Genomic DNA, 109620 nt, shown 5'->3' with positions numbered 1-109620 from the left:
TTCCATTTCCTAATAATTGCTCCCACAGTTGATTTCTTCAAAACAAGCTGCTTACCTATTGCAGATTCAGTCTTCCCAGCCTGGTGCAGGTCTACAATTTTGTTTCTGGTGTCCTTTGACAGCTCTTTGGTCTTGGCCATAGTGGAGTTTGGAGTGTGACTGTTTGAGGTTGTGGATAGGTGTCTTTTTATACTGATAACAAGTTCAAACAGGTGCCATTAATACAGGTAACGAGTGGAGGACAGAGGAGCCTCTTAAAGAAGAAGTTACAGGTCTGTGAGAGCCAGAAATCTTGCTTGTTTGTAGGTGACCAAATACTTATTTTCCACCATAATTTTCAAATAAATTCATAAAAAATCCTACAATGTGATTTTCTGGAGAAAAAAAATCTCAATTTGTAGTCATAGTTGACGTGTACCTATGATGAAAATTACAGGCCTCTCTCATCTTTTTAAGTGGGAGAACTTGCACAATTGGTGGCTGACTAAATACTTTTTTCCCCACTGTATACTGTATGTATTTTGTATAATCTTCTGTTTAGACACTTTCTCCATTGCCAAATATTTTTCTTTAAATGTACAAATGTTCCTCTAGCTGAAAACTTTTGGATTGTATTTTTTAACAAATATTTATTCATTAAAACTATTAAAACAAATTTTTCTGTTTGAAATTCTGAAAGTGGGTTTGCTTTGATGAAAAAACTGATGTAAGTCTTGTTATATCAAAAGACAGTCAAGGACCAACTGCAATCAGGGTGTTTGCAGGTAGTGGGCGGGAGTGATATGTGAGAGTATGGAGAGGTTGTGACACACAATGAGAGAGGTGAGAGGGAGCAGAGAAGATGACAGGAGGGGAGTATGTTTCTAATGAGAGTACTTCTGTGACCACTGTTATTATGCTACCACCCCCTAAGAAAATATTTTTTTCACACACACACACACACACACACACACCCCTAGGCCTACAGGTGGAGAGACAGAAAGGGAGTGAGAAACGAGTATGCAAGAGAGAGAGAAGGAGAGAGAGCGAGAAAGAGAGAGCGAGAAAGAGAGAGACATGAAAAATGGAGATGAATAAAAGGGAGTTTTCCTGTTAAATGGCCACTGTGGGTCCATAGTAAACGCAGCCTGTTCTTTCTCTTGACCCCTGACCCTGCATTGTGCTGAGGTTGCTGGCTCTGGAGGGAAAGACAGCTGGGAGAAACAGAGGGGAGGGACATTTCTCTGACAGACAGCTAGGGGGGCCAAATGCAGGGGAGGGTGAGCTACACCCCCTCATAACCCCGCCTCCAAACAATCCCATTCCTCTTCATTCGGCATTGGAATGACCCATAACTTTACGCACACACACACATACATAGACAGGTGGAAGATGGTGATGCAACGAGTGTTTGTGCGAGTGTGTGTATTGGGTGTGTGTTGCTGGGCAGACAATATTCAGAATCTGTCTGACATTTAACAATTGAAACCTCTAAAAAGATGTGCAGTTCTCAAGAAGACAGACAAGCCACGTTGCCCTCCGTTTTTTCTCTTTCACCTTTCAACCCCCTCCCACTCTTTCCCTCTCGACTCTTCCCACCCTCCTCCCTCTCTCCACTCAACTTCATCTCTCATCTCTCTCCATCTTTTGGTTTAGCTACACTAATCCATTGGCTGGCTCTTAATGAAAGAGTGGATGTGTGGAGGCTGGATTGCAGCAGGATAAAGTTTGGTGATTAAGATGGCTGGCCTCATAGGGCAGAGATGGAAGCTTTTGCTGTTGTAATAATCCTGTACTATTCAACTGGGCTCAGTTCTCTCGCACTCCCTCACACACACACACACACACACACACACACACACACACACACAAGCAAGCACAAGCAAGAACACACACACATACACTAATACAAACTAACACACACACACACACTGGGTGGGTGATGTAGCAGAGGGGTGGAGGGGGCACAACACAGGGATGAGACAGGAGGGGGCAGGGACGGTGTGCAGGGTGTGTGTGTGTGTGCATGTGTGGGGTGAGAGGGTTTAGGGGTTAAAGAGCTGTGAATGGGTTGTGGGAGCGGGGCGTGTTGACTCTGACCCTGATGACCCCCTCCACCCCACAGTTCCTTCACTGTGGAGTTGACCGAAAGAGGAACAGGAGAGAAGGGACAGATGGGCTCTTTTACTGGAGGAACGCAATGGAGAGACATGAGAAGACCCGAGAGAGAGGGAGAGTTAACATGAACACATGAGCACTGTGGGGATGAGAAAAAGAGGGATGAGTAAAAGGGAGATAGGAGAAGAGAGACAAAGAGAGAGAATGTGAAAGCGAGAGAAAGAGAAAGAAAGAGTGGAATAGAGGGAAAGAGTCTATGTTCAGTCGCTAGTGAAAGTCTACACACCCCTTGTACAGTCTTCGCATTTTGCTGCCTTAAAATTGGGGCAACCAATTGGGGCAACCAAAATTAGGGCAACCCCCCCCCCAGGTTTGCTGGATGTCCTTTGGGTAGTGGACCATTCTTGATACACAAGGGAAACTGTTGAGCGTGAAAACCCCAGCAGCGTTGCAGTTCTTGACACAAACCGGTGTGCCTGGCACCTAGTACCATACCCCATTCAAAGGCACTTCAATCTTTTGTCTTGCCCATTCACCCTCTGAATGGCACACATACACAATCCATGTCTCCATTTTCTCAAGTCTTACAAATCCTTCTTTAACCTGTCTCCTCCCTTTCATCTACACTGATTGAAGTGACATCGATAAGGGATCATAGCATTCACCTGGTCAGTCTACACTCTTTAAAAAAAAGGGTTCCAAAAGGGTTCTTCAGCTGTCCCCATAGGAGAACCCTTTTAACCAAAGTTACTGAGCTTGAGCAATTTTTACAAAAACAATGGATGTATGTTGCCCTAACAGTTGCAAAAAGTTGGTAGAATCGTATTCAAAATAATTCACAGCTGTAATGGCTGCCAAAGGTGCTTTGCTTTCACCAATAATTAACTCTGGGGTGTGAAGACAAATGCAATCAAGACATGTATTACAATACTTTTTTTTATTGATTTGGAAAATGTTCTATAATAGTTTTCTCTTTGAAAATGTGGAGTAGGTTTTGTAGATCTGTAAAAAATCCAATTTAATCCCTTTTGAGATCAAATTTGAAGGCAGCAAAATGTTTTGACAGAGCAAGGGGTGTGTAGACTTTCACTAGGCACTGTATTTCTATCTAAGAGGAGGCCCAGTGTTCTGTCTGTCTATCTGTCTATCCAACCTCTGTACTGGCCTGAGATGAGACCACCCACTGAGAGGTCAGTTTACTGTGGTTATTAGGTTATCTGGGGTCAGGGGTCAGGGGTGGGAGTGGTCTAAGAGCTTCTTGGTGGTCAGTTACATCACATCATCCACTTGAGTACTAACAATCTGTGCTGTTACACAATATTTACATCAAATGTGCACCCAGTCCAATATAGACGTCAGTTCAGTATTAGATCATGTTGAAGCAGAGGAGATATATTTGAAACCATAATCCTGATATAAACGGACATCCCATGCTTGGCTTGGGCGAAATATATTGCTTTGTTTTTACAAGGATTAACATAAGCCTCTCTCTGTGTGTGTGTGTGTGTGTGTGTGTGTGTGGGGGGGGTAAATGTGCTAGCTCTGATGCTTGTTCCTCTGAACTTCAAGCACAATGAAACACACATTCAGAGTCAACATTGACTACTGGTCACTCTGATCAAAGAGAGAGAGGCCGATCAGTCTATGAGAAAACAGGGGAAGAGGAGGGAGGAGTGATAGAGAGGTGAATGTGGGGGAATTAAGTTAGATTGGTGTAAACAGGGTCTTGGGGCAACAGATTGAGCAGGGCCATCGTGTTTAGAGGTTCTGTATTCATAAATCTCTGTGTGAAATATTGGCTGGTGACATCTGTCAGTTGTTGGGTATTTAAATGATATGATATGCAGGACCGGTTCCAGGCATAAGCGACATAAGCGGTCATTTAAGGCCCCCGGCCGCTAGGGGTCCCCTGACCCCCAAAATACTAACAATTATTATTGCAATGTCATAGTGTGAAAATACATATAAAACACAGGAAAATCACATTTCTTACTGCATTGGGCCTTTAAAACTGCAACATTTTCTCTATGACCCATGGTTAAATGTGTAGAATTGCAGGATTTTCTCTCTCCACCGTCAACAGGGGGGCCACTAAAATGTTTTGCTGCGAGGTGGGGGCCCCCCCAACCAAAACCCCGAAAAGGCTAGAGCCAGCCCTAATGATATGTCATGATGCCTCTGTACACAGGCTACTCTACATCTATGAGTGGGACACTACCGTACCACATGAGGATTGTATACAATTATAAACCTATACGTGTTACATGTACATACATTATGTTGTTTGGAGGGATAAAGCAGTATTAAGCAGCTGATCAGAGCTCAGTGTCCGAATCGCTGCATTACCACACTAATCCTGACAGAGGGAGGAGTGGTAGAGGAGGAAACTCCTCATCCTCTCTCATGAAGTACACTGCACTGTAACGTACTTACTCATTGTGCAATAATACAGCTTTGCACAATCCTCATCAAACACACACACACACCACAAATACCCTCATCGCGCCACAAATGCATGCACACTCTTCACTTATTTGTTCACCACAACAACAAAAAGCTTGAAAAATAGACAATACTACAAAGCCTGCAGATTAAGCCATTATAAACATTCCAAGTTCATACTGGTCTACATTCAGTGTTGGGGGGTAGTTAACTACATCTAACTACATTTTGCAGTAGCTTGGTGGTAGTTAAACTAAATCCAAATATTGGTAGTGTTTTCAGAAGTTAATTACTTTTTTGCCATGTAGAGGCGTAGATAACTACGGGAACTACACACCACTTTTTTTTCTAAAAAAAAACAGAAAATATGGGTGAAGTAGGCATCAGACCTGCCGAATTCTGACTTGAAACATAGTGTTTAGTATGCTAAATTACACATTCTGTTAACATCTGACTCCAGAGTGATCTGTTGTGGTCTATGAAATTTCAGATTTAGATACCAGAATTTATCACAAAGTAGTTTGGATGTAGTGAACTACTTTTCAAAGTAACTTCAGTTAAGTAAATTATATTTTTCTGAAGAGTAGCTTTAGTGTACCTTAACTTCATTCAGTGTGAAGTATTTGGTAGCTTCATAAACTATGTTTTCAGAGTAGCTTCACCAACACTGTCTACATCTAAACATCCCTGATGGTTACAGGATTCTACACTCATGGATTCTTCACACAAATTGTACTATAATCTAAAGTAACATTCACTTCCAATCTTGAGAAAATGCATTGCCAATAAATACAATGTCCAGTTCAAATATTGTCCCAGTACTGTATACCTAGAAGTTACAATAATAGAGTCACAGTGCCACCTAGCGTGAGACTGCAGTCCTACAATCTTTTTACTGCGTAGATTTCGGCTGAGGCTGTTCATCAGGCTAGCCACAAGTTGGCCATAGTAGTCTGATATTGATGGTGTTACTGGTGATCGTGAAACATATTTATTAGTGGAGACTCTCCTTGCATGATGTTACGTGTCCTCGAACGACATCGTTCAAGTTGATGATGAAATTAAGACAATAAGGCAATTCAAATACACAGACAATATGATAGGGTTATAACTTTTTGATACGACTATTTGATAAGGCGCAATCTAATGTGGTAGCAAAAGCATAACGACGTTGGTTTGCACTATGACTTAGGCATACCGTTTTTTTGTCCATCAAACACGGATCTATCATGTTATAAACATGACAGCCCATCTCTTCATGACAGAACACAACACAGCACAGCAGGACAACATGAGGAGGCATAGCCTACTGCAGAGTGATCTAGTGATTAATATTCACAACCACTTTCAAAGTTATTTTGCTGTGACCACGAGGAGCGAAAACAGTGGGAGTAGAGAGAGGGGGAACAGAGGAGGGAGTGGGAGGGAATCTCAGAATCTCATCCATTAGACATAAGACTACCGTACGTTCCCTACTGTAGGAGTGGAGCGTCTAACCCACTTGCATGTAGACTGAGTGATGAAGTGAGCTTCTTCTCTTATAGAATAATTAGGCTAATGAAGCTAGCTGGGGAATAGGCTCTAACAGAAATCTGCATACAGTCCTGCGCTATCATCAGAATATATCCTTAATTACCGTGAAAAAGGATTCGTCACGAAATCACACTGATTACATCTTCAAAGGAAACCTTGAAGGAAAAACGAGGGAGAGAGTATGGTAGATAGAGCTATATCTATCCTCCAGGACATGTTTGCACGCTTTACAGTTTACACATAAATAGTTTCTGTTTAAAATGGACTATGGATATATAATTTTCACAAAACAGAAGCTTAGGTTTTGTGATAAAAAATCGCTGGGTCCTGAACATGTTTTGGACAAAATATTGGATTACATAGACCACCAAACTTGTTTTCCTGCATGTATGGTCATTTCCTGCCATAAGAATTACATTTACATTTACATCATTTAGCAGACGCTCTTATAATTACACTTCCAGTTACCAGTTTCGTTAGAAAGAAAAGGCTACTTCAAAATGCAAGAAATAACATCTTGGGCCTTTGGCATGTTGATATGCTGATACCAATAGGTGGCATGCAGGGACATATAAAATACATATGTTAAGGGACAAATACAGCTCAGTCAGAGAGAACTAAGACGTCCTTCGTTAAGTTGCCATATTTAATGGCCACCACTATTCTTGTAAACATTTTATTAGAGAAAGGCAGCGGACAAGCGAGCTGTGTGGAGTAGAACGAGTGCCTGTGAGGGGGAGGGAAGGGAGAGATAGGGAGTGTGTGCCCCTGTAACTCTATCCTAATGATCTCAGTTGGGGAAATGTGCTTACTGTTCCAGTTTGTTGCCCTTCCTTACTGTCCCCCAACCCTAACCCTTCATGGAAGGTGGCCAGAGGCGAACGCAGAACGGGAGGTGGTTGTGTGTGTGTGTGTGTGTGTGTGTGTGTGTGTGTGTGTGTGTGTGTGTGTGTGTGTGTGCGTGTGTGTGTGTGAGAGAGAGAGAGAGAGAGACAGAGAGACAGAGAGACAGAGAGAGAGCATATGCACATGCATGTGTGTGATTTATGAATGTGTGTCCAAATGCATGTGTGTGTCCATAGGTCAGGATAAACTTTGCAGAGGACGGCTGTCTGACCTGCCTGAACACATGGATATGAGTTTACATGGACACGCTCCTGCTCAGTATTCACACCGTAGGGCCCTGCCAAGCCTAACAGAACAGACGCATTACTGCTTTTACTGCCTCCATCAAACACTCAGACATAATCCTGGACTATACATGCACATAAATACCCCATTACTTCATCCTTAGGAACTCCTATAGGCAACTAAATAACTAATAATACAAATAATACTAATAACCATAAATACATGCATGACTAATTCTTAAACTCAACTCAAAACTCAAAAGTACTACTATTCTGATATACTTAGGACCGTTTTTTCAGGACAGGTTAATCCTAGTCCTGGAGTAAAAAGCTATTTCAAAGGACATTTTCCACTGAGCAGGCATTTCAGTCCAGGACTAGGCTTAATCTGTGTCCGGGAAACTGTCCCTCAATGTTAAATATGTCACTTAAACATTTTATAATAAATAATGAGATATACAATACTCAGTTATCTAATGCCAGTCAAGCCATATGTCATTTCACTGGCAGGATAAAAGACACTGAAGAGGGGGAGAGGGGAAGAACTGACTTCTAAGAAGGCCATTTAGCACATCAGAATTAGATTGACATTTACTCGACATTGCACCATGCGTCAATCTCACTCCCTCTCCACCCTCCTCCACCCCCCTCCAACCCCTCCAACCCCTCCCCCCTTACCTCTCTTATATGGCACCCTGCAAGCACATTTCATGACATTGGATCTACATTTCCTGTAAACTACTGTCGGTGCAATAGCAGGAGTTAACTTGTTATGGATCAGGAGTTCTGTGTTCATCTTTATATCAGTGTATCATTCCATATGACATATTCTAATAAAAACCAGCAGGCGATCCTGTTATATTCCAGCAACTCTACCCCAAATGAACCATAGCTCAAATAGAGTCCAAAAAAAGAATAGCATAAATGATGAGCAGATCAGAGTGTGAAAGTGTGAGAGTCTTAAAAAGACTCTTCTGTTTTGGTCTAAGGTAGTTAGGGCAAGGAATTATCTAGGGGAGTTTGTAAGCTTAGATGACAAGCTTAGATTACATAGCGGAGACATTGGGATGGACTGGTACTTGTATTGCCTCTTTTCTCTCCATGGTGTGTTCAATTAATCATAGTGACGATGGATGTTAGTAAAGTCTAGTTATGATGCACAGGTTCCGATGGAGCCACAGCCATTCACAACTTCTAGTGTGGCTGACATAGGAGCTCACTGGGGAGGCAGTTAAAACTAGTGTGTGAATTCATCTCTAAGTCAAACAAAACAAACACTCATCTCCCTGTGTTATGCTTTCATCTGCCAATCTCACTTCCCTCACTCCCTCAACAGTCTCTCTCTCTCTCTCTCTCTCTCTCTCTCTCTCTCTCTCTCTCTCTCTCTCTCTCTCTCTCTCTCTCTCTCTCTCTCTCTCTCTCTCTATCTCCAAATCCTCTCCCTCTTTTCCTTTCTCCCTCTCTCTCTAGCTCTCCCTAATTTCAATGACTCTTAGTTTTAACCCCCTCCCTCCTTCCCTCTATCCACTTCTCTTATTTGAATTTGCCATCCTTCATTCTGTCCCTACTCCCTCCTTCCCCCCTCCCTGCCCCCCTCCTCCCTTGCTCCCCCTCCGTCCTCACAGTTGTCCTCACATATTAAGTTCCCTGTCTTAAGAAGCAGAATTAGCTGCTGGAATCTTGTGCACTTGTTCCGTTCTCTCTCCGGGGGTGGAGAAGCAAGGAAGGATTGAAGAGAGAGTGGAGGAAAAAGAGTGACAGTAAAGGAGAGAGCGAGAGAGAGTAAAAAAGAGGGGAGAGCGTAAGAGAGGGGAGGAACATAAAATGTGAGTGAGAGAGTTACGGCAAAACGAGAGCAGGAGAGAGCTGGAGAGAGAAATAGGGAGAGAGAGTGTGAGGGTAAGAGAGTGAGAGAATGTGAGGGTAAGAGAGTGAGAGAGCGTGTGAGGGTAAGAGAGTGAGAGCAAGTGTGAGGGTAAGGGAGTGAGAGAGAGTGTGAGGGTAAATCAAATCAAATCAAATAAAATAAAATTGTATTGGTCACATGCGCCGAATACAACAGGTGCAGACATTACAGTGAAATGCTTACTTAAGAGAGCGAGAGAGTGTGAGGGTAAGAGAGTGAGAGAGTGTGTGAGGGATAGAGAGTGAGATAGAGTGTGAATAAGCCTGGTGTTTGATCTCTGCTTTACTGCGAGCACGTGGCTGTGTACACTCAACGTCTCTCTCATCTCTCTCTCACTCACTCACCCTCGCTCTCTCACTCACTCTGAGTGTGTTTGTGTTTATGCGGTAAGCGCTCTGTAGTATTGTGATTCATACATTCTCCTACAGTTACGTGCGATTCTATAGGATCTGCTTGGATTTGCTCCTTCTCTCTCATCTCTCTGTGAACAAGAGGACAACATCTTCTCTCTTCATTTATACCGGTTGATACACTTTTAATTCTGGGAAATCTGTACAATTTTGAAGCACTGGATCCATTCAACCAAGGAGGAAAGGAGCTGCCAATGTGGGGCTCAGGTAAGAACACTTCAATATTGGAAATATTGACACTATTATGCAGTAATCTGTGTTTACTGCATGATATAATCAGTGTCATAAGGCTAGAAAATATCCCAATATGTCACAACACATGTCATAACATTGCCATAATATATATTTGTCAAGTTATGACAAGTTATGACACATGCTATGAAGCTTTACGACATGTTTACGACATCGTAATAAAATGTTATGGCGAGGAGTTCAAGTGTTACCTAAAAACTTTTATGATGTCACATTTTCTAATGTCTGTTACACTATTTAGTGTAAAATACTGTAATGACCATAGCCTTGGTAAGTTACAAGCAATTCCAAGTGAGGTAACTCTTAAGGGTAGTGTGGTTAGATTTCCGTAATGTTGGCTGTTCTGACTATCCCCTGAAGTCACTGCTATACTACATTCACCACAATACTGACACAGTCATTTTTCAATACTACATTCACCACAATACTGACACTCTTATTTGTCAATACTACATTCACCACAATACTGACATATGTGGTCTGGCAGTTTGTATTGGAGGAATACGTTCCAGGCAACGGCCTGTCTGTGACAGTATGGGTATGTGAATATAATATCCCAATTTTACATAATGTATGTAGGCTATGGGGTCAAATCTATAGCTATGGTTCATATAATAGTCTATAGAATCAAGAGTGAGAGATATCTGTGAGCAGTGAGTTGTTTTTCAAAGTGTCTGGTAATGTGTGTGTGTGTACGACTGTGCGTGCATGCTTGTTTGTGTGTGATTTCTGAGAATGTCAATCTTTGATGAGACATAAGCAACCCTCTATGGCTGAACTTTCACAATACACCTACCTGCACTCTGACCTTTCTCAAGCAGTCTCTATATTCATCACCACAGTGAGAGAAGAAGTGCAGGGAGAAAAGTAAAGAGAGAGGGATGAGGAGGACAGAGAGGCCACTGTTTTGGCTATACCACCTTATAGTCCTAAAACACACATCCCTTAACAACAAGTCAGGGAGAAGAGGATTCTGTGGTTAACAGGGACATGACAAAAACACCTATCTTTTACACAAGCATTTAGCTACACCTGCAATAACATCTGCTAAATATGTGTATGCGACCAATAAAATTAGATTTGACATATGGAGAGGGATGCATTGGAGAGAGAATGTGTGAGAAATAAATAGCATAATAGTGTGTAGTCTCATTCACAGCATATTAGGAAAACCTACTGTAGAAGCACGCCACACAAGGCTACTTTTTTACTTCACCAGTCTGTACACCCAGTGCTTGACTTGGACTGAAATAGGTGCCGGTACACATTTTGGGTGCAGGTACTGTTTATATTTAGGTGCCGGAACTCAGTTCTGGTGTGTACCAGCCCTAGTCAAGAACTGTGTACACCTGTATAACAATAACCCCATGTTGTGAACTTACCAACACTATCTACACAATATACTCTGATGACATTAGCTGTAGTATTGTTCACACTTGGTGTTATCATTCTACACAGCAGGAGCTCTGAGAGCACTGCTTACTGTGCAAGGAGACATAACATGCCTGTGTGAAAGCAGAAATGACAGTGTATGTTTTGTGTATGAGATGGAGCAATAGATGTACCATACAGAAGATGGGAAGTAACTTATACTTTTTCATATAAGCCTATTTAATGCACTTTAAACTGTAGATGTATGGCCAACTACTTTAATGTCATGTCTGTAGCATAGTAAAGATCAATATGTGTCACCAGCTTAAAGTAAATTTCTGCTAGTGTAAATATCTGGATTGATTTAATTTGTACAGTCACTTGTACAGTGTTGAGTAGGACAAGCAGTTCTCACCAATTTCTCCACTCTCTTATAGCAGGCTAAGCCCATCCCACAGTACACCATGTGGGTTTGTCATGTAGAAGTTATGTCCAAGTCCTGTGTTATTTACTGTGTGTGGACAGTGGGCAGATATGTTTAGCTCTGTGTCTGTATTTATTTACAGTGACTTCAGGTCTCCATCTGGTCACACCTATTTAAACCTCCTGTCTCTCTGTCTGTCTGTCTCTTATTATAACCCAGGAAATGGGCTGGGAGTGCCATGGTGACACAGAGGGCCTGACTCTGGTCTAAACACACCACTAGGGGGGAGTAAACTCTACAGCGAGCGGTTATTTATCTCTCGCCTACGAAAAAGATTAACCAATAAAAATAGCTTACTACTCTATAAGAGGCGAGGTGCTATGGTGTAAAGAGGAAAGATTGGGACATGAACCTGCTTCACACCGACTGGGTCACAGGATCATCAGGGTGATCTCAGGGCTGTTTCCATGGTGATAATTGGCATATAGGCTAAAGCAGTGTTGTATGCAAGCAATTAAGGATGTATAAAACTAAGAATCCATGTATGTGTATTTGTTTTTATTACAGTATGTATGTGAGTTTGTCGATGAGTGTGTATGCTGAGTGTGCACCACCCTGCATCCCACTGCTGACTTGCCTCTGAAGCTAAGCAGGGTCGGTCCTGGTTGGTCCCTGGATAGAAGACCAGATGATGCTGGAAGTGGTGTTGGAGGTCCAGTAGGGGGCACCTTTCCCTCTGGTCTAAGGAGAACCCAGGGCAGTGAAGTGGACATTGCCCTGCATAGGGTGCTGTCTTTTGGATGGGAAAGAAAAATGGGAGTTCTGAGTCTCTGTGGTCACTAAAGATCCCATGGCACTTATTGTAAGAGTAGGGGTGTTAACCCTAATGTCCGGGCTAAATTCCCAATCATGGCCACCTAATCTTCCCCAGCTTCCAATTGGCTCATTCCTCCCCCCTGTAACTCTAACCCCAGGTCGGTGCTGTAAAAGATCATATGTCATCTTACCTGGTAAAATAAGGGTTGTGTGTGTGTGTGGCACTAGACTTGAGGTGTGGTGTGTAGCCCTATCACTGCTCATAATACCTACTGGGTGTATTAACCCCATTGCACTGATGGCATTCTTAGCGGGTCAGACAGAGTAGTGTTCAAAGGCATTGCTATGATGGACTTATGTTGCATTAGCCCACTTTGGTCTGGCTCAGACCGGTTCAAAGAAATGTGGTGGAGCTGTCATGCCTTAGGGGATAGTTCACTTGTATTACACGTCTTTAGTCAGCCTGGTCTCATAGACTAGACGTCATAGTAAACTAAAATACCGGACACTCAAATTAGTATGATATGTTAAGTTTGGTATGGTTACAAAAGACAGAAGGTTACGTAGTTAAGGCAAACATTAGAGTGTTTGGTCAGGTTGGATCGGTGGCCGTATAACGTGAATGTCTAACGACCTAAAGGTTGCGTGTTCGAATCTCATCAAGGACAACTTTAGCGTTCTGGCAAATTAGAAACCTTGCAACTACTTACTACTTTCTATCTACTTAGCATGTTAGCTTCCCCTAACCCTAACCTTAACCCTTTAACCTAACTCATAACCCTGACCCTAACCTTAACCCTAACCTTAACCCCTAACCCTAACCCCTAGCCTAGCTAACGTTACCTGCCCGAATGCATAGTGCCAACTGTAAAGTTTGGTGGAGGAGGAATAATGGTCTGTGGCTGTTTTTCATGGTTTGGGCTAGGCCCCTTAGTTCCAGTGAAGGTTAGTCCTAAATATTTTTAAAACTATAAGCATTGTATTTGGGACAAATCATTCACTAAACCCTAAACCTCAACTAAATATTGTAATAAATAGAGTGGAAATTGAGCAAGTTGAGGTGACTAAACTGCTTGGAGTAACCCTGGATTGTAAACTGTCATGGTCAAAACATATTGATACAACAGTAGCTAAGATGGGGAGAAGTATGTCCATAATAAAGCGCTGCTCTACCTTCTTAACAGCACTATCAACAAGGCAGGTCCTACAGGCCCTAGCATACCACACAAGACATGCCACCAGAGGTCTCTTCACAGTTCCCAAGTCCAGAACAGACTATGGGAGGCACACAGTACTACATAGAGCCATGACTACATAGAACTCTATTCCACATCAAGTAACTGATGCAAGTAGTACAATTATTAAAAACACCTTATGGAAGAGGGGGGCTGTGAAGCAACACAAACATAGGCACAGACACATGCATACACCCACACACGATAACATACGCACTATACACACACGTACACATGGATTTTGTACTGAAGATAGGTGGTAGTGGTGGAGTAGGGGCCTAAGGGCACACAGTGTGTTGTGAAAGCTGTATGAACTGCCTTAATTTTGCTGGACCCCAGGAAGAGTATTGGGATCCATAATAAATACAAATACAAATACAAATACAAATACAATGCCATTCTAGACGATTCTGTGCTTCCAACTTTGTGAAAACAGTTTGGGGAAGGCCCTTTCCTGTGTCAGCATGACAGTGCCCCTGTGCACAAAGCAAAGCCAAACAAAAATTGGTGTGGAAGAACTTGACTGGCCTGCACAGAGCCCTGACCTCAACCCAATTGAACACCTTTGGGATGAATTGGAACGCCGACTGCGAGCCAGGCCTAATCGCCCAACATCAGTGCCCGACCTCTCTAATGCTCTTTTGGCTGAATGGAAGCAAGTCCCCACAGCAAACATCTAGTGGAAAGCCTTCCCAGAAGAGTGGAGGCTGTTATAGCAGAAAAGGGGGTACCAACTCCATCTTAATGCCCATGATTTTGGAATGAGATGTTTGACGAGCAGGTGTCCACATACTTTTGGTCATGTAGCGTATCATACGAATTGTAATTCTTAACATATCATACGAAATGGATGATGGACATACACAAATTAATACATATCATACCAAACATAATATTTCATACTAATTTGAGTGTCCTGGGGTTTCGTTTACTATGTCAACCCCTGAGTCCAGGTTGCTTTAGTTGTCAGATGAGGTCTTGATTAAGATTGGGTCCGGCTCTTCTGAACCAACTGTTAACGATCAGCGTTAAAATTAGAGTTTAACAAGCTTGTCGACATGGTTATGGCTTTTATCACTGCAATCGGAGAGAGGGATATGGTGAGAGGAGAGATATGGTGAGAGGAGGGATATGGTGAGAGGAGGGATATGGTGAGAGGAGGGATATGGTGAGAGGAGGGATATGGTGAGAGGAGGGATATGGTGAGAGGAGAGGGATAGTAAAATAGAGATGGTAAAAAGAGAGTCTAATAGTAAAAGAGTCAAGCACACATAGATGACCATATCAAGACATCCAATAACACATTTTCAAAGGTTTAATTGGGTAATCCTGAACAACTCTAGATGACATTATATGAAACCAAAGACAAGCTATTTTTGCTACCCATTTATTATTTTACAGCGGAACTCCCAGTCCTCACTCCTCACTCTCTGTTCTTAAAACTAGGGCTATTGCGTGACCATATTAGCGCCACACCGGCAGTCACGAGACATGACCACAGTAAAATTCCACGTGAAAGTCACGGTAATCTCCTTTTATGAACTCTGGACATGTGTTGGTAGTACCCAACTTTCTAACATCCATCAGGTCCTAATGGCCTGGTACTCAGGGCTCTATTGTCCCATCCTCTATTGTCCCATCATCTGGTTCATTGATTGTGCAGGACGTCTTACAGAGTTAGTCTACAATTATAGGGAATTTGTATTTGATTTTGAATAGCCTAGTAATAGGGCATTTTGTATATTTTCATAATTGAAAGGCTGACATATTATCTTTAGCTACAGAATATCTCACCACCTTGCGTTTCCATCTCCTCCTCACCCCCCTTCATTCCTTTATTACTTTCTCAAGCGCTCAGAGAGATGGGCTGTCAACAGTTTAATGAAATATGTTTTGTTGTGAAAACATGTTAATATCGATGTTCCTGAACAGATTTCACTTGGTTTCCCAAATGAAGCACTGGCTAGCTGCAGGAACATGGTTGGAGAGCCCATGGCATGCAGAGTTTAGGCGAATATCACCTGTCATGCAGAGAGAGGCTGCATGCTCCTCAAACAGTGGTTGATGTGTGGAGTGAAATCATTTTAATTTTGTTATAAGCCCAAACATTTATATATGCAATCCCATTTGAAAGCAGAGTTTTGATGGTTGCCACTAAAAATGGTTGATGGTTGCTACTATATTTATTTCTCAGCTGCTCACATTAAGCACATGCTCAGCTATAAACCAGACTAGCCTACCTGACTTGAAAAGCTAACTGTCTGGACACAGGCCTCCATTCAAGTGCATACAGATGAAGAATTTTTCCTCCTGCTCCTGTTCCTGCCCATGATAATGGGCCATTCTAAATCGAAACAAATGTGACATATTAGTAAAGACAAGTCAAGATTAAATGGAGAATAGTCTGATGGGTGAAAATATGATGATTTGATGAGAGAACAGCGTGTGCAGCCTGAGTCAAGGAACAGAGCACAAGGTTTTTTTACTTCTCAAATCATCAATAGCCTATAGTTGCATCATGCAGCCCATACGTGTTTTGATTTCTAAGACATTCTAAGGTTTGTATCATTCACAGCTGAAGTTGCCAATAACTCTAAATCTAGCGTATAGGACCTGTTTCAAACGATCACTTTTATGCTCAACATAGTCACTTCATATGTGCACTCGCACAAAATATCATTTTTATTTAATTCAGCTAACTTCAATGATATTCTTCTTACTATAAAATCATATAATATAAAATAATTGCACGGGACTTACAGTATATAAGCAAATATTGTCTGCTAAATGAACAAGCCGACAGCCTATGACATGGCGCCATGTAGTAAGCCAACTCATATTATGTTTTCTGAAATACATTTTCTTCATATCATGTTTCTTTAGATCTGCCTAAATAAATAATGGATTTATTGTGATGGTGTATATGAAATGTATTATATATGTTTTCTGGGGGGATTTCACCCCCTTTTTCGATCTTGTCTCATCGCTGCAACTCCCGAACGGGCTCAGGAGGCGAAGGTTGAGTCATGCGTCCTCCGCAACAAACCGAGCTTCTGAACACCAGCCCGCTGTGTTGGAGGAAACACTGTTCAACTGATGACCGAGGTCAGCCTGCATGCGCCGGCCCGCCACAAGGAGTCACTAGAGCGCCATGAGCCAAGTAAAGCCACCCTGGCCAAACCCTCCCTTAACCCGGACGATGCTGGGCCAATTGTGCGCAGCCCAATAGGACTCCCGATCACGGCCATTTGTGATATAGCCTGGGATCAAACCCAGGTCTGTAGTGATGCCTCTAGCACTGCAATGCAGTGCCTTAGACCGCTGCGCCACTCGGGAGGCCCTCACTAGACTTTTTAAAATCTAGATGTTCCAAAGGCACACATCAGTGGCTTGTATGGAGGCCTGGAGATGCTAAACATGTTTATGTTAATTAAGAGACCAGCAGTCTTTTGCAAGACAATAACCTGCTGACAAAACTTTATGACCGCCACAGCCCTACTTAAAACTCCTTTGATACCACACACGCACATAGATACGCACACACACACATACAAACACAAAAAACCCTCCCTCTCTGCTTTGTCACCCGAGCCTGGAGGTATGGTTTCAGGCTCTCATGGTAACATCCATTAAAGTTGTACAGTGTCTGCCCCTCGGCCCAGAGACAGCCCCATTAGCACCTGGACCATTGGCCACAACAACAACCCTACCTGCATTATTCACACTGACTCTACTAATAAGGAAACCCTATAGCTTCAACACACATGCACACACACACACACACACACACACACACACACACACACACACACACACACACACACACACACACACACACACACACACACACACACACACACACATACACATACACATACACACACACACACACACACACACACACACACACACACACACACACACACACACACACACACACACACACACACACACACACACACTGGAACACACACCAATCCTACAGTAAAAAACAGACACCCTGTCCCCTTATCCAGCTATAGATTTTTTTTTTTTTACTGATGCGTTGTGGCCACATCAAAGTGAGAAAAGGTCTGACTCAGAGATGGACTACTCCATGCTGAATCACAATAAGTGTCAGATGGCGGATTCGTGAGGGATTTGGGAACATTGTTTGTTAGTATATGGTTGATTGAACACAATCGGTGTGCATTTATTACAATTTTCATTACAAGTAGAACATCAAAGTCGCTTTAAAAACAAAATAAACCAAAAACAATTTAACAATACAAATATAGGGATCTGGCAGTATTTGGGCGCTGGTCTTCCACATCTTTAGATGATAGGAAGTTCAGAAAAGTAGTATATTGAGAGGAGGGAGCATAGATGGTACAGCCAGGCAGGGGGTAGAGACATCTGACAGACAGATGCTCCTCAACGGGCACCTCGTCGTCTTCGATAGTCACAGCTCCTCCTCCGTAGGTAGGCTGGATCATCCACAACTGAAATGTAGCACCCACCTGGGTGACGCTTCGGCGACTGTAAAAGCACCAGTAAGACCACCACACCTCAGCAGTGGTCCAGAAAAGCCCCAGATGAAGCTAGCCTCTGCATTCCCTCATGCCGCAGTCCACTTCCCTTTAGGAACTGGGGCAGGAGGCTAAAAAGCCAATGCTGTTGATCGGGTGTTGCTGCATCAGATCATATTAGCTAGCCAAGCCAAATATAAACTGACTTGCCCTAATCAGTCCTGCAATTCCGTGGGTCACCACCAGATATTTCAGTTAATCTATCAACAAGTTATCAAAAACAAAAAATGTTGATTCAAAAATGCAAATAAAATAAACACTTATAAACAATAAAATATATACAATATTTACAGAGCTCTCTGCCTAGGCTACCTCACATTGCCATGGCAACCACAGAATGATAAATGACTAGGTTCATTGCATCTGCCTTGGAGCCCATTTTCATAATATTACCATATGTCCCAGCTGCTTGTCATAGTTTTTAAGTAATCATGAAATAAACAGGCCTTATTTTAGGGCATTTTTCACCATGCCAGCTCCTAATAGTTCTATTGAGCACCGTGGCACCAACTCGCCTTCAGAACGTTCTATTCCCAGCCCATTGTTCTATGTCACAATGCCTGCTTCGTTATTGTTGGCAATGAGACCTGCCCACGCTGGTAGTTAAAACGTCAACAACAACAAAAAATGACTCATGGAGCTCTGAGGTCGTCCCATTGTTTTCTATAGGGGAAATATAGGTATGTCTGTCTATTTCGCAAAATATCTCGCAATGTGTATATTTAGATTTTTTCAAGTCAAGCACCATTTTAATCATGAGAATCTCCTCTTTGTAATTATGTAAGTCTGGGCAGCGAGTTCGGTTGTCATCAAATGTTAGACCCAAAATACTTTTTGCCCTTGGAACCCTGAACTCCACCCATTGTTTTCCTATGGAGAAGCATGCCAGTCTATTTCGCCAAATATCTCTCAATGTGTATATTTAGATTTTTTCAAGTCGGACACCATTTTAATCAGGAGAATCTCCTTTTTGTAATTATGTAAGTCTGGGCAGCGAGCTCGATCGTCATCGATCACTAGACCAGAAATAGTCAGACGTTTTCATTTTTTTCCCTACTTCCTCATTAAGCAGACATAAGCACAGTTGACACCATCGAGGTGCAGATGTTTACTTTCTACACAATTTTTTTTTCTTCAGTTTCGTCCTAAGAACAGATTGTAGTGGTAATATGAAAAGTCCTAAAACATTTTGTGCCATTTAGACGAAATGGAATTCGAAGCATAATTCCAGTCAAAATAGGCTCTGCGAACTTTCGATTCAATTCATTTGCTATGGGCTCGCGCTAGTGTTCCAGCTTAGCCAACATTCTATTGCTGTTTTTCGGCCTTGGGTGAATTTTGACTCGTTCTATTGTCCAGCCTAAAATGACATACTTTTTTCTAAACTAATCCAATCAGTTAGTTAGATTTATTGCACCTGTTACTGAAATGGTTGTTCCAGTTGAAATGGTTTAGGTAGTCTCCTTTATCAAGTTCCATTATCCTGACAGTCATTCTGAATGCAGGTTGCAGGTGAATAAAAATGTTGGATATCCTAACTCTGTCTGGATTCCAATAGGAATTACACATCACTTTGCAAGCCAGCATAATGTGACTTGCAGGTCTGATGTGGCCTGTAAACCAGGACTGTCCTAACACCACTGTGTTAGGGTTAAACTAGGACATCAAAGTAAGGCCTTATGATATATGTATTGTATTGTCATAGAGTTTAATTTTAATGATAACATTCGCCTAAGAACTCACTTGGTAAAATTAAAATAAAGAATTCAACAACCATGTCTGTGTCACTAACAAATACAGTCATGGGTGGTAAATCCACAATTGCCTCAAAAAGAAAAGGCACCCTGGGAAATGTGCAACTTCGGCTTTACACCATAAACCATTTAATTATATTTCACTCCACTGTAGCGTGAAATTGTGTGATTCTTCACCACACAGTAGAGTGAGTGCATTTTATATTTCAGTACAGAGTAGAGTGAAATACTAATTAGTTAACTCCAGTGTAGTGTGAAATGCCTATTACTTCACTCCAGTGTAGAGTGAATTCCACAAAGCCAGTGTTAATTTTCTACTCTGTATAGAGTTACAGAAACATTTTAACACTTTTGAAAGTGTGAAATTCACTCTGTTGAGGGTGGATGCATATACACACCGCAAAAGTGTTAAAATTAACAGATACACACTAATACACACAGTACACACTAATGCTCAACACTTTGTGAGCTTAAAATGAGCGTAGGATGAATACAGGGAAACAGAGGATGGATACCTACAGTACACCACACACACACACACACACACACACACACACACACACACACACACACACACAGTACACACACACACACACACACACGTACACACACACACACACACACACACACAAACACACACACACCAAGTAAGAAATAGTTATCTACGAAATGGGAAACCCTGAGCAAATTCTGACTATTATATGATACAGTGCTGTCAGAAACAGAGGGTAAGAGGGATGATTAAAAAACCCTTAAATAGAGCAAAAGAGAGAGAGAGAGAGAGAGCGAGAGAGCGAGAGGGAGAGATCCGCTGATGGGTAGAGACAGGGGAAAGAGGGAAGAGAGGGAGGAGAGGGAGACAGAGAGGGGGGGAGAGCAAAAGCGACAGCGGCATTATCACTCGGGCTAACGTCTGCCTCCTGATTCTAACACCCCCAGAAAGTGCTACGAACCGTCTGCTCTGATTGGCCCAGGTCTCCACCAATCAGAGCACAGGTATGTAAGGTGCCTTTAGGTTTTACCCAACCCCAAAAACAGAGCGAGAGAGAGGGAGAGGGAGAGAGAGAGAGAGAAAGAGAGGCTGCCAGTGTTTCACAGGCTTGCTATAGTGCAGAGGTTGCTCCACTGAAGAGAGGTTCTGTCAGAGTGAATTCTCTAGTGTTGCTGCTGCTGAAGTGAATACATCACAGGGCATACACTGCAGTGAACACTGCACTGGAGAATACTGTGGTGGTTTTTACTGAGGTTTGGATGGCTGTGATGCTCCTATAGCATCACCTTTCAACTGCATTCAACAGCAAAGCCACATAACTGCAACAACCAGACCCTGCTTCTGAAGACCCTCACCTGGAGAGGATAGACAGACAGAGACAGACATACAGACAGACAGACAGAGAGAGAGAGAAGAGTGCAGACTTTAGGATTTTGACAATTCCTCCATCGTTTTAAAGTTATTCCTCTCCATCGTTTGATGTAACAAATAAGTGAGGAGAAAATAATAGCTAGCATTTCGGAGAAAGAGGATAAACGTCATAGAGGAGAGAGGAACCGTAAGCAGAGCATCTAAACTGGAATTGACGGGGGGAGAGTGGAAGGGTACTACAGGATGCTTTTGGGTAAGTGGCAGATTGATGATAGTTGATAAATTCCTTGTACAGTATTTAGATTACATGTGTATCTCTTTCCCCCAGACTGTAATTCGTTTCAGGTGTCACTTACTAAGGAAACTCTATTAGCTGGTTAAGTTGGTACTTTCAGCTGTGTTAAAGTTGGTACTGTAGTGTAGGCTACCTGTACTGTGCACATAAATACCTACTATTATCATATGTAAAACCTTGTCAAGATTACATACAGCTACACTGTTATGACTGCTAAGTAAGTGGACTATCAAATGAATGGTGAATGGTATGACCAGTAGGAAACTGGCTTATCATATATATGTTTCAGGTAGAAAGCTAAGAGGGATGAATGAGCATAAGAATTGCTATATGTTCTTTTACGCTGAAAAGTATTGCCGTCTTAAAGTTGTTTTATGCTGCGTACTGGTTCAGTGTTGTGACCTCTGTGCAGTGTGACTACATGAATATACAGTACAATGATGCGTAGGTTCATGAGGACTGGGAGACAGTGGAGGACCAGAGGAGCAGTCTCTGTTAACGAGCTCTCACGCTCTCAGACCCACATTGCTTAACGCATGCTTGAACCAACTCAGCAGCCCTCCATACACACTCACAATGCTTTCTTCTCCCTGTCTCTGTCTCTATCTCTCTCACACACACACAAAGATGTAAATTGCGTGTCAACCATGTACCCACATATGCTTTGCTTACATACGCTAATGCACACACAGACATGAACAAAGACACAAACACACACACACAGTCTGTTGTACCGTCAGATAACTTAATGAGCTAACGCAGCAGAAAGTCAATCTATGAGATATGAATGTGAGGCCCCTCGGTTTGTTCAACACATTCAGGGCTCACACACACGCATGCACGCATGCACACGCACGCACACACACGCACACACACACACACACACACACACACACACACACACACACGCAAACGCTCACACACTTTCTCTTCACTGAGGTTAGTGAGGCTTGGAGAGGATGAAGACATTATTGACCCTGGTGTCCAATGAGCCCGGAACACAATACAGCTTGATGCCCTTCCTGCCAACACTGTGTGTGTGTGTGTGTGTGTGTGTGTTAATATGTGTGTGCATGTGCGTGTGTGTCCTTGTGGTTGTGTAATGATTCTGTATTTCCTTTCTCAGTCAGAGCCTTCTGAAGTCAGAGGGTGAATAATTGGACATAATTGGAAACACTCAGATGGGCTTCTGATTAGAATTCATGTAAAATGCGCTACATTTTCCTGCCCACTGACTTCGCCCTGCAGTTGTGGAGGGTTACCTTGTGTGTGTGTGTGTGTGTGTGTGTGTGTGTGTAGTGCTCCTTGTTTGAGAGTGCGTGTATGTATGTGCGTATGTGTGCATTTATGTGTACATTTATGTGTGTGTTTAAGTGTGTGCATATGGATGCATTTTGCCAGAGCCATATATTTCCCTTCGATCTCTAATTGACCTTGAGTACATCATGAAGGCTCAACCCGTGTTGTGGCTGGAAACTCCCACATCTAGCCACGTCAGAAAGATAAAGACACATCATCTGACATATGATCTAAATGACATGGTATGGTATATGGTATATAGGGTGAATGTTATATGTCTGTATAATTTCTCTCCAAAAGGAGAGACCAACAGCCAGCAGTCTGAAATAGTCGTCCGCGGTTACAGTAATGATGTTGAAAATGAGAGAAGAAAATCTAGAGAGAGCGAGAGAGAGAGAGAGAGAGCGAGATAGAGAGAGAAAAAAAAGAGAAGGGGGAGAGAGAGAAAGAGCGAGAGAGAGAGAGAGAGAGAAAAGAGAAGGGGGAGAGAGAGAAAGAGCGAGAGAGAGAGAGAGAGAGAGAGAGAGAGAGAGAGAGAGAGAGAGAGAGAGAGAGAGAGAGAGAGAGAGAGAGAGTGGTTGTGATGCCTGGCTGTCAGTGTAAATGTCCTCACCAATGGAAGAAATGATAACCTAAAATCAACATGTCAGCTATCAGTTTGACCCTACACATGTAGGTTACATGTTACACTACATTCATCATCTGCCACGTGATTTATCATCTTATTTTCTCTCCTGCTTCATTCACCATGCTCTCCCTTTCTTTTTCTCTTTCTTCTATTCTGTCTCTCTGTGTGAGTGTGAGTGTGTGTGTGTGTGTGTGTGTGTGTGCGTGTGTGTGTGTGCGTGGTATGCTTAGTGAACAGTGGTTCTCTGTCACTGTAAAGGCCCACACAGTGTCCTCCCACTGAATGTCTGTCAGTCAGCACCCCCTCTGTTTCTTCAACTCTTATGTGCCTACATCAGCACTGTCCTCTATCTGTGTCTATTCTGTCCATCAACCACATCTTCCCCCCTTCTCTCTGTCTCTCCATCCACCATCAGCCTCCCACCTCTCCCTCTAGCTAAGAAAGGAAAAATCTGAGCATTTCATCCGATTCTCTCTCTCTCGTTGTCTTTCTGTCTACTAAGCTACCTCCATCTCTCACCACTGTTGAGTAGAAACATCCTAACATGTCTTCAGCACTGGAGCATGCTAATATGATAATGCTAGCTCATCTCTTCTGGTGCAGGGGGAATGGTAAATGTAGTTTAGTAACCTTTGCTCGATCTTCATTATGAATATTTTAGACCGGAGAGTTTGAGGTCTTTATTTATTTAGAGATAGGCCACTATTTCTCCTGGTCTGACGCTGGGATGTGCTGAGCTTGATAAAAAAATATCACTGTACTGAATAAGAAACTAATGTGTGTGTGTGTCAAACTCCCTTCACACACTCCAGCCGTCTAACGGCAAAAGTGGTCCATAAAGAACATCATGACCTTTAAATATAGGCAATGCAGAGATGGATAAAACCTAATGACATTTAAGATGTATTTGACAGATTCACGTGTCTGGTCCAAGCCAATGCTCTGTTTACCGTCACAAAGACGCCAGCAGGCTGGTGGATGCTTTCAGGTCAGATAAGGTCAAACTCCCAGGGATGCCTTAAAATCTTTAAAGCTGCAATATGTAACTTTTTGGAGGACCCGACCAAACTCAGAAATGTGAGTTAAAGATCTGTCATTCTAATTGAAAGCAAGTTTAAGAAGCGGCAGATCTGTTCTATGTGCGCTATTTCTATGCATCCCATTCTTAAATTTAGTTTTTGCTTCTTTTACTTTCGGTTTTGTACACCAGCTTCAAACAGCTGAAAATACAATATTTCTGGTTATTGAAAATATATTTCACAGCGGTTTAGATAGTACAATGATTCTCTACACTATACATTGCTTGTTTTTGGGCTTCACTTTTAACCAGAAGGCAGATAAAATAGGCTAGGGTATACTATAGTTTGCCAGGATTTAATTGCTGTAAACTGCAATGCACTACCAATGCACAATACCTTATTCACAGTCACACAGATAATTAACTATGGCGTGAATCTAAAGCACTACTCCTACTGTAGGCTTTAAATAGGCCTGGAAATACCTTTCGTCTTAATCCACTGACACTAGCCTACCTGACTCTGACCCTGCCTGACTATCGCGTGTTGCCCAGGCACAACTCTTAAAAAAAGAAAGCGTTAAACCCATAGAAATAGAATAACTAGAACATAAACGGGACATTGAATGCTGAACTTACAGCAATTAAATCCTGTCAAACTATAGTATACCCTAGCCTATTTTATCTGCCTTCTGGTTAAAAGTGAAGCCTAGAATAAAAATGAGAGATTGTCTGGTTCTGTTGTCAGAGTTCTATGATGTCAGAGTTTTCTTCATCTTTCTTTTAAAGATGTTCTTTAAAGGTGCAATAAGCAGAAATTGCTCTGCCATTTCCTGGTTGCTAAAATTAGAATAGTCGCCTAATTTCAGTTTATGTAGTAACAGTAATTATATTTCTATGGTAAAGCCAGCTCTTTTCTCCATAGCATACTTTACCCTGTAATTAAATGGTTGAGTCTATTTAAAAAGTTGGTGTTACAGACATGTTGTTGTGAACGTATATGGCAGTCCTATATGGTCTATTTGGGTGAGGATTTTGATTTGAATAATGGTTTTGATGACTTGTCCGCATCCCATTGTTAAAGGCTAGGTAGCACCTGTCTATTGTACATCATGTTTTTATTGGCTGTGTGTGTGTGTGTCTGTGTGAGTGTGGTTGTGTGTGTGTGTGTGTGTGTGTGTGTGTGTGTGTGTGTGTGTGTGTGTGTGTGTGTGTGTGTGTGTGTGTGTGTCTGTGTGAGTGTGGTTGTGTGTGGTTGTGTGTGTGTTTGTGTGCATGTCCAAACAATTGTATATCTGCGTGCTGGCCTGTCCATCTGTTTATATGTCATGATCAGGTTTCCATAGGTCATTAAGGTCTTATGTTGTCTGTTGGTTCCCAGGCAGGTGTGTATCTTCAGTAAAATGATGGACAAATAAAACAGACCAACAGACTGGACTCTGTGGTATTGTCAGGCTGGGCATTGTACAGCCCTTTATATTGCACACCACACTCCATCTATGAGCGGTTTCATATTGTGTTCTCTGTCTGGGTCTGTATGTCCTATGTAAACAGAATGTAATAATAGCCTAACCTAGTCACTCCATTCACTCCATACAATCTCTTCCCCTGAGGAACTGAGGCCTGAGACAGAGAGCCACAGTAAAGCAAGCAGCACTTCAATAAGACACTATATGAAAAGAAACCCAACAGGATGTATGTATGCTGCTAATGTTACCACTGTACCACATAAGAGAAGCAGCTTGTTACATGAAAGACTTCACACACACACACACACACACACACACACATTAGACTGACTGGGCTGGTTTTGGGTTGTCCTGCTCCTTTCCTCTGTAATGTGTGACTCATGTGTTCATGTCACCTTGACTCAGTAGCTGTGACCTGGGCTACGCCCAATCTGGAGCAGAGCACTACACTATGACAACACCAGTCACTGCAGTCACTGCTGGACTGGTCAACATTGACAGTGACCCATGATGACACAAAGAGAGAAAGTTGGACATACACAGGAAACACCACATTTATGCAAGGACGGATACACACAAAACAAACAGAATTTCCGTTTGACTGACCATGACCAGATGTTGATATATAACACATTGTACTGTACTGTATGTAACTGGATAATTAAGAACGACCACGCCGTTGGAAACATCTCATACATGTATTTAGCCTTGGGTCTGACTATAGTATTAGTGCAATGACACGACTGACTACACAGTACACGTGAAGTGTAGTGGTTGACAGCATTCTCTCGCTGTTTCCGAGCTACATGGCTATACCAGCAGTATGTGTGAGATGCAGTGATTGACTTGAACAACATTATCTCTCTCTCTCTCTCTCTCTCTCTCTCTCTCTCTCTCTCTCTCTCTCTCTCTCTCTCTCTCTCTCTCTCTCTCTCTCTCTCTCTCTCTCTCTCTCTCTCTCTCTCTCTCTCTCTCTCTCTCTCTCTTTTATTTTTTTTAGGGGGTAGATCAGCTTTAATATTGCAGATAGATAGTAATTATCTGCATCACTTCCATATATATATATATATATATATATGCATACATACATACATACATACATACATACATACATACATACGTAGTACACATATAAATACATACATATACACATACACGCATATAAATACATATAGATACATATATATACATATCCTTCTTTTAAATATATTTTCCTTTATTACTTTCTAACCCTACCACCCCTCCCCTAATTGGAATAAACTAGTGCTTAGGCGTCTACTTCCAGCTTATACATACTATGTACATTTTATGGACACAGTCAATCTTACAATAGTTAAAACATTTTGTTTTTCCTCCTGAACTTCCTCTACCCTCAACCTCTCTGATCATTTTCATGATGTTCATCCGGTTTGCTTCTATATGCCATATCTTTCAAACTGTGCTCTTTCACAAAAGTTCTTAACCTATAACCTACAGTATCTCACAAAAGTGAGTACACCCCTCACATTTTTGTAAATATTTGAGTAAAGAAATTCAAAAGGGGTGATGATATTAATTAATAGTAATTTCGATCCAAATGTGCAAATTGTCCAAATAGATACGCAAGGTAGATGGATTATTTTAAATATGTTATTGGACCATAAACAGATATGGCTCATTAACCTTTACGGACCAAATAATGATGATCCACAATTCTTTGACAATATATATAATAAATTATCAAGCCTGCAAGCAACTCAAGACAATATTATTATGGTGGGGGATTATAATACTGTTTTAAATAGCTCAATGGACCGTAAAGGAAATCACACCACAAACAATCACCCACATGCTCTTAAGGAAATTGTGAATGTCATGGATACATTAGAACTAGTAGATATATGGAGGCTTAAATATACTGATCTAGTGAGATATACATGGCGGAGACTGAATCAAGCTAGTCGTCTTGACTTCTTTCTTATCTCATTCTCGTTGGCACCAAAAGTAAAAAAAAGTGTTGATAGGGGACAGAATGCGGTCGGACCATCATATAATAGGCATATACATTACTCTTACTGAATTTCCACGTGGGCGAGGATATTGGAAATTTAATCAAAGCCTATTGGATGATAATTTATTCATAATTAGAACAAAGGAATTTATAACTGACTTTTTCCAACATAACATAGGTACAGCGAATCCCCTTATTGTATGGGACACCTTTAAATGTGCCTTTAGAGGCCATGCAATTCAGTACTCATCTCGAAAACAAAAGCAATTTAGGTCAAAAGAGTTTATACTAAGAAAGGAAATAGAAAATCTAACAGAACAGATAGATGGCAATAAAAACTGTAACATAGAGGCTCAGAATAAATTAGAGGAAAAACAAAAAGAAATGGAGAAACTTATTCAAGAAAGATCAAGTGTAATATATTATAAAAATAAAGCAAACTGGATGGAATATGGGGAAAAATGCACAAAATTCTTTTTTAATCTTCAACATAGGAATGCTACCAAAAAGAACTTAATGAAACTGGTTACAATTGACGGAGTCACCCATAATTCACCAAATGATATTTTGAAGGAAGAAACAAAGTACTTTAAGCATATGTTTTCTTTTCAGTCGCCTCCATCTCCTCTAACTGAAGCTAATTGTAGAGATTTTTTTCTATTGATAATGTCAAATTAACAGCCACACAGAAAGACTCATGTGAAGGTGAAATTACAGAGGAGGAACTTCTGGATGCAATTAAAGACTTTAAGTCCGGGAAAACTCCAGGGTTGGATGGCATACCAGTCGAGGTATACCAAACCTTTTTTGATATACTAAGCGGACCGTTATTAGCATGTTTTAACCACTCCTATGTAAATGGTAGATTATCTGACACTCAAGAAGAAGGTCTGATCACATTATTACTGAAACAGGATACAAGTGGAAAATATAAAGATCCAGTCCATTTACAAAATTGGAGGCCCCTTCCACTTCAGTGTTGTGATGCAAAAATCCTAGCAAAATGTATAGCGCATAGAATTAAAAAGGTATTGTCGGATATTATTCATTCTAATCAGACAGGTTTTTTACATGGAAGATACATTGGAGATAATATAAGGCAAGTATTGGAAACAATAGAACACTATGGAAAATATGGGAAACCAGGCCTGCTATTCATAGCAGACTTCGAAAAAGGCATTTGATAAAGTTCGACTGGGGTTTATATATAAATGCCTGGATCATTTCAATTTTGGAGAATCTCTTATAAAATGGGTCAAAATCATGTATAGTAACCCTAGGTGTAAAATAGTAAATAATGGCTATTTCTCAGAAAGTTTTAAACTGTCAAGAGGAGTGAAACAAGGATGTCCACTATCGGCATATCTATTTATTGTGGCCATCGAGATGTTAGCTATTAAAATCAGATCCAATAATAATATCAGAGGATTAGAAATACAAGGCTTAAAAACAAAGGTGTCATTGTACGCTGATGATTCATGTTTTCTTTTAAATCCACAACTAGAATCCTCCACAGCCTCATAGAGGATCTAGATACATTTTCTAACCTCTCTGGATTTCAACCAAATTATGACAAATGTACTATATTACGTATTGGATCACTAAAAAATACAATTTTTACATTACCATGTAGTTTACCAATAAAATGGTCTGATGGTGATGTGGATATACTTGAATACATATCCCAAAGGAAATAAATGATCTCACTTCAATAAATTTTAATAGAAAGTTAGCAAAAATAGATAAGATCTTACTACCATGGAAAGGAAAATACCTGTCAATTTGTGGAAAAATCACCCTGATTAACTCTTTAGTATTATCCCAGTTTACCTATTTGCTTATGGTCTTGCCTACGCCTAGCGAACAGTTTTTTAAATTATATAAGAAAAAAATATTCAATTTTATTTGGAACGGCAAGCCAGACAAAATTAAAAGAGCATATTTATATAATGAATATGAATTCGGAGGACAGAAATTATTAAATATTAAAGCATTAGACCTATCACTAAAAGCTTCAGTCATACAAAAGTTATACTTAAATCCGAACTGGTTCTCAAGCAAATTAGTAAGATTGTCTCACCCAATGTTCAAGAATGGCCTTTTTCCCTTTATTCAGATTACAACCTCTCACTTTCAGTTATTTGAAAAGGAAATATCTCCCAAATGTCACTATTTCTAAAACAAGCAATAGAAAGTTGGTTGCAATTTCAATTTAATCCTCCAGAAACGACAGAACAAATAATGCAACAAATATTGTGGTTAAATTCAAATATACTAATTGACAAAAAAGCTTTATTTTTTGACAGAATGTTTAAAAAAGGTATAATCTTCGTAAATTATATCATCGGTAGGACTGGTGGAGTTATGTCACACATGCAGCTAACAAAAACATATGGAAATGTCTGCTCTACCCAAAATTACAACCACATAATTGCAGCCTTACCGCAAAAGTGGAAGAGGAAAGTGGAAGGGGGAGAAAGTAAGGAACTTGTCTGTCGGCCTTGCATTAAAGAACATAATTGGTTAAGGAAAACTGTGATAAATAAAAAAGTATATCAGTTTCACTTAAGGACCAAAGGATTGACAGCCGTCCCATATAGATTGCAAAATAGTTGGGAAGAGATCTTTGACGTACCGATCCCATGGCATAGTGTTTATGAACTGACACGCAAAACGACACCGGATTCAAAAATTAGAATCTTTCAATTTAAATTATTATATAAAATTCTTGCTACCAATAGAATGTTATTTATATGGGGGATACAATCTTCCCAGCTCTGCAGGTTTTGCTGTGAAGAGACAGAATCATTAGATCATTTGTTTTGGTTCTGTCCATTTGTAGCTTGTTTTTGGACACAGGTCCAGGAATGGCTAAAGGATTGCAATATTTACCTGGAACTAACCTTGCAGATAGCATTACTGGGTGATCTGAAAAGTCATAGTCAATCAATCAATAGTATAATAATATTTTTAGCAAAAATGTTTATTTTTAATTCACAATCTGTAGAAGCAATGAGAATAGAAAGGTTCAGAATTTTTGTAAAACATCACAGTACGGTTGAAATATATATGGCAAATAGAAATCCTATATGGATGGTGTTAAGAGATAGATGGGAGGTATTGAATAGAGTTGAAGGATGGCACTAATAACAAATAACAACAAATAATAACAAAGATAGCTAATAATTACATTTACATTTTAGTCATTTAGCAGACGCTCTTATCCAGAGCGACTTACAGTTAATGCATACATTATTTATTTTTTCATACCCCCTGTGGGAATTGAACCCACAACCCTGGCGTTGCAAACGCCATGCTCTATCCATAATAAGTATATAGGTTGTATGTTGGGAGCTTTTGGGAAGGAGCACAGTTAGAAAGATATGCCATATAGAAGCAAACCGGATGGACACCATGAAAATGATCGGAGAGGTTGAGAGTAGAAGAAGTTCAGGAGCAAAAAAAATATATATATAAAAAAAAATATATATATATAATAGAATTATTGTAAAATTAACTCTGTCCATAAGGTGTAGATAGTAAGTATAGACCGGAAGTAGAGGCCTGGGCATTGTTGTTCACTAATTTACGCCAAGTAGGGAAAGGATGGTGGGGTTGAAAAGTAATAAAGGGGAGTATATATATAAAAAATAAAAATAAACATGGGGGATTGGAAGTGATGCAGACAATTACATCGATAGAAGATACAATCTATCTGCAATATTAAGCTGATCCATTCCCCCAAAATATATATATATATATATATATATATATAATAATAATAAAAATAATAAAAAATATTTGAGTATATCTTTTCATGTGACAACACTGAAGAAATGACACTTTGCTACAATGTCCCCTCAAAGTAACTCAACACACAGCCATTAATGTCTAAACCGCTGCAACAAAAATATTTTAGGGGGTAGATCAGCTTTAATATTGCAGATAGATAGTAATTATCTGCATCACTTCCATATATATATATATATATATATGCATACATACATACATACATACATACATACATACATACATACATACATACATACATACATACATACATACATACATCCATCCATCCATCCATCCATCCATCCATACATACATACATACATACATACATACATACATACATACATACATACATACATACATACATACATACATACATACATACATACATACATACATACATACATACATACATACATACATACATACGTAGTACACATATAAATACATACATATACACATACACGCATATAAATACATATAGATACATATATATACATATCCTTCTTTTAAATATATTTTCCTTTATTACTTTCTAACCCTACCACCCCTCCCCTAATTGGAATAAACTAGTGCTTAGGCGTCTACTTCCAGCTTATACATACTATGTACATTTTATGGACACAGTCAATCTTACAATAGTTTAATTTTTTTGTTTTTCCTCCTGAACTTCCTCTACCCTCAACCTCTCTGATCATTTTCATGATGTTCATCCGGTTTGCTTCTATATGCCATATCTTTCAAACTGTGCTCTTTCACAAAAGTTCTTAACCTATAACCTACAGTATCTCACAAAAGTGAGTACACCCCTCACATTTTTGTAAATATTTGAGTATATATTTTCATGTGACAACACTGAAGAAATGACACTTTGCTACAATGTCCCCTCAAAATTACTCAACACACAGCCATTAATGTCTAAACCGCTGGCAACAAAAGTGAGTACACCCCTAAGTGAAAATGTCAAAATTGGGCCCAATTAGCCATTTTCCCTCCCCGGTGTCATGTGACTCGTTAATGTTACAAGGTCTCAGGTGTGAATGGGGAGCAGGTGTGTTAAATTTGGTGTCATCGCTCTCACACTCCCTCATACTGGTCACTGGAAGTTCAACATGGCACCTCATGGCAAAGAACTCTCTGAGGATCTGAAAAAAAGAATTGTTGCTCTACATAAAGATGGCCTGGGCTATAAGAAGATTGCCAAGACCCTGAAACTGAGCTGCAGCACGGTGGCCAAGACCATACAGCGGTTTAACTGGACAGGTTCCACTCAGAACAGGCCTCGCCATGGTCGACCAAAGAAGTTGAGTGCATGTGCTCAGCGTCATATCCAGAGGTTGTCTTTGGGAAATAGACGTATGAGTGCTGCCAGCATTGCTGCAGAGGTTGAAGGGGTGGGGGATCAGCCTGTCAGTGCTCAGACCATACGCCGCACACTGCATCAAATTGGTCTGCATGGCTGTCGTCCCAGAAGGAAGCCTCTTCTAAAGATGATGCACAAGAAAGCCCGCAAACAGTTTGCTGAAGACAAGCAGACTAAGGACATGGATTACTGGAACCATGTGGTTCAGATGGTGTCAAGTGTGTGTGGCGGCAACCAGGTGAGGAGTACAAAGACAAGTGTGTCTTGCCTATAGTCAAGCATGGTGGTGGGAGTGTCATGGTCTGGGGCTGCATGAGTGCTGCCGGCACTGGGGAGCTACAGTTCATTGAGGGAACCATGAATGCCAACATGTACTGTGACATACTGAAGCAGAGCATGATCCCCTCCCTTCGGAGACTGGGCCGCAGGGCAGTATTCCAACATGATAACGACCCCAAACTCACCTCCAAGACGACCACTGCCTTGCTAAAGAAGCTGAGGGTAAAGGTGATGGACTGGCCAAGCATGTCTCCAGACCTAAACCCTATTGAGCATCTGTGGGGCATCCTCAAACGGAAGGTGGAGGAGTGCAAGGTCTCTAACATCCACCAGCTCCGTGATGTCGTCATGGAGGAGTGGAAGAGGACTCCAGTGGCAACCTGTGAAGCTCTGGTGAACTCCATGCCCAAGAGGGTTAAGGCAGTGCTGGAAAATGATGGTGGCCGCACAAAATATTGACACTTTGGGCCCAATTAGGACATTTTCACTTAGGGGTGTACTCACCTTTGTTGCCAGCGGTTTAGACATTAATGGCTGTGTGTTGTGTTATTTTGAGGGGACAGCAAATTTACACTGTTATACAAGCTGTACACTCACTACTTTACATTGTAGCAAAGTGTCATTTCTTCAGTGTTGTCACATGAAAAGATATACTGAAATATTTACAAAAATGTGAGGTGTACTCACTTTTGTGAGATACTGTATATACGGATTATGAACACAGTATGTTTTACATTAGTTATCTTGTTGTTATTAGTTGTTATTTGTCCCAGCCTTCAGCTCCATTCAACCCCTCCCATCTATTTGCCGTATATTTTTCAACTGTACTGTGATGTTTTACAAAAGTTCTGAACCTTTCTATTCTTATTGTTTCTACAGAGTGCTATCTGCAGGGTTAGCTCCAGGTAAATATTGCAATTCTTCAGCCATTCCTGGACCTGTGACCAAAAACAAGCTACAAATGGACAGTACCAAAACAAATTATCAAATGATCCTGTCTCTTCACAGCAAAATCTGCAGAGCTGGGAAGATTCTGAGCTCAGCTGCATGGCTATCAGTGGAGGCTGCTGAGGGGAGGACGGCTTATAATAATGGCTGGAATGGAGTCTGTGGAATGGTATCAACCACATGGAAACCACGTGTTTGATGTGGTTGATACCATTCCATTGATTCCATTACAGCCATTATTATGAGCCGTCCCCTCAGCAGATGCCTATAGCTACCAGCAGATGGTAAATCCTCTGTCCATTAACCAGCAGGTTAACATGCGGCTGTACCTCCCGTGGTCACCTTGGGCTCACCTCAAAATACGCAGTCTGCCCCCCTCCCCCACCAACACAGATCCCTCTCATTCCATTTAATCTACCCCCCCCCCCCTCCCCTTTCTGTCCTCCCCTCATTCTACTCCCTCTGCCCCAATGCTATTACCCTCTCTCTCTCTCGTTCTCCCTTCATCTCTCATTGCCTTACTCCCCCAATCTGTGAGTTTACCATCTCCTCCTCCCCCATCCCACACTATCCCATCCCTAACTCACAATCTTAATCAGATGCGATTGTCTGCTTGGCCTGTGAATAGTGAAGGGCAGAACACACGTTTTCAGACTTTTTTTCTCCAAATTCATTTTACTGAGACTCTGCCACCTCTATGGGGATGGAGAGTAGGCAACAGAGAGGGAGTGACAGAGAAAATGAAGTGAAAAGAGAGAGTGAAATGCCAAAGAAGGGTGATTTAAGGAAGAGGGTAACCCAATCCACATAGTGCCCTGTCTAAACGGCCGTGTCTGTAACCTTGCATCTCTCTGATTATCAAACGCAGACCTCCTGATTGCTGTCCTAAACATGCTGCTGTCTTTTGGTGGCAGGTCGTTCAATGTTATGGCACCAAGACTGCGGAAGTCTCTACCACAAGATATTAGGACTATAGAAATAACCTCTGTTCATCTCTGTCTTATCTTGGCCTCTTAATCCGTTCTGGTGTGTTGTGGTTTTCTCTTTTATTATCCATCGCCCTCTCTTTTTCAGCGTTTATTTGACCTCTGCTAAGGTTTCACTCTTAATGCGTCAGTATATATATATTTTTAAGCCTTTCGTGAACCCCCCCCCACTAGCTCTGACTTTGCTGATAGCTACTTTATTGAGGGAAAATGTACTTACTATGACTGTGATATGTGGTTGTCTTACCTAGCTATCATACAGTAAGATGAATGCACTAACTGTAAGTCGTTCTGGATAAGAGCTTCGGCTACATGACTCAAATGTCAATGTAAAATGTACAGTTGAAGTCGGAAGTTTACATACACCTTAGCCAAATACATTTAAACTCAGTTTTTCACAATTCCTGATATTTAATCGTAGTAAAAATTCCCTGTCTTAGGTCAGTTAGGATCACCACTTTATTTTAAGAATGTGAAATGTCAGAATAATTATTTATTTCAGCTTTTATTTATTTCATCACATTTCCAGTGGGTCAGAAGTTTCCATACACTCAGTTAGTATTAGGTAGCATTGCCTTTAAATTGTTTAACTTGGGTCAAACGTTTCGGGTAGCCTTCCACAAGCTTCCCACAATAAGTTGGGTGAATTTTGGCCCATTCCTCCTGACAGAGCTGGTGTAACTGAGTCCGGTTTGTAGGCCTCCTTGCTCGCACACGCTTTTTCAGTTCTGCCCACACATTTTCTATAAGATTGAGGTCAGGGCTTTGTGATGGCCACTCCAATACCTTGACTTTGTTGTCCTTAAGCCATTTTGCAACAACTTTGGAAGTATGCTTGGGGTCATTGTCCATTTGGAAGACCCATTTGCGACCAAGCTTTAACTTCCTGACTAATGTCTTGAGATGTTGCTTAAATATATCCACATAATTTTCCTTCCTCATGATGCCATCTATTTTGTGAAGTGCTGCCACCCCCGTTCTTCACGGTTGGGATGGTGTTCTTCGGCTTGCAAGCCTACCCCTTTTTCCTCCAAACATAACGATGGTCATTATGGCCAAACAGTTCTATTTTTGTTTCATCAGACCAGAGTACATTTCTCCAAAAAGTACGATCTTGGTCCCCATGTGCAGTTGCAAACCGTAGTCTGGTTTTTTTATGGCAGTTTTGGAGCAGTGGCTTCTTCCTTGCTGAGCGGCCTTTCAGGTTATGTCGATATAGGACTTGTTTTACTGTGGATATAGATACGTTTGTACCTGTTTCCTACAGCATCTTCACAAGGTCATTTGCTGTTGTTCTGGGATTGATTTGCACTTTTCGCACCAAAGTACGTTCATCTCTAGGAGACAGAACGCGTCTCCTTCCTGAGCGGTATGACGGCTGCGTGGTCCCATGGTGTTTATACTTGCGTACTATTGTTTGTACAGATGAACGTGGTACCTTCAGGCATTTGGAAATTGCTCCCAAGGATGAACCAGACTTGTGGAGGTCTACAATTTTTTTTCTGAGGTCTTGGCTGATTTCTTTTGATTTTCGCATGATGTCTAGCAAAGAGGCACTGAGTATCAAGGTAGGCCTTGAAATACATCCACAGGTACACCTCCAATTGACTCAAATTATGTCAATTAGCCTATCAGAAGCTTCTAAAGCCATGACATCATTTTCTGGAATTTTTCAAGCTGTTTAAAAGCACAGTCACCTTAGTGTATGTAAACTTCTGACCCACTGGAATTGTGATACAGTGAATTATAAGTAAAATAATCTGTATGTAAACCATTGTTGGAAAAATTACTTGTGTCATGCACAAAGTAGATGTCCTAACCGACTTGCCAAAATGTTAGTTTGTTAACAAGAAATTTGTGGAGTGGTTGAAAAACGACTTTTAATGACTCCAACCTAAGTGTATCTAAACTTCCGACTTCAACTGTATATGCTTGTCCTGCAACTACCTAAAACAACACATTTCACTGCACCTATCCCATGTATGTGACAATGAAACATATATCTATATATTTTAACCTTTGGTAATATTTGTTCTTTAAACTTTTTTAGATGTGTGTTGTGTTTATATTGTACACTCTATTGTGAGAGGTGTCCTTGGGTTTGGTTAAGGTGCTCCATAAATAACACTGACAGTCAGTCATCATTATTATCATTGTCTGTCTCAGCTGGGTAAATTAAAGATGCTCACTCACTGAAACACCACCCTGCACCATCATCATCACAATGCCCTCTGTAGCCTAACATCACATCTCAGCAGCCAATTTGTCACTGTGTGTGTATGTGTGTGTGTCTGTGTGGGTGCGTGCGTGCATGGAGTGATTGAGTGTGCACGTGAGTGCACATGCGTGTGAGAGACAGAAAGAGACAGGTTAGATGTGTGGAAATGAGTACTTTGTACATGTGTAGTGTACTGTATGTGTGTGTATGCATGTATGTCTAAAAAGCATTTGCAATTGCTGTAGAAGTAGGATGTTGCGTGGGAGAATATCAACATTTAATTAATTAACCCTTTGACACGTACGAGCACACGCGTGTGATCATTCTACAGTGGTCCCTGCAGCGGAGGCTCAAACCGGTGAGATTAGAACACTTCATTAGAACGTCTAGTTATGATTGACGCAACAGTCAGCATTTGAGCTGGCTACACTGTTTTGTCACAGAAACATTTTGCACAAACACAGTCTTTACAACTTTATGTCCTGAATGTGAGCAGTTTATTTTTGGATGCAGATGTTCAGACATTCACATAAGTAGCAACCACATAACATAATTCTCATCCAAATCTGAAAATGTAGGCTACATTAGTCCTAGCGCTAACTGAGGAAAGACTGAGCTAACAAGTCCTAGCGCTAACTGAGGAAAGACTGAGCAGTCATATTTAGTTAACTCTCGGCTGACATAAACCATAATATGAATTAGCTAATAGCAATTACTATTTACAATTTATCACATGAGGAGTGAAATCACCAGTGAACTAAATTATTTTGTAAAACACTTTCTAACCATCCCTTCACCTAGTTTGCTATAACATCTATAACAATGTTGACAACTGTAGCATTGTAGCTAAGCGTAACCCTTTTCCTAACCTTAACCTCATTCTCTTAACCTCCTATGTTAATTCACCTAACCTACTGTGTTAGTTCTCCTAACCTGCCACGTTAATTGTCCTAACCTGCTATGTAAACAAACCATCTGTGGAGACAAATCATCAGTATCACCACACTGGCAGCCAATCACATCACCGCTGACACTCACTTGGAGCCATTCAGTGTTGTTGTTTATGTATGTAGCTAGTGGCCTAAGCTGTAGCATTAGTAATGTCTTTCAAAAGGAGACAACTCACAACTGTGGAAATTCTGGAGATTGGAGTAAATTCGAAGTCTGAATATGAAAGTGAGGAATCACATGCTGACAGTGACAGTGATGAGCTGCGCCCCAACCTTGTAGCCATTGAGAACCCTGAATCTGAGGACCCCTTGTCCACCGACAAAGTCCCAGGTCCCTCTGAAGATGCTGGTGGGGATGGAGGCAGACCAACAGTGGGTGAAGTACAGGAGGTCTGCGGTAGCTGGAAAGCCAAGCAGCCATTTCACCCCTCCTGGCCCTGCTGTTGGCTTTGATGAGTCCCAGCTGGAGTGTAAAGCCCCTTGCCATTTCCCTCTGAGGCAGAGTGCTTCAAGCGGTTTCTGAAGGAGGAGCTAGTGGGAGACATACAGTGAGGGAAAAAAGTATTTGATCCCCTGCTGATTTTGTATGTTTGCCCACTGACAAAGAAATGATCAGTCTATACATTGGGGAAAAAAAGTATTTAGTCAGCCACTAATTGTGCAAGTTCTCCCACTTAAAAAGATGAGAGAGGCCTGTAATTTTCATCATAGGTACACGTCAACTATGACAGACAAAATGAGGAAAAAAATTATGGTGGAAAATAAGTATTTGGTCAATAACAAAAGTTTCTCAATACTTTGTTATATACCCTTTGTTGTCAATGACACAGGTCAAACGTTTTCTGTAAGTCTTCACAAGGTTTTCACACACTGTTGCTGGTATTTTGGCCCATTCCTCCATGCAGATCTCCTCTAGAGCAGTGATGTTTTGGGGCTGTTGCTGGGCAACACGGACTTTCAACTCCCTCCAAAGATTTTCTATGGGGTTGAGATCTGGAGACTGGCTAGGCCACTCCAGGACCTTGAAATGCTTCTTACGAAGCCAGTCCTTTGTTGCCCGGGCGGTGTGTTTGGGATCATTGTCATGCTGAAAGACCCAGCCATGTTTCATCTTCAATGCCCTTGCTGATGGAAGGAGGTTTTCACTCAAAATCTCACGATACATGGCCCCATTCATTCTTCCCTTTACACGGATCAGTCGTCCTGGTCCCTTTGCAGAAAAACAGCCCCAAAGCATGATGTTTCCACCCCCATGCTTCACAGTAGGTATGGTGTTCTTTGGATGCAACACAGCATTCTTTGTCCTCCAAACACGACGAGTTGAGTTTTTACCAAAAAGTTCTATTTTGGTTTCATTTGACCATATGACATTCTCCCAATCCTCTTCTGGATCATCCAAATGCACTCTAGCAAACTTCAGACGGGCCTGGACATGTACTGGCTTAAGCAGGGGGACACGTCTGGCACTGCAGGATTTGAGTCCCTGGCGGCGTAGTGTGTTACTGATGGTAGGCTTTGTTACTTTGGTCCCAGCTCTCTGCAGGTCATTCACTAGGTCCCCCCGTGTGGGTCTGGGATTTTTGCTCACCGTTCTTGTGATCATTTTGACCCCACGGGGGTGAGATCTTGCGTGGAGCCCCAGATCGAGGGAGATTATCAGTGGTCTTGTAGGTCTTCCATTTCCTAATAATTGCTCCCACAGTTGATTTCTTCAAACCAAGCTGCTTACCTATTGCAGATTCAGTCTTCCCAGCCTGGTGCAGGTCTACAATTTTGTTTCTGGTGTCCTTTGACAGCTCTTTGGTCTTGGCCATAGTGGAGTTTGGAGTGTGACTGTTTGAGGTTGTGGACAGGTGTCTTTTATACTGATAACAAGTTCAAACAGGTGCCATTAATACAGGTAACGAGTGGAGGACAGAGGAGCCTCTTAAAGAAGAAGTTACAGGTCTGTGAGAGCCAGAAATCTTGTTTGTTTGTAGGTGACCAAATACTTATTTTCCACCATCATTTGCAAATAAATTCATTAAAAATCCTACAATGTGATTTTCTGGATTTTTTTTTCTCAATTTGTCTGTCATAGTTGACGTGTACCTATGATGAAAATTACAGGCCTCTCTCATCTTTTTAAGTGGGAGAACTTGCACAATTGGTGGCTGACTAAATAATTTTTTCCCCATGTATATACATATATACACATACACATATATGTATATATATATATACACATACATATCCTTTTTAAAAATATATTTCCCTTTATTACTTTCCAACCCCACCACCCCTTCCCTAATTGGAGTAAACTAGTGAACAACAATGCTTAGGCCTCTACTTCCAGCTTATACATACTATATATATTTTATGGACACAGTCAATTTTACAATAATTCTATTTTGTTTGTTTTTCCTCCTGAACTTCCTCTACCCTCAACCTCTCCGATCATTTTCTTGATGTCCATCCGGTTTGCTTCTATATGCCATATCTTTCTAACTGTGCTCTTTCACAAAAGCTCTCAACCTATAACCTATATACTTATTATGGACACAATATGCTTACATTATTAGTTATCTTGTTGTTATTAGTTGTTGTTAGTTGTTATTAGTCCCATCCTTCAACTCCAACACCACCCATCTATCTCTTAACACCATCCATATTGGATTTCTATTTGCCATATATTCTTCAACTGTACTGTGATGTTTTACAAAAGTTCTGAACCTTTCTATTCTCATTGTTTCTACATATTGTAAATTGAAAATAAACATTTTTGCTAAAAGTATTATTATATTATTGATCGATTGACTATGACTTTTCAGATCACCCAGTAATGCTATCTGCAGGGTTAGCTCCAGGTAAATATTGCAATCCTTTAGCCATTCCTGGACCTGTGTCCAAAAACAAGCTACAAATGGACAGTACCAAAACAAATTATCTACTGTAATGATTCTGTCTCGTCGCAACAAAATCTGCAGAGCTGGGAAGATTGTATCCCCCATATAAATAACATTCTATTGGTAGCAAGAATTGTATATAATAATTTACATAGAAAAATTATATGTTTTGAATCCGGCGTCATTTTGCGTATCAGTTCATAAACACTATGCCATGAGATCAGTACGTCAAAAATCTCTTCCCAACTTTTTTGCAATCTATATGGGATGGGTGTCAATCCTTTGGTCCTTAAATGAAACTGATATACTTTTTTATTTATCACAGTTTTCGAAGAGAGAAGTTTGTCCGGCTCATCTAGCTAATCCTCGCCCTACATTAGCATAGCATGCCTCAAACGTAAATTGTCCGCCACAATGAAATGGGCTACTTCAATGTGAATTAATGAGGAGGTGGAACGCACCTAATTTCAAACTGTTGTTTGAATAGTTGAAAAAAAAGTTGCAACATATAGATAAATAGCGGGCAGCGTGCCTTGGTTTGAGGGCAGCGTGGGTTAACTGCACTTTTGCTTAACAATCACACTTTGGAACAGTAACCAGGTTTCCAGCCAACCTTTTTATGCAAGTAAAGTACATGTCGGATAAAACATGTCACGACAGGCCTGATGGAAACCGCACATTTGTCGGTAAACTTTCTAAATGTCTCCAAAACAAAATAGGCTAGACAAGGTGGGATCTTTTTGTGTCTGTAAAATTAATTTTGCGAGAAATGGCTGTGGAAAGGTTTTTCTGCTCAAATATTGATATAATTACCATCATATCGAAGTAAAGTAAGAGTCACGCGATGACATGTTGTGTGGTCCTCCCACTACGACTTGGGAAACCTTGCAGATTATTAGGCTACAGATGAAATAAATTATGATGAACTTCAAAGGGTGGTGAAAGTGCAAGATGTTGAGCTTGATGCTCCTTTCCAATAAATATCTAGGGTCTTATTCTGGTGACATAATAATCATGGCTGCCGTTTGACAAATAAAAATAATCTAGCTCTTTTGTCCATAATAATATCATCATGTAGGCTATACCTGAACTGTAACTGCGAGCTGTTGGCTAGAGCACACGCACCAATACCAGAGTGGGCACATTCGCTATGTAATGTTTTGGGGGACAAACCCATCAGTAAAGATGAGAATGCGATGGAAACCCATTTAACTAGAATTTTTTTATTCGGTACATGGGAATTTACCCACAAAAGTTGAGATTTTTTAAAACCTTTATTTAACTAGGCAAGACAGTAAAGAACAAATTCTTATTTACAATGATGGCCTACCAAAAGGCAAAAGGCCTCCTGCGGGGATGAGGGCTGGGATTAAAAATATAGAACAAAACACACATCACGACAAGAGAGACACCACAACAATACATAAAGAGAGACCTAAGACAACAACATAGCATGTGCACTGTCATCACACCCATCTTTTTATCCACAAAAAGTGGTGGGAAAATGTGCATATTGTTTTTATGCAGATTTTTGAATATTCACGTGAAAATCTTTCTCTAATTGGATGGAAACCTAGCTAGTGAGCGTATTCTGACATCACGTGCATAAAAAAAAGGTTAATAAACAGTGTCTTATAAATAACTACAGAGGAGTCTGATGGGGCAGAGAGAGAGTATAGCTGTAGTCCCCTGTAGCTCAGTTGGTAGAGCATGGCGCTTGCAACGCCAGGGTTGTGGGTTCATTTCCCACGGGGGGCCAGTATGAAAATGTATGCACTCACTAATTGTAAGTCGCTCTGGATAAGAGCGTCTGCTAAATGACAAAAAAAAAACTGCCTAGCAGGCTAGAGATATAATGGCTGCCACCATCACCGGACACACACACAAGTACTGTAAAAAAATATAATGAGAATCAGTCAAAATGACTTGTTTTATCTATCCAAGTCAACTCACTCAAAATGTAAAAACGTATTCAATCAAGTTGAGTTAGCAAAAAACTAAGTGTTTACTCAACTTAGAAATTCACAACCATGAAGTCAAATCTACTGAAGCAACATAACAGTTGTGCTGATGAAAAATGTGAAGTTAAGATGACTTGAACACATTTCTGGGGGGCGGAGCTCATCAGAAAGATACCCAACACGCTTTGCAACCATACATTTTTTACATTTACATTTTGGTCATTTAGCAGGCCCTTTAATCCAGAGTGACTTCAGATAGTGCATTCAACAAAGGTAGATAAACAACCACTTGTAAAAAGTAACAAGTAAAAGCTTTCTGTAACCGTTACTGAGAATGTTGCATAATGTTCCCTACTGAAATACAGTTTAAGTCGGAAGTTTACATACACTTAGGTTGGAGTCATTAAAACTAGTTTTTCAACCACTCCACAAATTTATTGTTAACAAACTATCGTTTTGGCAAGTGGGTTAGGACATATACTTTGTGCATGACACAAGTAATTTTTCCAACAATTGTTTACAGACAGATTATTTCACTTAAATTCACTGTACCACAATTCCAGTGGGTCAGAAGTTTACATACACAGAAAATGCTGTCATGGCTTTAGAAGCTTCTGATAGGCTAATTGACATAATTTGAGTCAATCGGTGGTGTACCTGTGGATGTATTTCAAGGCCTACCATCAAATTCAGTGCCTCTTTGCTTGACATCATGCGAAAATTACAAGAAATCAGCCAAGACCTCAGAAAAAAAATTGTAGACCTCCACAAGTCTGGTTCATCCTTGGGAGCAATTTCCAAACGCCTGAAGGTACCACGTTCATCTGTACAAACAATAGTATGCAAGTATAAACACCATGGGACCACACAGCCATCATACCGCTCAGGAAAGAGACGCGTTCTGTCTCCTAGAGATGAACGTACTTTGGTGCGAAAAGTGCAAATCAATCCCAGAACAACAGAAAAGGACCTTGTGAAGATGCTGTAGGAAACAGGTACAAAAGTATCTATATCCACAGTAAAACAAGTCCTATATCGACATAACCTGAAAGGCCGCTCAGCAAGGAAGAAACCACTGCTCCAAAACCACCATAAAAAAGCCAGACTACGGTTTGCAACTGCACATGGGGACCAAGATCGTACTTTTTGGAGAAATGTACTCTGGTCTGATGAAACAAAAATAGAACTGTTTGGCCATAATGACCATCTTTATGTTTGGAGGGAAAAGGGTGACGCTTGCAAGCCGAAGAACACCATCCCAACCGTGAAGCACGGGGGTGGCAGCATCATGGTGTGGGGGTGCTTTGCTGCAGGAGGGACTGGTGCACTTCACAAAATAGATGGCATCATGAGGAAGGAAAATTATGTGGATATATTGAAGCAACATCTCAAGACATCAGTCAGGAAGTTAAAGCTTGGTCGCAAATGGGTCTTCCAAATGGACAATGACCCCAAGCATACTTCCAAAGTTGTGGCAAAATGGCTTAAGGACAACAAAGTCAAGGTATTGGAGTGGCCATCACAAAGACCTGACCTCAATCCTATAGAAAATGTGTTGGCAGAACTTAAAAAGTGTGTGCGAGCAAGGAGGCCTACAAACCTGACTCAGTTACACCAGCTCTGTCAAGAGGAATGGGCCAAAATTCACCCAACTTATTGTGGGAAGCTTGTGGAAGGCTACCCGAAACATTGACCCAAGTTAAACAATTTAAAGGCAATGCTACCAAATACTATTTGAGTGTATCAACTTCTGACCCACTGGAAATGTGATGAAAGAAATAAAAGCTGAAATAAATCATTCTCGCTACTATTATTCTGACATTTCACATTCTTAAAATAAAGTGGTGATCCTAACTGACCTAAGAGAGGGAATTTTTACTAGGATTAAATGTCAGGAATTGTGAAAAACAGAGTTTAAATGTATTTGGCTAAGGTGTATGTAAACTTCCGACTTCAACTGTATCTATTATAACATTGTTAGGGTTGAGTGGCGCAGTGGTCTAAGGCACTGCATCGCAGTGCTAACTGTGCCACTAGAGATTCTGTTTCGAATCCAGGCTCTGTCGCAACCGGCCGCGACCGGGAGACTCATGGGCGGCGCACAATTGGCCCAGCGTTGTCCAGGGTAGGGGAGGGAATGGCCGGCAGGGATGTAGCTCAGTTGATAGAGCATGGCGTTTGCAACGCCAGGGTTGTGGGTTCGATTCCCACGGGGGGCCAGTATAAAAAAATATGTATTCACTAACTGTAAGTCACTCTGGATAAGAGCGTCTGCTAAATGACTAAAATGTAAATGTTGTTTAGTCAATGTATGTATAGTATACTTAACTGGATAGTAAGTTAGCTTAATTGAAAATATGGAGGCTAGTTATCTCTACTAAACCCTAGACTGATTCAACTATAAGTAGCAGGTTATACTGACAAATGGTGAAGTTGACTTAACTATCTTGTATTAGTCAAAGTAAATTTGGTGTAAGTTAGGATAGCTTGACATTTTAAGTTGATAGAGCTCGAAAAAGCCCATGCAACTTTATGACTGGAAATAATAAGTGGAAACAATAAATATGTTTTTACAGTGAGCACACAAACACACAGTCAATGACATACCGTATTTACATGCACATACTGTTATTCTCTGCAACACAGACTTCTAAATCACTTATCCATTTCTAAATCCCTGACAGTTTCCCCAAACTCTAGTTCTAACATACACATTCTTCCCTACCCACACAGTGTGCACTTGTCAAAGTTCCCAGCAAACTCTGATGCAGCATTTTAACCTGGCCACTGAGGTGCGGCACATCTATCATTAAAGCCAGATGAAGGCTGAAGTGAACAATGTGTTCTCCCTCACCTCATCTATGCCTCTCTCTCTCTGTGCTGCTGAGCTTACCTCCAGAGGAAGAACTAGTAGATCATTATGTGAATGAGTGTCAGGCCCATGAGATGATATCACAGGAACAAATTGTGCCCTGGTAGTTATTGTGTCTATTAAGAATGAACTTCTGATGGCGCTGTAATTATCATTTGGGACTGGAGGAGAGATAACGAGAGAACATGTCATCCTAGGCTCTGACTGAATACATCTGCCTAATTTATGCATGTACTTATTTCAAATGACAACTATTGCAATTCATAAGTGTGTGTGTGTTTCTCTTATAAAGTTTCCATTCGCCCTCTGAAGAAGTCATTAAGAACAAATGTCTGTGACTTTAGCTTATTACACTCTCCATGGATTCTAAATCAATATTGTTATGCGTGTGTAGGATGCTTGTGTGTGTGTGTGTGTTTGCACACGTGCTTGCAAGCTTGTATGTGTGTTTGTGTGTGTGTGTGCATGCATGTGCATGCTTGTGTGTGTGTGTGTGTGTGTGTGCATGATTGTGTGCATACTTGTGTGCACATATGTGTGTGTGTGCGCCCTGCGTAGGTCAAAATAGCTGCCTTTGGCTGGAGGGTAAGCTAAGCTGCAGTAAATACAATTTCATGCCCAGGTCAATCCTTCACAGTGGCAGAATGCGACACAGAGAGAGGAGCATCTTTCCCCTGCATAAAAACATTAGCACTGTGGTTCTGTGAATGACACAACATAGAGAACATTTACACAACATTTACACAACTGAACCTATACTGTATGATTATAAAATGAGAGTCTCAATATATGTAATGATGTGACAAGCTATTGTGTATAGAAGACTTTCCTAGGCAGCATTTTGGCTGCAGTGTAACAGAGGACTAAATAACAATCCATCTCTGTAACTGATGCGGTGTGCGATTGATTGCCCTGATAATAATTGTAATCATCTATCTCCCGAATTGCTGTCAGTGCAGAGTAAGTCACCTTGTCACCTCACAATATCCAGGACAAATCCAGCAGATCAAGTGGATAATGAATCTGCAGACGGTCCAGAATTGTCTCATGCTATGCTATCATCCCAGCCCTCCCCTCCCGGCTCCCTGCTCCCTGCTCTCTGGCAGCAGTTAAACAGTCTTTTGTCAGGAGCTTGTGGTTAATCCAGTACAGTAGCTAGCTAGCAAGCTTGTCTCACAGCCGGCTTTGCAGCAGCAGCCCCATTGACATGCAGATGTAGCAGACTGGCATCATCATATGTTTAGCTTAATGCTAAACTAATCCACAGTGTGTGAGTGTGAGTTTTTGTGTGCGTGTGTGAGTGTGTAGCGTTGGGCTCGATGCAGTGGTTTTATAGGGACCCTGCGGCGTTGCCTCTTATCCGGTTTTCATTGGGGGAGGTGGTGGGGAGACAACACATCAGTAGTAGCCCTGGTTCCCCTGCGGAGTGAGACAGAGACAGAGACAGAGACAGGGACAGGGACAGGGACAGGGACAGGGACAGGGACAGGGACAGGGACAGGGACAGGGACAGGGACAGGGACAGGGACAGGGACAGGGACAGGGACAGGGACGGAGATAGAGATAGAGATAGAGATAGCGAAAGAGAAAGAGAAAGGCAGGGAATACTGAGAGGCTCCGCTACATCACTGACTTTGACATTACCTCTGTGATCATTAAGTCTGAATTGGGTAAATGAATTGCCAATTTCAGCAGCCTTAGGCACAGCTGGGTATGTACATGGGGGTGGGGGGTTGAGGGGCTGTGTGTGTTTGTATGTGTGTCTGTGTGTCTCTGTGTGTGTGTGTGTGTGTGTGTGTGTGTGTGTGTGTGTGTGTGTGTGTGTGTGTGTGTGTGTGTGTGTGTCTCCATGCATGTGTGCGCGTGTCTGTGAGCCATGTGCTCTTGCTAGACTGTGGGGGAGACAGAGCATTCATGGAGGGCAGACATTGTGTCAAGGTCAAACCAATACATCTACATTACCATTACCCTAAAGCAGTAATGCAGCACTCCTATAATGATATATTTACTTGTATATAACTTCTATAGGTAAACATTTTTCATATATATTTTATATACAGTGGGGAGAACAAGTATTTGATACACTGCCGATTTTGCAGGTTTTCCTACTTACAAAGCATGTAGATGTCTGTAATTTTTTATCATAGGTACACTTCAACTGTGAGAGACGGAATCTAAAACAAAAATCCAGAAAATCACATTGTATGATTTTTAAGTAATTAATTTGCATTTTATTGCATGACATAAGTATTTGATACATCAGAAAAGCAGAACTAAATTTTTGGTACAGAAACCTTTGTTTGCAATTACAGAGATCATACGTTTCCTGTAGGTCTTGACCAGGTTTGCACACACTGCAGCAGGGATTTTGGCCCACTCCTCCATACAGACCTTCTCCAGATCCTTCAGGTTTCGGGGCTGTCGCTGGGCAATACGGACTTTCAGCTCCCTCCAACGATTTTCTATTGGGTTCAGGTCTGGAGACTGGCTAGGCCACTCCAGGACCTTGAGATGCTTCTTACGGAGCCACTCCTTAGTTGCCCTGGCTGTGTGTTTCGGGTCGTTGTCATGCTGGAAGACCCAGCCACGACCCATCTTCAATGCTTTTACTGAGGGAAGGAGGTTGTTGACCAAGATTTCGCGATACATGGCCCCATCCATCCTCCCCTCAATACGGTGCAGTCGTCCTGTCCCCTTTGCAGAAAAGCATCCCCAAAGAATGATGTTTCCACCTCCATGCTTCACGGTTGGGATGGTGTTCTTGGGGTTGTACTTATCCTTCTTCTTCCTCCAAACACGGCGAGTGGAGTTTAGACCAAAAATATATATTTTTGTCTCATCAGACCACATGACCTTCTCCCATTCCTCCTCTGGATCATCCATATGGTCATTGGCAAACTTTAGACGGGCCTGGACATGCGCTGGCTTGAGCAGGGGGACATTGTGTGCGCTACAGGATTTTAATCCATGACGGCGTAGTGTGTTACTAATGGTTTTCTTTGAGACTGTGGTCCCAGCTCTCTTAAGGTCACTGACCAGGTCCTGCCGTGTAGTTCTGGGCTGATCCCTCACCTTCCTCATGATCATTGATGCCCCACGAGGTGAGATCTTGCATGGAGCCCCAGACCGAGGGTGATTGACCGTCATCTTGAACTTCTTCCATTTTCTAATAATTGCAGCTTGGTGAGAAGCCAACAGTTGTTGCCTTCTCACCAAGCTGCTTGCCTATTGTCCTGTAACCCATCCCAGCCTTGTGCAGGTCTACAATTTTATCCCTGATGTCCTTACACAGCTCTCTGGTCTTGGCCATTGTGGAGAGGTTGAAGTCTGTTTGATTGAGTGTGTGGACAGGTGTCTTTTATACAGGTAACGAGTTCAAACAAATGCAGTTAATACAGGTAATGAGTGGAGAACAGGAGGGCTTCTTAAAGAAAAACTAACAGGTCTGTGAGAGCTGGAATTCTTACTGGTTGGTAGGTGATCAAATACTTATGTCATGCAATAAAATGCAAATGAATTACTTAAAAATCATATAATGTGATTTTCTGGATTTTTGTTTTAGATTCCGTCTCTCACAGTTGAAGTGTACCTATGATAAAAATGACAGACCTCTACATGCTTTGTAAGTAGGAAAACCTGCAAAATCGGCAGTGTATCAAATACTTGTTCTCCCCACTGTATACTGCAGCATTCCTAGGCCATCTGTCAATCTGTCACTGTGAGTAGTGGTGTCAGGTGTCCATCATTCTGGGAGTGAGTACGGTGAATATTAACATGATCACGTATTCACAGCTCAGCTGTTGTTCACAGATAAAGAGTTGACGTGTCCGTTAAATTGTCAAATCACATTTCTTGTGTGACAGTACAACAATATCTAATTCAGATGGTCATTGTCTTCATCAACTCATCCATTCATTATACCATGATGATGTTTGTGGGGTCGGGAGAAAGTATTGGTGGAGGAAGAGATAAAGATATCAATCCACATGTCAACCTACTCACAGTTTTTCTCTCAGTCTCAATCTCTCTCACTTCATCTCTATTCCCGCATCTCTCTCTCCCTCCATCTCTTTCTTTCTCCTTCTCTATCGCCATGTCTCTCTCCTCCACCTCTCTAATAACCCCTATACAATCCAATAAGCTATTACGCTACCATTGATCTTCTCGTCAGCCAAACATTTGCATTTGGGGCAGAAAAGTGATAAGCAGGGGGAATAGGGGAGGATAGACAGAACAGGGCTGTCTTAAAGAAGAGAAGGAGAGAGAGATGGAGATTTATAGAGTTTGGCAGGAGTTTAACACTTTAGCACCCCTCAGACCGTGTCAGATCAATGTTCTCTCTCTCCTTTGTCGCTTGAAAAGTGTGTGTGTGCGTGTGTGTCTGTTCACTGATCTGATGCCGTTGTAAATCACTCAATAAGACAGGATGGAAGGCTGTGCTGCTGTCCAGCAACTGTCTGCTTGGCTCGGACGGCATCTTTTCAGGCAGATGCAGAATATCATGCACAGCAAATTATCCATTGTTTAAATCAACACCGACAGTGTTAAATTTCATATCAAATCAAATTTCATTTGTCACATGCGCCGAATACAACAGGTGTAGACCTTACAGTGAAATGCGTACTTACAAGCCCTTAACCAACAATGAAGTTTTAGGAAAAATAAGTGTTTAGTAAAAAATAGATATGTAAAAATAAAAAAGAAGAAAAATAGAAAAATAACAAATAACAAATAATTAAAGAGCAGCAGTAAAATAACAGTAGCGAGGCTATATACAGGGGGTACCGGTACAGAGTCAATGTGTGGGGGCACAGGTTAGTCAAGGTAATTGAGGTAATATGTACATGTAGGTAGAGGTAAAGTGACTATGCGTAGATAATAAACAGAGAGTAGCAGCAGCGTAAAATAATGGGGGGACGAACGACGACAGTGCAAATAGTTTGGGTAGCCATTTGATTAGCTGTTCAGGAGTCTTATGGCTTGGGGGTAGAAGCTGTTAAGGAGCCTTTTGGACCTAGACTTGGCGCTCCGGTACCGCTTGCCGTGCGGTAGTAGAGAGAACAGTCTATGACTAGGGTGGCTGGAGTCTTTGACAATTTTTAGGGCCTTCCTCTGACACCGCCAGGTATAGAGGTCATGGATGGCAGGAAGCTTGGCCCCAGTGATGTACTGGGCAGTACGCACTACCATCTGTAGGGCCTTGCGGTCGGAGGCCGAGCAGTTGCCATACCAGACAATGATGCAACCAGTCAGGATGCTCTCGATGGTACAGCTGTAGAACCTTTTGAGGATCTGAGGACCCATGCCAAATCTTTTCAGTCTCCTGAGGGGGAATAGGCTTTGTCGTGCCCTCTTCACGACTGTCTTGGTGTGGTTGGACCATGATAGTTTGTTGGTGATGTGGACACCAAGGAACTTGAAGCTCTCAACCTGCTCCACAACAAGCCCTGTCGATGAGAATGGGGGCGTGCTCAGTCCTCTTTTTCCTCCTCCATATAGGTTGTCTCGTCGATGTCAGCCTACCACTGTTGTGTCATCAGCAAACGTAATGATGGTGTTGGAGTCGTGCTTGGCCATGCAGCCATGGGTGAACAGGGAGTACAGGAGGGGACTGAGCACGCACCCCTGTGGGGCCCCCGTGCTGAGGATCAGCGTGGCAGATGTGTTGTTACCGACCATTACCACCTGGGGGCGGCCCATCAGGAAGTCCAGGATCCAGTTGCAGAGGGAGGTGTTTAGTCCTAGGGTCCTTAGCATAGTGATGAGCTTTGAGGGCACTATGGTGTTGAACGCTGAGCCGTAGTCAATGAATAGCATTCTCACGTAGGTGTTCCTTTTGTCCAGGTGGGAAAGGGCAGTGTGGAGTACAATAGAGATTGCATCATCTGTGGATCTGTTGGGTCGTTATGCAAATTGTGTGGATCTAGGGTTTCTGGGATAATGGTGTTGATGTGAGCCATGACCAGCCTTTCAAAGCACTTCATGGCTACAGACGTGAGTGCTACAGGTCGGTAGTCATTTAGGCAGGTTACCTTAGTGCTCTTGGTCACAGGGACTATGGTGATCTGCTTGAAACATGTTGGTATCGCAGACTCAGTCAGGAAGAGGTTGAAAATGTAAATGAGGACAATTGCCAGTTGGTCAGCGCATGCTCGGATTACCTGTCCTGGTAATCCTGAATGTTAACCTGTTTAAAGGTCTTACTCACATTGACTACGGAGAGCGTGATCACACAGTCGTCCGGAACAGCTGATGCTCTCATGCATGCTTCAGTGTTGCTTTCCTCGAAGCAGCATAGAAGTAATTTAGCTCGTCTTGTAGGCTCGTGTCACTGGGCAGCTCGCGGCTGTGCTTCCCTTTGTAGTCCGTAATAGTTTGCAAGCCCTGCCACATCCGACGAGCGTCTGAGCCGGTTTAGTACGATTCAGTCTTAGTCCTGTATTGACGCTTTGCCTGTTTGATGGTTAGTCGGAGGGCATAGCGGGATTTCTTATAAGCGTCCGGGTTAGAGTCCCGCTCCTTTAAAGCGGCAGCTCCAGCCTTTAGCTCAGTGCGGATGTTGCCTGTAATCCATGGCTTCTGGTTGGGGTATGTACGTACGGTCACTGTGGGGACGACGTCATCGATGCACTTATTGATGAAGCCAGTGACTGATGTGGTGTACTCCTCAATGCCCTCAGAAGAATCCCGGAACATATTCCAGTCTGTGCTAGCAAAACAGTCCTGTAGCTTAGCATCTGCGTCATCTGACCACTTCTGTATTGAGCGCGTCACTGGTACTTCCTGCTTTAGTTTTTGCTTGTAAGCAGGAATCAGGAGGATAGAATGATGGTGAGATTTGCCAATTGAGGGTGAGGGAGAGCTTTGTACACATCTCTGTGTATAGAGTAAAGGAGGTCTAGTGTTTTTTCCCTCTGGTTGCACATTTAACATGCTGGTAGAAAGTAGGTAAAACGGACGTACGTTTCCCTGCATTAAAGTCCCCGGCCACTAGGAGCGCCGCATCTGGATGAGCATTTTCATGTTTGCTTATGGCCTTCTACAGCTCGTTGAGTGCGGTCTTAGTGCCAGCATTGGTTTGTGGTGGTAAATAGACAGCTACGAAAAATATAGATGAAAATGATCTTGGTAAATAGTGTGGTCTACAGCTTATCATGAGATACTCTACCTCAGGCGAGCAAAACCTAGAGACTTCCTTAATATCAGATTTCGTGCACCAACTGTTATTTACAAATGTACACAGACCGCCACCCCTTGTTTTACCGGAGGCAGCTGTTCTATCTTGCCGATGCACCGAAAACCACGCCAGCTGTATGATATCCATGTCGTCGTTCAGCCACGACTCGTGAAACATAAGATATTACCGTTTTAAATGTCCTGTTGGTAGGATATTCTTGATCGGAGCTCATCCATTTTCTTATCCAATGATTGTACGTTGGCTAATAGGACTGATGGTAGAGGCAGATTACCCACTCGCCGTCGAATCCTTCCAAGGCACCCCGACCTACATCCCCGATATCTCCATCTCTTCTTCATGCGAATGACAGGGATTTGGGCCTTGTCGGGTGTCTGAAGTAAATACTTTGCGTCCGACTCGTTAAAGAAAAAATCTTTGTCAAATACGAGGTGAGTAATAGCTGTCCTGATATGCAGAAGCTCTTTTCGGTCATAAGAGACAGTGGCAGAAACATTATGTACAAAATAAGTTATAAATCATGCGAAAAAACACACACAATAGCACAATTGGTTAGGAGCCCGTAAAACGGCAGCCATCTCCTCCGGCGCCATTCTGGGCCAGTGTCTATATGGGTCCAATCTTTTGATTGTTAAATTAACACTGTGCTTAGTGCTGACGCTGTTACACTTTATCAATGTTAGGGAATTAACATGTTCAGTGTTATGCAATAACACCTTATATAGTATTTTTAACACTAGGAAGTGTATATAGTTTACACAAATGGTGTTATGCAATAACACCTCATATAGTATTTTTAACCATTATACCAAGAGGTCCATATCTCTTCACAAGGCCACTCAGTGTTGGGTTAAGGACATTACAATAATATTTAATTTATTTAGTCTTTATTGCCACATGCTCTTATGTAAGCATTTACAAAGACTTCAGAACAGGTAGCTGTCCGCTGCCAGTTCAAACTCAAATGAACATAACCATAGACCACTTAAACTGGTACAACACTTCCATTCACAGGTGGCCAAAAATAAATAATTGAATGCCACGCCCCCACTAAGCCACGACTCTAATATAATTTCCCAGTGTGCGTTGCCTTTTCGAGTGATTTGTAGAGTTACCACCCATGACTGTATTTGTTAGTGACAGAGTGGACTACACCAAGTGAGTTCCTGCTGTAGACGAATGTTATCATTAAAATTAAACTGTTTATGACAATACTTTACATATATCATAAGGCCTTACTTTGATGGCCAAGTTTTACCCTAACCCAATGGTGTTAGGCACCTCCTGGTTTACAGGCCACATCAGGCCACATCAGGCCTGCAAGTCACATTATGCTGGCTTGCAAAGTGATGTGTAATTCCTATTAAAATCTCCAATAGTTAGGACCCCCCCTTAATTTAATTTTTCAGAAGATCTGTCTCTCTCGGTTTCCCTCCCTAACTACAGAGACTTGGAGGCATGTCTGGACCAGCAGCCACACAGACCGGTTGCAGCTGAGCTTAAGCTGTGACAGCCTTTTAGCTTCTGGGGAAAGGAAGAGAGAGAGGAGAGAGAGAGAGAGAGAGAGAGAGAGAGAGAGAGAGAGAGAGAGAGAGAGAGAGAGGGCTACAGAAACTATAATACTGACAGCACATTGAAGATCCTCTTCAAGTCTCTCCTATTCAAAGGATCTTCCTCTCTCACAACTGGAAATAGCTCCTGCTCACAGCGTTTCAGATATGTGACCGGTTTTCTAAATGTAGCAAATTTGTTAAGTAGCTACACTCACAATGGCACCCGCAATAAAAGATAACAATGAAAGATTATCCCCCCCCCCAAAAAAAAATGATCATACAAATTCTCCTCGATCTGAATCTGGTTGTACACTAAAGAGAGGGATAACGGTGGAGAGGAGGAGAGGAATGGAGAGCATGGGAGGGAGGGAGAGAGGGAGGGAGGGAGGGAGGGCGAGAGAGAGAGGGAGGAAAGAGGAATGCCAGCAGGAGAGTCGTGGAGTAAGGGAGAGTGGGGGGTTACAGAAGCACAGAGACAGAAAAAAGAGAGTGTGAAATTGGGAGAGAAAGCGGTGCACAGAGTGAGGGAGGGAGAGAAAGAGAGAGAGGAATACGGGGGAGCTAGGTTGATATCTGCAGCGCTCCAGCTGTGAGCTTAGCCTCCCGCCATCACAGTAGACTCCTCAAGTGCAAGCTTTCACAACTGCTTAACTGCCAGAGAGAACGCAGGGGGAGGGAGGGATGGATGGAGAGAAGGGTTGAGGGAGAGAGACAGCACAGGAGAAAAGAAGGGGAGAGGAAAGGGATGATGCAGAGTGGATGTCTGTGTTTATTCTGTCTCTCAGAGGAGTTGGGCTCAGAGGGAATGGTTGATTAGAGGAGAGGTGGCTGTCAAGTGTAACGCTAGTCTTTACCCCCCCCCCCCTTCTCTCTCTCTCTCTCTTTCTCATTCTCTCTCTCTCTCTTTCGCTCTCAATCTCATCTCTGCGATGCTGTTAGTTAGTGATTGAGGAGAGGAGGGATTGAGCAGAGTACTGAGTGAGTCCTTCTATAGGTGTGTGTGTGTGTATGCACATTAGCCTTTTACACTACAGATCATCACCCCAGTACCAAACTGCTGAACATTTATGGATAACTGACATCCATCAATTTGTCTCGAGAAGTGACGGAGTACATTCTGTTACATTGAGAAACAATAGAAAAAGACCACTGACTGTTTAGATATATTCTGAATAAACCATCTCTCTCCCTCTGTCTGTCTCTCTCCAGGCAGCATGAACCGTCCGGGGGCGGTCCCTGCCTTCCTCAGGACCCCCACGGTGATCCCGCCCCCGCTGGACATGAAACAGTTCCTGCAGTTCCCCATGGACACAGCTCCACCACAACACAGCATGGGCCTCTTCCACAACTTCAACACCAGCAGTTACTCAACAGTGAGTAAACGCACTCCACACACACATGCAGGCATGCACAGGCACACACCACACGCATGCACACACGCCATACACACACACACACACACTCCTCATACTAACACAGCGTAGACACAGACTAACACAGCGTACACACATCTAGACTCCCCATCCCCCTGTGTCAGCTTCTTTTACAACTTCAGCACTGTGGCTGAGTGGACAGCAGCAGGCAGGCACACATACAGGGTCACCTCTCTACTTGGCCGGGTTCCCAAGCGCACGCAAATAAAGCATACACAATGAGTTTCCACCCTGACTGTATATTCAGAGGTCATACACTCTGTTTTAGCGGGGGGAAATATAGCCTACTGTTTACTGTAAAAATACATCCATACACTGTACGTGTTTGTTGCCAACTTCATATTCTGCCTTATGCAGTACATTGTTAATATACAATGCTATCTATCTAATGGAGTGGCACTGACTAGTCAGACCAAGGGGAAGATTCCACTCATTAACCCTGATGTCTCAACACATCAAACAGATTGTGTGTTTCCATTGAAAAGCATTTCAAAACAACATGGTCATGTTCAAAACCAGGCAGGACAGAATGCAGCAGAGAGATATGGTAAATGACTAGCCTATAACTTGAAATATACCACTAGTGCAGTCTTGATGCAGGCTGTCTGACAGAATATTATGGTGCAGTCTGTCTGACAGAATATTAATCGTAATTGGCTTTGGTTTCATACAATATTCCTGGATAGAGGACAGTGGGATGAATGTGCCTGTCATTTAGAGGTTTCTTCTCGTGAATGAAGACAGGGGATGTATTCTAATGAAGTGGTTTGGTTTTATAGGATGACCCTCAATAATAAGCGGACAAGTGTTTGCTCTCCCTGTGGCAGAATGAAGCTCTGCATATACACAAAATGCCCAGGCAAGCGTTTTACTGCAATACAATGAGTTATGGCTAATCAATTTTATAAGTGGCACAGCCAGCGTTCCACATAGTCAGCGTTTTTAGACAAGGACCCATTCTATTCATTTCCAGATTGGGTTTCAAGTGAAGGTCAGCGACAAACAATGGTGCACGCACACACATGCAGCAGACCCTCCCATCAACCAGGTTTCCATCCAATCTTTTTATGAGCGTAAAGTACATGTCAGATAAAAAATGTCACTAAAGGCCTGATGGAAACAGCTAATTTGTCGGTAAACTTTCCAAATGTCGACAAAACAAAATACAGGTGGGATCTTTTTGTGTCTGTAAAATTAATTATGCCAGAAATGGCGGTGGAAACGCTATTATGCGCAAATGTTGATATAATAACCATCATATCAAAGTAAACTTGGAGTCACGCGGTGACATGTTGTGTGGTCCTCCCACTACAACTCGGGAAAGCAAGTTATGATGAACTTCACAGGCTGGTGAAAGTGCAAGGTGATGAGCTTGATGCTCCTTTCCGATAAATATCGAGGGTCTTATTATTCTGATGACATTATGATTACTTGGTGTTACCTTAGATTGTAAACTGTCATGGTCAAAACATATAGATTCAATGGTTGTAAAGATGGGGAGAGGTCTGTCCGTAATAAAGAGATGCTCTGCTTTTTTGACACCACACTCCACAAAGCAAGTCCTGCAGGCTCTAGTTTAGTCTTATCTTGATTATTGTCCAGTCATGTGGTCGAGTGCTGCAAAGAAAGACCTAGTTAAGCTGCAACGGGCCCAGAACAGAGCAGCACATCTTGCTCTTCATTGTAGTCAGAGGGCTAATATTAATACTATGCATGCCAGTCTCTCTTGGCTAAGGATTGAGGAAAGACTGACTGCGTCACTTCTTGTTTTTATAAGAAACATTAATGTGTTGGAAATTCCTAATTGTTTGCATAGTCAACTTACACACAGCACTGACACACACACTTACCCTACCAGACATGCCACCAGGGTTTTTTTAACAGTCCCCAGGTCCAGAACAAATTCAAGGAAACGTACAGTATTATACAGAGCCATGTGTGCATGGAACTCACTTCCATTTTATATAGCAAACAGCAAGGGAACAGCAAACCTGGTTTCAAAAAACAAATAAAGCAACACCTCGCGGCACAACGCCCCCATATGACCTACTTGTTGTGTGTATGTACTGACATGTATGTGTACTGATAGATGCACACACACACACACACACACACACACACTACATGTTAATGTTTTTAAACGCATGTACATTTGAAAGTATTTTGTCTGTTAGATTTATTTTCGTTATGTAAGACTAGCTGTCGCCATTGGCGTCGGCTAATGGGGATCCTAATAAATCTAATGCTTGGCTGCCGTTTGACAAATCAAAATAATCTCGCTCTTTTGTCCATAATAATCTCGTCATGTAGGCTATACCCACACTGTAGTCTATCTACGAGTTGTTGGCTAGAGCGCATGTGCCAATACCAGAGTGGACACATTCGCTATATAACAAAATAAATGTTGTGACAAACCCATCAGTAGAGTTGAAAATGCAATGGCAACTCATTTAACTTGTATTTTTTATTCGGTACATGGGGATTAAACCGCAAAATGTATTTTATGTGCACTACGTCATCACGCGCAGCCTTTATCCGCAACCAGTCAATTGATGGAAACAAATCTCTGGTGGGAAAATGCGCATACTGTTTTTATGCGGATTTTAGAATATTTGCATGAAAATCTGTTGCCAATTGACAGACTGAGTCTGTCAGAACGTATTTACCCTGATAACCTCTAGAGCGTGCTAGAACAGAGGCTGAATGTACACCAGACAGGGCGGACACAATAATTTGATATAAACTTCATGGAGCATTGATAAGTAATGTATGAGGTTGAGAGAACCACTAGAGTTTCTCAGTTGTTGTCAGATAATGAGTGACATTCTGATGAGGACCTGTTATTGTGACACTGTATAATGAGGACAATAAACAGGCAGTGCAGTGAGGGAACAAGTTCCTGATGCTCTGTGATTCACTTCTAAAAAGTTTGGGTGCACCACACACCATACAGTATCATACTATCTCATGGAGCGAGTGCTTCCCTCCTCTATCAAGAGTACAGATTAGAGTATATAATGATTTCTCTGCCAGCCCCTTATGGTATACAGTAGAGTTATGGGTGGAGGTATGAAGAGAGGAAGGAATGAAAGAAGGGATATAAAAGTGGCTTAATGAGTGAGGTCATAATGGCAGAGAGGAAGTAGAGACAGGTGGAGAGAGGAGTGGAGCGGTAGAGGGAGAGAGAGCAATCAGCCTGTTCAAAACAGCTGGACAAACAGAGGGAGAAGGCTACGGAGAGGGAGAGGGAGATGTTATGAGACAATTTGGCTAACCGAAATTGACAATAGGACATGAATAGGTGAGTACACTGACTTGCCATCTTGTTTGCGCACACACACACCGTGACTTCACAGATCAAACACCTTGTTGTTGGCATATATAGAAAGTGAGTGGTGAGTACAAACAAATTAATGTGGAGTCAGACTGCTGTATTCTAGGACAAGGACCTACTATGTTGTAAAACTGAGAGAGAGAGAGAGAGAGAGAGAGAGAGAGAGAGAGAGAGAGAGAGAGAGAGAGAGAGAGAGAGAGAGAGAGAGAGAGAGAGAGAGAGAGGAGAGAGGAGAGAGAAAGAAAGAAAGAAAGAAAGAAAGAAAGAAAGAAAGGGAGAGCGAGCACTCTGAAGTGTGTTGTGATTAAGGGAACAAAGAGAACTCCAGGTTAAAGACGAGGAGTATAAATATAGCCAGGAACTGTTATTAAACCACTTACATATGGGAGGATAATTACACCTTTGCCTGGAGTTTGGAAGTTGAAAGTGAAAATAGACTCTCATTTTGTAGTATAATTTCACAGTAGCAGTCAGTGATTAGAAGTTGAGTAAAACCCCAAAGTGCTTTAGGCTGCAGAGTGGAGAAACACCCAGCCTGGATTGTGGTTACCTAGCAGAGTGGTCAGAAACCTCAGAATGCCCACTTATCCTTTTTGGGTCCATTTTGGTCAGGGTATACTGTAAACAACAGCTATCTGGGATGGCTTGAGTCTGATCAACATGGTCAACATGCCTTTCTTAAGAGCTGTTCCCACATAAGCTGAGTACTTTTTGGTTGCTTTTCCTTCACTCCGCGGTCCGACTCATCCCAAACCGTCTCAATTTGGTTGAGGTCGGGGGATTGTGGAGGCCAGGTCATCTGATGCACTCCATCGCTCTCCTTCTTGGTAAAATAGCCCGTACACAGCCTGGAGGTGTGTTGGGTCATTGTCCTGTTGAAAAACAAATGATAGTCCTACTAAGCCAAACCAGATGTCTCCCGAGTGGCGCAGTGGTCTAAGGCACTGCATCGCATTGCTAGCTATGCCACTAGAGATCCTGGTTTGAATCCAGGCTCTGTCGTAGCCGGGTGCGACCGGGAGACCCATGGGGCGGCGAACAATTGGCCCAGCATCGTCCAGGGTCGGGGAGGGAATGGCCGGCAGGGATGTAGCTCAGTTGGTAGAGCATGGCGTTTGCAACACCAGGGTTGTGGGTTTGATTCCCACGGGGGGCCAGTATGAAAAAAATGTATGCACTCACTAACTGTAAGTCGCTCTGGATAAGAGTGTCTGCTAAATGACTAAAAAAAAATTCAAAATACAAATAATTCCTAATCCCTACAGTCAAGCATGGTGGTGGGAATGTCAAGATCTGGGGCTGCTTTTCCTCCTCTGGACCTGGACGACATTAAGGGAACCATGAATTCTGAGGTATACTAGGAGATTCTTGAACAGAACGTCAGGCCATCAGTCAAGGAGCTAAAGCTGGGCTGAAAATGAGTCTTCCAACAAGACAACGACCCAAAGCATTCAAGCTAATCTACCAAAGAATGGCTCAGGAGAAAGAAGATTTGTGTTTTGGATTGGCCAAGTCAAAATCCTGACCTAAATCCAATCGAGATGCTGTGGCAGGACCTGAAGCGGGCAGTTCATGCCCGACACTACTCAAACCTCAATCAATGGTTCTGTAAGGAGGGGTGGGCAAAAATCCCTCAAAACAGATGTCAGAGACTGATTACTGGCTATAGGAGACGTTTAGTCCAAGTTATCGCTGCTAATGGAGTTGCCACAAGCTATTGACTAAAGGGGTTCACATATTTTTGCACACATCATATCTTAGTTTCTGTTAAATAAACCACTTTTGTTAAATAAACAATGAAAATATATCATTTTTTTTGTTTCTGTCATTTACTTGGAATGTCTTTATTACGAATTGGGGTTTAGATAAGGATTTTATATGTTTATTTAAATATTTTATAGTAAAATAATGACCAGCCCTGTAGGGTTCACATACTTTAAAGTTTGGACACACCGACTCATTCAAGGATTTTCCTTTAATTTTTACTATTTTCTACATTGTAGAATAATAGTGAAGACATCAAAACTATGAAATAACACATATGGAATCATGTAGCAACCGAAAATGTGTTATAAAAATCTAAATATATTTTATATTTGAAATAGCCACCCTTTGCTTTGATGACAGCTTAGCATACTCTTGGCATTCTCTCAACCAGTATCATGAGGTAGTCACCTGGAATGCATTTCAATTAACAGGTGTGCCTTCTTAAAAGTTAATTTGTGGAATTTCTTTCCTTCTTAATGCGTTTGAGCCAATCAGTTGTGTTGTGACAAGGTATGCAGAAGATAGCCCTATTTGGTAAAAGACCAAGTCCATATTATGGCAAGAACAGCTCAAATTAGCAAAGAGAAACAACAGTCCATCATTACATTAAGACATGAAGGTCAGTCAATACGGAACATTTCAAGAACTTTTAACGTTTCTTCAAGTGCAGTCGCAAAAACCATCAAGCGCAATGATGAAACTGGCTCTCATGAGGACCGCCACAGGAAAGGAAGACCCAGAGTTACCTCTGCTGCAGAGGATAAGTTCATTAGAGTTACCAGCCTCAGAAATTGCAGGCCAAATAAATGCTTCACAGAGTTTAAGTAACAGACACATCTCAACATCAACTGTTCAGAGGAGACTGCATGAATCAGGCCTTCATGGTCGAATTGCTGCAAAGAAACCACTACTAAAGGACACCAATAAGACGAAGAGACTTGCTTGGGCCAAGAAACACGAACAATGGACATTAGACCGGTGGAAATCTGTCCTTTGGTCTGATGAGTCCAAATTTGAGATTTTTGGTTTCAACCGCCGTGTCTTTGTGAGACGCAGAGCAGGTGAACGAATGATCTCCACATGTGTGGATCCCACCATGAAGCATGGAGGAGGAGGGGTTATGGTGTGGGGGTGCTTTGCTGATGACACTGTCTGTGATTTATTTAGAATTCCTGGCATACTTAACCAGCATGGCTACAACAGCATTCTGCAGCGATACGCCATCCCATCTGGTTTGCGCTTAGTAGGACTATCATTTGTTTTTCAACAGGACAATAACCCAACACACCTCCAGGCTGTGTAAGAGCTATTTTACCAAGAAGGAGAGTGATGGAGTGCTGCATCAGATGACCTGGCCTCCACAATCACCCGATCTCAACCCAATTGAGATAGTTTGGGATGAGTTGGACCGCAGAGTGAAGGAAAAGCAGCCAACAAGTGCTCAGCATGTGGGAACTCCTTCAAGACTGTTGGAAAAGCATTCCAGGTGAAATGGTTGAGAGAATATATATATATATATATATATATATATATATATATATATATATATATATATATATATATATATATATATATATATATATATATATATATCATATTTATATATATATTTTTTGCAGTGGCAGTCATGATTTATGCATGTAGGGAAACACTGAGTATTGACAGGGTACAGTACAGTACAGTGGTGGTCGGTGCCGTTTAAGATGAGGGAGGACGATTTTTACTTTTCATGAATTACAGCATATTGGATGACTGTCAATCATATTCCATTCACCCAGTTCAATGTAACATCGATAGGTTTAGGCTACTACATGATCCTCAAATGTTCCCTATACCCATCATGAGGTTGCTACAACCTACCCTATGAATGAAAGTTTACAATGTAGGTGCACACAGGTCAAGAGAAAAATTTGAGGTGACAGACAGTGAAACATGAACAGACAATGACACATTCCATACCGCCTTGCACACTGTTGCCTGCATCTAGCTGATCTAGGGTGTAATCATTAGTCCAACAGTTGCAAAATAGATTTTCTATTGGGCAAATTCAGTTATGTTTATCCCCGTTTCATTCCGTTTGCTTCCGTTTAAGGAACGTTTTTTCATCAGAATCGGCGGAATGGATATACCCCTGATCAGATAGCAGCCACATTGTATTCCTTCTCGCTTCTATGCACTCTCCTCCTCGCTTGTGGACTTCAATGCACAACACATCAGCTGTATGTGACCTGGCAAAAAAAACTTTCCAAACCATATCATAACACTACACACAGCCTACATCATTGTCACCATATTAGCTAAAGTAATGTCATAGTCAACATAGCTAATAGAACTAACATGTTAGTAAACCCGCTACAATCATGCAGTCAAGTTACAGTGTACAGTCAGTAAGCAGTTTAACACTTAGCACTGCATTTGCTAGCTAAGTAAGTGAAGCTGAAAGTGAAAAGAAATGATGAAATCTGTCTCTCTCTATCTCTCTCTCTTGCTTCTCCTTCATTTTGGAAGAAATTAATTTGTTCAAAACTGTTCAACTATTGTCTTTCTCTCTCTTTGAGTCAACTACTCACCACATTTTATGCACTGCAGTGCTAGCTAGCTTATGCTTATGCTTTCAGTGCTAGATTCATTATCTGATTCTTTGATTGGGTGGACAACATGTCAGTTCATGCTGCAAGAGCTCTGATAGGTTGGAGGAAGTCATCCGGAAGTTGTCATAATTACTGTGTAATTCTATGGAAGGGGGTGAGAACCATGAGCCTCCTAGGTTTTGTATTGAAGTCAATATACCCAGAGGAGGACGGAAGCTAGCTGTCCTCCGGCTACACCCTAGTGTTATCCTACAGAGTGCTGTTGAGGCTACTGTAGACCTTCATTGCAAAACAGTGTGTTATAATCAATTATTTGATGACAGGTGAATATATTTAGAATAGTTTTATCTAAAAAGGATAACTTTTTTAATGTTTTACAATTGTTATTTCTATGAAATTCACTGAGGAGGATGGTCCTCCCCTTCCTCCTTTGAGGAGCCTCCACTGGTACAGTATAGGACAGGGTTCTTCAATTCCGGTCCTGGAGGGCCGAAACATCTCTGTTTTTCATCGTCTCCTTCTAATCAAGGGCTAATTCAGACCTGGGACACCAGGTGAGTGCAATTAACTACCAGGTAGAAATAAAAAACAGAAGTGTTTCGGCCCTCCAGGACCGGAATTGAAGAACCCTGGTATAGGATAACATTTTAACTTCTTAGGCATACAGTTTACTTGATCCTCTTGTTTTATTGTTGGAGAGATAAACTAGTGTGTTGCTTTGCTGGACACAAAAGCCCCAAAACAGTGATGTAGGATGGGGAGTCTGTAATCAGGGCACTCTGTCTGTAATCAGGGCCCACCCAAGACCCAAGGCACAGACAGCTCCAGCAGCTGCTGCTGAAAAAACCATACTCTCCTGTCATCGTCAATCAGGGCTCTCTCCCTTTCTCTAATTCACTCACCCCTCTCTCTCGCTCGCTCTCTCCACCGATTTCCCCGCTATAGGGGCCTTTCTCAAAGTGTTTCATTAGATAGCCTAACTCTGCTACCAGTCCACCACCATGGCACAATAACCTAATATGTCTATCTGCTCCCCTACTCAAAGTAATTTGATTTTCTATATAATCCCTCTCCCCTCTGCCCCCTCCCCTTCCCCTCCAGATGGACCCGGTACAGAAGGCGGTGATGAACCACACCTTCGGACCCCCCATGATGAAGACCAAACGACCCATCATCTCTTGCAACGTCTGCCAGATCCGCTTCAACTCAGAGGTAAGGCAGTAAGGCACTATACATCCATCTATCCATCCATCCATCCCTCCATCCACAAATTCATCAGGCCATCCATCTCAGTATTCCACACATCCATCTATGCACTACATCATAACCTGACCTAATATCAGTGATTGACTGGACTGCTGGAGCAGGTGTCAGGTCAGAACTGTGTCTGTGATTTCTCGGCTCCACTTTTAGCCTTGGGGCAGCCCTGCTTATCTTACATTTTGCTGGCACTTCCCAGAAATGAGTTGTGAATATTATGCAACTGTGTTCTGGGGGGCTAGGAGACTACAGACCAGGGGCCTGAGATGTTGAGGTTGGATGGGGTGAGTGAGTAACTGTGGGGATATCTTAGAGAGGAAACACACCAGAACAACGTCCGGCCGAGTGCTTCTGATATAACGGATAGAAAGCAATAGAACAGTGCATCATGAGGATGGTCGTGATAGAGGGCTTGTGAGGGGTCAGTGAGGGTGAATGTGACACAACAAGCTGACCTGATCTGGTCATTGAATGAAAGGGAGAAAGTAGTGAATGATGACAAAGCACATTCCAGCATGTCAGTCTTGGGACAGGGCACCAACCCTAAAACAGGATGACTGAGGCAGCGTAACTAAAGAATGAAGTGGTTCAATTGCAGAGTGGGTTTAAGTGTCACCATAAATCTGCCAGCGGTGTTTACTGACACTTTCACAGTTGAAAAACAAATAAATCATAAGATATACATCCAAAACAATTATTTGGCTCCAGGGCTGGGCTAATTAGCATGATACAACCATGATGTGTGTGTGCGTGTGTGTGTGTGTGTGTGTGTGTGTGTGTGTGTGTGTGTATGTGTGTGTGTGTGTGCCCCTTGTGGGAATACTCGGAGCTGTTTGTTCCATCGGCATGGAAAAGTGATTAGGATCTTGGATGGTTCCGCACACATTCCAGTAGAGAGAGGGGGGTCTGACAGATGATAGGTGCTTTTGACACGGACTGCCTTCTGAAACGTACAGTCATAAAGACAGAAGCTCTCAGCTCTGTACACATAATTTAATGTGAAATCATCACATTATCCACTGCATGTCTTTATGTGTATTGTACTGTAACCACATACAAATATTGCCTCCCCTTCCTTTCTCTGTATATGGTCCTCTCTCCTTGCTGCTGTGTGTGTATTAGAACACAAACTCACTGTAAACAGATGTGGAGATATGGTCATATCTGAGGCTGAGTCGAGGCCTGATTTTCTGTTCATATACCCCTTCCTCTTCCCTACACAGATGGGAACGTTTGATCACCAGTAAGATGTAGTAAAACTGTTTTCCTGCCATAGACTGCATCAAGGTTATTATAGTTTTGTGTTTTTATATTGGTTTTATTTATATTCCTTTTAATTTTTTACATTGAAATTCAGTTTAGTTTCAGTTAGTTTTCAGACCTGATTTGCAAGTTTTTATTTTGTTTTAGTTGCATACAAATATTTATATTTCTCTTGTATATTATTTAGTTTTAGTTTTAGTGTTAGGGACATAAAGCATACGTGGGAGGCTTGGAACAATTTGTGTTGTATAGTTTTTATTTAATTGTTTATGTCACTTCTTTCTACTGGGCAACAATACATAAGGTGATTGGTCAGGTCATAGGTTAATTTAGGTTTAAATTATAAAGTCTATCTCAATGTGACTTGGAAGGAATAGTGGTGAGACTGGTGCAAAAGATATGGTGGAAGGAAACTCTCTCGCCCATGTTGAGACCAATCCTGCTTTTTAACTTTAGAAGTATGTTAAAAAAATCAAGTTAGCTTCCTAGACAGTTTTTTCCCTGTTAGCTAGTTTTAGCTAGTGTTAGCTAGTGATAGTGGTGCACAAGCAAGGCATATTTGGAACATTACCTTTTCCTGGCCACATTTACCCACCAGATTCAGTAGCTTGATTGTGTTTTCACATATAGCCCTCTTTAAAAGAACCGATCTCAGTCCTCTTTAAAGTGAACTGTGGGGTAAAAAAAAAAAGCTATTTGTATTCACACTGCCCTTGCCTTTGAATGAGGACTCAACTCCTTTGCCAGTTCACTTCACCTATTTTGTGGTCCGAGTCCTCTTTGCGTTCACATTGCTATGTTTAGAAAGGAACCAAGATCTTTTTCCAACATTCTCTCAATGCACTGTGGGTTTTTACAAAGTGCAGGACAAGCCATTCAATCAGAATGTGTTATCGGACAGCTAGATATACATTACCTACTTACATTTTGTAAGCTAATAGATTGCATTTAATTAAAATATGCGACATAACAATTGTAATCAGAAGATACTATCAACATGTACAGTAAATATTATTGGTAACAGAATAAATAGCAGAAGAATAACTGCATTTTAAATAATGCTGTAATCAAAAATGGTACACGGGCTACTGCCCCTTTAAGAGCTAGAATTGATTTTGAACCCTATGTTGTGATTCTCACCAAATATGTTGGTGTCTTCTCACACTATTCAAACCCTACAATCGAATAAACAGCTTATAAAGTTCTCTTAGCCTATACAGTGAGGAAAAAAAAGAATTTGATCCCCTGCTGATTTTGTACGTTTGCCCACTGACAAAGAAAAGATCAGTCTATAATTTTAATGGTAGGTTTATTTGAACAGTGAGAGACAGAATAACAACAACAAAAAATGCAGAAAAACGCATGTCAAAAATGTTATGAATTGATTTGCATTTTAATGAGGGAAATAAGTATTTGACCCCCTCTCAATCAGAAAGATTTCTGGCTCCCAGGTGTCTTTTATACAGGTAACGAGCTGAGATTAGGAGCACACTCTTAAAGGGAGACCAAAGAGCTCTCCAAGGATGTCAGGGACAAGATTGTAGACCTACACAAGGCTGGAATAGGCTACAAGACCATTGCCAAGCAGCTTGGTGAGAAGGTGACAACAGTTGGTGCGATTATTCGCAAATGGAAGAAACACAAAATAACTGTCAATCTCCCTCGGCCTGGGGCTCCATGCAAGACCTCACCTCGTGGAGATGCAATGATCATGAGAACGGTGAGGAATCAGTCCAGAACTACACGGGAGGATCTTGTCAATGATCTCAAGGCAGGTGGGACCATAGTCACCAAGAAAACCATTGGTAACACACTACGCCGTAAAGGACTGAAATCCTGCAGCGCCCGCAAGGTCCCCCTGCTCAAGAAAGCACATATACAGGCCCGTCTGAAGTTTGCCAATGAACATCTGAATGATTCAGAGGAGAACTGGGTGAAAGTGTTGTGGTCAGATGAGACCAAAATCAAGCTCTTTGGCATCAACTCAACTCACCGTGTTTGGAGGAGGAGGAATGCTGCCTATGACCCCAAGAACACCATCCCCACCGTCAAACATGGAGGTGGAAACATTATGCTTTGGGGGTGTTTTTCTGTTAAGGGGACAGGACAACTTCACCGCATCAAAGGGATGATGGATGGGGCCATGTACCGTCAAATCTTGGGTGAGAACCTTCTTCCCTCAGCCAGGGCATTGAAAATGGGTCTTGGATGGGTATTCCAGCATGACAATGACCCAAAACACACGGCCAAGGCAACAAAGGCGTGGCTCAAGAAGAAGCACATTAAGGTCCTGGAGTGGCCTAGCCAGTCTCCAGACCTTAATCCCATAGAAAATCTGTGGAGGGAGCTGAAGGTTCGAGTTGCCAAACGTCAGCCTCGAAACCTTTATGACTTGGAGAAGATCTGCAAAGAGGAGTGGAACAAAATCCCTCCTGAGATGTGTGCAAACCTGGTGTCCAACTACAAGAAACATCTGACCTCTGTGATTGCCAACAAGGGTTTTGCCACCAAGTACTAAGTCATGTTTTGCAGAGGGGTCAAATACTTATTTCCCTCATTAAAATGCAAATCAATTTATAACATTTTTGACATGGGTTTTTCTGGATTTTGTTGTTGTTGTTCTGTCTCTCATTGTTCAAATAAACCTACCATTAAAAGTATAGACTGATCTTGTCTTTGTCAGTGGGCAAACGTACAAAATCAGCAGGGGATCAAATACTTTTTTTCCTCACTGTAGATCAGATATTGCAAACAAATAATCTGAACTAAAAACACCACACGTTTTGGAAATCTGTTCATCCTTGACAATCGATAATCAGTAGGCCTAACCAAAAACAGTGCACGTTTTTTCTGCGAACCTTCACATCATCATCTTCTCTCTATTGTGGCACCAATGTGAGAGGGTTTATGGCAGGGGAAACGGTGTTGCAGTAGTCTAGTGTGTGGTGTGGGAATAATGACAAGCGAACCTGGGGAGCTTTGTGTTCACGTTGCCCTAGAAATGGGAACCGGACTGCGGAATTCAAGCGAACCGAATTTAAACTACCTCTTGAGATGGTCTCATTTTGGTTCACTTCGGGGGCTCTTTTGAAGGGTCCTTTGGAGTGTTCACACTGCACAAAAAATTAAGCGAACTGCTCTGAGTTCACAAAAATTGGCTGAAAGGGACAAAGTGGGAAAACACCCTGAACTGCATTTTCTGTCAGTCAATACTGGCCATTAAACATAATAATTTGCTAAACTAGAGACAATTAAAGGCTGAAGCTGAACACAAACCAGAATATCTGGATTTATAAAAATGGGCAATGCAGAAACAAGCATATCACACTGTCTACCAACAGTAATGTAATGTACGGCCACATGGGGTAATTATGAAATTGCAATTCATTCAAAGCAGCCACCAGCTACAGAGGACAGATTAGGCTGTCAGCTTTCAGCCCCGGCTCTCTCTGCTGCAAGACTGATGTCACACGCCTCTTGATTGTGCTGCATTGGCCATCGTCACCACTGCAGCACCACAAAGCTGGACACCTCTCTCTCTCTCTCTCTCTCTCTCTCTCTCTCTCTCTCTCTCTCTCTCTCTCTCTCTCTCTCTCTCTCTCTCTCTCTCTCTCTCTCTCTCTCTCTCTCTCTCTCTCTCTCTCTCTCTCTCTCTCTCTCTCTCTCTCTCTCTCTCTCTCTCTCTCTCTCGCTCTCCTCATTCTTGTCACTGTCAGTCCCTAAATAGACCCTACCCACTGGGTACAGACGTCAGTTCAACGTCTAGTTTTAATTTACATTTGGTTGAGTTGTCAACTAACGTGAAACCAAAAGTTGGGTGAAAAAACATTGCAACACATTGCAATTTTTGGAGGGAAAAGACGTGGAAACAACGTTGATTCAACCAATTTATGCACACTGGGTGCTTCCTTCTCCTTGTTCCACCTCTTCTTAAATGTTAATGTCTCTCCATCTCTCTCTCTCTCTCTCTGGCGTACTTCCTGTGTCTCTATCTCCTCTGCATTTTACTCTGTCCCTCGTCCTCTCCTCTCCTCTCCTCTCCTCTCCTCTCCTCTCCTCTCCTCTCCTCTCCTCTCCTCTCCTCTCCTCTCCTCTCCTCTCCTCTCCTCTCCTCTCCTCTCCTCTCCCACCCCCTCTGTCCTCCATCATGTTGCCTGTAGGCTATACAGTAGTTCTGGCTGCTAGACCAGTTCTCTCTGGTTCCTCTGCCTTTGTTGCTTTATAGATAAAACATCAAAGCCCCATCCTGCTCAGAGAGAAAAGGATTTCAGGGAAATTATCTCCTTCTCATTTTCTCTATTAAATCTTTTCCATGCTTCTTATTCCCTCGTTCATCTTAAATCCTACTTTTCATACTCTCTTTTCATAACCCTTCTCAGCCTATTCCAAACATCATTTACTATTTTATAACTATTCAGTTCTTCCCATGACTCCAATGACTCCAATGACCCTAAATATATTTTTCCTCCTTCCTTCTAATCTCTTTCTTGACTTTCTCTGCTCTGTCCCCTCTTCATGTCTCCCTTTCCATCTCCCCTCTCTGTTGTCAACTCTGTTCTGTTGTAATTGATAGTTGACCTTCATTGATCCCCCAAGACCCAAACACTGAAGGTCAGGAACAGAGCTTCAGAACCAAAGCTTTCCCTCAGAGAGGACCATCAAAGAGAGTGAAGGAGAGAGAGAGAATGAGAGAGAGAGAGAGAGAGAAAGAGAGAGAATGCGAGAGAGATAAGGGGTTTATAATCTGAAAGAGAGAGAGAGAGGAAAACAACAAACAGTGAAAGTAGAGTGGGAGAGAAGCAAGAGAGCGGCAATGACAGAGAAAGTGGAAAGAGAGCATCAAGTGTTTCTCTCTGTCTGTCTCTTTAGAGTACATAGCTGTTGCTGAGTGGCGTCTTTACAACCCTCCTTCTCCTTCATCTCTAATCTGTGGGCTTTGGGGAGCAGGAGTCTAAATAAGACCTTCCGAGGACTTGGCTTACACATGCAGGGCTATATGTGCTTCTCTGTCATCGCCAATCCGGACTGGGGCAATATGTGTACCTCTGTCATCAACAATTACTGCCTGGGGCTTAGGGAGGCATCCCTGACATCCCAGCAGCCCTCTAGCCTCGTTGATAACCCCCTCACCCACTCACTGCCTCCAAGCCCCAGCTCTCTTTGTAGCCTTGTAGCTGTCTACACACACACATACACACACACCCCACTGGCATAAAGCAGTTTCTCTAGATCCCAGCAAGTTTGGAGCCCCCCCCCCCCCCCCCACCCTAAAATAAAATACAATTGAATGTGTCAGCCAGACAGCCACTCACAAAGTATAGACTACTGATCGCTGTTCAAGGTGCTGAAATTGCGACATGTCTATGCGGCTGCATGCCTATCGAATCGATGACAAGCTTTTTGTAGTGCCAGGGCCTGTATAGCTTTGCTTTAGCTAATGAATACATGTTTATTGGTAAGGATATTTGGTCGTAATTTTCTCATGTTAAGCCTAACATTTCATGGTGGCAATAATGTATTTACTTAATTAAAGTTGGAATTAAAGTTAGAAATTCAAAAATTGCAGATTGCAACATTTATTTCCGACACAACAGCATACTAATCAGCTACCAATTTATTTTATTTTATTTTTATATACAACTGACCTGTATAGGGTACCTGAACCTGCATGAGCTGTCCTCCCCCAGTCTATTATTTACAAATAATACAATCAGTCCACCCTCAAAACACTAGCTTACTAGAGATTGTTTCATTATGCAGTGTACTATCTATAGCAATATACCGTATTTAGCTGCTATTTATAAACGTTTTATAAAAATTACACATCAAATAGCCTAACAATGAGGAAATAAGTAGTCGGCTTGTCTGGCTAGTAGCCTACACAAATGGGCTGCAATATTCAAGGTAAATTAAATTAAAACAAATTAAATCCAACTTGAGAGACTCCGCTGGTCTCCTGAAGTCTTCCTGAAGTCCTCCTGCGCAAATGTTTTCACCACGACCTATAGGTCCACCCAGATGTTGCTGCCCAAGCTGCTTTCTTAAGAGATGACAACAGCATGGTTTTCTTTCCAAAAAAAAGTGTATTTATAGCACATCAAATGCACTGTAGGAACTCCAATTAAAGGGATAGTTCAACCAAATTACACATTTACACATTGGTTCCCTTACCCTATAAGCTGCCTTTCGACAAGGTATGACAGCAATCCGTGCTTTGGTTTTATTTACCTGGCCACTGCTTCCAAGTCGTTGTTCTTGAGAAATCAAATAATGTGTCTGGTTGCTTCGTCTATTGCTTAATTTGCATCTTCACACTTTATGCTCTGTAATGAATGTGCTCTATCTTAAAAATGTGACTACTAACATGTAAGATTTTTGGGATTGTACTAACAGTGGACTAATAAACAAAATGCTAAAAGATAGTTTGAGTACAATATCCCTTTAATAGCACCTACCACCAGGGTTGGGGTCAATTACTTTTTAATTCAGTCAATTTAGAAATTAAACTGAAATTCCAATTGCCTCCTATGAGATAAAATTGGAAAATCAGTTTACTTCCTGAATTGAAATGGAACTGAACCCAACCTTGCCTACCACTCCATTCAGGAAAGCTGTGTCGAGTAACTTATGCTCGATTGCCTCCACATTCTGGACAGTATTCATAGGGAAATCAGCCCCCTCAGGTAGTGCTGCTGTCACTGTGTTACCATCTCGCTGCTTCAGTAGGGTACTCAGCATAGTGCCATGTATACTTTGGGTCTCTTTAATGTCCTTGAGTATGGTCAGTACTCTTGAGGTCATTGTTGGTCTCTTGTTAGTAGTGGTAGGGGTTACTCTCTTATTAGGAGTGGTAGGGGTGCTTCATGTCCAAATCACCCTAAAGTATCTAAATGTATTACCTAGCTCATGGATGGGCAACTGGCGGCCAGTGGACCGCCCCCCATTTTGTAGGCCCGTGGACCAATTTTTTGCAAAATGTTTTTAATATATATATATTGAACAAAAATATAAACACAACATGTAAAGTGTTGGTCCCGTGTTTCATCAGCTGAAATAAGATATCTCAGAAATGCTCCATACACACAAAAAGCGTATTTCTCTCAAATGTGTGCACAAATTTGTTTACATCCCTGTTAGTGAGCATTTCTCCTTTGCCAAGATAATCCATCCACCTAACAGGTGTGGCATATCAAGAAGCTGATTAAACAGCATGATCATTACACAGGTGCACCTTGTGCTGGGGACAATGAAAGGCCACTCTAAAATGTGCACACAACACAATGCCACAGTTGTCTCAAGTTTTGAGGGAGCGTGTAATTGGCATGCTGACTGCAGGAATGTCCACCAGAGCTGTTGCCAGATAATTACATTTTATTTTCTCTACCATAAGCCGCCTCCAACGTCGTTTTAGAGAATTTGGCAGTACGTCCAACTGGCCTCACAACCGCCCGGCCAAACTGAGCAATCGGGGGAGAAGGACCTTGGTCAGGGAGGTGACCAAGAACCCGATGGTCAATCTGAGAGAGCTCCAGAGTTCCTCTGTGGAGATGGGAGAAACTTCCAGAAGGACAACCATCTCTGCAGCACTCCACGAAATAAGGCCTTTATGGTAGTGGCCAGACGGAAGCCACTCCTCAGTAAAAGGCACATGACAGCCCGCTTGGAGTTTGCCAAAAGGCACTTAAAGGACTCTCACACCATGAGAAACAAGATTCTCTGGTCTGATGAAACCAAGATTTAACTATTTGGCCTGAATGCCAAACGTCACGTCTGGAGGAAACCTGGTGAAGGTTTCCCTACGGTGAAGTATGGTGGTGGCAGCATCATGCTGTGGGGATGTTTTTCAGCGGCAGGGGCTGGGAGACTAGTCAGGACTGAGGGAAAGATGAACGGAGCAAAGTACAGAGAGAGCCTTGATGAAAACCTGCTCCAGAGCACTCAGGACCTCAGACTGGGGCGAAAGTTCACCTTCCAACAGGACAACAACCCTAAGCACACAGCCAAGATAACGCAGGAGTGGCTTCGGGACAAGTCTCTGAATGTCCTTGAGTGGCCCAGCCAGAGACCAGACTTGAACCCAATCAAACATCTCTGGAAAGACCTGAAAATAGCTGTGCAGAGACGCTCCCCATCCAACCTGACAGAGCTTGAGAGGATCTGCAGAGAAGAATGGGAGAAACTCCCAAAATACCGGTGTGCCAAGCTTGTAGCGTCACACCCAAGAAGACTTGTTTTGTCATTTTTATAAATTTGCAAAACTTTCTACAAACCTGTTTTTGCTTTGTCATCATGGGGTATTGTTTGTAGATTGATGAGGGGGGAAAAAACTATTTAATGAATTATGTAATAAGGCTGTAACGTAACAAAATGTGGAAAAAGTCAAGGGGTCTGAATACTTTCCGAATGCACTGTATATCATTGTAAATTTGGGAACAAAACATTTCAGCAAGTCCTCTGCATAGTCGCAGTATTCTGAACATAGAGCTAGACTGAGGAGAATTCTCATAGCAACAAACAAAAGCATGAGGTTTCTGTACTGGGTCCTTGGCAGCCTATTGAATAACAACAGGCCCTGTATATAACACAAATTATCTTAATTCTGTATCTTTCCAATGACTGAACTCTGACAGTGATCTTGGTTTTCTTGAGGTTCCTTGGCAGATTGTCTCATCGACTTCATGTGTTCAGAAATAACTGACAGAATACCTGCAGACACCCTACACTTCAAGGGTCCCTTAATCCAGATAGATATGCTTTCTGACAATCTCCAAATAAACTAAATGCATATAGTCTAGAACAAAACTTGTAACTAACTCTATGCCTAGCCCTTGCATTGGGGAAAAACCAGTGTGGTGTTCTTCATGTACCATTTAATCAAACTGTGAATCTGTCCTGAGTGCTGCTATCATTTCTGGATATGTCATCCTACCATTTAAATATACACCTTTCTGTACACAGCGTTCACAGCCGTGGTAGCCTGTGTGACCTTTGACACATATAAGATATGCCCTGGCTGGTGCGTCACACATAAAAGCGCCAGGAACAGTAACTGTATAGTGTGTTTCATTGTATTATAAACCTTTCTGGGTGACTACTTTCAAATCTAGAAATTTTTCCAAATACTCGTGGACTGAGCTGAGTTTATTTAAACCTGAATATAAAGCTATCAAAAAAAACATTTGAATCTGGAAGATCTTTTATTCTGCCTAATATGGGCCATAACTGTACATTTGAACTTCTAATTAATGGCAGTCAATCTACTAAAAAATATTATGCAACAATTTCAACGATTTTACTGAGTTACAGTTCATATAAGGAAATCAGTCAATTAAAATAAATAAACTAGGCCCTAATCTATGGATTTCACATGACTGGGCAGGGGCGCAGCCATGGGTGGGCCTGGGAGGGCATAGGCCCACCCACTTTGGAGCCAGGCCCAGCCAATCAGAATTATTTTTCCACACAAAAGGGTTATTACAGACAGAAGTACTCCTCAGTTTCATCAACTGTCTGGGTGGCTGGTCTTAGACGATCCCGCAGGTGCAGAAGCCGGATGTGGAGGTCCTGGGCTGGCATGGTTACACGTGGTCTGCGGTTGTGAGGCCGGTTGGATGTACTGTCAAATTCTCTAAAACGACGTTGGAGGTGTCTTATGTTAGAGAAATTAACATTAAATTATCTGGCAACAGTTCTGGTGGACATTCCTGCAGTCATTTCCCTCAAGAATTTCCCTGTATTTAGCGCCATCCATCATTCCTTCCATTCTGACCAGTTTCCCTGTCCCTGCCGATGAAAAACATCCTCACAGCATAATGCTGCCACCACCATGCTTCACTGTGGGGATGGTGTTTTCGGGGTGATGAGAGGTGTTGGGTTTGCGCCAGACATAGCGTTTTCCTTGATGGCCAAAAAGCTCAATGTTAGTCTCATCTGACCAGAGTACCTTCTTCCATATGTTTGGGGAGTCTCCCACATGCCTTTTGGCGAACACCAAACGTGTTTACTTATTTTTTTCTTTAAGCAATGGCTTTTTTCTGGCCACTCTTACGTAAATCCCAGCTCTGTGGAGTGTACGGCTTAAAGTGGTCCTATGGACAGATACTCAAATCTCCGCTGTGGAGCTTTGCAGCTCTTTCAGTGTTATCTTTGGTCTCTTTGTGTTGTGGTGAGGGAGGCCCCGCTCTCTCCTTTCCCAGATGTTTAGTTCATTTCATTCCGATCTCCTTTGCATTATTGTAGCCATTTTCTGCAGCCTGTCAACTATGCCTCTGTCTATCCTTGTTCTCTCCTCTCCGCACAGGCTATACAAATGCCTCACACCACGTGGCTGCTGCCTCTCTAACCTGGTGGTCCCTGCAAGCAACACCCACGTGGAGTTACAGGTCTCAGGCAGCCTCTGGAACTGCTGTTCTGCTGCCAACATGGCAGAGTTCATCTCAGCCTATGCTACCCTCCAATCCCTCAACTTCTTGGCGCTGACGGAAACATGGATTACCACTGAAAACACTGCTACTCCTACTGCTCTCTCCTCGTCTGACCATGTGTTCTCGCATACCCCGAGAGCATCTGGTCAGCGGGGGGGTGGCACAGGAATCCTCATCTCTCCCAAGTGGACATCCTTTATTTTTCCCCTGACCCATCTGTCTATCTCCTCATTTGAATTCCATGCTGTCACAGTCACTACCCCATTTAAGCTTAATATCCTTGTCATTTATCGCCCTCCAGGTTCCCTTGGAGAGTTCATCAATGAGCTTGACGCCTTGATAAGTTCCTTTCCTGAGGATGGGTCACCCCTCACAGTTTTGGGGGACTTCAACCTCCCTACGTCTACCTTTGTCTAATTTCTCTCTGCCTCCTTCTTTCCACTCCTCTCCTCTTTTGACCTCACCCTCTCACCGTCCCCCCCTACTCACAAGGCAGGCAATACGCTTGACCTCATCTTTACTAGATGCTGTTCTTCTACTAATCTCACTGCAACTCCCCTCCATGTCTCCGACCACTACTTTGTATCCTTTTCTCTCTCGCTCTCCTCCAACACTACTCACTCTGCCCCTACTCAGATGGTAATGCACCGTCGCAACCTTCGCTCTCTCTCTCCCGTTACTCTCTCCTCTTCCATACTATCATCTCTTCCATCTGCTCAATCCTTCTCCCTCCAATCTCCTGATTCTGCCTCCTCAACCCTCCTCTCCTCCCTTTCTGCATTCTTTGACTCTCTATGTCCCCTATCCTCCCGGCCGGCTCGGTCCTCCCCCCCAGCTCCGTGGCTTGATGACTCATTGCGAGCTCGCAGAACAGGGCTCCGGGCAGCCGAGCGGAAATGGAGGAAAACTAGACTCCCTGCGGACCTGGCATCTTTTCACTCCCTCCTCTCTACATTTTCTTCATCTGTTTCTGCTGCTAAGGCCACTTTCTACCACTCTAAATTCCAAGCATCTGCCTCTAACCGTAGGAAGCTCTTTGCCACCTTCTCCTCCCTGCTGAATCCTCCTCCCCCTCCCCCCCATCCTCCCTCTCTGTGGATGACTTCGTCAACCATTTTGAAAAGAAGGTTGACGACATCCGATCCTTGTTTGTTAAGTCAAATGACACTGCTGGTCCTGCTCACACTGCCCTACCCTATGCTTTGACTTCTTTCTCCCCTCTCTCTCCAGATAAAATCTTGCGACTTGTGACAGCCGGCCGCCCAACAACCTGCCCGCTTGACCCTATCCCCTCCTCTCTTCTCCAGACCATCTCCGGTGACCTTCTCCCTTACCTCACATCGCTGATCAACTCATCCTTGACCGCTGGCTATGTCCCTTCCGTCTTCAAGAGAGCGAGAGTTGCACCCCTTCTCAAAAAACCAACACTCGATCCCTCTGATGTCAACAACTACAGACCAGTATCCCTTCTTTCTTTTCTCTCCAAAACTATTGAGCGTGCCGTCTTTAGCCAACTCTCTTGCTATCTCTCTCAGAATTACCTTCTTCATCCAAACCAGTCAGGTTTCAAGACTGGTCATTCAACTGAGACTGCTCTTCTCTGTGTCACGGAGGCTCTCCGCACTGCTAAAGCTAACTCTCTCTCCTCTGCTCTTGTTCTTCTAGACCTGTCTGCTGCCTTTGATACTGTGAACCATCAGATCCTCCTCTCCACCCTCTCCGAGCTGGGCATCTCCGGCGCGGCTCACTCTTGGATTGCGTCCTACGTGACCGGTCGCTCCTACCAAGTGGCGTGGCGAGAATCTGTCTCCGCACTACGTGCTCTCACCACTGGTGTCCCCCAGGGCTCAGTTCTAGGCCCTCTCCTATTCTCGCTATACACCAAGTCACTTGGCTCTGTCATATCCTCACATGGCCTCTCCTATCATTGCTACGCAGACGACACGCAACTAATCTTCTCCTTTCCCCCTTCTGATAACCAGGTGGCGAATCGCATCTCTGCATGTCTGGCAGACATATCAGTATGGATGATGGATCACCACCTCAAGCTGAACCTTGGCAAGACGGAGCTGCTCTTCCTCCCGGGGAAGGACTGCCCGTTCCATGATCTCGCCATCACGGTTGACAACTCCGTTGTGTCCTCCTCCCAGAGTGCGAAGAGGCTTGGCGTGACCCTGGACAACACCCTGTCGTTCTCCGCTAACATCAAGGCGGTGACCCGATCCTGTAGGTTCATGCTCTACAACATTCGGAGAGTACGGCCCTGCCTTACACAGGAAGCGGCACAGGTCCTAATCCAGGCACTTGTCATCTCCCGTCTGGATTACTGCAACTCGCTGTTGGCTGGGCTCCCTGCCTGTGCCATTAAACCCATACAACTCATCCAGAATGCCGCAGCCCGTCTGGTGTTCAACCTTCCCAAGTTCTCTCACATCACCCCGCTCCTCCGCACACTCCACTGGCTTCCAGTTGAAGCTCGCATCTGCTACAAGACCATGGTGCTTGCCTACGGAGCTGTGAGGGGAACGGCACCTCCGTACCTTCAGGCTCTGATCAGTCCCTATACCCAAACTAGGGCATTGCGTTCATCCACCTCTGGCCTGCTGGCTCCCCTACCTCTGCGGAAGCACAGTTCCCACTCAGCCCAGTCAAAACTATTCGCTGCTCTGGCAGGACGACTGCACCGTATTGAGGGGAGGATGGATGGGGCCATGTATCGCAAGATCTTGGCCAACAACCTCCTTCCCTCAGTAAGAGCATTGAAGATGGGTCGTGGCTGGGTCCTCCAGCATGACAACGACCCGAAACACACAGCCAGGGAAACTAAGGAGTGGCTCCGTAAGAAGCATCTCAAGGTCCTGGAGTGGCCTAGCCAGTCTCCAGACCTGAACCCAATAGAACATTTTTCGGAGGGAGCTGAAAGTCTGTATTGCCCAGCGACAGCCCCGAAACCTGAAGGATCTGGAGAAGGTCTGTATGGAGGAGTGGGCCAAAATCCCTGCTGCAGTGTGTGCAAACCTGGTCAAGACCTACAGGAAAAGTATGATCTCTGTAATTGCAAACAAAGGTTTCTGTACCTAATATGAAGTTCTGCTTTTCTGATGTATCAAATACTTATGTCATGCAATAAAATGCAAATGAATTACTTAAAAATCATACAAATGTGATTTTCTGGATTTTTGTTTTAGATTCCGTCTCTCACAGTTGAAGTGTACCTATGATAAAAATTACAGACCTCTACATGCTTTGTAAGTAGGAAAACCTGCAAAATCGGCAGTGTATCCAATACTTGTTCTCCCCACTGAATATACACATACATACATACATACATACATATATACACATACATATACATTTCCTTTTTTTAAAGTCAGTGAGTTTTGGTGGGCGGCCCTCTCTTGGCAGATTTGTTGTGGTGCCATATTCTTTCAATTTTTTAAATAATGGATTTAATGGTGCTCTGTGGGATGTTCAAAGTTTCTGATATTTTTTTATAACCTAACCCTGATCTGTACTTACGTTTACATTTTAGTCATTTAGCAGACCTACTTCTCTCCACAACTTTGTCCCTGACCTGTTTGGAGAGCTCCTTGGTCTTCATGGTGACGCTTGCTTGGTCGGCCTTTTGGCGAACACCAAAAGTGTTTGCTTATTTTTTTCTTTAAGCAATGGCTTTTTTCTGGCCACTCTCCCGTAAAGCCCAGCTCTGTGGAGTGTACGGCTTAAAGTGGTCCTATGGACAGATACTCCAATCTCAGCTGTGGAGCTTTGCAGCTCCTTCACGGTTATCTTTGGTCTCTTTGTTGCCTCTCTGATTAATGCCCTCCTTGCCTGGTCCGTGAGTTTTGGTGGGCGGCCCTCTCTTGGCAGGTTTGTTGTGGTGCCATATTCTTTCCATTTTTTAATAATGGATTTAATGGTGCTCCGTGGGATGTTCAAAGTTTCGGATCTTTTTTTATAACCCAACCCTGATCTGTACTTCTCCACAACTTTGTCCCTGACCTGTTTGGAGAGCTCCTTGGTCTTCATGGTGCCGCTTGCTTGGTGGTGCCCCTTGCTTAGTGGTGTTGCAGACTCTGGGGCCTTTCAGAACATGTGTATATATACTGAGATCACGTGACATATCATGTGACACTTAGATTGCACACAGGTGGACTATATTTAACTAATTATGTGACTTCTGAAGGTAATTGGTTTCACCAGATCTTATTTAGGGGCTTCATAGCAAAGGGGGTGAATACATATGCATGCACCACTTTTCCGTTATTTATTTTTTTGATTTTTTTTGTGTATGTCCATTACATGAAATCCAAATAAAAATCCATTTAAATTACAGGTTGTAATGCAACAAAATAGGAAAAACGCCAAGGGGGATTAATACTTTTGCAAGGCACTGTACCTGCATGACCCAGAAAAGGCTTGCCCAATCCCCATAAGGGGACACTAAATGTTTAACTTCATGAGGACACAGTTGTTTGGGAAGTCAAACTATATTGTAATTCGTTTCTGTTGAGAGGTGGGCTAACGAGCTTAGGGACCAAAACAAATGTTCACATCATGTTTGAAGAAATACATCACTGTATTTCATTGAGAATTCCTCACTAGATAAAATATATATCCTTACATACGTACCAACCAGGCCCATGTTGTACAAAATGGCAGTGGATCTTGTGGTGGCCGAACAACGATGCTGATATGCTGTGTTGACAAGGAATCCGCTGACACTGTACTTTGATTATAAAGGTTTATTATATCAAAAGATTTCAGCGTCAATTTACAGATTTCTGCAGAATCTGGAGAACAACTAACCCAATCTCAAATATGATTATTCTCCCCGTCCTTTGTTGAAAACCTGGTATATATCCTATGTAACATAAGATGGGTGTTTTGAATAGACCAATCCCTGGCTTCCACATATCCAAGTCTCCTCTGTTTCAGGGGCCCCTATAGTGATGCTTTCCAGATGTTTCAGCAAGGCAGAGTAAAGTTCATCTAACACACCATTTGCAAACGTCAGCCAAAATTATAAACGGTTCAGATACTACAATCTCTCACTGGATCTTTGCTATAGAGCTAGCTAGCTACCACCTGTGAAAAAAGAATTGACTACAAAAAGTGTAAATCTAGTTATACAACACATTTTCAAATTTAAAATGTAAACATCAATACCAGAGATAAGAGACTGTTGATATTGCAACCACACAACTCAAACGCCGGTTCACCAGTATGAACGAAATCACAAACCACTTTTTTTGTTTAAGCCCTCAAGAACTGTTGTCCGCTAAAGATGATAACCTGTTTGTATCTGCCAATTTATTGTCTGTCCAGTATCCAGACGACATGTCCCCAGAGCTTCCTATACAGTTAATCTCTTTCCATAACATGTTGCGGCTGGCAGAATGAGAGGCTCAATTAAAGATGTAGCAGAACTGCTGTATTTGAAGCACCATTCCCTTCTGCCCAGTTTCCCTGATGTTGCTACGGCAATCAAGCTGTTTTTATCATCCCTGTAACTGATCGGTTTCTAAACTAAAACTAAAAAAGAAAGAACTCCCTAAGAAGCATTAGTCTCTCGGTCTGATATAGGCTTTTGAACACCTAAGCTCCACTCATTGAACTGTTAAGTCTTTTCTTTTTCAACACCTGAGGCACTTTTTCAGTCACGTTCCTGAAGCCCAAGAAACAAACTCTTAGCTTCCTAGTACATATGGAAATTAAAAAGGTTTATTAATTACTTTTTGGAGGGTTACTGTCAAAATGATTTATATATTTTAAAAAAGACATAGATGACAGGCGCATGGGCCCCCAGATCTCATGGGCCCCCCCATCTTCCGGGGGCTGCGGTGGTGTCCAATACGCCAGTGACACACACCCTCCCTTGATGACACTCTTGCCACTTGCATTCCTTATTCATCCTTGAGCAGCAGTAGTGTAGTTGCAGCTGTCAGGGTTTCCTCACACCCCAGGGTCTATTTGAGATAATCCCACCACTCGATAATCATCACAGGCTCAGTTCAGTAATTAGTCATTTACAGCAGAGGAACCATCAGAACATTCTATAATCCTCCTCTGTACAGACAGACTAGAGTAGAGGAATCCTGAACATTATAGAACTATACAGATTTAGGATCTTAATATGAGCTAGTTTGCTACAGCTGGAAAATAATCCTGCAGCAGTACGAAATGTGAATTATTATATGGATTATTGGTTGATACATTTTGTATAAGATAAAATCAAGTCTGAAATTTAAAAGTGGAAATTACAAACTTCAGAAGCCTTTTTAAACCTAATACACTACAAGTCAAAATAATATGAATTTTAGGAAAGTTCTACTGCAACAGGGCGATCAAATTAAGATCCCACATCTGTAAATTATCTGGAATATTCTAGAATGCTTAAAGAATGACTGGATGTCCAGCACCCATTTCGGATGATATGTTACGAATTTCCAAATTTACAATATGTTACGAATTTGCAAACCATACAATATGTTACGAATTTGCAAAACGTATAATATGTTATGACTTCTAGCTAGGTGGCTAACGTTAGCTAACTCGCTAACGTTAGCTAGGCTAGGAGTTAGGGTTAAGTTTAGGAGTTAGGTTAAAGGATTAAGGTTAGGGTTAGGGTTAGCCAAAAGGGTTAGGGTTAGGGTTAGCTAATATGCTAGTAGTTGCAAAGTAGCTAAAAAGTAGTAAGTAGTTGGAAAGTAGTAAGTAGTTGAAAAGCTGAAAAGGTTGCTAATTTGCGTTATACACTCACCCAGCCACCCTAACCAACCACCCTCCTTTCGTTTTTGCCTTAAGTAACCATCTGTCTTATGTAACTATAGCAAACGTAACATATCATACTAAACGGAGTGTCTCGGATTTATGTACAGAATAATACAAAATGCTCTTAGACAAGGTTGAAAAGTTTGGTAAAAAACAACAACATTCTTAAAGTGGCAATCAGCAGTTGAAACAATAACAAATAATTATTCTCACCTCTATTTTGGTAAAAAGTGGAGGGATGGGGCTGGAGAAATGTAACCACTCTCAAATTCATAGACAGAGCTATGGATGCAAGGAATGACCATCCATGATATAAAAAATTATAGTTTAACCATGTTTTGAGGGTATATAGTGTTTTTTTTTTTACATTTACAAACATTGGAGTAAAACAAGTTTATATTTTGGGTTCTGATGGGGTATGACAGTTGAACTAAACTCATGAGGCATTTATAAGTTATATTCTTCAAGAACCAATGGGTACATATCTTAATTTATATTTCAAAAAATGGATGTAGCAACTGCAGATTGACCCTTTATAACATTTTAATCTAACACATTGATTGTACATTTGCTTTACAGAATATTAAAATAGTTCTCACATTGACAACAAACTACAGAGTGTGTGCTGCTCAGCTGCTATTTTGTGTTGAGGGAGGACAGTTATAAAACCCTCAGCTCTAATGACAGCGGCAGACATTGGGGATCTCAGTGATACATTTATGAGAGATTAATGCATAATTTATTTGCTGAACTGCTGAAGAGTGCTCCAGCCAGCCAGCCACAGGGACAGGCAGGTACAGAACAAGGACAGGCAGGTACCGAGCAGGGACAGCAGAGGGCTCATGTGACAGCCTAAAGCCGTCTACTGAGAGATGTCCAGTCAACACAGTGGCTAGAGTTCACTCCACTGACCTCACTGGGTCTCAATAGATAAGCCTGTGGATGACAGATATTGTACTAAACAGGAAAATAGGGCTTAGGACACAACCGCAGTGTGAAAATATGACAGCAAGGGTGTGAGTGGTGTCCCATGGCCATGCTAGGGCTGCTATTGTGGTGAGCGAATTATGTCACCTGCTACAGATTGGTATCATTTCCCCCCAATATACACATATATCAGATTAGCATGTTGCTCAGGTATTTGGCCTCAGTATCAGAGAGGGAAGTACAAGCTTCTCAGCTACAGTATATGAATTTGCTATGAAGTGTATGAATATTAGTACCTATGTGGATTATGATGTGACATATCATGCCCTCTCCTCCCCCTTGTTCTCTTCTCAGAGCCAGGCAGAGGCCCACTATAAGGGGAACCGGCACGCTCGGAGGGTAAAGGGCATCGAGACCTCCAAGACTCGCCCCAAGGAAGGTGATAAGCCGGCCGCTCCCCCCACTGCCTCCCCCTCTCCACCAGGCCCCTCACCATCCAGCCCAGACCCTGACACCAGCAAACAGGGTAAGCACCACCTGTGCTCTATATTGCGCATGCACACACACGCACACACACACACACACAGACAGACAGACACACACGCACACACATACATACACACACACACACACACACGCACACACGCACACATGCTGAACCCACACAGAGATAAACCTAAACACACACACATGTTTCGGTCAGGGACAGTGTGCGTGTAAAGGACAGCTGTTTAGTCATAGGTCAGGGGTGAAACAGAATAGACAAGGATCAGCTTCCCAGGCATCATTCACTGGGATAGGCCAGCAGAGAAGAGGAGGATGGTGGGGAGGGAGGGAGGGAGAGGAGAAGAGGGTGTTGAGGAGGGAGGGAGGAGGAAGGGCTGTAAAAAATAAATACAAATTAGACAGCACAGAGAGCTTCACCTGACACATACAGTCACACGGGAAAGACTGGGAGAGAAAAAAACTGCCAGATTCTGTCTATGGATGCTGTTCTGATAGTTTTTACACAAAGGCAAAGGCTCTTTTTGCTCAGAAAATTTGTATTTTGTCTATTTCTTCGTTCAATTAGCAGGTAAGATGACCCTGTGCTACACACAGTGGTTAACCTACAGTACAATTTAAAATACTGTGCTGTACTACTGAACTTCTTTTCACTCTCTCCAACCTAAATAACCTGACATGACCCAGGTGTCTCCCCCTACCCCGACTCACTCCAGATGGGGGAGACAGATGTGGCCCCCTGGGGCAGAGTTTTGACCCAGTAGGGTCAGACAAACTACTATACTTGTGCTGCAGGAGCAGGACCACCATTATCATCCTCATCGTATTATTATCTGGTGAGATCTACATAATATGGTTGAAAACTTTCTATTTACTATCTGTTCTCTTCACAGATGATGCCCTGTCCGACCCACATTCAAACAGCTCACCCATGACACCCAGCCCCATCCCCATGTCTGTCCCAGACACCCCAGACACCCCCATGCGGCTCCCTGTGTGCCCACCCCTGCCCCCCCTGAGTACGCCCATGTCCACCACCTCCACCCCCTCCCCGGCCCTTGGTCCCCCCCAGGTGGACACCCCCATGGCAGGCCCCCATGACACCGCGTCCCCAGCCCCCAGCCCCTCTTCAGGGGAGTCTGAGGAGGACAAGGCCAAAAAACTGCTCTACTGCTCACTGTGCAAAGTGGCCGTCAACTCCCTCTCTCAGCTAGAGGCGCACAATAAAGGTAAGGCTCATTCCATCGAGAGAACGGATAACGCAATATATAATAAAGTGTTGTTATTGAGCGTTCTGGCCTAGTAGATATTGCCATATCGGGGGAAAAACTATTTCCTATTGTGAAACAGATTATCCGACAGTATTCCTGTAGGAAATTCTATATTTTCAGCAAGCTAAAATTTTGTAGAAGGATTACTGTTATACTATTCCAGGTATTCCTTAAAGAGGTAGGGTTTCAAGTGTCTCCGGAAGGTGGTCAGTGACTCTGCTGTCCTGGCGTCGTGGGGGAGCTTGTTCCACCATTGGGGTGCCAGAGCAGCGAATAGCTTTGACTGGGCTGAGCGGGAACTGTTCTTCCGTAGAGGTAGGGGGGCTAGCAGGCCAGAGGTGGATGAACGTAGTGCCCTTGTTTGGGTGTAGGGTCTGATCAGAGCCTGAAGGTAAGGAGGTGCCGTTCCCCTCACAGCTCCGTAGGCAAGCACCATGGTTTTGTAGTAGATGCGAGCTTCAACTGGAAGCCAGTGGAGTGTGCGGAGGAGCGGGGTGACATGAGAGAACTTGGGAAGGTTGAACACCAGATGGGCTGCAGCGTTCTAGATAAGTTGTAGGGGTTTCATGGCACAGGCAGGGAGCCCAGCCAACAGCGAGTTGCAGTAATCCAGACGGGAGATGACAAGTGCCTGGATTAGGACCTGTGCCGCTTTCTGTATAAAGTAGGGTCGTACTCTGCGAATGTTGTAGACCATGAACCTGCAGGATCGGGTCACCGCTTTGATGTTAGCAGAGAACAACTGTGATGGCGAGATCATGGAGCGGGCAGTCCTTCCCCGGGAGGAAGAGCAGCTCCGTCTTGCCGAGGTTCAGCTTGAGGTGGTGATCCGACATCCACACTGACATGTCCGCCAGACATGCAGAGATGCGATTCGCCACCTGGTTATCAGAAGATTAATTGTGTGTCGTCTGCGTAGCAATGATAGGAGAGACCATGTGAGGATATGACAGAGCCAAGTGACTTGGTGTATAGAGAGAATAGGAGAGGGCCTAGAACTGAGCCCTGGGGGACACCAGTGGTGAGAGCACGTGGTGAGAGCACGTGGTGCGGAGACAGATTCTCGCCACGCCATCTGGTAGGAGCGACCTGTCAGGTAGGACGCAATCCAAGAGTGAGCAGCGCCGGAGATGCCCAACTCGGAGAGGGTGGAGAGGAGGATCTGATGGTTCACAGTATCAAAGGCAGCAGACAGGTCTAGAAGGATAAGAGCAGAGGAGAGAGAGTTAGCTTTAGCAGTGCGGAGAGCCTACGTGACACAGAGAAGAGCAGTCTCAGTTGAATGACCAGTCTTGAAACCTGACTGGTTTGGGTCAAGAAGGTAATTCTGAGAGAGATAGCAGGAGAGTTGGCTAGAGACGGCACGCTCAAGAGTTTTGGAGAGAAAAGAAAGAAGGGATTCTGGTCTGTAGTTCTTGACATCGTAGGGATCGAGTGTAGGTTTTTAAGGAGGGGTGCAACTCTCGCTCTCTTGAAGACGGAAGGGACATAGCCAGCGGTCAAGGATGAGTTGATGAGCGAGGTGAGGTAAAGGAGAAAGTCTCCAGAAATGGTCTGGAGAAGAGAGGAGGGGATAGGGTCAAGCGGGAAGGTTGTTGGGCGGCCGGCCATCACAAGTCGCAAGATTTCATCTGGAGAGAGAGGGGAGAAAGAAGTCAAAGCATAGGGTAGGGCAGTGTGAGCAGGACCAGCGGTGTCATTTGACTTAATAAATGAGGATCAGATGTCGTCAACCTTCTTTTCAAAATGGTTGACGAAGTCATCCACAGAGGGGGAGAAGGGAGGGGGAGGAGGCGGAGGATTCAGCAGGGAGAAGAAGGTGGCAAAGAGCTTCCTACGGTTAGAGGCGGAGGCTTGAAATTTAGAGTGGTAGAAAGTGGCTTTATCAGCAGAAACAGAGGAAGAAGATGTAGAGAGGAGGGAGTGAAAAGATGACAGGTCCGCATGGAGTCTAGTTTTCCTCCATTTCCGCTCGGCTGCCCGGAGCCCTGTTCTGTGAGCTCGCAATGAGTCGTCAAGCCACGGAGCAGGAGGGGAGGACCGAGCCGGCCGGGAGGATAGGGGACATAGAGAGTCAAAAGATGCAGAAAGGGAGGAGAGGAGGGTTGAGGAGGCAGAATCAGGAGATCGGAGGGAGAAGGATTTAGCAGAGGGAAGAGATGATAGATGGAAAAGGAGAGAGTAGCGGGACAGAGAGAGCGAAGGTTGCGGCGGCACATTACCATCTGAGTAGGGGCAGAGTGAGTAGTGTTGGAGGAGAGCAAGAGAGAAAAGGATACAAAGTAGTGGTCGGAGACTTGGAGGGGAGTTGCAGTGAGATTAGTAGAAGAACAGCATCTAGTAAAGATGAGGTCAAGCGTATTGCCTGCCTTGTGAGTAGGGGGGGACGGTGAGAGGGTGAGGTCAAAAGAGGAAAGGAGTGGAAAGAAGGAGGCAGAGAGAAATGAGTCAAAGGCAGACGTAGGGAGGTTAAAGTCACCCAGAACTGTGAGGGGTGAGCTATCCTCAGGAAATGAACTTATCAAGGCGTCAAGCTCATTGATGAACTCTCCAAGGGAACCTGGAGGGCGATAAATGATAAGGATGTTAAGCTTGAATGGGCTAGTGACTGTGACAGCATGGAATTCAAATGAGGAGATAGACAGATGGGTCAGGGGGAAAAGAGAGAATGTCCACTTGGGAGAGATGAGGATTCCTGTGCCACCGCCGCGCTGACCAGATGCTCTCGGGGTATGCGAGAACACATGATCAGACGAGGAAAGAGCAGTAGGAGTTGCAGTGTTTTCTGTGGTAATCCATGTTTCCGTCAGCACCAAGAAGTCGAGGGACTGGAGGGTAGCATAGGCTGAGATGAACTCTGCCTTGTTGGCCGCAGAACGGCAGTTCCAGAGGCTGCCGAAGACCTGGAACTCCACGTGGGTCGTGCGCGCAGGGACCACCAGATTAGAGTGGCAGCAGCCACGCGGTGTGAAGCGTTTGTATGGCCTGTGCAGAGAGGAGAGAACAGGGATAGACAGACACATAGTTGACAGGCTTCAGAAAAGGCTACAATAATGCAAAAGAGTTCGGAATAAAATTAACTAAACATTACATTTTAGTCATTTAGCAGACGCTCTTATCCAGAGCGACTTACAGTTAGTGAATACATATATTTTTATACTGGCCCCCCGTGGGAATCGAACCCACAACCCTGGCATTACAAACACCATGCTCTATCAACTGAGCTACATCCCTGCCGGCCATTCCCTCCCCTACCCTGGACGACGCTGGGCCAATTGTGCGCCGCCCATGAGTCTCCCGGTCGCGGCCGGCTGCGACAGAGCCTGGATTCGAACCAGGATCTCTAGTGGCACAGTTAGCACTGCGATGCAGTGCCTTAGACCACTGCGCCACTCAGGAGTGAGAGAGCGGTGCCTCCCTCACTTACCTTTCACTGAAACACAGGGGCCCAGGTTTGCGGGGCTGACAGAAGTTGAAGGCTTCACCTTCTTTCTTTCGCATGTCACACTTCTGCCGCATGGCGGCGACAGTGGGGGTGTACAACTCCTTGCGTGTCACATGGGCATCCAGGAGGTCAGCTTTTTCTTTGTATGTTAAGCTGGACAGGTCAAAGTGCCCTTTTTCCCACTACCGCTAGGCTCATGGCGCGACCACAGCCTTGGATGGCATTACTTGTTGCCCAGAGGTTTAGATCCATAATCACACATAGTATCTCATCCCAAGCATCCTGATTCAGGGTCCCCGAATCCAGTTGCTTCCCCACATCCTCCAGTAACTTTGCCTGGTAAACCAACAATAAAGAGGTCATGTTAAGTGCTGTGATTGATAAGGCAGAGGCTTTGTACATCTTATGGAAAATGGAGGCAGAAAAACCCTCCGTTTTTCAAGGGACAGAATTGCCCGTAGTGCTAGCAGCACAGCGTGTGGGGTGGAGATGGTCAGCCAGTGATGGCTCCACCATGAGAGGGTTGCAAAACCCAGATTCTACCATATTGTCTTTGCTCGGGAAGCCCCTAGCCAGGATATTGCTGGTAAGGGGCTTTTCCCATGAGCTCCTAGCCTCTCTGAAGTCATCTGGAACTGCGGGAAGCAGTTGCTTAGCGGGGGATATGCGGGATGGGAGTCTTTTCCCATCATATAGGTCCCTTCCAGGGTCCTGGCCCCGCAAGGGAGCTTGCCAGTCTAAATCAAGTCTGGCCACGGCTCGCTTGCAAACTTTGGGGAGGCCGTACTCCGAGGAGAATTCAGCAGCTCACCCATCTTGGGGGCGGAGAATCTTGGGTCTTGAGAGGGGGGGAAGAGCCCGTTCATCTTAGTCTCAAAGTCGAGGAGACCCATGAGATGAATTTCGTTGTCGTCCTTGTCATCCCCTAGCTCGCCTTCCCCCAACGCTCCATCATCAGACAGAGAGGGGAGGGAATCGAGGCTATACATAACCTCGCCCCAGCTGGGGTCGGTAGTGGGGGTTGAGCTGCTTGTTGTAAAAACAATGTGTAAGCTCTGGCCTTTAGTTAGGCGTTAACTAGCTAGTAGAGGCTAAAGCTAGCTGGGATGTGTGGGAACACTACAGCCGTGAGGCTACTGGTGCGTTAGCTAGCTAGCAGCTACCCCTGCTAAGGCATGCTGTAGCTAGCACCATGTGGCAGCTAGACTTTGGGTAGGTGTTTTCCCACGTCCGTAGAGCCGTGAGGCTAACAGTTGGTCTAGTTAATACGAACGAGTAAGCATAGGTTTGAACTAGACGAGAGAAAAGTGCTAGCAATAGTACTGTGTTGCAGGTAGTAATGCTGGTGTGGTTGGCAGGCTTGTAGCTAGCTAGCCAGGTTAGCTTAAGCTTTGGGGAGAGAGCTAGCCCTTTGTTAGGGTGGTTAGCTTGCTTTGTAGCTAATTAGCCAGGTTAGCTTAAGCCTTGTGGCGGGAACTAGCCCTTTGTGTAGTTAGCTAGCTTTGCAGCTAGTTAGCCAAGTTAGCTAAACACTTACGGTGTGTACTAACTTAGGCAGCCGAAGCCTTGCGGCGAGGGCTAACCGAGCCTCGATAACTAGCCGTGTGGAGCTAGCTAGGCAGAGACTGACAAGTAGAAAATGAATTCTACTCGAAGCGAAAACCTTTTGGTCGGTACTCATCTATCGACACGAGCTGAAGTTCTACGTTTGGCGTTGTAAACCTCACTGTCTGAGAACAGTTAAGTAGGAAACCAGGAATTTAGTAAAGCTGAAGAGAGCTTATTGTGACCGCAAGGAGTGGCGAGAATGACCAGTTGTCGGGCGAGTGGCTCACTTTATGGAGGAGAGGGGCTCATCTCATTTCGCCACTTGACCTGTCTGTCTCCAACAGATGGTGTGTGATTGGTTACTTCGAGCCTGTGGACACGCCCAGGCATATCCCAAAGTGAGACATCAAAACAAGTTTTTTTTTAATATAACCATGTGCTGGTGAAGGGTGATACACTATCTATACAAAAGTATGTGGACACCCCTTCAAAGTAGTGGATTTGGCTATTTCAGCCACACCCGTTGCTGACATGTGTATAAAATCGAGCACACAGCCATGCAGTCAGACAAACGTTGGAAGTAGAATGACCTGTACTGAAGAGCTCAGTGACTTTCAACTTGGCACCGTCATAGGATGCCACCTTTCCAACAAGTCAATTTGTCAAATTTCAGCTGCCCTGGTCAACTGTAAGTGCTGTTATTGTGAAGTGGAAACATCTAGGAGCAACAACGGCACAGTCGCGAAGTGGTAAACCACACAAGCTCATAGAACAGGACCGCCGAGTGCTGAAACGCGTAGCTCGTAAAAATCGTCTGTCCTCGGGTTGCAACACTCACTATCGACTTCCAAACTGCCTCTGGAAATAACGTCAGCACAATAACTGTTTGTCGGGAGCTTCATGAAATGGGTTTCCATGGCCGAGCAGCCGCACATAAGCCTAAGATCACCATGCGCAATGCCAAGCGTCAGCTGGAGTGGTGTAAAGCTCGCCGCCATTGGACTCTGGAGCAGTGGAAACACATTCTCTGGAGTGATGAATCACGCTTCACCATCTGGCAATCCGACGGACAAATCTGGGTTTGGCGGATGCCAGGAGAACGCTACCTGCCCCAATGCATTGTGCCAACTGTAAAGTTTGGTTGAGGAGGAATAATGGTCTGGGGCTGTTTTTCATGGTTTGGGCTAGGCCCCTTAGTTCCAGTGAAGGGAAATCTTAACACTATAGCATGACATTCTAGACGATTCTGTGCTTCCAACTTTGCGGCACCAGTTTGGGGAAGGCCCTTTACTGTTTCAGCATGACAATGCCCCTGTGCACAAAGGCGAGGTCCATACAGAAATGGTTTGTCGAGATTTGTATGGAAGAACTTGACTGACCTGCACAGAGCCCTGATCTCAACCCCATTGAACACCTTTGGGATAAATTGGAATGCCAACTGCGAGCCAGGCCTAATCGCCTACATCAGTGCACAACCTCACTAATGCTCTTGAGTCTGAATGGAAGCAAGTCCCCGCAGCAATGTTACAACATCTAGTGGAAAGCCTTCTCAGAAGAGTGGAGGCTGTTATAGCAGCAAAGGGGGGGCAACTGCATATTAATGCCCATGTATTTGGAATGAGATGTTCGAAGAGCAGGTGTCCACATACTTTTGGTCTTGTAGTGTACATCAGGAAAGAAACAGTATAGCAGAGGGGAGGATGACAAGAGGAGAGTAGAATTGGGTGAGAATAAGTATTTAAGTAGATTGAGAAAGAAGAAATGTTTAAAGAGACGAAAGAAGGGGGTGAACAGGGACTGAATGTGAAATGACAGTGAACAATAGAAATAAGGGGGAATGGTTCTATACTGCATGACCAGACATGAACAGAGGCTATAGGCTACCAAAACTGCTGAATAATCCGGATTTTTTTTGCCTGTGCCACTACAGCTCTCTAGTGGCGAGTCAATGTCACCACACTTTGACTCAACATACTTAGGCCTACTAGTCATCTTTTTATGGTCAACTCCAATGTGATCTTGTTCACCAGACACTTCCGCCCAAATAACTTGGAGACTAGGTTAATTACAATGATAGCCACAAACAAATGATTGTTTAAGGAACATACAAATACAAATATGCAACCTTAAAAAGAACGGGAAAAAAAGAACGAAACGCTCACCTGGCTGCAGGGTGACCTAGTGTGGCCGAGCGCTCCTGTCCTGTGTCGGCGGATGTGAAATCTCATTTATGGCAAAAAATAGTTCAATAGTTCAAAGGTCAGGGTAGCTTATTCCATATTACAATCATACAGTCCCTAATTTCTTAATAGTAATTTTGTTTTTAAACAAATATATATATATATATAAAAGCCATCACTAATCGGCTTCCACCCGGTTACACAACCCTGCACCTTAGAGGCTGCTGCCCTATATACATAGACTTGGAATCACTGGCCACTTTAATAATGGAACACTAGTCACTTTAATAATGTTTACTTACTGCTTTACTCATCTCATATGTATATACTGTATTCTGTTCTACTGTATTTTAATCAATGCCACCCTGAAATTGCTTGATCTAATATTTATATACAGTGAGGGAAAAAAGTATTTGATCCCCTGCTGATTTTGTACGTTTGCCCACTGACAAAGACATGATCAGTCTATAATTTGAATGGTAGGTTTATTTGAACAGTGAGAGAAAGAATAACAACTAAAAAATCCAGAAAAACGCATGTCAAAAATGTTATAAATTGATTTGCATTTTAATGAGGGAAATAAGTATTTGACCCCTCTGCAAAACATTACTTAGTATTTGGTGGCAAAACTCTTGTTGGCAATCACAGAGGTCAGACGTTTCTTGTAGTTGGCCACCAGGTTTGCACACATCTCAGGAGGGATTTTGTCCCACTCCTCTTTGCAGATCTTCTCCAAGTCATTAAGGTTTCGAACCTGACGTTTGGCAACTCGAACCTTCAGCTCCCTCCACAGATTTTCTATGGGATTAAGGTCTGGAGACTGGCTAGGCCACTCCAGGACCTTAATGTGCTTCTTCTTGAGCCACTCCTTTGTTGCCTTGGCTGTGTGTTTTGTCATGCTGGAATACCCATTCACGACCCATTTTCAATGCCCTGGCTGAGGGAAGGAGGTTCTCACCCAAGATTAGACGGTACATGGCCACGTCCATCGTCCCTTTGATGCGGTGAAGTTGTCCTGTCCCCTTAGCAGAAAAACACCCCCAAAGCATAATGTTTCCACCTCCATGTTTGACGGTGGGGATGGTGTTCTTGGGGTCATAAGCAGCATTCCTCCTCCTCCAAACACGGCGAGTTGAGTTGATACCAAAGAGCTTGATTTTGGTCTCATCTGACCATAACTCTTTCACCCAGTTCTCCTCTGAATCATTCAGATGTTCATTGGCAAACTTCAGACAGCCCTGTATATGTGCTTTCTTGAGCAGGGGGACCTTGCGGGATCCTCCTGTGTAGTTCTGGGCTGATTCCTCCCCAGGCCGAGGGAGATTGACAGTTATTTTGTGTTTCTTCCATTTGCGAATAATCGCACCAACTGTTGTCACCTTCTCATCAAGCTGCTTGGCGATGGTCTTGTAGCCCATTCCAGCGTTGTGTAGGTCTACAGTCTTGTCCCTGACATCCTTGGAGAGCTCTTTGGTCTTGGCCATGGTGGAGAGTTTGGAATCTGATTGATTGATTGCTTCTGTGGACAGGTGTCTTTTATACAGGTAACAAGCTGAGATTAGGAGCACTCCCTTTAAGAGTGTGCTCCTAATCTCAGCTCGTTACCTGTATAAAAGACACCTGGGAGCCAGAAATCTTTACTTATTTCCTTCATTAAAATGCAAATCAATTTATAACATTTTTGACATACATTTTTCTGGATTTTTTTGATGTTATTCTGTCTCTCACTGTTCAAATAAACCTACAATTAAAATTATAGACTGATCATTTCTTTGTCCATGGGCAAACGTACAAAATCAGCAGGAGATCAAATACTTTTTTCCCTCACTATATTTCTTAATTCCATTCTTTTACATTTAGATTTGTGTGTATTGTTGTGAATTGTTAGATACTACTGCACTGTTGGAGCTAGGATCACAAGCATTTTGCTACACCCACAATAACATCTGCTAAATATGTGTATTTGACCAATACAATTTGATTTGATTTGATTTGATTTAATACAAAAAATATATTAAATATCAAAGTTTTGATATTAACAAGAACATCATGAAATGTAGGCCTACTTTAGACTACTCTACTATGGGATCTATAGGATATTAACTTACAAAATGTACAAAAAAAACACTCTTTCCATTGGTGACAGGTACCAAACACAAAACCATCCTGGAGGCACGGAGTGGGCTGGGCCCTATCAAGGCATACCCTCGGCTGGGCCCTAACCCCAGCCCTGAGCAGGTAGGGGGGCTGACCTCAGACCCCAACACTCAGGAACGCACCTTCCACTGTGAGATCTGCAATGTGAGGGTGAACTCTGAGCTGCAGCTCAAACAGGTGAGTGAGTGACCACCACGACAACTGCTCCAGAGTGTTATATATATATATATATATATATATATATATATACATACACTACCAGTCAAGGGTTTTACATTATTTTTACTATTTTTTACATTGTACAGTGGGGGAAAAAAGTATTTAGTCAGCCACCAATTGTGCAAGTTCTCCCACTTAAAAAGATGAGAGAGGCCTGTAATTTTCATCATAGGTACACGTCAACTATGACAGTTGTAGGATTTTTTATGAATTGATTTGCAAATGATGGTGAAAAATAAGTATTTGGTCAATAACAAAAGTTTCTCAATACTTTGTTATATACCCTTTGTTGGCAATGACACAGGTCAAACGTTTTCTGTAAGTCTTCACAAGGTTTTCACACACTGTTGCTGGTATTTTGGCCCATTCCTCCATGCAGATCTCCTCTAGAGCAGTGATGTTTTGGGGCTGTCGCTGGGCAACACGGACTTTCAACTCCCTCCAAAGATTTTCTATGGGGTTGAGATCTGGAGACTGGCTAGGCCACTCCAGGACCTTGAAATGCTTCTTACGAAGCCACTCCTTTGTTGCCCGGGCGGTGTGTTTGGGATCATTGTCATGCTGAAAGACCCAGCCATGTTTCATCTTCAATGCCCTTGCTGATGGAAGGAGGTTTTCACTCAAAATCTCACGATACATGGCCCCATTCATTCTTTCCTTTACACGGATCAGTCGTCCTGGTCCCTTTGCAGAAAAACAGCCCCAAAGCATGATGTTTCCACCCCCATGCTTCACAGTAGGTATGGTGTTCTTTGGATGCAACTCAGCATTCTTTGTCCTCCAAACACGACGAGTTGAGTTTTTACCAAAAAAGTTCTATTTTGGTTTCATCTGACCATATGACATTCTCCCAATCCTCTTCTGGATCATCCAAATGCACTCTAGCAAACTTCAGACGGGCCTGGACATGTACTGGCTTAAGCAGGGGGACACGTCTGGCACTGCAGGATTTGAGTCCCTGGCGGCGTAGTGTGTTACTGATGGTAGGCTTTGTTATTTTGGTCCCAGCTTTCTGCAGGTCATTCACTAGGTCCCCCGTGTGGTTCTGGGATTTTTGCTCACCGTTCTTGTGATCATTTTGACCCCACGGGGTGAGATCTTGTGTGGAGCCCCAGATCGAGGGAGATTATCAGTGGTCTTGTATGTCTTCCATTTCCTAATAATTGCTCCCACAGTTGATTTCTTCAAACCAAGCTGCTTACCTATTGCAGATTCAGTCTTCCCAGCCTGGTGCAGGTCTACAATTTTGTTTCTGGTGTCCTTTGACAGCTCTTTGGTCTTGGCCATAGTGGAGTTTGGAGTGTGACTGTTTGAGGTTGTGGACAGGTGTCTTTTATACTGATAACAAGTTCAAACAGGTGCCATCAATACAGGTAATGAGTGGAGGACAGAGGAGCCTCTTAAAGAAGAAGTTACAGGTCTGTGAGAGCCAGAAATCTTGCTTGTTTGTAGGTGACCAAATACTTATTTTCCACCATAATTAGCAAATACATTTATAAAAAATCCTACAATGTGATTTTCTGGAGAAAAAAAATCTTAATTTGTCTGTCATAGTTGACGTGTACCTATGATGAAAATTACAGGCCTCTCTCATCTTTTTAAGTGGGAGAACTTGCACAATTGGTAGCTGACTAAATACTTTTTTTCCCCACTGTAGAATAATAGTGAAGACATCAAACTAGGAAATAACACATATGGAATCATGTAGTAACCAAAAAAGTGTTAAACAAATCAAAATATATTTTATATTTGAGATTCTTCAAATAGCCACCCTTTGCCTTGATAACAGCTTTGCACACTCTTGGCATTCTCTCAACCAGCTTCATGAGATAGTCACCTGGAATGCATTTCAATTAACAGGTGTGCCTTGTTAAAAGTTAATTTGTGGAATTTATTTTCTTCTTAATGCGTTTGAGCCAATCATTTGTATTGTGACAAGGTAGGGGGGGTATACAGAAGATAGCCCTATTTGGTAAAAGACCAAGTCCATATTATGGCAAGAACAGCTCAAATAAGCAAAGAGAAACAACAGTCCATCATTACTTAAAGACATGAAGGTCAGTCTATCCTGAAAATTTCGGAAAGTGCAGTCGCAAAAACCATCAAGTGCAATGATGAAACTGACTCTCATGAGGACCACCACAGGAATGGAAGTTCCAGAGTTACCTCTGCTGCAGAGGAGAAGTTCATTAGAGTTACCAGCCTCAGAAATTGCAGCCCAAATAAATGCTTCACAGAGTTCAAGTCACAGACACATCTCAACATAAACTGTTCAGAGGGGACTGTGTGAATCAGGCTTTCATGGTCGAATTGCTGAAAGAAACCACTACTAAAGGACACCAATAATAAGAAGAGACCTGCTTGGGCCAAGAAACACGAGCAATGGACATCAGACTGGTGGATATTTGTCCTTTGGTCTGGAGTCCAAATTTGAGATATTTTGGTTCCAACCATTCGTTGCCACTGTCAGGACCGGCAGGGTGAGTGGGCGAGGTTTCTTCCCTGGGCAGAATATGCCCAGAACTCCCTCGTTCACTCCTCTACGGGGCTCACTCCCTTCCAGTGCGTCCTGGGGTACCAGCCGGCCCTGGCCCCTTGGACACCCAGCCAGACCGATGCGCCCGCTGTCGACAAGTGGTTCCACAGGGCCGGACAGGTCTGGGACACCGCCCATGTCCATCTCCAGAGGGCCATTCATCGCCAGAAGGATCAAGCCGACCGCCACCGCAGTGAAGCCCCTGTATTCCAGCCTGGGGATCATGTCTGGCTGTCCACAAAAAACCTCCCTCTCCGCCTGCCCTGCAAGAAACTGAGCCCCCGGTTTGTGAGGCCGTTTAAGGTCCTCCGGCGGATAAATGAGGTATCATACCGGCTGCTCCTTCCCCCTCACTACCGTGTCTCACCCACTTTTCATGTGTCTCTCCTCAGGCCGGTGGTTCCTGGTCCTCTGGCGGATGCCGTCCCCCGGGGTACGCCTCCTCCGCACCTGGACATTGACGGGAGTCCAGCCTATGCAGTGAGGGACATGCTGGACTCCAGGTTCTGTGGGGGACGGCTCCATTACCTGGTGGACTGGGAGGGGTATGGTCCTGAGGAGAGGAGCTGGGTTCCGGCTGTGGACGTTCTGGACCCCAACCTAATTCGGGACTTCCACCGTCGCCGGCCTGACCAGCCCGCTCCTCGTCCTCGGGGTCGTCCTCCTGGCTGGCGATGTCCAGCGGCTGGTGCCGCGCGTCCGGGGAGGCTACTGTCACGTCTCCTCCCGTTGCTCCCCTCCGGCGCTCTGATTCGCCAGTCTACTGAGCCACCGGTCTGAGCGCACCACCTCGGCAACACCGGAATGGAAACTCAACGCACCCTAATCACCTCCAGCGCACCTGCAACTCATCACCCCTATTTAGCCCTGGACTGTTCTGGATGATGTTGTGTGTGATTGTTAAGCTTCGTGTCGTTTACTCTATATTTGTTATTTCTCTTGCTCATTGTTAAGTAAACCTTGACCTTGTTAATTTCTGCGTCTGCGTCCTGCCTCTTCGTATACTCAGTACGCGTCACATGAATGAGTAGGTGTGTCCAAACTTTTGACTGGTACTGTATATATATATTTTTTGTGATATCCAATTGGTAGTTACAGTCTTGTCCCATCGCTGCAACTGCCGTATGGACTCGGGAGAAGCGAGGGTTGAGAGCCATGCGTCCTCCGAAACACGACCCTGCCAAGCCGCACTGCTTCTTGACACACTGCTCGCTTAACCCGGAAGCCAGCCAATGTGTCAGAGGAAACACCGTACAACTGGCGACTGTGTCAGCGTGCATGCGCTCAGCCCGTCACAGGAGTCGCTAGAGCGCGATGAGACAAGGACATCCCGGCCGGCCAAACCCTCCCCTAACCCGGACGACGCTGGGCCAATTGTGCGCTGCCTCATGGGTCTCTCGGTCGCGGCTGGCTGCGACACAGCCCGGGATCGAGCCCGGGATCGAACCCGGGTCTGTAGTGACGCCTCAAGCACTGCGATGCAGTGCCTTAGACCACTGCGCCACACGGGAGGCCCCCAGAGTGAAGTTTCCCCTAGGTACAGATCTAGGATCAGCTTCCCCTCCCCAAATCCTAACCTTAACAGAATAACAGAATAACAACAAAAAAATCCAGAAAAACGCATGTCAAAAATGTTATAAATTGATTTGCATTTTAATGAGGGAAATAAGTATTTGACCCCTCTGCAAAACATGACTTAGTACTTGGTGGCAAAACCCTTGTTGGCAATCACAGAGGTCAGACGTTTCTTGTAGTTGGCCACCAGGTTTGCACACATCTCAGGAGGGATTTTGTCCCACTCCTCTTTGCAGATCTTCTCCAAGTCATTAAGGTTTTGAGGCTGACGTTTGGCAACTCGAACCTTCAGCTCCCTCCACAGATTTTCTATGGGATTAAGGTCTGGAGACTGGCTAGGCCACTCCAGGACCTTAATGTGCTTCTTCTTGAGCCACTCCTTTGTTGCCTTGGCCGTGTGTTTTGGGTCATTGTCATGCTGGAATACCCATCCAAGACCCATTTTCAATGCCCTGGCTGAGGGAAGAAGGTTCTCACCCAAGATTTGACGGTACATGGCCCCATCCATCATCCCTTTGATGCGGTGAAGTTGTCCTGTCCCCTTAGCAGAAAAACACCCCCAAAACATAATGTTTCCACCTCCATGTTTGACGGTGGGGATGGTGTTCTTGCGGTCATAGGCAGCATTCCTCCTCCTCCAAACACGGCGAGTTGAGTTGATACCAAAGAGCTTGATTTTGGTCTCATCTGACCATAACTCTTTCACCCAGTTCTCCTCTGAATCATTCAGATGTTCATTGGCAAACTTCAGACAGCCCTGTATATGTGCTTTCTTGAGCAGGGGGACCTTGCGGGATCCTCCTGTGTAGTTCTGGGCTGATTCCTCCCCAGGCCGAGGGAGATTGACAGTTATTTTGTGTTTCTTCCATTTGCGAATAATCGCACCAACTGTTGTCACCATCTCATCAAGCTGCTTGGCGATGGTCTTGTAGCCCATTCCAGCGTTGTGTAGGTCTACAGTCTTGTCCCTGACATCCTTGGAGAGCTCTTTGGTCTTGGCCATGGTGGAGAGTTTGGAATCTGATTGATTGATTGCTTCTGTGGACAGGTGTCTTTTATACAGGTAACAAGCTGAGATTAGGAGCACTCCCTTTAAGAGTGTGCTCCTAATCTCAGCTCGTTACCTGTATAAAAGACACCTGGGAGCCAGAAATCTTTCTGATTGAGAGGGGGTAAAATACTTATTTCCCTCATTAAAATGCAAATCAATTTCTAACATTTCTGACATGCGTTATTCTGTCTCTCACTGTTCAAATAAACCTACCATTAAAATTATAGACTGATCATTTCTTTGTCAGTGGGCAAACATACAAAATCAGCAGGGGATTAAATACTTTTTTCCCTCACTGTAGAGGCAACGTTACTCTACACCTATACTTATCATTCAGATACATCACTGAACTATAACACTCCACTTCTCTTGTTCTCCAGCATATATCCAGTCGAAGGCATCGGGATGGAGTCGCTGGGAAGCCCAATCCCCTCCTCAGCCGGCACAAGAAGCGCACAGACTTTGTGGTAAGGATCCAACTTTTTTTGTAGGCTATAGTAAAACTTTCAATGCCTTTAATAATTAATTGATGATTCAGTAATTTAGCTCTGGATTGTCAAATAGACAGCATACCCTTTCTCTGCCTCTTCTGTCACATTTCTCATTCTGACCTTCACACTTTCTCTCTCTGGATCTCACAGTCTTCCTTGACCTTCTCAAAGGACCTTCCAAAAACTCTGGGCCATGGACTGTTGCCCAACCCCCTGGCTGTTGCTGCGGTGATGGCAGCCGCTGCCTCCTCCAATCAGCTGGCTCAGCTGCGTGCCCCTGGTCCCATTTCTCACCCTCAGAACTACCACCCCCACCACCATCTCCTACAGGGCACACTACAGGGCACGCACCTCAGCCTCCTACGGCCCGCCCCTGGGCCTATGCGCACCACCCATGGGCCAGTCCTCTTCTCCCCTTATTGAAGGTGGTGGGACGGGGGCCAATCAGGAAGAAGCACACTGTGAAGTAAACAGGGAAAAACATTGATAGATAATCAACAGATGTTAAAACTGAAACATTTGACGGAGGAAAGACTATGCCTCTCCCTCTCCACCCTTCTTCATTCGAGAACTTCCAAAGCAAAGGATTGACGGCTTGCAGACGTTTTAAAGAGGAAGGATGCATGACAGACTCAGATGGACTTTCTGTCCATGCTCTCCCTCCTTCAATCCTCCTCCCACATTCAGTTGACTCTGAGATAATTATAGCAAAAAACAATATTTGTATAGGTCAAACTATGGCTGACTCAGTAAACTGAGCTCTGTTCTATTTCCTGTTTCCTCCACATCTCTCTAGTTTTGGTTCAGTGCTCACCCACCCAAAGCCATCTGCTATATAAATTCCATAAAATAAATAAAAAGCACACTAGGTTAGACACAGTAGCTGCCTCTGCTCTTAGCAATATTTCATAATTCATAGTACAGTAGAACCAATAGTGCATTACTGCAAACCCCTGTTGGGGTGTTCAATAATCAAAGTGCAGTACCTACCTACCCCACTCTGTAGTTCCAGATTCTAGATTAGGTGCCTGCTCTGCAGATCAAGGCACAAGGTACGTTGTACTGTATGTTTCCAGGTTCTAGATATATGTTCTAGTGTTGTGGATGATAGATGTTAGTCTATATATCCTCTGTTGTCAGATCAGGTGAGAGAGAGAGGAGTAAAGGAAGCAAGAAGGGAGAGAGAGTGATTAAGAGAGGGCTTCTGAACCCCACTGTGACTCAATGGAGAAATGTGTACTGAATGCACCAAGATAGAGGGAAATGTTTTTAAGAAATCGGAATAAGACATTTTAAGAAATTGGAATAATGAATGCAGTGAAAATTATGGACTTGTGATAAACCATTTAACTGTTTTTTTTCTCCTAGCAGACCTCAACTTTCGGTCTTATTGTCTGTAAGAAGACAGAGGGAAAGGGAAAGAGGGACATTGCTATGTACCTGAATCAAATCACATCCAATTTAATTTGTCACATGCGCCGAATACAACTTGTGTAGACTTTACCGTGAAATGCTTGCTTACGAGCCCTTCCCAACAATGCAGAGTTTAAAAATAAAAATAAAATAGTAACACAAGAGGAATAAAAATACACAAGAATGGAGCTATATACAGGGAGTACCAGTGCCAGATCAATGTGCAGAGGTACGAGGTATTTGAGGTAGATATGTCCATGAAGGCAGGGTAAAGTGACTAGGCATCAGGATAGATAATAAGAGTAAACTAAAGAACAGAGCAGCAGCAGCAAATTATGAGTGTAAAACTGTGTGTGTGCGTGTGTGTAACGTGTATGTATGTGTGTTTGTGTTGTGTCGGTCTGTGTTTGGGTGTGTTATGTGTGTGTGTGTGTGTGTGTGTCGTGTATGTGAATGTATGTGAGTCCCTCTTGTTAAGAGACTGGCCAAGTTGGAACTGTTAAGAGGAGTCAATTGGTTCATTTGAGCATTCCTCCAGTTTCTGCCCTTGTCTTATTCATTTGTATGGCTGTTGTCTAATTATTGTGTTTGTGTGTGTATTCTGGAGATAGATAGAGACAGATGAAGCACACTATGCCTAAATGGTGACCACTTTCAAACTGGAAACGATTTAACGAGACTGCTAATTTCTGAACCTTTTCTGGAAACTTTAGTATGACTGCATAGTCCCAACACAGTGTGGTATTTGTGTCTTAAATTCATTGTTTCTACACTGTGAACAACAGGGGAAGCCTTAGAGATATTTGATGGTGGCAGGCTCTTCCAGTGAGAACACAAGGGAAGTGGGATTTCCCTTCCCGGGATGTTTGCTGACCTCCAATATTTGGAATTCAGCAAGCTGAGTGTGGCGTGAGTGAGTGAGAGACACTGTGATGGAGGATGTTTTGAAGTGAAAAATTATGACAAAGTGGTTACAGTTAACAGAGGGGAAATGAATAAGGACCATGAACCTGTGTCTGTTTTTCTCTCATACAGTGGGGAAAAAAAGTATTTAGTCAGCCACCAATTGTGCAAGTTCTCCCACTTAAAAAGATGAGAGAGGCCTGTAATTTTCATCATAGGTACACGTCAACTATGACAGACAAATTGAGAAAAAAAAATCCAGAAAATCACATTGTAGGATTTTTTATGAATTTATTTGCAAATTATGGTGGAAAATAAGTATTTGGTCACCTACAAACAAGCAAGATTTCTGGCTCTCACAGACCTGTAACTTCTTCTTTAAGAGGCTCCTCTGTCCTCCACTCATTACCTGTATTGATGGCACCTGTTTGAACTTGTTATCAGTATAAAAGACACCTGTCCACAACCTCAAACAGTCACACTCCAAACTCCACTATGGCCAAGACCAAAGAGCTGTCAAAGGACACCAGAAACAAAATTGTAGACCTGCACCAGGCTGGGAAGACTGAATCTGCAATAGGTAAGCAGCTTGGTTTGAAGAAATCAACTGTGGGAGCAATTATTAGGAAATGGAAGACATACAAGACCACTGATAATCTCCCTCGATCTGGGGCTCCACACAAGATCTCACCCCGTGGGGTCAAAATGATCACAAGAACGGTGAGCAAAAATCCCAGAACCACACGGGGGGACCTAGTGAATGACCTGCAGAAAGCTGGGACCAAAATAACAAAGCCTACCATCAGTAACACACTACGCCGCCAGGGACTCAAATCCTGCAGTGCCAGACGTGTCCCCCTGCTTAAGCCAGTACATGTCCAGGCCCGTCTGAAGTTTGCTAGAGTGCATTTGGATGATCCAGAAGAGGATTGGGAGAATGTCATATGGTCAGATGAAACCAAAATAGAACTTTTTGGTAAAAACTCAACTCGTCGTGTTTGGAGGACAAAGAATGCTGAGTTGCATCCAAAGAACACCATACCTACTGTGAAGCATGGGGGTGGAAACATCATGCTTTGGGGCTGTTTTTCTGCAAAGGGACCAGGACGACTGATCCGTGTAAAGGAAAGAATGAATGGGGCCATGTATCGTGAGATTTTGAGTGAAAACCTCCTTCCATCAGCAAGGGCATTGAAGATGATACGTGGTTGGGTCTTTCAGCATGACAATGATCCCAAACACACTGCCCGGGCAACGAAGGAGTGGCTTCGTAAGAAGCATTTCAAGGACCTGGAGTGGCCTAGCCAGTCTCCAGATCTCAACCCCATAGAAAATCTTTGGAGGGAGTTGAAAGTCTGTGTTGCCCAGCGACAGCCCCAAAACATCACTGCTCTAGAGGAGATCTGCATGGAGGAATGGGCCAAAATACCAGCAACAGTGTGTGAAAACCTTGTGAAGACTTACAGAAAACGTTTGACCTGTGTCATTGCCAACAAAGGGTATATAACAAAGTATTGAGAAACTTTTGTTATTGACCAAATACTTATTTTCCACTATAATTTGCAAATAAATTCATTAAAAATCCTACAATGTGATTTTCTGGAAAAAAAATCTCATTTTGTCTGTCATAGTTGACGTGTACCTATGATGAAAATTACAGGCCTCTCTCATCTTTTGAAGAGGGGGAACTTTCACAATTGGTGGCTGACTAAATACTTTTTTTCCCCACTGTATGCTCATCACAAGCAGTGATGTGATGGATAGTAGTATAATATGCAATATTAGCTCCAGAGTAATGAAATTAATAATATATTTCCACTTTAAGAGGAGACTGTTGTCCTACTCTGCCTCATGTATCCATATTCCGTACCCAACCTCACCCTAACCCATACAAATGAGCAGGCTTGGGTTGGATCCTGGTGTCACTGTAAAGTCATCAAACTGTTTCTCATACAGTATAAGAAGGGTAAAGGACTGGGAAATGGTAGCAATACTTACAGCACTCCTGCTAACGACTCTTGTTTATTGCAATAAATAAATAAATATATGTGTATAAATATATTACATGTTATTTAGGAGAACTGTATTGAATCATTATTGTAAATGTGGACTGTTTTAGCGATGTGAGCAAAATAGCTTCCTTATTGTTAAAAAAACAAACAGAAGATGAATAAATTATTACAAGATGACTGGGGTGGTGATGCTGTATACAATGTACGTACAGTATGTTCATAGAAATGCTATTGTAGACTGATTGTTAAGTTATTATGTCTTATGTCTGACCAGGGCAGAGTGAGCTTTGACTCAAGACTACATTTACATTTACATTTACGTCATTTAGCAGACGCTCTTATCCAGAGCGACTTACAAATTGGTGCATTCACCTTATAGCCAGTGGGATAACCACTTTACAATATGTTTTCTTTCTTTCTTTCTTTCTTTGGGGTGGGGTAAGGGGGGGTAGAAGGATTACTTTATCCTATCCCAGGTGTTCCTTAAAGAGGTGGGGTTTCAAATGTCTCCGGAAGGTGGTGAGTGACTCCGCTGTCCTGGCGTCGTGAGGGAGCTTGTTCCACCATTGGGGTGCCAGAGCAGCGAACAGTTTTGACTGGGCTGAGCGGGAACTGTGCTTCAGCAGAGGTAGGGGAGCCAGCAGGCCAGAGGTGGATGAACGCAATGCCCTCGTTTGGGTGTAGGGACTGATCAGAGCCTGAAGGTACGGAGGTGCCGCTCCCCTCACAGCACCGTAGGCAAGCACCATGGTCTTGTAGCAGATGCGAGCTTCAACTGGAAGCCAGTGTAGTGTGCGGAGGAGCGGGGTGACGTGAGAGAACTTGGGAAGGTTGAACACCAGACGGGCTGCGGCATTCTGGATGAGTTGTAGGGGTTTAATGGCACAGGCAGGGAGCCCAGCCAACAGCGAGTTGCAGTAATCCAGACGGGAGATGACAAGTGCCTGGATTAGGACCTGTGCTGCTTCCTGTGTAAGGCAGGGTCGTACTCTCCGAATGTTGTAGAGCATGAACCTACAGGATCGGGTCACCGCCTTGATGTTAGCGGAGAACGACAGGGTGTTGTCCAGGGTCACGCCAAGGCTCTTCGCACTCTGGGAGGAGGACACAACGGAGTTGTCAACCGTGATGGCGAGATCATGGAACGGGCAGTCCTTCCCCGGGAGGAAGAGCAGCTCCGTCTTGCCAAGGTTCAGCTTGAGGTGGTGATCCGTCATCCATACTGATATGTCTGCCAGACATGCAGAGATGCGATTCGCCACCTGGTTATCAGAAGGGGGAAAGGAGAAGATTAGTTGTGTGTCGTCTGCGTAGCAATGATAGGAGAGGCCATGTGAGGATATGACAGAGCCAGGTTAGAGAGGCAGCAGCCACGCGGTGTGAGGCGTTTGTATAGCCTGTGCGGAGAGGAGAGAACAGGGATAGGCAGAGGCACAGTTGACAGGCTGCAGAAAATGGCTACAATAATGCAAAGGAGATCGGAATGAAATGAACTAAACATCTGGGAAAGGAGAGAGCGGGGCCTCCCTCACCACAACACCCAAATATAACTCTCCCAACTTCCACCTCAGAAACTATAACAAAATTAGATATATAGTAGCAAAATAACACAGAGATTCTGTGATGTGAAAACTCGGAATTTACCATAATTGAGTAACAGATCCGTCATGGAACAGAAAACACACCCCTATGCATCACATATGATGTAACTGGGGTTTACCAATGATAAGATTAGAGAAAGCTCAAAAGAGGTCAAAAAGAGAAGGAACCAGTTGAGTGACAGATAAACTGTGAAAAGACCGTGTGACAGAGCAACAGAACAACCATGACACACATAAGAACCAAATAACATGATTATGCACAGAGAGACAAAGACTCCATGACATAAAACTTCAGAACTGAGGTGAGAAATAAACTTCTGGATCAGTAACCGCCAAAGTTTTATTCTGTTATTTCTGGTGATACTCTGTTTGATTGTAATATTCCTGTGTTAAGAACATTACCTGTTGTAGTTAATGCTCTCAGTTTCAGAGCAACTACTGTAATGTGAGTTAATGATTCACCAAAGAGAGAGGACTTCTATAAATTGGAATGTACTTTCTTGTACTCTAGTATACTGTACAGCAGTTGACATCTGACAGAACTGTCTGACATGTACATTTCTATTATGGTTTCAACTGTTAATTTCAAGGAATTCAAAATGTATGGTTATTCCGTCAAAGGCAACACAATATAATATTAAGTCTGCTATACAATCCCAGTGTTAGATGAAAAAAAACAGGTAAAAACGATGTGCAGGTGAGGTTGGAAGCCCAAAAGGGCTTATATGAAAACCACACCATAAATATAAGTACAAATAATACAGCAACCAGGGTCCATTGAAAATGAGGGGGCATTTGACCCCTCAATTTGATCAATTTGTAGAATACAAATGTACAAGATACGGTTTCTTTTACACATCATTACTTCAAAGGTATTGCCTCTATTAGCAACAGTATAAATATATTTTTGGTTACATTTGAGAAAATGAGGTAGCATACAGTACACTTCTAGTCATTGAGCACTTAATGCATGTTGAATTGGTTTGATAGACATATACTTATTGGGCAGGAGGAAGAATAAACAATTGTATTTCAAATCAAATAAAATCGTACTTGTCACATGCTGAATACAACAGTGAAATGCTTACTTACAAGCCCTTAACCAACAATGCAGTTTTAAGTGTTAAGTCAAAAATGGATGAGTAAAAAAATAAAAAAGTTAGAGCAGCAGTAAAATAACACTAGCGAGGCTACATACAGGGGGTACCGGTACAGAGTCAATGTGCGGGGGCACAGGTTAGTCAAGGTAATTGAGATAATATGTACATGTAGGTAGAGGTAAAGTGACTGTGCGTAGATAATAAACAGAGAGTAGCAGCAGCGTAAAAGAGGGGGTGGGGGGGACAATGCAAATAGTCTGGGTAGCCATTTGATTAGCTGTTCAGGAGTCTTATAGCTTGGGGGTAGAAGCTGTTAAGAAGCCTTTTGGACCTAGACTTGGCGCTCCGGTACCGCTTGCCGTGCGGTAGCAGAGAGAATAGTCTATGACTAGGGTGGCTGGAGTCTTTTGCAATTTTTAGGGCCTTCCTCTGACACCGCCTGGTATAGAGGTCCTGGATGGCAGGAAGCTTGGCCAGAGTGTACTGGGCCGTACGCACTACCCTCTGTAGTGCCTTGCGGTCGGAGGCCGAGCAGTTGCCATACCAGGCGGTGATGCAACCAGTCAGGATGCTCTCGATGGTGCAGCTGTATAACTTTTTGAGGATCTGAGGACCCATGCCAAATCTTTTCAGTCTCCTGAGGGGGAATAGGCTTTGTCGTGCCCTCTTCACGACTGTCTTGGTGTGTTTGGACCATGATAGTTTGTTGGTGATGTGGACACCAAGGAACTTGAAGCTCTCAACCTGCTCCACTACAGCGCTGTCGATGAGAATGGGGGCGTGCTCGGTCCTCCTTTTCCTGTAGTCCACAATCATCTCCTTTGTCTTGATCACGTTGAGGG

General features: G+C 43.2%; 1 protein-coding gene across 2 annotated transcripts; it reads left to right on the top strand.

Annotated features, from left to right (window-relative positions):
• The first annotated feature begins 9458 nt into the window (after positions 1-9458).
• LOC121575264 (zinc finger protein 385A-like) lies at positions 9459-102518 on the top strand. 2 transcript variants are annotated; one of them, XM_045223254.1, is made up of 8 exons: positions 9459-9725; positions 56209-56372; positions 65226-65336; positions 85127-85298; positions 86170-86505; positions 95867-96054; positions 101639-101725; positions 101900-102518. In XM_045223254.1, exons 1-8 carry the CDS (start codon positions 9713-9715, stop codon positions 102170-102172), a joined length of 1344 nt encoding a protein of 447 aa, XP_045079189.1. In that variant the 5' UTR covers positions 9459-9712; the 3' UTR covers positions 102173-102518. The 2 variants fall into 2 exon arrangements, with proteins under 2 accessions (XP_045079189.1, XP_045079190.1); XM_045223255.1 differs by lacking the exon at positions 9459-9725 and adding an exon at positions 20996-21554.
• The last annotated feature ends 7102 nt before the right edge of the window (positions 102519-109620 follow it).

This window comes from Coregonus clupeaformis, chromosome 10 (genome assembly GCF_020615455.1).
Source record: "Coregonus clupeaformis isolate EN_2021a chromosome 10, ASM2061545v1, whole genome shotgun sequence".
Lineage (NCBI taxonomy): Eukaryota > Metazoa > Chordata > Actinopteri > Salmoniformes > Salmonidae > Coregonus > Coregonus clupeaformis.
The sequence above is the reverse complement of the archived record's forward strand: the minus strand, read 5'-3'. Positions and strand labels throughout refer to the sequence as shown.

Bases quoted from the DNA above. Each gene is read 5' to 3' on its own strand.
- LOC121575264 (XM_045223254.1), top strand. The intron at 56,373-65,225 runs GTGAGTAAACGC...CTTCCCCTCCAG, and splicing joins ACACCAGCAGTTACTCAACA to ATGGACCCGGTACAGAAGGC. The intron at 101,726-101,899 runs GTAAGGATCCAA...TGGATCTCACAG, and splicing joins AGAAGCGCACAGACTTTGTG to TCTTCCTTGACCTTCTCAAA.